The following is a 119,524-nucleotide window of genomic DNA, read 5'->3' as shown; positions in this document are numbered from 1 at the left end:
TGAAACACAAGTCCTTGGCTTATCAAGCCACTGTCAGACACTCTTAATATCAGCTTCTTCTTGACTGGGATTCTCTTGGGAATGTAGCTGCTGCGCCTTATCTGATAAAATGACCAATCACAGGCCAAATGGCATCTTGAAGATGACTCGTTGAGGTAACATTTGTATGCCCAACATCAATTAAAGAGCCATAACTTAACGATTGGCAGTCTGGATCGATGAAACTTCACTCCAATTGTCAAGCAAAAAGGATGGGCTTACAGTGCATCCGGAAAGTATTCACAGCGCATCACTTTTTCCACATTTTGTTATGTTACAGCCTTATTCCAAAATGGATTAAATTCATTTTTTTCCTCAGAATTCTACACACAACATCCCATAATGACAACGTGAAAAAAGTTTACTTGAGATTTTTGCAAATTTATTAAAAATAAAAAAATTGAGAAAGCACATGTACATAAGTATTCACAACCTTTGCCATGAAGCTCAAAATCGAGCTCAGGTGCATCCTGTTTCCCCTGATCATCCTTGAGATGTTTCTGCAGCTTAACTGGAGTCCACCTGTGGTAAATTCAGTTGATTGGACATGATTTGGAAAGGCACACACCTGTCTATATAAGGTCCCACAGTTGACAGTTCATGTCAGAGCACATCCAAGCATGAAGTCAAAGGAATTGTCTGTAGACCTCCGAGACAGGATTGTCTCGAGGCACAAATCTGGGGAAGGTTACAGAAAAATTTCTGCTGCTTTGAAGGTCCCAATGAGCACAGTGGCCTCCATCATCCGTAAGTGGAAGAAGTTTGAAACCACCAGGACTCTTCCTAGAGCTGGCCGGCCATCTAAACTGAGCGATCGGGGGAGAAGGGCCTTAGTCAGGGAGGTGACCAAGAACCTGATGGTCACTCTGTCAGAGGTCCTCTGTGGAGAGAGGAGAGCCTTCCAGAAGGACAACCATCTCTGCAGCAATCCACCAATCAGGCCTGTATGGTAGAGTGGCCAGACAGAAGCCACTCCTTAGTAAAAGGCACGTGGCAGCCCGCCTGGAGTTTGCCAAAAGGCACCTGAAGGACACTCAGACCATGAGAAAGAAAATTCTCTGGTCTGATGAGACAAAGATTGAACTCTTTGGTGTGAATGCCAGGCGTCATGTTTGGAAGAAACCAGGCACCATCCCTACAGTGAAGCATGGTGGTGGCAGCATCATGCTGTGGGGATGTTTTTCAGCGGCAGGAACTGGGAGACTAGTCAGGATAAAGGGAAAGATGACTGCAGCAATGTACAGAGACATCCTGGATGAAAACCTGCTCCAGAGCCTCTCTTGACCTCAGACTGGGGCGGCGGTTCATCTTTCAGCAGGACAACGACCCTAAGCACACAGCCAAGATATCAAAGGAGTGGCTTCAGGAAAACTCTGTGAATGTCCTTGAGTGGTCCAGCCAGAGACCAGACTTGAATCCGATTGAACATCTCTGGAGAGATCTTAAAATGGCTGTGCACCGACGCTTCCCATCCAACCTGATGGAGCTTGAGAGGTGCTGCAAAGAGGAATGGGCGAAACTGGCCAAGGATAGGTGTGCCAAGCTTGTGGCATCATATTCAAAAAGACTTGAGGCTGTAATTGCTGCCAAAGGTACATAGACAAAGTATTGAGCAAAGGCTGTGAATACTTATGTACATGTGATTTCTCAGTTTTTTTATTTTTAATAAATTTGCAAAAACCTCAAGTAAACTTTTTTCATGTTGTCATTATGGGATGTTGTGTGTAGAATTTTGAGGAAAAAAATGAATTTAATCCATTTTGGAATAAGGCTGTAACATAACAAAATGTGGAAAAAGTGATGCGCTGTGAATACTTTCCGGATGCACTGTATGTGCACTTAAAAAACAGAACATCTGATCCTTCCTTGAGAAACTCTTGCGCACTCCAAATCTTCTCTCTCTCTCTCTCCATCAAGCTCATTTCTGTCAACTTGGCCATCACTTCTACTCTCTGTAACAGAGAGCTTATAGGATGTGGCCATAACAAAGGTTAGAATGATCCCTTTACTCCAAAGGGAAATCTGGTGCTGGACTGGAAGGATGGAAGATTTGCCTGTATTGGAATTGAACAAAAGGGCCACAAGTCCAACCTGGCTAAAGAAAGCAAGTGCACAAGCACAGAGAGACCATACGTAAAAGCCACACATTTTGTTTTGCTAATGATGGAACCTGACTGATCACAAGGCACCCAGCAGGCATAATTCTGCCAGCAACCCAGGACATTGTATGTAAAAACCTTGAAGATGAAAGTAGTACTGCCTGCAGCCAGATGGTGTGGCAAAGGCAGAGAAGGACAAGAAGACATGAACAATGGAAGAAAAGCACCCTTAAAGATCTTTCCATGTGCCAGGACAGGAATAAAACAACACCTGCATCAGCCCATAAGCACACCTGCTTTGATTCAAAGAACTATTGATTTGTAACTAAATCGTTGTTAAAGCCATCTAACATTATTTATTGGTGTTACTGTAACTGAACAGTAATAACATTGTGAGGGGTAAGTTCCAGCGGTTAGAAGTTTCTTCCTAAATCTTGCTAGAGTGCACAGAGCAGCATCTCACACACACAACCCTAACCCTAAACCAGTGTAGACTAGCTGTGCGCAAATTAATGCCACCTTCACAGTGCAGGCATCAGAAAATTAATAACTATGATTGTATCCATCTTCAATATAATTCATAAGTTGTGTTCCTTAAAAGCGTATAAGTTCAACTAAGCTGTCATAATTTTATGTTTTGTTGATACTGTTGTAGCCGCTGGAGTGTAAGGCGAGTTCAGACACGGGTAAAACGCATGCTGAAAGAAATCTCTCCGTCCAAAAGTTTGTTTTAAAATAGTTAGTGAAAATTCAAAGCAAATAATCCACACAAGAATATTCATTGAGTGGTCTCTCTCTCTCTGTCTATTGGGTTATTTGTTGAAGTCTGTACCGTGTTCAGATCACAAAAGAGAAAGTAAAAGTTACATAATATAGGCTTTCAATAATTTATGGGCCTCATAGGTTGCATAGATACCTTCATGTTTCTGGCTTCCCTGCTGGAAGGTAAAATGGAGATCTCTCACATCTTCTGCATCCTTTCAAGAGATCAATGTTGATGACAACTGACCATTCAGTCAATTAACTTTTCCAAAATATCATCTAATAACGTTTTGAAGGTCCCCAAAATACTGCAGCACCTGACCTGCTGCTCTTATTGGACATGGTTTGAAGAAGAGCTGCGGAGGTTTTCATTTTTTTTTGTGTGTTTTGCTGGCAAAAAATCTTCATTTGTGCTAGACCTCATCTTCAGTGATCATTGCTCACTTGGACCACATTCTCCACCAGGTTTGTTTTTTGGATCTGTTTTGTTTGTGTGTGTCCGGCTCGACGTCTGTGTGTTGAAGCACACTTTCTCTCCAGTATTATTTCCTAACCACATCCATTGCTGTTGTGGTGTAGTTTGGAATTCACATAAGTGTTTGTAATTCTGCCTTCTCAAGTACATCACCATAATGGAGAGGCCACCAGACTCCTCCGTTCTTTGACTGGTTTATTGTGTTCATTGTGAATTGTGCCTTTTGTAAATACTGTATACAGCCTCATTTTACTGTTTATTATATCATATTTCTTCCTTTTTATAAACAGCATCTGTAAATGATAAAATAAACTGTCACTTTGCTGTGAAAATTGTTCATGATCAGATGATGAATTTTGCCACCGCTACAAATTTTGTCATGCCAGGTAGGAGGCAGAGTTAATTCATCTCCTGTTTTTCAGTTCCGTTTTTCCATTTGTGTCCTTACAGAAGATGACTTTAGTGAATGGTGCAGATCTCCTCAGTGTAGGCCATCTGGATAGGCAAAGCAGTCGCTTCTCCACATTATGTGAACTTCAGAGTCCCTTGTAGTGTACAGGAAGCCACTGGTCCCTGACTGCCAGTGTATCTCATCACCGAAGAGCATGGATCAGGGAGAAGCCATCAAAGAGACACCTTGAAGATCTTTATCAGTACCTAGAGCAATTGGAATCCCGTGTCTCTGCTTTAGTAGGTACCATCATTACCAGAGACGACCTGCTGCACCACATAATCAAGGTGAATCTGTTATGCTGCTGAGGATTTGTCAACCCAGATGTAGCATACTGAGAAGTCTTTTGCGAGCCTCATACAGTGTGTGGAAGAGAAAATGATGGAGGAAATTCAGAACCAGGTACGTAAAATTTATAATACTCTGTTGCATCTACTAAGTCAGCCAACTCCAACAATGGGGGAACAGGGTGGGGATTTGCAGCTGAGAACAACCCTCTCTCTCTCCATCTGCGCTCTGCAGATGGACTGTCCCAAGCTCAACCTTCAGTGCTTGATGATAGTCGAGTTTATTCATCACACTAGCATGCTTCTGGAGCTGAATGTGGCAAATGGTGAAGACTGGTTGGCTCCTGGTGGTTCATGGAAAGGTGTAACATATGCATCTGGGAGGAATTCCATGCCACCTTTCTAGCTGCCTTCTCTCCATGTCATTATAGCTTCTGGGTAGCAAACAAAGACCATCAGAGTGTCTGGGGGACTTTGTTTTTTAGTTGTGTGCTTTATCTCAGATGAAGACATATTGCAACTTGTCCTTGATCATCATGCGGCTGCTACTTTATGGGAGGTGAACAATGAGGGTAGACTCTCAAATCACGGTTCCCAGAAGCCATGTTCCCCATGGAAAGTACAATCCTGGCCAGAGAGCTGATGTGACCATGGTTCAGTCCTCATTGCCTCGCGTAGTGGTGACCACACTAGTACAGGGTGTCCAAAGCAAGGCAGACATTGACACTAGTAGCACCTTTACCCCTATGCAGAGAAACTTGGAAAAGCTTCAAGTTCCCCATAAGCAGATAAGGCAAGGTGAAACAGTAAAATTCTTATTTGCAAATGAGACATGACACAGCCATGGGCAAGGCTACGTCAGACTTTTGTCCCCAAACTTTACAAAGTGAGTTCAAGTTTCTAACCTGGAAGACTGCCACCTGTTGACGCTCTTGCATTTGGGTATAGTAGATTTCCAACTGCATGGCCAAACCATCTGGGTAGCACCAGTGTGTTATGCCACCACATTCACACATTCAATCCATTGCCGTACAGCTTATCCTAAAAGTCGAGTACTTAAGGAGATGGTCGACCAGAATATGGTTGAAGGGGTGGTCGAGCATTCCTTTTCAGCTTGGGTGGCTCCTGAGTGTTTCTACAAAAGCCAGACAAGAGCTCTCATTTGTATTTGGACTGAACAAGAAGACACACCATGATGCCTATCCCATGCCCCTAGTTAATGATATTCGTCAGCTGTTGTATGGGGAATTAGTGCTTTGCTCCTTGGACCTGAGGTTGGGCTATTATCAGGTGAGGATGGGGAGTGAAAATATAGAGATGAAGGCTTTGGTCATTCCAGATGGATTGTTCTAGTTCAGGTAATGCCCTTTGGACTTGAAAACCCCCAGGGCATCATTTAATCAGAACAATTTAGATGAGAACAGGCCATTCAGCCCAACAAAGATCCCCAGTCCTATCCACTTCTTCTAAAATAACATCAAGTTGAGTTTTGAAAGTCCTTAAAGTCCTACTGTCTACCACACTACTTGGCAATTTATTCCATGCGTCTATGGTTCTTGGTATAAAGATAAACATGCTAATGTTTGTGCAAAATTTGCCCTAAACAATTTTCCAACTGTGTTCTTGATGAACTCATTTTACAGTAAAGTAACAGTCTCGATCCACTGGACTAATTCCCTTCATAATTTTAAACACTTCCTTTTAATCTCCTTTTTTCTTAATCTTTCCTCATAACTCATCCCCTGTAGCCCTGGAATCTACCTAGTTGCTCTATTCTGGACTTTTCCAGACAAGAACAAGTGGAATGGAACAGTTCTCCTCATCCCTTTAACAACTCTAGAAGGATATGGAGAGTCTTCTGGAGGCTTGACATGGTTGATCTAACTGAGAACATGAAGAAGTATAGATTAGTTGAGAGAACAACTTGCCTCTCTCTATTGGGCGATGGTACGCATGTTGACCTCAAGAAGACCAAAGCAATCACATACTACCTGACACCCAAGGAGGTACTCCGCTCCCTGTATTTGGCTAGGTGGTTTCACTGGTTCATCCCACAATTCACTGACATCGTAGCTATACTATTCCAGCTGTTTGGATGTGGTGGTTGTTGTGAAATGACTCATTTCATACTCTGAAGAAGGCTTTAGCATCATCCGTCTCGGCTTAGCTATATTTCAACATTGTCCACTCCCAGACAGAAGGTAGAGAAGATGATTTCTGTATTAGGCACCGAGTACCATTACTCCACAACGGAGGAGTAGTACCTCGCTGCCGTGTGGTCTGTACAGTGAACCCTAGTTTATCACGGTTAATCCGTTCCAGACTCTACCGTGATAAATGAATTTTCGTGAAGTAGGATTCTTTATTTATAAATCGAATATTTTCGCAGTTAGAGTATAGAAAACCTGTTTACGACCTTCTAAATACGTTTTTTAACATTATCACAGCCCTCTAGACATGAAATAACACCCTTTAGTCACCATTACACTCGTATTACCCAATATATTAGACAAAATAAGAGAAAATAAGACATATTAGACGTTACAAATATCATATTATTACTAGGCTCACCCGCCTTTTAAGGCGACCGACTTTTATCCTCAGTTTGTGCGCTCCATGTGTACATCGGGCATGTAAGTGTAGGGAATGAGAACATCAAAGTGCCCATTCATAACATCTCCCGAAAACCTAAGTTTTTTTAATCCCCTCGAATGCCTGTCCAAACTTGGAGTGTAGGACTCCATAATAATATACTTGAAACTCATAGAGGAACAACTCTCCCGCTGCCATTAGCTCAGAAATGGTACCATAAGTTTGAGACTTTGACATTTCAGTGAGATACTGAAGCTCATTTGTATAAGAGATTCCTGACGGCATCATTGTAAATGGCTGAAACCTTGACCAATTACTTAAAACATGTCGTACAATGTCAGCCCAAATCTGTACCGCTAAAGACAGAGTTTCATGCACTACATAAGCTATAGATGAGAATAAGCAAGCACCATCTCCCCTGATATTTACTACGCGGTGAGGCATTTGTACTCCATCAACATTAATTATTTCCAGAGACATCATTTTGTCTATTTTTCCAGCGCATCGCGCACAAAAGCAAGGGAACGATGGGAGCACCAGAACTCTGCTCACATCGCGTCGCTTCGTACCGCAAGTAGTAAGTCTGTGATACGTGGAATACCGCTACGCTTTGTACTCACAGGACGGAAGGACAATCCTGACCGCTTTTATATACAGTAATCCCTCCTCCATCGCGGGGGTTGCGTTCCAGAGCCACCCGCGAAATAAGAAAATCCGCGAAGTAGAAACCATATGTTTATATGGTTATTTTTATATTGTCATGCTTGGGTCACAGATTTGCGCAGAAACACAGGAGGTTGTAGAGAGACAGGAACGTTATTCAAACACTGCAAACAAACATTTGTCTCTTTTTCAAAAGTTTAAACTGTGCTCCATGACAAGACAGAGATGACAGTTCTGTCTCACAATTAAAAGAATGCAAACATATCTTCCTCTTCAAAGGAGTGCAAAGCAAGCAGTCAAAAAAAAAATCAATACGGCTTTTAAGTATGCGAAGCACCGCCGGTACAAAGCTGTTGAAGGCGGCAGCTCACACCCCCTCTGTCAGGAGCAGAGAGAGAGTTTATTTTTCAGTCAAAAATCAATACATGCCCTTTGAGCTTTTAAGTATGCGAAGTAACCGTGCAGCATGTCCTTCAGGAAGCAGCTGCACACAGAAGGTAGCAACGTCCGTATCGTCTAGGTGTGCGAACAGCCCCCCTGCTCACACCCCCCTACGTCAGCGCGAGAGAGAGAGAGAAAGTAAGTTGGGTAGCTTCTCAGCCATCTGCCAATAGCGTCCCTTGTATGAAATCAACTGGGCAAACCAACTGAGGAAGCATGTACCAGAAATTAAAAGACCCATTGTCCGCAGAAATCCGCAAACCAGCAAAAAATCTGCGATATATATTTAAATATGCTTACATATAAAATCCGCGATGGAGTGAAGCCGTGAAAGGCGAAGCGCGATATAGCGAGGGATCACTGTAGTAGATTATTGTACTGTACATTTAATTACACACACACATAGTTCTTACACACAACCACTAACCTATGAAGGCACGACCTCAGTAGGAGAGTCTACAGGTGGTGCAGTATCTTCAGCAGGTGCGTCGTTGTCTTCTTCCGCTGAAGGAGTACTAGGAGCAGGCAGTGGGTGTCTGGGTGCGCGGCTGAAGAACATCTTGATAGGCAGTTGTTGGCGCTGTCTTTTCATATACGTGAGGAGGCTTTTGTAGGGTATTTCCATCTTTGATTGTATCCAAGAGTTTCACCTTCTCCTGGATGGTAAGCATCTTCCTCCGGCACTTAGTTTTATTGTCAGAAGGCTTAGAAAAAGCAGCACGTTTAGGAGCCATCAGGGGGCTTCTCAGAAAGCGTATGTATAGTGACGTAAGCGTGTATGAAAAAAAATCGTGATAGAGTGAAGCCGCGAAAGTCGAAGCGTGATATAGCGAGGGATCACTGTAGAGAAGTAGCACCATTTTTTGTGGGGATCCAAGGTTAAAATCCACATGGACCACAGGACTCTGACCTGGGCTTCTCAGTTCACCAGGTGGGTGCTGTGCTTGCATCAATAATAGTTCAAGATGGTGTTGCCAAAGAGCTGTGCGAATGTTGTGCTTAATGCACTCTCAGAAGTGAATGGTCTAGTATAAGTGGTGGCAACTTCTGACCCTTGGCTGGAACTCCCCCTTAAAAAGCAGGACATTGTACAAGTCCATTTGGCCAGTTCTGTATGCATGGGTTTAAGGAAACATTCAAGGGAGATGGCTGGCTGCATAAAAGTACATTTCAAGGTATATTGATGTATGCCGATAAAGGAGCAAGGCTACCATTCTTGGGAGTGTCCCTCAACCCATATGTGCACCACTTCATGCACTGGCGGCCATCTTTGCTGGAATATCAACCAATTCTAAATCCTGGAGGTGGATGACTGCCTGATTTGTCATAACCATAAAATGAACCGCTCTTCGTCGTTTTCTCTGAGCATGCTGTAACGGACTGCTGCTCCCTCCAAGGCACTTTGCAGAGGAGTAATTCAGAGATACAATGAACGGCTTTTCTCCTGCCTGATTACTGATTTGTCCTGTTAGAGGAGAAGTTGCGTTCTTTAATTAAGATGTTGATTTCTACCACAGCCGACCGCACAGGAGTGTTCACCTGCTCAGCCTGCTGCTGAACTACAGCTAGCTAATGTCACTCAGTAAGTTACTGGACTTCTTGTTCTTGAAATGCTGCAAGTCAACTCCTTTTTTTGTACAAAAAGTTGTCACAATCAGGAACAAGTAAAGTATCCTGTCATCATCCATACCACATAACAACCCTGACTATTCATCTACTGGGCCTTCATTTGGGACCTCCTTAAACTACCTGTTGGTCTGGTGCTGACCTACTCGGGCTCTTCGGCTCCCCTTTAGTCTTTGAAAATGTGGGACATTTTGTTGGTCTTTAGATCTTTTTGGTTTTGTTTTTTTTTTGCCATTTGCCTTTATTTCTGGTTTTGATCTTTGGATTTCAGATTTTGATTCATGTTTTATTGATTACATTTGGATTTCAGTTCCATTTCAATATATTTGTGCTTGTTGAACTTTGTGTCATTTAAGAATTTTGAATCCTTTGGATTTTCATCTTTTGCATTTTCATTATTTATTTAGTAAATTTAATAATTGTTTTGTTTCTTTGTGTCTGGAGTTTTGAACCATTCCCCTCTCTCTCTCTTAACTACTAGTTGTGGGCCTTTCCTGGGAGTTAGGCCTAGGGCCTCGTGTTTGTAGTTGTGAGCCCTAAATTCACAACAAGGGGGTATACAAAGACACCAATGACAGAAAATGGGGCCGCCGTCCAATTCAGTTTTATTGCTTATGTGTCAAAGACAAGTAATAGAATAAGTGTAAAAATATTTGATCTCGCTTGCCCTACGTGTACCTTCAGTGTTCGCTCTTCTTGCGCCATTCTTCATATCCTTGTGTCTCTGCATCTGTTGCCCAGCACTTCCTCTCTCAATTGCATTCCCATAAAGTCTGCTTCTCAGACTCTGTCATTTTGAGATGTGGTGCTCGCCTCCTTTCCGGTTTTTGACTACCACAGTGGTAGGCAGGCTGTGATTTACCCCCATGAAGACATCATCTGTGTTCTTGGCGACTTTGGTGATTTGGGCTACGCCTCATATGTCACTCAGTAAGTTACCTGATTTCTTGTTATTGAAAGGCTCAACTTCTTTTTCTTGTACAAAAAATGGTCACAATGAGGAACAGAACTTTGCACTCCCTAACGTTACCAGGTCATCATCCCTACCACTGGGCCACCAAAGCCAAACTGACCAATCAGATTGCTTGGAGGGAGCAGACTCACAAACTTGTGCACACTACTCAACCCCATCCACAGTAGCTTTTTATTATTTTTATAAACTTTATTAATCCTTGAGGGGAAACTGTCTTTTAAGCATGAACTTTGGAGGTCAGAGCGCAGGGTCAGCCATTGTCCAGTGCCTCTGGAGCAATTTTCAGGTTAAGGACCTTGTGATATAGCAGATGGATGAATTCACTTTCTATAGATTATTTTATATTCACATATCCAAGGATAGAAAAGCAAAGCTAGCATTTCTGTTTTAAATATAATAATTAGTTTGACAATTGGGCGGATCTTATTAATAGTAGATTGTGGCATGTGATATAATTGAATAATCACAAGGCCAGTACTTTAGTTGGTCATCTACAGTGAATGGTTTATTTGGACTTTAGAAATGTATTGTTACAGCATAAGAGTTCACATTAAAAATATGGAATGGATAAATATGTGTACAAATCTTTTGTCATGCAAAAAATGAATGACTTTCAAGAGGACGGAATACTTTTGCTTGCCACTGTATGTGTGGGTATGTTTGCACTCCTCTAATACACACACTGCTCGTTTCGTTGCGTTACTGTAGTCTGGGGGTTATTTTCTCTTTCCTGGTCTACAAAAGTCACCAGAAAAGGGGATCAAATTAGGGCTAAGGTTCTCTCCATTTCTGAACCTACTGTGTTAAACTCTTACTACTGCTAACAGGTTCTTGTGTGTGCCGTGGTCCTCTCATTGTAAGTTGAGGAATTCGCTACTGGGTGAAATGAGCAGACAGATGACCAGGGCCTGTCGTGGCGAAAGCTCAGAGCAAAAGACGCACCAAAAGGTTTTCACCTGAAATGAAGGCTATTAGGATTCATAGGACAGGCAAACAGAGTTTATAGAAGTAAAACAATAACACGGACTCAACCCAATTCGGCCAAACCGGACTGAGCCCCGAAACAATTCAACAATCAAAGTTTATATAACCATTTCTTATCATTGTGACCTCGCTCAAATTAGCTCATTCGCTGTTCCCGTCCGACTCCTCTGCAGCCGGCCACCGGTATTTTTACTGTCTGTTGTTCATTTTTATTTTCTGTTTTGCTTATTTTGATGGGCCTCGGCCGGGCAGATGTTCCTTCTTCCATTTTTGGGCTTTCTCTTATCATTTCCCCTTCCTTGGCTTTCAAGTTAGTTTACTTGGTGGCCAAAACTACGCTTTAATTAAAAAGAAATCTGGTATGTGCCTTTATTTAACCATTTGCTTGGCAAGCCTGACTTGCATTAATTTCTACACTAAGATTAATGCTTATTTATTTATGCTAACACATGAATATTCTAATTTTATTTTCCATATATTACATCATCTTGACCTCATTTGTAACAATGCCATTGCTGTCCATTCTGTCTCCCTACTCCAGCTGTCTTCTCGCGTGCCTACCATGACCATTTTTCTGTATTTTGTCACTGGTATCTTTCCTCACTTCCTGGCCTTCAAACAGCTGGTGTTCTTATTCCCCCGTCTGTTGTCCTCGGGTAGTTTCTGTACGTCATTCTCTTTCTTTTCTATCTTTCTAAGTTTCCCAATATTGGTTATTTTTTCTTCAAGCTTAACTAAAAAATGCAATATGACTAATGTCTTTATTTAACTATTTGCTTGACACATCTAATTTATGCTAAATCTAATGCATCAGAAGCTGTTAATTACTTTTATGTCTATTTATGCTAATACATCAATTTTTATTTTCTGTAGGCCCTGACCAATTTCTCAATCAGAAGCTGATTTGCTGTTGTTAACTAAATCAGTTTATTTAATTCCAAGGCTTGTTGTCGTTCTCATTTTATTACAGCAAACATTTCCAAAACTATTGATTTTTCTTTTTTCTGAAATGTTTTAGCGATGTGAGCAGATCACAATTATCGAGACTGTCCCCATTCTTTATCTTCCTATTGTATCGTTGTTCTGTGGAATAACAAACGGTACTTGAACTTCTCAGTTGTGTTGTGTTGGTGGACAAATGAAAACAGGACATGCCTACATTCCTGTGTTAGCCCTGACTTACACCCCTCAATAGCTCGGCGTCAAAGCCTTAGCGGGGCCAGGACTTGGCTACCTCGGCATTCTCAATTCTAACAGAAGGAACATTTGAACAAACATGTGAGGGCCACACGCCAACCAGGCCTGGTCGCTGCCTTTGAAAGAGCTAAACAAATACGAATCACTTGAACAGACATGAACAAGGCAAGCTGCAGTGAGGAAATATTCAGACTTTAATCAAAACTTGTGTTTATTGGCCGAGAAACCAGGCATTGATTTGAATAATCTCTAAACTCCCATTCCTAGGTAAAATTCTGGAAAAGGCAGTCGAATCCCAGCCAACTGCTTTTCTTAATAAACGTCAAATTTTAGATGCTTTTCAGTCTGGCTTTAGGAAACCACATTCTACAGAAATGGCGCTTCTTAAGGTGGCTAATGACCTGATGGCTGCTGATGGGGGGGGGGTGTTTGGTCCTTCTACGTTTGGATCTTAGAGCAGCACTCGATACTGCAGACCATACGCTTCTAATTGAGCGGTTAAATCATTGTGTGGGTATCTCTGGGACTGCCTTTGTAGCACTGCCACATAATCTATTGTCTGTTTACCTTTTGTCTCTGTCATCCTCGGTGTAATCCCAGTTGCTGCCTAAGCCCCCCATAATAAGGTGAGGTTGAGGTTGGGAGCAGGCGCTGATGTACCCACCACATGATGAACCACCCAGATTGAGATGTGAGTGCAGTTGTGCAACGGGTGACACCTCAAAAATAAAACGAACACTTTGAGACAAACGGCTCTAAGGAGGACCCTGTGAAGGGTCTGCTGCTGAAACTCTGGGGGAGTTTGGGGCCAGTTGACATGGAAAGAGGACACTAATGTACAGTTGAAAAAGGCAGCAAGAGAAGCAGAACTTCTGTCAAGCTGCAAGCATTGTGTATCCATGGCCAGAGAGAAGACTGTCTCACTCAAGGATCTGAATCCATTCCCACTTTTGGAGGAGACCACCTCAAAGACTTCACCACCTGACACACTCTGGGATAGAAGCGAACAGGACAGTCATGAGGGAGTAACTTGGGTGAGCTGAAAGAAATCTTTGCTCGTCTGGGATAGCACAATTTGGGGTTAATAAGAGAAAAAAAGGACTACCATTATCAGAAGTGTCTGCACTGCTTGGACTTTGTGGATTGTTGGTCCGGTCAGGTGCGGTTGGGGAACATTCACTGGTAAAGCGCGTTGACGCACCCACCACGCAACGAAACAGCTCAGGATCCCGGTTGGCAACCCCCCCGGCAGACACGCGGTCCAGTCCCACCCTCCAGAAATGACCTTCTATCTGCCGCAGCCAGGTGTTATGTGGGTGACCCCTTGGCCTGGTCCAGCCACTCGGGTCACCAACAATGAGGATTTTACGAGCTAGATCATCCTCTGAGAATCTCGGCACATGGCCGTAGTGCCGTAACTGACGCTCCCTCACAGTTCAGGTAATGTGCCTCATTCGGGACTCCATGAGCAACCGCTCATTCGACACAAAGTCAAACCAATGGTACCCAAGGATTCTCCAAAGATACACAGTGCCAAAGGAGTCCAGTCTTCATCTCACGTCACTGGATGGTGTCCTTGTCTCACAACCATATAGCAGGACATGAAGCACCAGGATGCTAAAGACTTGGACTGTCGTCCTTTTGCAAAGATATCAGAAACACCAGACACCCCATTCCAGCGACCTCATGACCCCCCATGCTCTCCCAATCCGTCTGCTGCCTTCATAGGAAGAGTCACCAGAAACATGAATGTCACTGCCAAGGTCAAAGGTTTTTTTTCCTTCTTCTTTTGTGTTATTTGCATTCTGTATATGTTGGGTGTGGGTGCGTTTTTTGGATCTGGTCGCTGCCACTTATGTTTGTGTAGTTTTATAAAATTAAGTTATTTCTGCCTTGTCTGTTTCCCTCTGTCATTTAGTTGATATTTAGTAAATTATATATATTTATTTACATCTATCAATATCACAGAACGGGGTCCAAGGGCGGTTTAAAGTTCACCTGCTATCTGCCTCAAGTACACCAGCAAAAGTGTGGCGACATATAGTGTTATCATCCAGGAAATGGTGAAGGGTTATACGTTTACTGTTTGTCAAAAAACATTTCTCAGTTGGCGTGGGTGAGCACATCAGCCCCAGCAGCTTCAGCATGGCTTCCTGCCATCTTAGACCTGAGTTCCTGTGCAGACGTACAAAACATGTGCTTCCAAGTGATGGAAAGCTCTCTTGTGGATTGACCGCTGTATCCCTCTCAGTCCAGGCTCTCACTACTCCACAGGAGCCACACTGACTGGACTGTTGAGATGTGTAGTGGTATTTGTGCTGGGAGAAGTGGAACCAATACACGTGGGTCACCGGGGCCCCCCTCTGGAGCCAGGCCGACTTGAAGCCTGTACATTGGGGTTTACCCCGGTAGACGAGAGGGTAGCCTCCCTCCGCCTTCGGGTGGGAGGACGGGTCCTGACTGTTGTTTGTGCGTATGCACCGAACAGCAGTTCGGAGTACCCACCCTTTTTGGAGTCCCTGGAGGGGGTGCTAGAGAGCATACCTTCTGGGGACTCCCTCGTACTGCTGGGACACTTCAATGCTCACGTGGGCAATGACAGTGAGACCTGGAAGGGCGTGATTGGGAGGAATGGCCCCCCCGATCTGAACCCGAGTGGTGTTTTGTTATAGGACTTCTGTGCTCGTCACGGATTGTCCATAACGAACACCATGTTCAAGCATAGGGGTGTTCATATGTGCACTTGGCACCAGGACACCCTAGGCCTCAGTTCGATGATCAACTTTGTGGTCGTGTCGTCGGACCTGCGGCCACATGTCTTGGACACTCGGGTGAAGAGAGGGGCGGAGCTGTCAACTGATCACCACCTGGTGGTGAGTTGGCTTCGATGGTGGGGGAGGATGCCAGTCAGGCCTGGTAGGCCCAAACGTGTTGTGAGGGTCTGCTGGGAACGTCTGGCAGAGCCCCCTGTCAGAAGTAGCTTCAACTCCCACCTCCGGCAGAACTTCGACCAGATCCCGAGGGAGGTGGGGAACATTGAGTCCGAATGGGCCATGTTCTGTGCCTCTATTGTTGAGGCGGCTGACCGGAGCTGTAGCCGTAAGGTGGTCGGTGCCTGTCGTGGCGGCAATCCCCGAACCCGTAGGTGGACAACGGCGGTGAAGGATGCCGTCAAGCTGAAGAAAGAGTCCTACCGGTCCCTTTTGTCCTGTGGGACTCTGGAGGCAGCTAATAGGTACCGGCAGGCCAAGCAGAATGCGGCTTTGGTGGTTGCTGAGGCAAAAACTCGGGCATGGGAGGAGTTTGGGGAGGCCATGGAGAACGACTTTCGGACGGCTTCGAGGAGATTCTGGTCCACCGTCCGGCGTCTCAGGAGGGGGAAGCAGTGCAGTGTCAACACTGTATATGGTGGAGATGGTGCGCTGCTGACCTCGACTCGGGACGGTGTGGGGAGTACTTCGAAGACCTCCTCAATCCCAATAACATGTCTTCCAATGAGGAAGCAGAGCCTGGGGACTCGGAGGTGGGCTCCCCCATCTCTGGGACTGAGGTCACCGAGGTGATCAAAAAACTCCTTGGTGGCAGGGCCCCGGGGGTGGATGAGATATGCCCGGAGTTCCTCAAGGCTCTGGATGTTGTAGGGCTGTCTTGGTTGATACGCCTCTACAACATCGCATGGACATCAGGGACAGTGCCTCTGGATTGGCAGACCGGGGTGGTGGTCCCCCTCTTTAAGAAGGGGGGCCGGAGGGTGTGTTCCAACTACAGAGGGATCACACTCCTCAGCCTCCCTGGAAAAGTCTATTCTGGGGTCCTGGAGAGGAGGGTCCATCGGATAGTTGAACCTCAGATTCAGGAGGAACAGTGTGGTTTTCGTCCTGGTCGCGGAACAGTGGACCAGCTCTACACCCTTAGCAGAGTCCTGGAGGGTGCATGGGAGTTCACCCAACCAGTCTACATGTGTTTTGTGGACTTGGAAAAGGCGTTCGACCGTATTCCTCGGAGAATCCTGTGGGGGGTGCTCCGAGAGTATGGGGTACCGGACCCCCTGATAAGAGCTGTTCGGTCCCTGTACAACCGGTGTCGGAGCCTGGTCCGCATTGCCGGCCGTAAGTCGAACCCGTTTCCAGTGAGAGTTGGACTCCGCCAGGGCTGCCCTTTGTCACCGATTCTGTTCATAACTTTTATGGACAGAATTTCTAGGCGCAGCCAGGGTGTTGAGGGGGTCTGGTTTGGTGGGCTCAGGATTGGGTCACTGCTTTTTGCAGATGATGTTGTCCTGCTGTTTGCTTCATCAGGCCGTGATCTTCAGCTCTCTCTAGATCGGTTCGCAGCTGAGTGTGAAGCGGCTGGGATGGGAATCAGCACCTCCAAATCCGAGACCATGGTCCTCAGCCGGAGAAGGGTGGAGTGCCCTCTCAGGGTTGGTAGCGAGATCCTGCCTCAAGTGGAGGAGTTCAAGTATCTCGGGGTCTTGTTCACGAGTGAGGGAAGAATGGAGTGTGAGATCGACAGGCGGATCGGTGCGGCGTCCGCAGTGATGCGGGCTCTCCATCGGTCTGTCGTGGTGAAAAAGGAGCTGAGCCGTAAGGCAAAGCTCTCAATTTACCAGTCGATCTATGTTCCTACCCTCACCTATGGTCATGAGCTATGGGTAGTGACCGAAAGAACAAGATCGCGAATACAAGCGGCTGAAATGAGTTTCCTCCGCTGAGTGTCTGGGCTCTCCCTTAAAGATAGGGTGAGAAGCTCAGTCATCCAGGAGGGGCTCAGAGTAGAGCCGCTGCTCCTCCGCATCGAGAGGAGTCAGATGAGGTGGCTCGGGCATCTGATCAGGATGCCTCCCTGGTGAGGTGTTCTGGGCACGTCCAACCGGGAGGAGGCCCCGGGGAAGACCCAGGACACGCTGGAGGGACAATGTCTCCCGGCTGGCCTGGGAACGCCTCGGGATTCTCCCGGAAGAGCTAGAAGAAGTGGCCGGGGAGAGGGAAGTCTGGGCATCTCTGCTCAAGCTGCTGCCCCCGCGACCCGACCTCGGATAAGCGGAAGAGGATGGATGGATGGATAAATTAAAAAATGCTTGCTTCAGCATACAGTGGTAAATTAAAATACACCGATTGTGAGGAAAGAACTTTGACTTGAAAAACACCCAAAAAAGTACCATAGGCCAAAAACACAAAAACACACACCACCACTGGCAATTTCTAGTTCCATCTTGCTCTCTGCAGCAACTTTATTTGGGTGGGCTTCTACCATCATCTTCTGTGTAAGGATGAAAGTCACGGAGCCCTGGCAGAGATGCTGTGCTGCTCCCTGAAATGAATCCAACAAAGTGATCAGTGCAGGGCTGAACAGAGACAAGTAAGAAAAGAACACACAACAGAGAGAGATTTTGGTCTACAAGTCATTGGAGAATGTGATCACCCGCCCAAGGGATGGGATGTCCCATTTCTACAGCGTACTCACCTCTGTGCTGTAATGCAGATCTGTGGAATGTAAATCCAGACCCCCAGAGGTGCAGCTGTTTGAGGTTCATCACTGGTTGGCTGGGTGTGGGGGACACACAGCCCAATCCTGTCCCGTACATTCTTGACTAGGGAGAACATTGGTGAATGTGCTGGCCATGAGAAACTCGACAAACAGCATCAAGAGCGGGTTGAGTCATTTCTGTTCTTCCAGGAAGACATCTGCCATTTTCATGCAGGAACAAGATGAAGACCAACTGGATGATGGCCCTGACACAGGTAGTGCTGGTCAATGTCAAACTCACAAAACAACACAGTAGAATGAGCACAGTAGCTGATAGCACCCCACGCCATGATGCATGGAGCTGCTCACCTGTTCTGTGTCAGATGCATCCATGGCCATCATGTATTCCCAGGCAGATTCTGCTTTCATCACTAAAGGTTCCTCCCTCCAATCAGCCTGTCTGAGGCAGCACAGAATTGTCTCATCGTGTATTTACAGTAAAACTATTCGGTTTAGTGCTGTTGCAAAGTGCAATTGAGCTGCGTAGTAGCAGCAGATTGAGACAACAAAACTTCAAGATGCACAGTGCAGTGGCAGTTAGTCTTAGAGTAGCGCACACATCGATGATCTCACAGACGTAGAACAGTGGAGAACGTTATAAAATGAATACCTACACAGATCATACAGACTGTGACGGCCATGAAATAGCGTGGAAGTGCAAATACGTAAACTGGAACCTCTATAACTGATACAAATCCTAACACACATCAGCAAACCTGCAACTGTCCCAATTTGTAGCGCAGTAGTGAATCAGTCTGCCTTACTTCTGAGTGATAGAACAACGAATACTGACCAATTCAAACCGTCGTGCTGCCCAGGGATAAAACAAGGATTGGCTTCTACATTTTAAGCTCTTATTTATTCTTAACTATTGGCACTGCGGTTAGTAAAGTGCACGTCGAGTTTCTTCCATGCTGCATTACTCCAAAGTACAGTGGAAGTGTCTCTGCGTGGTCTTCCAAGGCAGATGTTCAGTCTTCCTTAACATGAATCTCACAGACACCGTGCAAGTGTGTATTTCACGTGGCCATTAGGCATTCTTTGTGAATATTGTCTACCATGTGGTGAGATATTATATGCCCCTCGAGATTCATAAATTGTGAGTTTGCAGTTGTTTTTTTTTTTTTTTTTTTTTTGCAAATGGGTCATGAACAACTAAACAGGAGTTTTTGGAGCTTGGCAAAAGGTCACAGAAACTCAAACAACGTATAAGACAAAAATATACAAAACAATTTTTGTATCACATAAAATATGTAAATAGTGTTAATGTAATATTTGTTAGATGAAATGTATACTATACAGTACCTTTAATATTAAAAGTTAATTTGGTAAGAATTGTACAACTACCTACCAGCTACCTTCCACCTTGACTGCTCCCTTAGTTATTCAGCAGATCTCCTCCCAGCTGGCTCTCACTCTCACTCTCGCTCTCGCTCTCGTCATCTTTCTCAGCTCTTGCCATTCTCCAGCTCACACTCACTTCCCAATTTTTGCTTTTTTTTCTTCTTATCTGTGTGACAAGCCCCTTGCATGTGCATGTTGGTGCTAGTTAACCAGCAGATTAAGATACCACTGCCCACCACAGCTAGGGGGGACCCCAGAGTATTATTTGTGAATGTGAAGGGGTGACCTGTACCTTTTGCTGATGCTTGGATTTTTTATCGTTATTAGAATACGCTGGACACGTAACAGATGAAGAGTATCAAAATCATCAAGGACTAGAGAATTTGCAGTTGAAATAGCAGTTGCCATCAAGTTATCATGCTCTACATATTTATGTTTGTTTGCTTTAATTCTATATTTAATTGTTTAATGAAAAAAACGTACATTCTGGAGGTCCCTGTAAACCTAGAAACACAGCTACTGTACTGTAGTGAAGGGTATTGATAAGGGAATTTCAAGGCCTTTTATAGGCCCCACATGTGTAATACTCCTGCAGTCTGCCTCGCAGTGGCACTGCTTTTGATATCATTTAATGAAGTGTCTGTTTTATGTGGCTGACTTTTTTTTTTTTTTCTTTTCAGTGCTCTGTCCCATGAAACCATTCAGGAATGCATAGCGGCCAGTCACCAATTACCAGTGTGCCATTGTTACCAAACAATCAGACGCTCGGCTGACTGCACAGGCCACAACAGAACTGGCTGGGGATTAATCTCATTAGTTAATCCATTTTTAGAGTTCACTATCTCCAGAACAGGCACACAAGGAACTGAACCTGACCCCAACAGCTTTGTGTGTGTGTGTGTGTGTGTATACTATCCATCCATCCATCCATCCATTATCCAACCCGCTGAATCCGAACACAGGGTCACGGGGGTCTGCCGGAGCCAATCCCAGCCAACACAGGGCACAAGGCAGGAAACAATCCTGGGCAGGGTGCCAACCCACCGCAGATGTGTGTGTGTATATATATATATATATATATATATATATATATATATATATATATATATATACACACACACACACACACACACATACTGTACATGTGTGGTAGAATTACTGCTCAGCAAGACCCAAAACCAGCACTTGGTCATGGTGGGCCGACTCACATTATACGATTATTCAAGTATGCAGATCAGTGAGGTGTGGGAGAATTTTAAATTACACAGTGAATGTGCAAACTCCACACAGACTGTGAGTAGACCTGGGCTTGAACCAAAGTCCCTGAAGCTGTAAGGCAGAAGCACCAGGCAGTGCACCACTTTGCCATCTACACATTGATCAAGTGATCCATATGTTCTGCTCCAGGATGTGACAATAATGTCTGAGCTCTTACATCTCATCAGTAGAATACGTAAAGTGTAAAGCAGTCAGTGCAAGGCAGCTACAGTGTGGTGATTAAATAAATAAAAGAACAGCTTTAATGGTGTAACTGGACACAGTAGACTGATGAAGGACAGCAAACAGGGATAGCCGAAGGCAAAAAAAAATCAGTAAAAGGGAGATCAGGAGCAGTTCCAGTGCTCTTTCAAGTGAACTGAGAAAGAACTCATGTGTAAGTGTCATTTCAATGAAGCAGACGACCAGAACTTCCCTGTTGGGGCCATTAGTACAGCTAGTAGCAAAACAACAAACACATAACTAAACAGCCAAGCTACACGCTCTGCGACAAAGTCGGCAGTGACCAGCATTCACAAAACACAACTCCACTTTGACACGCCGCTCTGTGCACCCATCTGACTTTGTTACTATTAAGCTCATCTGCAGTCCAGTAACGACTTTGGTTTCGTTTCCCACATTTACTTGCTATGGAAGTGCATCTCGGTAACTGGTAATTAAAAAATACAAACCACTCATTTGTACAAATTTATTTCTAATATAAATTAACAGTAATATTACATTCCTATTTTAAATAGTAAATACAGAGCTTTTTACAAACATAAAACTTGATTAATGTATTTGCAAATACAAAACTTGTACAATTTCACATTATTAACATGTTTGAAATAATCCAACCTGTACAACTGAGATATGTTTGGGGTGAGAATGGCTTTAAAAATTCCTGTGTTTTTTTTAAGCCTATCAAATAGGAACAGGATAAAAACTTCAATTGTGTTTAAAGTAGTTAAATACTTTTTTTAACAAAAATATTCTAATATATAAAAGGAATTCTAACGAAACACCTGAAAATCGAATGATTGAACTCTTTGTGTACCTCTGCGCTCCTGTCCTGTCCACGTTCCCTACTTGTCCTTGACTTCCGGAGTAAAGCTGGACTCGCCAGTGTTGGCATCTGTACACACGTCAGGCTCCAGTGGCAAAGACGGGGGCTTTTGGCGACTCCCACCTGTTTATTACAAAACAGACACCAAGTTCACCTTCACTTTCTATACTGGATAAAGAAAGAAGTAGTACAGCTCCAACTGACCTTACCATCTGACAGTCATTTAGAAACTTAAAAAACAATGCTGGATTTAAGGACTCAGTTTCTCTTTATTATATATCTGTCTTATGTAAGTGTGTATTATTTCTTTTTCTGTATACTACAGTAATCCCTCCTCCATCGCGGGGGTTGCGTTCCAGAGCCACCCGCGAAATAAGAAAATCCGCGAAGTAGAAACCATATGTTTATATGGTTATTTTTATATTGTCATGCTTGGGTCACAGATTTGCGCAGAAACACAGGAGGTTGTAGAGAGACAGGAACGTTATTCAAACACTGCAAACAAACATTTGTCTCTTTTTCAAAAGTTTAAACTGTGGTCCATGACAAGACAGAGATGACAGTTCCGTCTCACAATTAAAAGAATGCAAACATATCTTCCTCTTCAAAGGAGTGTGTGTCAGGAGCAGAGACTGTCAGAAAGGCAGAGGAAAATCAGTAGGGCTGTTTGGCTTTTAAGTATGCGAAGCACCGCGGCACAAAGCTGTTGAAGGCGGCAGCTCACACCCCCTCCGTCAGGAGCAGGGAGAGAGAGAGAGAGAGCGAGAGAGAGACAGATAAAAACAAGCAAGCAAAAATCAATACGTGCCCTTCGAGCTTTTAAGTATGCGAAGCACCGTGCAGCATGTCGCTTCAGGAAGCAGCTGCACACAGAAGGTAGCAACGTGAAGATAATCTTTCAGCATTTTTAGACGAGCGTCCGTATCGTCTAGGTGTGCGAACAGCCCCCCTGCTCAATCCCCCTACGTCAGGATCAGAGAAAGTCAGCGCAAGAGAAAGAGAAATGTAAGTTGGGTAGCTTCTCAGCCATCTGCCAATAGCGTCCCTTGTATGAAATCAACTGGGCAAACCAACTGAGGAAGCATGTACCAGAAATTAAAAGACCCAATGTCCGCAGAAACCCGCGAAGCAGCGAAAAATCCGCGATATATATTTAAATATGCTTACATATAAAATCCGCGATATATATTTAAATATGCTTACATATAAAATCCGCGATATATATTTAAATATGCTTACATATAAAATCCGCGATGGAGTGAATACGCGAAAGGCGAAGCGCGATATAGCGAGGGATTACTGTATTTATGAATTCTTCTTATTTGAATTTGTTTTTCTTTGACCTCTCGTAAAGCACTTTGAGCTGCTGTGCATCACTTGCATGAAAATGTGCTACATAAATGTAATTGTTGTATGTGGTGTCTACATATGAATGACGAGTTAACTCTGTGCCCGCGACTAAGTGGTGCATCAGAATGGTGGTAAAGGGGCTGACGATATACTTGAGTAATGGCAGATAAAACAACCCAATATCAACCCAGAAAAAGAAAGTTTGTGTCGGTCATTAATGGCAACTAAACTTTAAATTATTGTTTTAAATTTCATTTATTTTATGGCTTTTGCAAATATTTTAGTTGCAGTCTGGAGCCCTGGCATTGCTTGTACAATAATCTGGATGCTCATTTTGACTGTCTGCACAAAACACAGCTTTAACTTTTGATTTTTTTATTGTTTAAGGGCCTCTGAACTTCACCTCACCCTGGCAACAGTGCCAGGCTCTAGGATTATCAACCAGCACATTAGTCGGTAAAGCCCTGAACACCACTTTGATCCCACTCTGGCCATAAACGGGAAAGAATGGCGGCTCTCACACGGTAATCTCAGTAAATGCAAATTTACAAATGTCACTCATTACTGTGCTCCCTCTTTTATTATCCTGCTAATGTACTTTAATTGAAAGTGTGCTGATTAGTGTTTTCCTGTTCATAACTCCTAAGGCAGCCACCATCACCACATTTCATCTTTTATACCTTATTGAGTTTATTTTAACTTAACTGATTTTAGCCAGGAATGAAAATACACATTCACTGTTAAGACAATTGATGTTAAATGACTTTGTTAATGAAATAATGATCAAAATTTGGTGTCATTTGTCCACTCACCTGTTGAAAGCTGTATCGATTTACTGTAGCCAGCAGCTGATGACATTGCTTGGCCCAAAGCCTGGTTTGAGCCCAGAGGCTGCTGTAATGTCAAGGGTTTACTAGAAGAAGTATTTCTTTGCTTTGATTTCATATCTTTGGCTGGCTTAGTCCAAACAAGGTTCTCTCCAACCTGAAGAGCTGCTCCCATCTTCTGAGCCATTTCAATCATCTAACAAACAGAAAATTGGTCCAATTTTTTTTGAGGACAATTCACATTAGTTGAGAAGAATACAAAACCAGACATTCAGTTTACTGGTTATAATCCAGTTGTACCAAAGTTGTCCTGTTGCCCCTTTTACCTTTCTCTTTACGTCATCTTAACCTGATTTTCCTCACCACATTATTTTTAACACCACAAAGATCACTGCTGGCAAACATTCAAGCTGTACGTCAAATGTCACATATCAACAACATTCACATTTCAGTCCCATCCCAACTCAGCAAGAAAACAGGTAACTTATTTCATAGGTAAACTGGGAGAAGTGGGCAAAAGGCAAAAGAAAAGAAAAATAAACCAAAGCAACCAGAAACCAGATGAGAGGTAATAATCCACAAACTTGGACAAACCAAGAAGTAGAAGAGGCTGACTGTTATACAAGCTTGTGAAATCACACCATGCATGACCCCTGATGTCACCACCAGCAGTCACCAGCACGAAAGTTCCAAAATGTCTGTTTCTATAAAACAAATAAGGTGGAGCCACAGGATAACGAGAAAAAAAATTAGCTCACATAAGTAAAGATGCATTCAAACAAAAATATGACCATTGGATTCCTGAGTCACAAAACCCCCCAAAAGGATGTCTAAAATATTTTTTAGAGACGCAGGAATGGTTTAGAAAATTAAATCAAATCTTGAAAATACTTACTATCTCTAGCTACTGTTGTGTTGACTGCAGACATGCATTAAAAGAGATAATTAAAATTACACTGGCAAAGAATTCAGACTAATACTATATTATAAAGCAATGATTTCTTAGGTGAACTGACTTCATAGTGGAATGTAACATTACAGTTGTGAATTATCCTCGTAACCCTGAACTGTATCAGCAAATTAGAAAATGAATAGAGAGGTGGCTATACTCAATACACTGTTAACTATTTAAGCCGGCTGAGTAATACATAACTGAGTCGGAGGGCATGCCACACTTAATCACTGAAGTTTCTGGATCTCAATAACAATAATCATCATAATAATTCTTCACATTTATCTAGAGCTTTTCTCACTACTCAAAACGCTCTCCATGCAGGGAGGACCCGGGACCCAAACCCATGACCACTACCACTGCTCCACCTGCATGGTTACACTTTCAAAGTGCCAGATTACATAACTCATAACTTCTCATTACAATTTCAAATTTCCGAAGTATTTCATATTTGCCACAGGAAAATTAATGCGCTGCCTGACAGTGGCCAGCTGAATGTTTACCATGTATGGTGTGTTTAGCCAGTCTTGGCCGGTCTTTCTCCATTTTTTTTTTTATTCTATTGTGGTATGACAAACATAACCCAGCCACAGGGGATGCACAAACCAGTGTGTGTTTCTTTGGGCCGGGCCCAAGCCCGGATAAATGGGGATGGTTAGGTCAGGAAGGGCATCCGATGTAAAATTTTGCCAAATCAATATGCGGACAACAATACAAATTTCCATACCGGATCGGTCGAGCCCCGGGTTAACAACGACCGCTACCAGTACTGTTAGCCAACAGGGTGCTGGAGGAAATTGGGCTACTGTTGGCCAAAGAAGAAGAAGGAGAAGATGAGGGAGAAGACGTGTCTGGAGGCAGGAGGAGAGGAGGAAAGTAAAGAGAGTGGAACTGAGGGTAGGAACTTTGAATGTTGGCAGTATGACTGGTAAGGGGAGAGAGTTAGCAGATGTGATGGTGAGAAGGAAGGTTGATATATTGTGTGTGCAAGAGACTAAATGGAAGGAGAGTAAGGCCAGGTGCACCGGAGGTGGATTCAAATTGTTCTATCATGGTGTGGATGGGAGGAGAAATGGGGTAGGAGTTATTCTGAAGGAACAGTATGTCAAGAGTGTTTTGGAGGTGAAAAGAGTGTCAGACAGAGTAATGAATATGAAGCTGGAAACTGGAGGTGTGATGAAGAATGTTGTTGGTGCATATGCACTGTAAGTTGGGTGTGCAATGGGTGAGAAAGAAGATTTTTGGAGTGAGTTGGATGAAGTGATGAACAGTGTACCCAAGGGACAGAAAGTGGTGATTAGAGCGGATTTCAATGGACATGTTGGTGAAGGGAACAGTGGAGACAAGGAGGTGATGGGTAGGTATGGTGTCACAGAGAGGAATGAAAAAGGTCAGAGGACAGTGGATTTTGCCAAAAGGATGGACATGGCTGTGGTGAATACGTATTTTAAGAAGAGGGAGGAACATAGGGTTACGTACAAGAGTGGAGGAAGATGCACACAGGTGGATTACATCCTATGCAAAAGAGTTGATCTGAAGGAGATTGAAGACTGCAAAGTGGTGGCAGGGGAAAAGTGTAGTTAAGCAGAATAGGATGGTGGTCTGTAGGATGACGTTGGAGATAAAGAAGAGGAAGAGAGTGAGGACAGAGCCAACGATCAAATGATGGAAGTTAAAAAAGGAAGACTGCAAGGTTGAGTTAGGGAGGAGGTGACACAGGCACTGGGTGACAGTGAAGAGTTACCAGACAGCTGGATGAAAAATGGAAAGGCCGTTGGTCCAGATGACATACCTATGGAAGCATGGAGGTGTTTAGGAGAGATGGCGGTGGAGTTTTTAACCAGATTGTTTAATGGAATCTTGGAAAGTGAGAGGATGCCTAAGGAGTGGAGAAGAAATGTACTAGGGCCGATATTTAAGAATAAGGGGGATGTGCAGGACTGCAGTAACTACAGGGGAATAAAACTGATGCGCCACAGCATGAAGTTATGGGAAAGAGTAGTGGAAGCTATGTTAAGAAGTGAGGTGATGATTAGTGAGCAGTAGTATGGTTTCATGACAAGAAAGAGCACCACAGATGCAATGTTTGCTCTGAGGATGTTGATGGAGAAGTTTAGAGAAGGCCAGAAGGAGTTGCATTGCGTCTTTGTGGACCTGGAGAAAGCCATATGACAGGGTGCCTTGAGAGGAGCTGTGGTATTGTATGAGGAAGCTGGGAGTGGCAGAGAAGTACATAAGAGTTGTACAGGATATGTACGAGAGAAGTGTGACTGTGGTGAGGTCTGCGGTAGGAGTGACGGATGCATTCAAGTTAGAGGTGGGATTACATCAGGGATCAGCTCTGAGCCCTTTCTTATTTGTAATGGTGATGGACAGGTTGACAGACGAGATTAGACAGGAGTCCCCGTGGACTATGATGTTTGCTGATGACATTGTGATCTGTAGCGATAGTAGGGAGCATGTTGAGATCTCCTCTAGAGAGGAGAGGAATGAAGGTTAGTAGGAACAAGACAGAATACATGTGTGTAAATGAGAGGGAGGTCAGTGGAATGGTGAGGATACAGGGAGTAGAGTTGGCGAAGGTGGATGAGTTTAAATACTTGAGATCAACAGTACAGAGTAATGGGGATTGTGGAAGAGAGGTGAAGAAGAGAGTGCAGGCAGGGTGGAGAAGAGTGTCAGGAATAATTTGTGACAGACGGATATCAGCAAGAGTGAAAGGGAAGGTCTACAGGACAGTAGTGAGACCAGCTGTGTTATATGGGTTGGAGACGGTGGCACTGACCAGAAACAGGAGACGGAACTGGAGGTAGCAGAGTTAAAGATGCTAAGATTTGCACTAGGTGTGGCGAGGATGGATAGGATTAGAAATGAGCACATTAGAGGGTCAGCTTTAGTTGGATGGTTGGGAGACAAAGTCAGAAAGGTGAGATTGCGTTGGTTTGGACATGTGCAGAGGACAGATGCTGGGTATATTGGGAGAATGATGCTAAGGATAGAGCTGCCAGGCAAGAGAAAAAGAGGAAGGCCTAAGAGAAGGTTTATGGATGTGGTGAGAGAGGACATGTAGGTGATAGGTGTAACAGAACAAGATGCAGAAGACAGAAAGATATGGAAGAAGATGATCCGCTGTGGCGACCCCAAACGGAAGCAGCCGAAAGAAGAAGTGGTATGACAAACATTGCACACTGGACAGACAGGCCTAGTCTTCTGTTTACGTAGACCAGTCTTCCTCCTTTCCTTCTTGTTGCGTTGTATGCATTGTACTTCTGGTTGAGCGCTCATTGGTTGTCAATTCTGACACATACAGGAGCCCACCTATTGACAATTTTAGTGTCACGAGTCTCTGACTGTGTCACTGGGGACATAACACTACATGACTAGAGGTCACAGGCACACGTCACTACTTGCCATTACTACAATCATGTAATGAAGGCAACAACTGAAAAATCACTGGAGAACATAAGTAGTTTGACACATACAGGAGATGTATCTATACTGTGTGAAACAAATAAATAGCATTATCTGCCTGCTTTCAAGACTTTAGTTGGCTTGTAATTTCCACAATACCTGAAAACTGGATGAGCACCAAGACATGTGAGAATTTTGCCAGCGGATCTCAAAAAATGTATGTAATTTTGTCCTCAAACTTTCTCAATGTCTATTCCTTTTCACCTATCTGTTGTCTGGAACAGGAAATTCAAATACAAAGTTACAAAGGAATTTACAGGAAAGGTCAGATTTTGTGTATAAGGTGAAAAACAAAATACCTTTTGCAGTGCTAAAGAGGAAATTGTTTTTTCATGGCCTCGTTTCAGCATTTAAACTGGCTAGGTGATAAATGGTGGTGGCACCAGAAATCATTTAAATGTATTTTTACTTAAAAGAGCTGAATTCTCAAGGGAATGAGCATATTCTGTTGGCGGTACAAATATGCCATGCAACTTCTCACACATCTTTCATTGTTGTTTCCAGGGTTAGAGAGACTCATTTTACATTTAAAACCTTTTTCTCTGTTTTCTGCTCCATATTTTCCACTGTAAAGCCACCTGTGATGCTCGACTGAAGGTGGGTGCCCCAGCTGCCCTGCATTGAATCCTCTGGGATGAAGCCTGGAAACAATGAGGAAGGACTTAACATTTATAAATGCCTGATGGGCCTTGGCAGTCTTTTGGCCTTTGAATTCCTTTTTGAATTCATTTTGTATTTTTCTCCATATTTGGTTTTTCTGTCCTCTCAGTTCTCTGACCTTATAATTGTACTCATATTTACAGACTTAGACAACAATACTATATAGAAGGACTACTACTAATTCTACCATTCAACTAATTATATATCTCTTTTATGTAAGCCTGCATTGTTTATTTTTTGTTATTTTAATCATTATTATTCTTAACTAAATGAATTTGCCTTTCTTTTTGTGTAATGCTTCCTTTGAGCTATATCCTGTGTTCAAAAATGTGCTTTAGAAATATCTGTTGTTGTAAAACAGAAGAAAGGTCCTACACATTGTTCCAGCTTCATTTCACCATTATTGAGAATTGCCAACTTAAAAGTAGCTGAACCATCTTAAACATGTTCATAATCCAATTTCTTTCCTTTTGTTTATGGCTTCACCAAAACATTACATCATGCGATTTAAAACATCAACCTATCTTGTGTGAAAATGTTGTCGGCTGTGTTCTCTCATTCAGACTTTTCTTCTTATTAACACATTTAATCGATTTAATCGATACTGAGAAAACAAACACTCATTCACTGACCTCTGGGTCAAACTCAGTGTTGTTACTGCTCTCCTTGATTTTATTCACTCTCCTCTCCATTTCCTGATATTGCTGTAGAGCTCCTTTTTTATCACCCTGGTTATACAATAGGATGGCATAGTTGAGATTGACCAAGGGATTAAATCTACGTGGAAAGAAACACAGCAGTAGAATAAGAAACATTCAGATGAGAATTGCTTATTCAAAATTACAACAGTTCTATTAATTCTTTAGAAATAGTGAATGAACACTTAATGAATGAATTAATATATCTTCATTACTTTCTGCTATAACTAATTTTTTCTCTCAAAGAAAATCTGGCATGAAATGCATTATAAAGACCTCTTTCAGTCCTGGCAAAGCCGGGTGGAGCTCTGCCAGGCCTTTCTTCTGATGTGACCAAACAAGCACACTTTTTTTTTTTATTTAGGCTAAAACCAGAAATATCTAAACCATTAAAATGCCAAACATGATCTCAATACGTTTGATCAAAACAAACATGAAAATGAGGATATGGTCACTAACCTGCTGGGTTAAAGCAGGATTAAAAACTGAACGGGTTGTTCACTGCATTTTTATCACATATTTAAATTTTATGTATCTGCTGAATAGAAAATGTAGCAGATCTGTCATTGATTTTATTTTCACAGCAGTGAAACACGTAACTTCCATGGGATTTTCTCCAATCTGTGGACAACCGCCTCATAGAAAAGGACCAGGCCTGGGATTTGAAACCAAGCTAGAAGATCCCTGAGGGAACAACATTGCCAACTGTGCCACTGAAATGCCCGTGTAATATCTAAAGAAGTGCTGAATAGTTTCAGAATTATTTCAAATTACTACAAAGGATTCTTTAAAACGTTAAATTAATTAATTTAGCTTTAAACAGAAAAAGTATACAAATACTTACAACTCTAGGCTTACAGCCTGTTCATATGACCTCTTGGCATTTTCTATATCTTCTAGGTTAGTCAGTGCAACTGTCAATTTAAACAAAGAGACATGCACTTTATATTTATTATTATTACGTTGACATTTTATGAAGAATGCCTTCAGATGATTAGAAAAAAAATCTTCATTTATCGTCAGTTAGCAGCAACTACATGGGAACAGACAGCACAGAGGACAGTAAACAATCAGCACAAGGCTAAAACAGAAGGTCAAGAAGAATATAAAAAATGGTGACACATAATTAAAGAAACAATTTAAGATCTAAATGTAATGGAGAATAACATAATGAAGAATTTTGATAAATAAGATACTATAGAACAGGGGTGGGCAACGTCGGTCCTCGAGAGCTGCAGTGGCTACAGGTTTTCATTCCGACCGAATTGCTTAATAAGAAACCAATCCTTGTCAATCTCAGACCTTATATAATTTTATGGCTTGTTCCTCTGCAATGTAAGGTCTTATATTGTAGGATATCATCCAAATGACTTGAAGCTTAAAATGGATAATTTTCAGTCTGTCACATTTTTCTATTAAGAGTTTTATTAAATCAAACAATGCATGATGAACACACACACATATAATTACAAATAAGCTAGCTAGAGAACTGCTGGCTGCTTTGTCATTTACATCTTATTGCTAAGAAGGAGCCATTAAAACACTGAATGCAGCAGTTTAAGATTGAAATAAGAGTGGAGAAACTTAACAAGCGAGACCATGAAAATGAAGCATCAATAGGTCACTTAAGCAATAAGTGCGCCATTGGCAATAATTGACTTCTTATTAAGAAACTGGGCTGGATCAAAAACCTGCAGCCACTGTGGCTCTCCAGGACCGACATTACCCCCACTTGCTATAGAACAATAAACAGGACTCAAACAGTATGGTGATACAGCGATTAATTAGAGCTGCTGATCTGCACTTTCAGAAAACTTGAGTTTGATTCTCAGCTCAGCTGCTGCCTGTGTGTGTGTCCTTTATGTGTGCATCAGCAACCCCCTCATATCTCAAAGCCTTGCATGTTAGATTTATTGTGACCGTAAACAGGCCTGACGCGAGGGGGTGCAAGTGTATGAATAGATGAGCACCGAGATGGCATTCCCAGCCAGGGTTGGCTTACACTTTGTGACCACTGCTCTCAGAATACGTGAATTAGGGAAATGGACAAAAGAAACATATTGTGAAGTGGTCGGAAAGAACCTGAATACTACAAATGGTGATAACACTTACAACCTGTAGAGGTAGTCTGCTGATTTTTATTCATCTCTATGCATTTTACAATCTCTGTAATAATTCTGCATGTTGTACAAGAGTAAAATTACTATCTTGTAGTTTTTTGTTTTTTTTATACTACAGATAGCCATAACATAAGGACACCAAAAAGGCTGGAGTTTTTGTTATCTTACCTTACACTGTATTATCATTTGCTTACACTCTCACTGAAAGCCCTGAATTACCAAGAATATAATTAAAAATGTGAAAGGGACCATATGACTACACCTCTCATTAATATAAATGTACAACTGTGCCCCTTTTCGCTATATGCCGGCACAAGTCTTTTGTGTCAGCTGAAAACCAGATGTCCAACAAAAGAGAAAACAGTGGTGAAGATCCATCATGGGGTGAGGTCAACTAGCAGTGATGTGACAGGAGACAATTCAAAGGCTACTAGCTGAACAGACACTTAAATCATTTTTCCAGTATTTTTTCCACTAATATTCCTCACACTGAGTCAACTGCACCTTCAATTTTGTTGTTCCTTTGTAAAAGTGACAATGACAATAAAGATCTATCTATCTATCTATTTTTGTTCCATTTTCATAATTTCAAAATGAGACTAAAGTACAGAATGGCAGCTTTTATTTCTAAGCACTGTTTTACATAAATGTAATTGGAAAATAAATGACACTTGTTTTGGCTACATTTAGTATTTGGTCACATATCCTTTACACACAATAACTGCCCCAAATCTGTGAGCCATTGACATTACTAGACTCTTGATAACTTCAATTGGCAGGCTGTGCCAAGCCTTTATGGGGGGCTCTTGCAGTTAATGTTTGTTTTGGGACTTTTATGACATTTTAGCATTTCAAGAGGTGAAATGCATTCTCATTGGGTTTACATCAGGAGACTGACTTGGTCACTCTATAAATTTCCAAATTTTCTTTCTGGTAAAAACCCCCTGATTAGGCAGGCAGTATGTTTCAGGTCGTTGTCCTGGGTATCCGTCAATAAGGGCGCGCACATAAAGGCGACCTTCAAAAGGGCGACCTCAATTGGGCGCGGCGAATAAAACCGCACATAAATAAAAGCGATCTTCAAAAGGGCGACCTCAATTGAGCGCCGAATAAAGGCGCGCGTAAATAAAGGAGTGCTTCAAAAGGGTGACGTCAATTGGGCGCAGCGAATAAAGGCAAACGCAACAAAATTACAGAAAATTTATTAGATAAAGGCAATGATTGAACGTATAAAAAGGTGAAAGCAAGAATATAAAAACATCCAATTAATTAATGCATGAACTTCTAACGAACTACTTCTAAAGCTCTCTATATTTCCTTGTTTTCAAAATTACAGAAAATTAGATTAAGGCAATGACTGAATATATAAAAAGGTGAAAGCAAGTTACACTTGAAGCTGTAGATTATGTGCAATGCCACGTAGATATTCGAGATGCGGTCTATTAGCATAATCAAGGACAATTAATTTAATTCGCTCCGAAGGTCATCCTTTTGAAGCGCTCCTTTATTTGCGCGCGCATTTATTCGGCGCTCAATTTAGGTCGCCCCTTTGAAGATCGCTTTTATTTATGTGCGCTTTTGTTCTCCGCGCCCAATTGAGGTCGCCCTTTTGAAGGTCGCCTTTTTGTGCGCGCCCTTATTGAATAGAACCGCTGTCCTGCTGTATTATATAAACCTTCATTTAGTTAGCTTGGAGGTGTTTGTTTAGATTTGAGAAGACCCTGCTCTTACTATCAATAAAGACTGTTGAGCCTTAAATGTCAATCTTTACCTCATTTGCCCATAATGCTTTGTTTCAGAACCATTCTGACTCATCTTTGCCTTTCTACTGTTGATGATGACGAGAGTTTTTGCATCTTGTAGTGCAGCTTCTGTTTTTTTTCTCTTTAATCCTTCTGTGAATGTGGACAACTGACACTTTCATCCCTACAGCCTGTAGATTGGCTTTGGATGTTACTGTTGACTTTCTTTTCACAGGTCAAACAATCCTGTCATCAACTGCAGTGGTCTTACTGGGATGACCTGCTTATTTCAAATTGCATACACCTCCAATGGTTTCTTGCTTTTTCAAAAATTTCCATACTGTTGATTTGGGAATGCTCATTTGTTCACCATTGGTTCTGATGGGTATTTGCTTTAATCAAATTCTCAAAATTCCTTGCTTTTCAATTATAGTCCATTCCCTAGTTTTCATCTTGTTTTTTGCATCTTTGATATGAACATCAGACCACAAATGCAAACTCAAATGGCTACGCCCAGCCCGACACACTCAAAGCTCTTATATGTATCAGCATTTAGAATCACCTCTCAGTTATTTGTCCCAATACTTCTGGAGGACTAAATACAACATATGTCCCTTTTTCAATAGTGGGTAACACTCTTTAGTTTAGGTACTGCAAAAATCCATCTATTACTCATTTACTGTTGGGAAATAAGACCTTAACAAAGGCTTCTTCTGGTGTTCACTTGACTGAGGCTTTGTAAGTGTCATGGTTAGTCATCTGTGCCATGTGGCCTACTAAGATCACTTCCCTTTGGAACCATCAGAAGTGGCTTAAGGCAGACCCATTTTTTGATATTGCATACTTCAATATAAGACTTGTAAATCCTTCATATTCATCAGTAATTTTACCAGCATATCAAATGGCACACTGCACAGGTATGAATAGCCACTTTGTAAGTGTTATGAACACCAGGAGAAGCCTTTGTTAAGGTCCTGTTACGTAACAGTAAATGAGTAACAGCTGCAATTTTGCATACTGAAACTGTTACCTGATGTTGTTTGTGTTATACAGTATATAAAACATTGCCCAGAAACAAAAGCCAACATTCTGTACATTAGTCTCATATTCATCTTTTCACCTAGAACACTTTATGAATATGTAACAAAACAAAAGCCCATATTACCTCATTGTCCCAGCATTTTTGCTTCTCACATCCTCTTCTAACAAGTTTCAGCAAACACTTGCAGTAAAGCCAACAGGCAGTTTACTAACCTGACTCCACAGTACCTCACAGAATGCTTGTGTTTTTTGCATCAAGCTTGCAAGTGAAAATGGCTGTAAGTTCAAGTAAGAACACTAAACCTAAATACAGCAGTAAAACAATTACCAGCCAAGAGCACGTAGAGTTCTCCCATTTTTGGTTGTAGATTGATTGCAGCGCTTAAAAAATGAAAGGCAGAGGCATACTGCTGCATGGTCAGGTGGACTAGACCGAGGTTATAAAGAATCTTCCAGTCAAAAGGTGCCAGATAATTTGCCCTTTTTAAACAGCTGATTGCCTACAAAGCAAGCAATTTGAAATATGCCTATTAAAACATATTCAAAACATTTGATAAAAGTAAAACAAAAAGGATATTTACTTTTTTAGTAAACAAAAATATTGTAAAAAAATTTAGTATTAACCCTTCTTGAATCATGCTACAATTTTAATATTTCCATCAATAAATATGATTTATTGTAGCTGAACACTCACTCCTAAACTTTTCCACTCATTTGTTAATGCTTTTTTGCGACTACCAGTGCTAACACTCTTCTGGTAATGTCAGAGAGTTTATTTTATTTCCTTCTGATCACAAAAATCTGACCAGAGCATGTTCTTTAATGGCACACAGCCATCACTGTACAGTATACACTAACTGCAGAATATAGGCAAAGTATGGCTATGCTCATAAATTTACATACCCTGGCAGAATTTGTAGGATGTGTCCCATACTTTAAAGAAAAGACTGATCAGGCAAAAAGGCATTTCATTTACCTTTAATGGAATCCAAATCTACTCTCTATATATAAAATCCTAAGCCTAAAAGTCCAACGATTTTGTGCAACAATTTTATGTAATGTTTTTATGTCACGTTTTTTGTCATGCTTTAAATCAAGCTTATTTTAAAACCTACATATATATGCTTGGCATCATTCTTTTCAGAATTTATCAAACTTTAATGTGATGTTGTTACATTTTCAGATTCTTATTTCGTTTTTAAATTATAAACTAAAAAACATCAAGGACTCGCGTCCCGCGAGATGAGACTTTGCTCCAAAAGATTTAACCACTCCCAGGGCCGGAAATAAAAGACAAAGAGTAGGACAGCTGCTGTACAGGCTTGTAAATGTTTGAAGTGTCACATGGTATGGTGGCAGCAGCAAGCCAGCAGCTGATCGAGCAAAGAGGAGGTGTAAAAAAAAAAAAAAAACAAAACTATTTGCTTCCCATTGTATCACCGTTTAAGAGGGGGTTTCGGAGGAGCAACCACATCTCCTTGAGGTGCGTTCAGTCACCCTCTTCACAATGCTAGCGGCAGAGACGTGAAGTGGCTGGCACGTAGCACAGGCCAAGGGAGTTGGTGAGCAAAGCAAGCAGGGGGCAAACCCCCTAGGTAAACTATAAGGCATCACAGAACAGCACAACCATTAATCAAAACATAGTAATAAAGGAAAATAATGAGATGGTCCCTGTTCAAAAATTTGCATACCTTTAGATCTAGTACTGTTTACTGCCCCCTTTAGCCTCAGTGATGGCATGCTGTTTTTGTGACAGTTGTGGATGAGATGAGGCCCTTGGTTTTGTCAGGTGGTAGAGCTGCCCCTTCTTGGCGAAAAGCCTCCAGGTCCTGTAAATTCTTGGATTGTCTTACATGAACTGCACGTCTGAGATCCCCCAAAGTGGCTCAATGAAACTGAGGTCAGAAGACTGTGATGGCCACTCTGGCACCTTCACTTTTTTCTGCTTTAGCCACTGAAAGTTCATCTTGGCCTTATGTTTTGGATCATTTTCTTGTTGGATGATCCAATTGCGTCCCATGCACAGCTTCAGGACCAATGAATGCAAGTTGTCCTCTCAATATACAGTTAGGTCCATAAATATTTGGACAGAGACAACTTTTTTCTAATTTTGGTTCTCTACATTACCACAATGAATTTTAAATGAAACAACTCAGATGCAGTTGAAGTGCAGACTTTCAGCTTTAATTCAGTGGGGTGAACAAAACGATTGCATAAAAATGTGAGGCAACTAAAGCATTTTTTTTTAACACAATCCCTTCATTTCAGGGGCTCAAAAGTAATTGGACAAATTAAATAACTGGAAATAAAATGTTCATTTCTAATACTTGGTTGAAAACCCTTTGCTGGCAATGATAGCCTGAAGTCTTGAACTCCTGGACATCACCAGATGCTGGGTTTCCTCCTTTTTAATGCTCTGCCAGGCCTTTACTGCAGCGGCTTTCAGTTGCTGTTTGTTTGTGGGCCTTTCTGTCTGAAGTTTAGTCTTCAACAAGTGAAATGCATGCTCAACTGGGTTAAGATCAGGTGACTGACTTGGCTATTCAAGAATTTTCCACTTCTTTGCTTTAATAAACTCCTGGGTTGCTTTGGCTGTATGTTTTGGGTCATTGTCCATCTGTATCATGAAACGCCGCTCAATCAATTTGACTGCATTTAGCTGGATTTGAGCAGACAGTATGTCTCTGAACACCTCAGAATTCATCTGGCTGCTTCTGTCCTGTGTCACATCATCAATAAACACTAGTGTCCCAGTGCCACTGGCAGCCATGCACGCCCAAGCCATCACACTGCCTCCACCGTGTTTTACAGATGATGTGGTATGCTTTGGATAATGAGCTGTTCCACTCCTTCTCCATACTTTTTTCTTGCCATCATTCTGGTAGAGGTTGATCTTGGTTTCATCTGTCCAAAGAATGTTTTTCCAGAACTGTGCTGGCTTTTTTAGATGTTCTTTAGCAAAGTCCAATCTAGCCTTTCTATTCTTGAGGCTTATGAGTGGCTTGCACCTTGCAGTGCACCCTCTGTATTTACTTTCATGCAGTCTCTCTTTATGGTAGACTTGGATATTGATACGCCTAACCCCTGGAGAGTGTTGTTCACTTGGTTGGCTGTTGTGAAGGGGTTTCTCTTCACCATGGAAATGATTCTGCGATCATCCACCACTGTTGTCTTCCGTGGACGTCCAGGTCTTTTTGTGTTGCTGAGTTCACCAGTGCTTGCTTTCTTTCTCAGGATGTACCAAACTGTAGATTTTGCCACTCGTAATATTGTAGCAATTTCTCTGATGGTTTTTTCTGTTTTCGCAGCTTAAGGATGGCTTCTTTCACCTGCATGGAGAGCTTCTTTGACCGCATGTTGTCTGTTCACAGCAAAATCTTCCACATGCAAGAACCACACCTCAAATCAACTCCAGGCCTTTTATCTGCTTAATTGATAATGACATTACGACGGACTTGCCCACACCTGCCCATGAAATAGCCTTTGAGTCAATTGTCCAATTACTTTTGAGCCCCTGAAATGAAGGGATTGTGTTAAAAAATGCTTTAGTTGCCTCACATTTTTATGCAATCATTTTGTTCACCCCACTGAATTAAAGCTGAAAGTCGGCACTTCAACTGCATCTGAGTTGTTTCATTTAAAATTCATTGTGGTAATGTAGAGAACCAAAATTAGAAAAAAGTTGTCTCTGTCCAAATATTTATGGACCTAACTATTTTCTGGAGACATGCTGCATTCATCTTGCCATTAATTTTAAGTACGTTACCTGTACTGCTGCAGCTCACACACCCCCAGAACATCAGACATTCACCTCCATGCTTTACAGTAGGGATGGTATACTTTTTGTTGCATCCTCTCCAAACAGTGTTTATGGTTGTGACCATCAAGTTCAATTTTGGTCTCATCACTACAAAGGACTTTGTTCCAGAAGTTCTGAGGCTTGTCTAGATGCTGTTTGGCAAATTGTAAGTGGGCTGTTTTGTGGCACTGGCACAGTAAAAGCTTTTTTTTCTTGCAACTCAACTGTGCAGCCCTTTTTTGTTCAAGTACCTCCTTATTGTGCATCTTGAAAGAGCAACACCACGTGTTTGCAGAGAAGCCTGTATCTCAGCTGAAGTGGCTTGTGGGTTTTTCTTAGCAGCTTGACAAATGATCATGGCGGTTGTGCCTGAAATCTCGGTTGATCTACCTGACCTTGGCTTGATAACATCACAGCCTCTAATTTTCTATTTTTTTTAGTCAGAGTGAGCACTACGGACAGGCATTTTCAGATCTCTGGATATCTCTTTATATCCTTTTACTAAATTTATACACATCAGCAACCTTTTCTCGTAGGGCCTTTGACAGTTCTTTTGCTTTCCTCATGGTCTGGTATCCATCAAAGTCAGTGCAACTCTGCATATTTTTAAATTGACTATTTATACATAGACACAGATTACAGGTGTGGACACTCTCCTTAATTACCTTAATTTGAACCTGCGTGTGTCAGCTTGTGTGTATCTTATCAGTACCAACATTCAAGGGTAGGTAAAGTTTTGATCAGGCCCATTTGGGTAACTTCACTTATCATTTTAATTTAAAAAGGGCACACATAATTACATGATAATAAATTACCTCACCTGAGCACACTCCCTAATTAAAAGGGATGCTTTCGCAATAATTACTTGTATTTTCCAAACAATGGCCAATATTTCACAAATTTTGCAAAGGTATGTAAACTTATGAGCACAACTTCATATCTAAACTTATGGAGAAATGAAGACACTACAAGTTTGCCAAATTCACTTCAGGAATACACACTAACATTACAGATTTATTTTGCTTTAAGTCTGACTTTGCAATTTCATTTACTCAACTTTAAATCTCCACTGGTTACTGTAGAATTTGCAACAGAATGATGATAAGGAATATTTAAACTAGTAAAGTAGAAAACTGTAAATGCTTTAAGATTTTAAGCACTTCCATCACATATCCATCTGTCCCACTCTGCCACTTACTGCCACATATTTTTTCTTTCCAAAGAAGCACATTCCAATGTTATTCCAAAGTGGGGGACTTTCTGGAACCGAATAAGCAGCCACTCTGTATTTCGTCATAGCCACGTCAAAGTCTCCATGAGTCTGCATCATACTGCCTGCTGCAAGAATTGCCTAAATAGGTTGACATACGTTAAATGTAGTATATACTTAAAAAAATCATGGTACTTATATCACAATTATTGCATTCACATGCAGAATTTTATATACAAATGTACTGCACACAAATAAAAAGGAGGGCAGGGATATGACACTAAGTTGGTTGCATCAGTGAAGGCTTCACAAGTGAGTACAGTAAGGAAGAAAACATGGCTTCTCTAAACTTACCCTGTATTAACGTAATAGTCACATGACAATAAACACCAAGACAAAGCCTCAGCACTTCTTACAGACTTCTCAGTCTTTGCATCAAACAGCTACTCTGTAATTCTTAGTTACTTAAGTTTTTGCTGCTGCCTTACAGCTCCAGAGTCATCAGTTTAAATTCCAGCCTGGACACCATCTGTGTAGAGTTTGTGTGGTCGCCCCAGATCTGTGCATTTTTCTCTGAACGCTTTGTTTTCTTTTCATTCATCATCATAAAGAAGTATTATGTTAATTTGACACTCTAAATGGAGTTAGTGTGTGTGAGTGTGCCCTGTAAATGAGCACTGACATGCACTTATGTGCAGCTTTTTCTGGAAGGGGCACAGGCACTCCTTACGAAGCATCCTGGGACTTCGCAGATATCCAAGAGAGAATAGAGGTTCTTTGGTTTACTGAGCCACTCAAACATTAAACAGCTTTGGTTTTGTCTGTATTCTACAAGAAGATGACGAGAAAGACATTGCCTTTATACAGCACTTTATATAGACAGGGGAGAGCCACCAGCCACCACCAATGTGCACCATCCACCTGGATGATGTGACGACAGCCATTTAATAATAATAATAATACATTTTATTTATATAGCGCCTTTCCCATGCTCAAGGCACTTAATTTTTACACATTAGGCACATTAGTTATTAGGCGGTGAAGGGTTCAGAGAGGTGGTTAGGATAATTAGGGACCAGAATGACCAGGCCATGATGGGCAATTTAGCCAGGACATCGGGATACTCTCTACTCTTCATGAAAGATGCCCACAGAAAGTCAGAACTTCAATTTTACATCTCATCCGAAGGATGGCACCATTTTTGCAGCACTGTGTCCCCGTCACTGCATGGGGTATTGGGATCCCCACACAGACCACCAGCGGCAACCCAAGCTTTTCCTAGATGGTCTCCCATCCAAATACGGGCCAGGCCTGAACATTGCTAGTAAATTCAGAGATTTCAGATAGAGCAGGGGTAGGCAATGTCAGTCCTGGAGGGCCATAGTGGCTGCAGGTTTTTGTTCCAACCCAGTTTCTTAATTAGAAAATAATCCTTGCCAATACTTTAATTTCATGGCTTGTTAGTGGTTTAACTCTGCTATGTCAGATCATTCTCATATCCTATATTTTATTTACTTTCTAAGGATATCTTCCAAATGATTTGAAGAAATTCTCAGTCCTTCACATTTTTCTCTTAACTTTCCTTCCAAGTATTTAATTAAACCAAATAGTGCCCGGTAAATACACACAGATGTAAATGGTAACAAGCTAAATTGAGAAATGCTGGTTTCTTTTGTCAATGGCATCTTATTGCTGATAAGGAACAATTAAAAAACTGAGAATACAGCCATTTACGACTAAAATAAGCAATAGGGGTTTAAAATCTTAATGAGCGAGACAACTGAAATGAAGCACATGTGTTACTTGAGCAATAAGTGCTTCTTATTAAGCAATTGGGTTAGAACAAAAACCTGCAGCCCTCCAGGAACGACTTTGCCCACCCGTGAGAAAGAGTAAGAACAAGCAACTTAGGACAGACTTATTATATTAAGAAGAAGAACTCATTTACTCCATGGACTAAATTAAAAAGCATAATACATTCCATAGAATTCTACACTTGTAGTGTTAGCAACAATGTTACACAGACCTTAATAATAATAATAATAAAAATTTTAAGTAAAATTGAATCTGCATACGTACCTTATAGTTGCTTGGGTCATATGTTAGTGCATTCCCAAGGTGTTCAAAGGCTTTTTGATAAATACCAAGCTACAACATAAACATAAGGACATGTTAAGTGTTTAACTCCATCAATAGTTTATATTATAAATATATTTAATACACCTTTTTCTGATCACTGCACTAGATTAACTAATTCAATGCTTTTCAGTTTAAAAATCCAAATACAAGTCCATTGACTAACATTAGCTTCTCCAGGCCATGACAGTCTCGCTATGAAGCCTTTCTTGAAGGGCAGGATTTCCTTAAAATGATTACGGTAGCCATCAGCAAGCTGAAGCCTTACAGTAAAAAAATGTTAAACTCAATTGTAGTTTTATGAATTTGTAACTTAACTATGTAACATTAAATGTTCTGTTGATCAAACTGAGTTTGCCAAGAGACAAATTAATTGTTTAAAATACTGCAAATCCTTTATTGTGTGTCCATAAAGCCTCCTGCAACCTATACCATGATCTCACTAGTATTAAAACAGTGACGAAATAGTCATGTCGATAGTTTTTCATAAAAAGTACACACACAGATAGATACAGTGATCCCTCGCTATATCACGCTTCGACTTTCGCGGCTTCACTCTATCGCGATTTTTTTTCATACATGCTTACGTCACTATACATACGCTTTCTGAGAACTTTTATCTAAGCCCCACGATGGCTCCTAAACGTGCTGCTTTTTCTAAGCCTTCTGACAATGAAACTAAGCGCCGGAGGAAGATGCTTACCATCCAAGAGAAGGTGAAACTCTTGGATATGATCAAAGATGGCAATACCTTACAAAAGCCTCCTCACGCATATGAAAAGACAGCGCCAGCAACTGCCTATCAAGATGTTCTTCAGCCGCGCACCCATTTACCCACTGCCTACTCCTAGTACTCCTTCAGCGGAAGAAGACAACGACGCACCTGCTGAAGATACTACACCACCTGAAGACTCTCCTACTGAGGTCGTGCCTTCATAGGTTAGTGGTTATGTGTAAGAACTGTGTGTGTGTGTAATTAAATGTACAGTACAATAATAATAATATATTTGTAACGTCTAATATGTCTTAATTCTCTTATTTTGTCTAATATATTGGGTAATACGAGTGTAATGGTGACTAAAGGGTGTTATTTAATGTCTAGAGGGCTCTAATAATGTTAAAAAACGTATTTAGAAGGTCGTAAACAGGTTTTCTATACTCTAACTGCGAAAATATTTGATTTATAAATAAAGAATTCTACTTCGCGAAAATTCATTTATCGCGGTGGAGTCTGGAACGGATTAACCATGATAAACGAGTGTTTACTGTACTTTATTAATCCCAAGGGGAAATTCACATACTCCAACAGCAGCATACTGATACAAAAAACAATATTAAAGAGTAATAAAAATGCAGGTAAAAACAGACAATAACTTTGAATAATGTTAACGTTTACCCCCACGGATGGAATTGAAGAGTTGCATAGTTTGGGGGAGGAACGATCTCCTCAGTCTGTCAGTGGAGCAGGACGGTGACAGCAGTCTGTTGCTGAAGCTGCTCCTCTGTCTGGAGATGACACTGTTTAGTGGATGCAGTGGATTCTCCATGATTGACAGGAGCCTGCCGAGTGCCCGTCGCTCTGCCACAGATGTCAAACTGTCCAGCTCCATGCCTACAATAGAGCCCGCCTTCCTCACCAGTTTGTCCAGGCGTGAGGTGTCCCTCTTCATTATGCTGCCTCCTCAGCACACCACCACGTAGAAGAGGGCGCTTGCCAAAACCGTCTGATAGAACATTTGCAGCATCTTATTGCAGATGTTGAAGGACGCCAGTCTTCTAAGGAAGTATAATCGGCTCTGTCCTTTCTTGCACAGAGAATCAGTATTGGCAGTCCAGTCCAATTTATCATCCAGCTGCACTCCCAGGTATTCATAGGTCTGTACCCTCTGCACTCAGTCACCTCTGACGATCACGGGGTCCAGGAGGGGCCTGGTCCTCCTAAAATCCACCACCAGCTCCTTGGTTTGCTGGTGTTCAGGTGTTGGTGGTTTGAGTCGCACCATTTAACAAAGTCCTTGATTATGTTCCTATACTTCTCCTCCTGCCCACTCCTGATGCAGCCCACGGACAGCAGTGTCATCAGCGAACTTTTGCACGTGGCAGGACTCCGAGTTGTATTGGAAGTCCGATGTATATAGGCTGAACAGGACCGGAGAAAGTACAGTCCCCTGCGGCGCTCCTGTGTTGCTGACCACAATGTCAGACCTGCAGTTCCCTATTACACACAAGACTTATAAACATGTAGTCATTTTACTGAATAACATCTGTTGTACTGAATGTTGCTTTGTGTTGTTTGTTAACTACTGTATACTTTCCACTTTTGCTGCACACATTTCAATGCAGTTTGTGAGTTGAGGGGAATCACAAAGTGTGAAACTGGATATTACCATCCATTTCCTGATTCAGTTTTTTTAGTGCAATGTAATGGGAAACTAATGTAAACATCAAAAGCAACGTGTGTAATGCACAAAACAACTCTGTGCAGTCTGTTAATGGGCATTCTACAGTATGTCGGAGAGACTGAGGGGCAAAAAAACAGCCCATGAAGAAATCTTATGTGAACACAGAAGGCATTCTACCATGGAGTCACAATGGGGCCCAAGGGTTAAAAAAAAGTCATCTAGTCAAAACTGATATTCTATCTTGTAACAAAAAAAAATAAAACACGCAAAACCACTTCTGAAAATGAAAGTGTGTGTTAATAGTTAAGAGAGGACACTTTCTTTTTCAATTAACTTTACACACATTTTGACTTTTTGTTGCCAATTTTTTATTAAAACTACTGGTTTATAAGATTAATTAAGATGGTGGACACGTCAAATTCGCAAAGTGTGGTAAAGCATGAAAAGTGTAAGAACAGATTATAGAACTCCTCCGAGATGTGGTAATAAAATAATTTTTTTAAACATGCCAGCCTCTAGCATAGGCACACGCAAGAACAAAAGATGGCTGCTGTGGAGTGGACAATTATCCATATTACTAACCGAGAATGGTAAACCGGATGGCATGGACGCAGGTACACGGTGATGGGACCATGAGACGTACTGAGACGTACTGCGCAGGCGCGTACAGCGTACGTCTCATAAACCGCAAGCGAAGTCGTATCCACCGCGCACGAAGGAGTCACGGCCCAAAAACGAAAGAGCTCAACTGACGTGAATGACAAATGAAGCAACAACGCGCCCATAGCTAACGACTACCGACACAGCCACACAGACAAGAGGATTCTGCGCTGCGGCCCAGATTCAAACGGAAGAGGCTACGGAGGCCCCACAGGTCCACAAAGATAGAGTCACCATAATTTGCAAATAAATTCTCCAAAAATCAGACAATGTGATTTTCGTGGATTTTTTTTCTCATTTTTCTCTCATAGTTGAGGTATACCTATGATAAAAATTACAGGCCTCTCTCATCTTTTTAAGTGGGAGAACTTGCACAATTGGTGGCTGACTAAATACTTTTTTGCCCCACTGTATGTCAGAATTCATTGTGCAAGTGCCATCAGCAGTTACATCATCAGTGAAGAGAAATGTGCCAGAACCTGTGGCAACTATAAAAGCCCAAGCCATAATACCCTCGCCACCATGTTTAACAGATGAGGTGGTCTGCTTTGGATCTTGAGCAGTTTCTTTTCGTCTCCACACTTTGCTCTTGCCATCACTCTGAGGCTCATCTTTGTCTCGTTTGTCCACAAGACCTTTTTCCAGAATTCTGCAGGCTTTTTGAAGTCCTTTTTCACGAACTGTAATCTGCCCATCCTGTTTGTGTGGCGCAAGGGACTATGCCTCCCCCGGACCACGAGAGGGCAGCCATCCTGGTTTGTATGGGGGGCACGGGAACTGAGCTTGGAAGCTCAACCCTACAGGGGTCTGTGGTCACTGCCAGGGGGCGCCCGGAAGACTGTGAAGCCACACCAGGAAGTGCTGCAGGAAGCTCATCAGGAGACACCTGGAGTACGTCCGGGTGGGCATAAAAGAGGCCACCTCCCTCCAGTCAACAGCTGGAGTCGGGTGGAAGAGCACGAAGCTCGGAGGAGAGGAGTGGAGGCGGTGAGGGAAGGCTGGATATTGAAGAGTTTATAACACAGATTAATCTTAGGATAGAATGAGCAGCCTATATATCAAAATTTAGATAGGAGTATCTCCTTTTCCCAATGAAATTGGAGATATAATAGACAAGTATCCTTGACAAGGTAAAGTGTTGTGCATATACTTTCACGGTCAATGCGTTTACTCTGTGTAACATAGTGAGGTACAAAACTTCATGTGGGTCTTTTCATATAAACAAAAGCCAGTCAAACAAAAAAAAACAGGAGAGATTCAGCTCCATCAGACACTCCATTCGCCTGGATGTCAAAGACACCATCCATGCATCAACCAGAGTGCCGAGTCTGAAAGTTGCCAAACACAACATTTTTCTTCTGATGCTGATGTTTATTTTTGCTAATCTTCAGTTTCCAGTCCTTGAAGCTTTTTGACTCTGAAGTGTGTATTTTCATTTGGGCTTTACAGCCAGGCTGTACTATTATTTGCTAACTGTCTATAATTTATTTTATTTAGTTAATTTGCCTTCAGTCTGTTTTTAATTTGACTCTTTGTCTGTACATCTTGAGTGATTAAAGTAATAAAGAAGATACAGTGTGTTGGGTATGGGGAGTTGGATGTAATGGGGTTGCCTCCTACTGAGAAATGGAACTCCCCTGCTCACTTCATTACAGCTTTTTATGACTTAACCCTAATAAGCACCATTCTGTATTGCGGAATAAAAAAAGTTGTCAGTGTGCTCCCGTCGACGTTCTCATATACGGAGATAGAGGAGAAGGTCATCAGAACCACTTCCAGTTGCGCAATATTTCTCAAATATCATATGCCTTTGTTTCTCATCATAATTAACTGATAGTATCAATACACAACCATTTATCTCTATTTATAATCAAATTTTATATTAGAATGATATTTTCGCACTTAGGGATGTTGAAAACAGTGGTGGAATTTTTTCATGATTACATATTCATTACCTAGATTACGTGTAAAGAGTTATAGTCACCTAAAACATAGAAAAAGTGTTAGTATCCTCTTTAATAAAATCCCTGTGTGCGTCCAGGTGTCCGTGTGTGTGTGTGTCTTCTGATGAAGTGCGCATGCGCAGGGCACGGTGCGATGCGCGATATTACTGTTAGAGAAAGTTATAGGCGTTTTACAGAAATACAAACCAGTATTACTGCGAGAGGAAATTAAAGGTTCACAATACAGTGACGCATATTACAGCCACATACAAGCCAGTATTACTGTCAGAGGAGATTAAAGGCATATTACCGACGTGCACGCCTGTATTACCGCCAGAGAAAATTAAAGGTATATTACGGACGTACAAGACAGTATTACTATCACAGAAAATTAAAAACACACAATACACGGCGGCAGCCCACGAAGAACGGTCAGCTCAGCAAGTAAACATCAACAAAAGAAAGGCTGAAAGAAAGAAAAATACGACCAACAAAAAGAATGAGGTCAAAGTCCCTTGCCATTTAATATAGACTGTTCCTACTAATGTTTATGCACTACTGTTCTAGCGCCCGTTATTGTAACGGGCTAAATGACTAGTTATATAATATTTGTTGCAATAAATTGCTATACATAAAACTGCATTTAGCTACATTTCATTCACATTACATGTGAATTTCCCCTTGGGATTAATAAAGTATCTATCTATCTATTTCATTATGATAATGATGGAAGAAATAAAAAAATATCATAAAATTAAATGTATTACTAGGAACACGACAGGCATGTAGCAGCATACTGTTCCCATTACATCTTTATATTTACATGGCATGTTCAGTGTTTACACGTTATTGTTAAACTGATGATGTATAAATTAAAATACAATTAATAACAATTATTGAAAGAATATGCATTATGTTGAATACAGTTTTAAATATCGTGTACACATTTATATTTACATGATACAAAAAATTTGGATGGTTTAAATAAAATGTTACCTCCGGTTGAGTAATTTTTCTCAAACTTCCTATGAAAAGCAATAATGTTTGCTTTTCATCAATATAAATATCTATACAATAATATTTATAAATATGAATATCTATACAAAATTTGAATCCTCTGTCTGTAATTATAACCACAGTTTACTTGAAAATTCATAAAAGTATTCAGTTAAAGTACCACTTCCAGTTACCAGAAGTGGCCCAAAAGTTGATAGGATTCCTTATTTTTGATATAATGCAGGTATACAATATCTTATTGACTGAAGTCAAAGCGTTTTGACCCAAGTTATCGTGTTTACACACACAGACAGATAATTTCAAAAATTGTATTTTCAGACTCAGGGAGGTCTAAAACCTCAAGATTCATCAAAATCTTGAGGTTGAATTTTTACATGATTACTATACTTTGTTTGTACTATGTATATGAGAAAGTAACAAACAATAAAAAAACAATTTCCAACTGCTTCTGAGACATCCTTGGACTCTATGATCACTGTAAATGTAATTAAAATATGAACTCCTATGGAATTCGTTGGAAGATGTTACCTGACCAGTTTTCTAGTTTAACCTAACTGATTCTTTAGTGTCATTTAAATGTAAATGTTGTTATTTAACCTTTTTATAGTGACTGTCAAATTCATTGAAATTGTTTTAAAAAAAACAAAAAAAAAAAACAACTACTACAAAGGGTACAGAAGAATGTGCTAAGTAAAAATATGCTCAACATTTCAATAATAATTGAAAAATCTTGGAGCAGAATGTCAACAGTACAATTTTGCAGGTTTTCATTGCTAAACTTAGATGTTTCAAGAATGATGCAGAGTGAATCACTTTAACATAAAAGGCGTGTTAAAGATGTCCAGACTGGCCAAGTGCTTAGGGTGATGGACTTGAGTTTGAGATTGTAATATTTACCTTGATGCACACTTGAATGTGACAATCTTTTGTTTCTATGGCAACCAACAGTAACTTAAAAATAACTTTCCTGCTTTAAACAATAATTGCAAAATAGAGACAGAATACTATTTTAATACTAAATCAGGCTCGCATGGGGCATGGCAAAGTATACATGTAATCACAGATGATAAGAAAACAAGAAAATAAGAATAAAACACTAATGCCTCTTTGCCAGATAAGCTAAATTACTGACTCATTTCAATCCCAATAACATAAAAGAGTTGGTAGAAACACTTTGAATGGTTTGTTTAACATTTTTGAATACCCAAAGGTGAACTGTATAGATCTTCAGTGAGAGTGAAAACCCAAAAATCTGAATGTCCTATAAGCAACCCTAGCTGTGCACTCTGAGCATGCGCCGATTAGCTGCTTTGAATCTATCCCGACATCTTCAGTATATTCCTGGCTAAAGGTCCAGTCCTTACCTGCTTTAATAGGTCCCAAATTTACCACCACAATGAAAACTGGACCACTGAATAGTTGAGTGCTAAATCCCACACAGTACCCGTCTCTGTTACTAAGTGAGAAACAAACTACATTATGAACTTTGCCAAAGGAACAACAACAATGTCTGCGATTATTAACAATGACACAACAGCCTACGGCTGGGGGATGGAGTTTCTTACTGAACAGTATGAAAACAACCATCTCTCTGTCAGTGTCAACAAAACAAAGAAACTATTTGTTCACATCAGGAGATCAGGAAGATTGTCCTACATCAATGGGAAAAGTAGCTGAGTTTTCTTTTCTTTTTTTAGAGACCACAGTATGCATGGAGAATGAATAGATACATTCACAATATTTCAAGCACAGAGAGTAGTCTGACAGAAATGGACTTATGATTTTACCTTTAGGTATAGAAGTCCAAGCGTTGTTAACAATTCTGTGTTCTCTGGGGAAAACCTGAATGTAAATGATTAAAAGAAAACAATCAAAACAAGAACACAATTTTTAGTGCACATTTGACTTTGTGAATTTAACGTGCCATTTGTCCACTTTATTTACTTTACTTATGTCCATTAATAATGAACACCAGTTATAACAAGTAATATTTTGAAACCACATCTCAAATCAACAAAATAATAAAACAAAAATAAAAATATAAGGAATAAACAAATTAGAAGAATGTGAATGATGTCAATGTCTCTTTGCTTTTAATGGAATGCCACTGACTTTGTACTGAAAGGCTCTGTAATATCATAAATCATCTTACATAGAAAATGTATTAAAATGCCTGGAAAGAGAAGCTTTAAATTGGCCGCAATCTCACAACATCAAACAATATGCAGACACAATACTAACAGTTTGTGAGAAACATGCAGTGAATACTTAATATCACTAAACACTGTATGTGCTTTAATCTCTCAACTTCAGAATGAACATCTCTTTATTTATGCATAATAAAGGCTTGCAATTTTATCAAGTTTAATTAAATGTATAAAGTAAGCATTCTGGTGTTACAGCGTTCTCTTATTGATCAACTTTCTGAAAAGGCTTCAAGATACGTGCCCTCGATGAGACTGGCATCCATCACAGGTCAGACTCAACGTTACTCACGCGCACACTGGCCAATGTAGAGGAGCTAATCAAGCTGACTTGTGTGTGTTTGCAAGGTGCTCACTTTGTAGTTCAGCTGAAACATTTTCTTGAGTATTGTAAACTGTTCTAAATTCATCATTTACTGAAGTCTGGAGAGTGAAATAGACAACAATCACACTCCCATAGTAAACTTCAACTGGATTACTTTGGGACTTAATCTTCCTAAATGAGTAAGTGTTGCAATGTCATTGTTTTTATTTTATGTCCCAGATAAAATACTGCTCCACTTAAAAGTTTCATCAACAGTCTGGAAAAAAATACATAAGAAAGAAGGTGTTGAGATGGGCAAATGTTTGAGGTAGGATTGTGTTGTTTCATAAAGAATAGTTATCACTCGCTTTGAAATCAACAACCTAAACATAACAGTTACTGAAACGTCATGTTTATATCTCCAAACATTTGTTTTTCAAAACTCTTAATTATGGATATTCTCAGAGACGTGTGTGTCCCCTGATGAACTGGGGTCTGATACTGGGCTGCTTCCTACTTTGTGCTCAGGGCTGCCAGGATAAGTTTAGTGCCACACAACGCTGCACTGGATTAAGTACACTTGAGATGCACTGTATAAACCGTATTGCATGTATGCTTCCACTGTCGTTGCGTTGAATCAATGGACAGAATTTCACTCTGTATTTAATACTAGATTTACATTAGCAGTTTATCTGGCTCATAAAATAACAGAAAAACAACTATTTAATCCTGTAAACAAAACAGGTTTCTGGTCATATGATAAAGAAAACAAATATTCCTTCCAAATCCACCACATGTGCTTCATTCACTTACTCAACAGCCTTTTTGTAAACTTCAATAGCCTTATCAGTGTCTCCCTCTAGCATGTGCATCTTCCCAAGCATGATAAATGTGATGTCGTGTTTATTGAGCTGCAGAGCATAGTTCAGTTGTTCACTTGCCTAGGAAAAGTACAGTTTTATTAATCTTTTGAAAAAAGACAAGACAATCAAACCATGAATCTTTAAACTAAAACAGAAGTTATACACGTTTTATTACCAAGATCCAAGAGTGTATATTCCAAATAATTAATATTCTCAAATTCACTTTAGCCGATTCAGGCGGGCCTAGAGTCTCTCCTGGTATCACTGGGCAAAAAGCATGAAACAGCCCACAAGAGGGTGAACATACAGTATACTAGAGGGTCTAATAAAATTCACAATCATACACTCACTCACAGAGGGGCAGTTTTGAAATGCACAATTAGCCTAATCCACACCTCGGAGTATCCAACGGAAAACCCAGGCAGATACGGGGAGAATGTGCAAAATCCAAACAGACACCGTCCAGATGTGGTGAGGAATCAGTGCCACTCATTGCACACTCATGCCAACAATGCAAACTGTATATTAAGATTTTTTTTATTGCGTGCACAACAAGGCCAAAGGAAAACTTCTGACTGATAAAACAGACAGCCAAGTATTACAATAACCTCATGTGAAATGGTGTGATAAAACAAAAAAGTAGCATTATCCTAAATTGTTAAAGCAAATGCAAGCAAAAAATGTCAAGGATAAAAGATGACATTTTGCATTATAGCTTTATAAACGGTCTTTTTATCTCAAATCTAAATTGCTTGTGTATACAGTGAAATACCTCCAGTACTTTACTTAAAAAATTAAATTTGGAACTGAAATAAAGACAACATGATGATCAGACTAGCTAGTTTGTGCAAAGTTATCCTTATATATAATACGCTACAGTGGCTGTCCGTTTGTCTGTCCAGGATTTTAAATCACCTGTAACTCACAAACTATTTGAACTATTGACCTGATATTTGGTAGACATATACTATGTGACACCTACTATTCGCTTTCAGGTGGTGATTGACCGCCAAGGTTATTCCTCTTTTTATTTTTATTTTATTTAATTTTAGAATCAACTCTTGGCAGTGGCCAGCAGGGCAGCCGTGCGGTGCATGCGTACGGGCACTGTTCTCATTCCTACCACCTTCACCATCACTTCCCCTACCTCTTCATACCTTAATTCATTCTTGAGGCAGATTGAAGACTTAATTTCCAGCTTAAGTGAAAAATTAAGGAAAACGTACTACGTAATTGCAACACAAACACTGACTTAATCAGTTTTAACACGAAAAGATGTTGACGAAAGAAGAGAAGACGTGGGCCGCTAGGGTGGAGAAAAGAAGAGCTGCTCAGGAGGCAGCAAGCGCATCAACCTCTGAGCAAACAAATGGTAAACGTACAAAGAGTCTGAAAACTAGGAATGCTCAAGTCAAGTGTAGTGCCGTTACTGGTCAATAATAATAATTGCACTACAAACTGTTTATATTCTACTATTGTCATAGCTGGCTATGCCTCCATGTGACATCCAAAACAGGAGCACATGTAAACTAGAGGAAACAGGTGAGGGGCTTCAGATCCCTCATGTCACCAGGACCTTTTATAAAAAGAGTAGATGGAATGGTGAAAGCTCAGTTTACTTCTGGACTCCTATGTTCATCAAACTCAGCCATATGCAATTTATAATTCTCTTAAAAAGGGACCTAGATAGCTGGGAAGCCTTCCCATTTGCAAGGAGTGGAAAATTTATAGCCAGACGTGACCTGGAAAACTGTTCAGCTCAAAGGCCCTGATTAAGCACAAACTTGGAAATTACTCTGCATTTATCTTTGTTCTATCTACGATGCTCCCACAGCAACATAATGTAACACGTTTTACAGTAGGAGAATTGTTGATATTAGCCGATACATTTCCGGGAACAAGAAGTGGGCAAAACACACACACACAACACTTAGAAGATTTTTCTCCTTCAAAATACAAGGTGTCAAAGTATTACAGTGTTTAGGACATCCACCTTACAGTTCTAGAGATCAAGACTTGACAGCCAGTGTTTGCCTGGCCTTATATCTGGGTTCTTTGTTTGTCTCTCATATCCCAAAGACAGGCTTGTTAACTTAACTTGCAGCTTGTAAATAGCCCTGCATGTGCGGGCGACAGCTTGAGTATACGTGGCAATGGACTATCGCCCCATTAGAGTTTGAGGCTACCCTGTGTCTGGATAAACTCCAGGTTCCCAAAATGCTAAAATTTATCAGGTTCAGTAAGGGGATAGATATTTAATATAAAAAAAATTATAAAAAAGTGACAATAAAATTAATGAATGAAAACATGAACTTGGAAAAAAATGTATACTTACATTTTTAAAATCTTTTAGATACATATAGCACACTCCAAGGTTGTGGCAGATTTCCTGTAATATATAAATATATTTTATGTACTGTACATACAACACACAGATTTGTTTTTAACATTATTTGTAAGATTTGCATACAAAAAGAGACAACTTGTAAATAAAAACAAAAGTGCTAAACATACCCAGTCCTGATTCAGTTTTGCTGCGTCATTGTAAACCTCAATTGCAGCTTTATGTTTTCCAAGCAAGAACCTATTAATGAAAAGGTGAGTCAATAAATACATTCACACTTAAATATTCAGACAAGTGAAAGTCTTTTATTTGCCTGGTGTTCTACTATTATACACTTTTAAAAAGGCAAAAAACATTAACCTAAGGATGCCCACTAACATTTATTCTCTTTCTTTCGCTGTTTTAATTATTCTTTGATTTCCTGTGATAGAAAATAAACCCAAAAATCATTAAGTCTATCTTGTGCTTGATGATGTGGGGATAGGCATTGCCAGTCTGCATACTGTATTACTCTATGTTTGCACAAAATATTAATATATAAAATTTCTTCTTTAATTTTGTGTTAAAATCCATATTGAATGCTTTTAAACGATAACAGCACAACTAAGAATTATGTATACAGACAACCTAGTTCAACCACTATCTGACATTTACCAGTTTGACAATGGTGAATGCGGCACTAAATACTGCCAACACAGAACTGCACTCTCTTCAGGACATACCATATGTAATACAATACTTCCTGCCTTAGAAAGACAAGCAGGACTCTCCCCATCCTGCACAACCGCCTTTCTCATTCCTCACTATTGGCAAATGGTATAGGGCCACTAGCACTTGCACCAGTGGATTTCACTGTTCCTACCCACAAGGTTGCTGAACACTGAATTATAAGAACAAATATACTGTAACATAACAAAACAGTATGTATATGTATTATTTATAAATGAAAATAAAAACTGTTTATGCAGGTGCCCTGTCCAGGGATTATTCCTGCCTTAATCCCTATTTCTGATGGGTTAGGCTCTAGCTCCCTTGCAACCCTACTCAGGATAAAGTGGTTTGGGAGATGGATCAATAGATGGATGGATGGATGTTGCATGCCATGTACTGCATACTTTTTGAAATTATTTAATCTATCTATATGTATTATTGTCAAATGTTCTGACAAGACATACAAATATGAACTTAATTGTACTACATAGACTTGACAGTAAACTTGACTTATAAATATGGCTTGCATGCTAGTAAGTTTATAGTACGTTATCATCATAATACTGTCTTATCTGTCTTATTCAGGAGCAAATCATTTTTACTGTATGTCACTTAGCTTGAAATGATAGCTCTGAAATTGTTGCTTGGGAAAAGAAAATTCTACTTTTTGTTGTAATCATCAACAGCAGGAGATAAACAAATTCCCAGTGCCAGTATGATTAAACAGAAATCAGTCCCTAAACAATGTATAATGCAGTTTTTTCTTATTTATCCTATTTGTATACCCCTCTCTGCATGCAACTTCAAGCACCTTCAATAATATCTAGAAAATACTTAGAATGCAGGGCTCAAGAATATTTTGTTTCAAGCCACTAATTGCATTGTAATGTCAGACAAAGGCATGGACTAAATTTTACACAGCCAGCTGCAGGTATGACTTGAAGGAAGTTACATTCTTCTTACACTTGCCCCATGTCAAATGTCCATGTTGAAACCACTGTAGCAACTGCAACCTAACTCCACAGTCCACACCCATGTAATTTATGTAAGCCTGAGTGATGCATGCCTCAAAATTAAACTTGTAAATCTGTGGAAAAAGTAAGTACACCTCTACATTTAACACTATACCAAATACCTAAAATTAGAATCACATGCATCTGATCAGGTGCAAATGATTAGAACGTCATTAGAGAAGGTGAACTTGACATTCTCTCCACAGACAGACACATTGCAGATGGTTGTGCCCAAGAGGTCATTAAAGACCTGGATCTTGGTTTTTATCAGGACACTCACAAGCCCAGACTCCTCACTCAGTCTCTTGAGAGCCCCGATCAGAGCCTCCATCAATTCCACAAAGATCACAGCATCATTGGCAAAGTCAAGATCAGTGAATATTTCTTCACCAACAGATTCCCCACAGCCGCTGGGCCCTACAACCTTGTGCAACACCAAGTCCATGCAAGCACTGAGCAGAGAAGGAGCAAGAACACACCCCTGATGAACCCCAGAATCAAATGGGAAAAACAGAGAGGTTCTGTCTCTACTCTGCACAGCACTCACAGCACCAGTGTACAAGCCAGCCATGATATCCAGCAACTTAGGAGGGACCCCGCAAAGTCTCAGGATGTCCCACAGGGCAGCTCATCAACAACTGAGTTGAACGCTTTACAAAAATCGACAAAGGCTGCAAAGAAACTCTGCCAATATTTGCATTTGTGCTCCATGACAACCCTTAGTGCCAGGAAGTAGTTGATGATAAACTTCTTAGGCATAAAACCCAACTGTTCCAATCGCTGGTAGTTGAGCAAGTGATCACGGATCACTTAACAAAGACTTTACCCCGCACCAAAAGAAGGGTTATCCCCCTATAGTTGCTGCAATCCAGGAAATCATCTTTCCCTTTCCAGATAGGGATGACAAGTCCCATTTTCCAGTCAGTTGGGATGACACCAGAAAGAAAAGATTGCTTTCAATGCCAGGAGGACAGCCTTACCACCAGCCTGGAGAAGTTCCCTACCCTCAGCTGGTTCACCACCTGTGCAATCACAGCGAGACTGGGTGGTTCACAGCTAATTGAAGGATCAGCCTCAAGAACCATGGACACAGAGATGTTCAGCGTCCTAGCCAGAGGATCAGCTTTAAAAAGCTGCTCAAAGTAATCAGCCCAGCAGGTCACAATTGCAGCATCATCCATAAGGACCATTCCAATGCACACCCTGACTGTGACTCTCTGAGGAACAGATTTGGATGCGCATAATGATTTGAATCCTCTGTAGGCAGGACGAGGGTCACTTGCTCACAGATTCCTTGGGAATTGTGAATTTCCCCATGGGATTAATAAAGTATCCATCTATCTATCTAACAAACGCCTTTTTATCTGCCCTCAGAACCCTTGCAGCCATCCTTCTCAGTTCCCGATATAGAGTGAAGCTGCCATCAAGCCATGGGCTGCCACTCTTCTTGATGATATCCAGGGTGCCCTGCAAGATAAAAACATCTCCTTCTGTGAACTCTGGCAACACCATCACAACCCCCACTTCTGTAGACCCTGCAGTTTTGTAAGAGCCTCCAGTGTCTGCCCATGAGGATGTGTTTGATCTCCTTTGCCACACCACCAGTATTGGAGTACCAAGTCCAACGATGAAGCTCATGGTGCAGGAACCAGGATCCAGTGATCTGCATCCTCAGACCTTTTGCAAAGTCATGGAACATGGAACCACTTTCACCATGGTTGCCAGACGCACACAGACCAAGACAATCCTCATTGTCAGCCCTGTCAGTGCCAGTGGTTGCAATGAAATCACCCATCACCAGAAGAGTGTCACCTTGCAGGCACCCATCAACCACTGAACGAAGTTACAAATAAAATGTGTCCCTCACCGAGACATCACTCACCGCGGTCAGAAAAGAGTGTTCAAAAGAGTGACATCGGACACCATCGGAAGGAGCTGTTCCACTACAGCAACAGCTACTCTCCAAGTATGACAGCCATCAAAGCGACCAAACCAATATAAGGTGTACCCACCTACAGACGTCTGGCCAGTCCCTAGGTCTGCACAACTCAGAGGGTCGCCACTGAAATGTGGAGTTTACGGAGCTCCTCTGACAGCAGAGGAAGATGATCATCATGCCGGAGAGACAAGACATTCCATGTTCCGTGATCCGAGTGCTGCCGTGCAGTGGGTGACGCCTCAGCACCACACCAGTTCTGATCCCCAACTGTCCTGTCTAGCATTGTTATACCATGGAAGACCCAAAGAGTGTCTGATTTAAAGAGAACATGCCATAGAGCTTAGCGTAAATGGAGGAAGACTAAACTAACTATCCACTATGAAATATTAAAAGTTAAAATAAAAGAATACAATAACACAGTCCGTCTTGAGAGGCGCTGCTATTTCTCTAAGATTATAAATAACAATGCTAGTAATCCCAGAGTCTTATTCTCGACGATTGATCATGTGTTAAACCCAGGTAACTCAAAGGAATGCCTCCTAAGTACTTCCAGTAAAACCTGTGAGGCTATTGCTATATTTTTCAATCAAAAAATTAATGATATTAGAAATAACATAGTATATCTCCCCAACACTAAGGATCCTCCTAAACCCCAGTATTCCGTTATAAACAAATTAAACTCTTTCACTAGGATAGATTTACCTGATTTACATAAAATAATTTCTCAAATGAAACCCTCCACCTGCGTCCTTGACCCAATACCAACAAATTTTTTCAAAGAAATATCGGGCGTGCTAATTAATAATGTTCTTGACATAGTAAATTCGTCATTAGATACGGGGGTCTTTCCAGACTGTCTTAAGACTGCTGTAGTTAAACCCCTACTTAAGAAAAATAATCTCGACCCCTCTGCTCTTGAAAATTTTAGACCCATCTCTAACCTGCCTTTCTTAAGTAAAATTCCATTGATCATAATATTCTTAGAAATCGCCTTAGTCAATGGGTGGGCCTCTCTGGCAGCGTCTTAAATTGGTTTGAATCCTACCTGGCAGGGAGAAAATTCTTTGTCAGTTGTGGTAATTACAACTCAAAGACACATGATATCCTATATGGTGTTCCACAAGGCTCTATCCTGGGTCCGCTGCTCTTCTCAATCTACATGCTTCCATTAGGTCAGATTATCTCAGGGCACAACATGAGCTACCACAGCTATGCTGATGACACACAGCAGTATTTATCAATTGCACCTGATGACCCCAATTCTCTTGATTCACTAACACAATGTCTAACTTGTATCTCAGAATGGATGAATAGTAACTTTCTCAAGTTAAATAAAGAGAAAACTGAAATCTTAGTGATTGGCAATAATGGATACAATGAGGCTATTAGAAATAAGCTGGATGCATTAGGATTAAAAGTCAAAACGGAGGTAAAAAGCTTAGGGGTAACTGTTGACTGTAATCTAAATTTTAAATCGCATATTAATCAGATCACTAGGACAATATTTTTTCACTTAAGAAACATAGCAAAAGTTAGACCTCTTATATCATTGAAAGACGCTGAGAAATTAGTTCACGCGTTTGTTTTCAGTCAACTAGATTACTGTAACGCACTCCTCTCAGGACTACCCAAAAAAGACATAAATCGTTTGCAACTAGTGCAGAATGCAGCTGCTAGAATCCTAATCAGGAAAAGAAAATCCGAGCACATCTCTCCAGTTTTGATGTCACTACACTGGTTACCTGTGTCATTCAGGATTGACTTTAAAATTCTGCTTATGGTTTATAAAGCCTTAAATAATCTCGCCCCATCTTATATATCGGAATGTCTGACGTCTTATATTCAATGTCAATGTCAATTTATTTATATAGCACATTTAAACAAACATTGTAATGCTGTGGCCAAAGTGCTTTACAAAAATAGAACAAACTAACATAAAACATAAATAGAAATAAAATATATGAACATAAAATAAAATACATAATAGAAGTAATGTTATATACATAAAAAATAGAAGTAATGTAATATAACCTCAGATCCTCAACTGAGTGTCTCCTTAGAATTCCAAGAGCAAAACTTAAAAGAAGTGGTGAGGCGGCCTTCTGCTGTTATGCACCTAAAATCTGGAATAGCCTGCCAGTAGGAATTCGCCAGGCTAATACAGTGGAGCACTTTAAAAAACTGCTGAAAACACATTACTTTAACATGGCCTTCTCATAACTTCACTGAAATTTAAATCCTGATACTCTGTATATCCAATTCATTATAATAACTATTCATGGTGGCTCTAAAATCTGTACTAACCCCTACTCTCTGTTCTGTTTCCATTTCCGGTGTCCTTTTGGTGGTGACGCAACCACCACCATCTACTCAAAGCACCATGATGTTCCAACAATGATGGATGGATTAAAAGCCAGAAGTCTGTATGACCATCAGCATCAAGTGACTCCGTGAGAACCCTAACTACAAAGAGGACTATTTCATTTATGTTAGGTAGAATGCCCAGAGGGTACTGGGCAGTCTCGTGGCCTGGAACGCCTACAGATTTTATTTTTTCAACCAGCTTTCTGGAGTTTTTTTTTTGTTTTTTCTGTCCACCCTGGCCATCGGACCTTACTCCTTTTCAATGTTAACTAATGTTGTCTTATTTTAATTATTTTGTCTTTTATTTTTCTTTTCTTCATTATGTAAAGCACTTTGAGCTACTTTTTGTATGAAAATATACTATATAAATAAATGTCGTTGTTGTTGTATAAAATTTAATGGAATTAATTCTCCTTATGAGTGACATTTATATATTAGACCATTTCATGAGGTCCTTCTTAATGAGCTACATAACAAAATTAACATTCTGTTTGAGTAAACACTTAATTCTCTCTGTGACTGTAATACCCAGATTCACAAACACACTGACTTTTGTTTATCTTTATAAACTTTATCTTTACACTCATCCTCTTTGAACTGCGGTGTTATTCCACTGCAATGATAAAAAAGGAGACCAAGAGTGTTGTCTTGTCTTGAACAATACAGAATAACTTTCATGTGTGCACAGTTTGTATTAAATGAAGAATCAAGACTTGAATAAAGCACATTTACAGTGCAAATAAAAATAATTGTGATCATGCTGCCATATATCAGCATACTCCCTCTCACAACACTTTGCTTGATTATGTCTGTCCCCCCCAACATCTTATGCAAACCACCAGCCTATGCACAGACGTTGCCAGAGGCAGAGCTTCCAAAAAGTGAATGGTTATCTCTAATAAAGAGAGGCTTGGAATCCAAATCAAAATTAATTTTGGGCTATAACAGCTACTGCATTAGTTTGAGTTTGCTTAAGAAAAAAAAATCTATGAAATATAAAGCTATATAATATTAGATAACAAATAACAACCATAAAATTCTACTCACAGAGATCTTGCAACTTGCTTTAGATTGTCAGAGCTTTGAGGGTTTAGAATAGCACACGTCTGAAATAGTTCCAATGACTCTTGTATCTTGCCTTCAAGACGAAATATAAGTGCTGGAAAAAAGTGTTTAGATGTGAATAATAATTAATTAAGATATGTGCAAAAAATGCAGTTTCTGTGAAGAAATACACTAAATAAATTCACCTTGTTCGAAATAAAACGCGCTACTGCATCCCAGCTTCAGAATCCTAAATTAGAATGCAGGCTTGGCTCTGCCTGTGCCGAGATTGTATGTTGGTGGCTTTGTCAGAGTGGGTTCTACTCCCATATCTCAAAGACGTGTGTGCTGGGTGAGAGGAGAGGAGTGTGAGAGTGTGTGTGTGTGTGTGTGTGTGTGTGTGTGTGTGAGAGAATGTATGCCGACGAGCTGGCTCCCTGTACAGAATTGGTTATAGCCTTGGACCCAAAGCTGCTAGGACAGGCACCTGCTCCTAAATCTTAATTGGAAAAGCAGGTGAGACAATAAATGGATGAACGGAGAATGAGGAAAAAAGTAATTATTTCAGAAACAATGAGACCTAAGATTTGTCAAAAGTCTCTTGATGTTACTCTGCCATGTTGGTCTTATTATATCAAACAGTATAAATACAGGCAGTGTCATTGACTGCAAATTGATTCGAGTATTGCAGATATGTGGATCACTGCTATATGAAGTAACTTTAACATTCTTGAGTGCTTACCTTGTACATACACTGCATATTCACATGTCCCCTGAGCTTCCTGAAGCTGTTCTTTAATAATAGCCTGAAAAAAAGGCAGTACCATTAACTGAACAAGTTATGAAGAATCTGCATTTCACAGAGCAGACGGCTTGTTTTCCACTCCATCAGCATAAAAAAATAATCTAATAATATACTGTATCTCAAAAGGTTACAAAGAAACTAAGGTTTCAGAGAGGGGAACTATCTCATTGGTAAAGGTCATTTGTGAAACAAGGAAAGTGAGAAGTTTTACAGAATTTTTGTACAAGACAACAGGGAGAAACTGCTCATATGTACAAAAGGCCAAGTAAACCTTCAACAAAGTGGAAGAAGGTAATCAAAAAGTAGAAAGGTATTGAGAAAGGCTCAGTATTATAAAACAGTAAATAGTGATTACACAATACAAGAGGAGAAAGTTTCATTTCAAAATTAATATTTCTAAAAAAATCATTTAACAATGAGCTGCCTCCTCCTCCTCTTCTTCTTAAGTAAATCTTAAGAAACGATGTTGATGTTTGCATAATTGTAGCCTCCTTAGTGTTGTTTACCTCCCTAAAAAATGAGCCAAAGGCAATTAATTTTTTTAACAACAAAAATGTTATGTGCAACAGAAACACGTCAAAACCAAAACTTCAGCATAATCACAGTATGAAAGGTACGTCTAGTGTCCACCACTGTACTGATTCAGATTTCGTCCTTCAAGTGACACGTGTTGAAACAGTAACCAAAGCACATAGACACTGTTTGAGCAGATGTTGAAAGATTTTTTTTAATAGTGTTTTTGTTTCTTGCACATGACAGAGTCGAATGTTAGTGCCGGACCGCCACGATAGTACAGACTATACCTGCCATCCCACTTGGGCCCTCTACCAGTGTAAAGCAGCGGTTCTTAAGTTCAGTCCCCGTGGCCTCCTGTGGCTGCAGGTTTTTACTCCAGCCCTTTCTTCTTTTACTCGGAGTCCTACCTTAATTAACAAAGCCATCATTTCCAAGTTTCTCTTTTTTTACAACCATCTGGAAATTACAAACTGGTTATGCTGTACTTTATTAAACAAAGCAGGAGTTTATATGTGTTAGGTAAGAATGAATTCTTTAAAGGTTGAAATATATTATTTTTAATGTTCTTGTTATTTAGACAATTATTTACCAATAAGCATACAAGTGGGTAACACTGAAGTAGTCGCTCCTTTTAGAATCATCTGTGCTGCTGTCTGTTCTGACCATCATTGTCGGTATTCAGATACAATTAAGAAAAGAAACTCCACAGAAAAGGTGAAATAAAAATAGGTAAAAAAAATGAATAAATAAAAAAAAACCCACAAAATAAGCAATTAAGGATCTCCGTTATAGGAGATGGATGTCTGAAGCAGAGCTCCGCTAGCAGCTGCTTTATTTTCCCACGTATTTCATATTATTTAGAGGTATCCTGTATTTAACCCGACCAAGGAACTTCCACTACAATATACAAGCATGAGTAACAAGAAGTCAGAAAGAACTGGAAAAGAAACTTAAAGCTGTATCAAAGTCTGGACAGACATCTGGCCCGAGTGCAAGGTATGGCCTCTCGGAGACTGACCTGGAACAGGCAGACGAATGCGCAGATATCCTGGGACCCCGCTCCATTGTATCGTCTCCAGTCGAGAGTGAAAATGGGAGCGAAGGTGCAAGTGATACAGGTCGCGATGGATCGCCGATTCTGAGGATCATTTGAGACTCGAAAAGGCCCTGCAGGATGTGCTCTCATCTACTCATCGCGAGCCCGCAGCACCTGCTGTAACAGGAGCTGCATTTCCACTCGCGGAGCACGAAATCCGAAACGAACTGTCCGAACTGAAAGAGATGATCGCTACACTGGCCACTACCATGGCTACGGCCATAAATGAGCTTAAGAAGGATAACAAGAATGAGCTTAAGAAGTCTAACATTGAACTTAAGAAGGATAACAAAGACCGGGAAACGCGTCTATTTAAACGTTTTGACGTGAACTTTAAAAGCATGTTGGAGAAATTAGAGGAACACATCGAAGAAAATAGATCCAAACTGAAAATACTTGCCGACCAGATTAATGACGTTACTGATCAGCTGGATGACGTTAAGCAGGCATTCACGGCTCAAGTTGAAACAGCGGAACAATTGGCATCTAACGCCGATGAAAAAGCTACAGCTGCGAATTCTGAATGCAAAAAACTCGGAGACAGACTTGTGGCCCTGGAAGATGGGTGCAGAAGAAATAATATAAGAATTGATGGGTATACCTGAGAAACGAGAAAGCCCAAGCCCAGTGAAATTTGCAGTAGAATTACTCTCTAAAATAATTGGAGATGATTTTAAACTCGACATTGAGATAGCAGCAGTTTATTGCATATACAGATCAAGCACCTTTAAACCTAGGTCTTTTATTGTCTGCTTTGAGCGATTACGATGTAAGCTTGATGTGATGACACTTCTCAGACACAAGCAAGAGATTATATTTGAAAATAATCTTATTCGTATTTTCCCCAACTTCTCACCATTAAAACCTGCAAAATGTGCAGCCTACTTTAAAATTAAAAAGTTGCTACAGAAAGCCGATATCAAATACAGCCTCTTGTATCCCGCCAAACTGAAAGTGGAAGTTCAAGACCAATATTATGTATTTTCAAGCAAGGAGGAAGCTGAAAAGGAACTAAAGAAGCTGTTTCCGACACTCTTTTGAAAGTTAATAAGGAGCCGTATTCTGTCAAGGCATGGGAAGGACCGGTCATTGGAGGTCGGATCCACTTTTAAAGCGACTGGTATTATAATTATACATCCTTTTCTTTACTTGGACATTATATGTTTATGTCTTAATTACAGTTATAGACGCGAGTGTGGAAGTAATTAAAGTAGGGTTTGGTTTTTTGTTTTTTTTTTTTTACTACCTTAAAGTAGACTGTTTAACATCATACTCTTGGTTTATTGCTATTTCTACTATTACATTACTATTACATTTATACTATTACATTAGGATTTACTATGTTTATCCTAGACTACTTTTTAAAATCATTCTCAGGGTTCATTCTTTTATTATCTTAATATCTTAAAATTGCTGAAGATTATTTTAAGCTTAAAGACTGTTAATGATTATATTTTCAGCAGATAGTATTTAGAATTCAGCTGCAATAGATATCTCTTTGTTTTAATTCTCAAATGCCGCTGCGGGGTGGGGTTTGTTTTGTTTTGGACGTACTCTGTCTCTTTGTATGTCAGAGGACCGGGACATCGCGGAGTGGGATCAAGCCTCATGTGGGGAGGCAAAATGGGGGGGGGGGGGAATAAAGGGGGGGAGAGAAGGAGAGCAGGCTATGTCTAATCTATTCTTCTAATCCTTATAACTATAAATATCAATGCAACAATAGGCTAAAATGCAATAACTCATGGGGAATTTTGAAATTAAGATTAAAACTGCCTCACTACCAGTTAAGACTATAAAATGACATTAAAAACTCAATCAATGTCTCCATGATGGGACAGTTAACTTTGTGAGCTGGAATGTTAAAGGCCTGAATCACGAATTAAAGAGAAAGAAAGTATGCTCTCACCTAACAGGCTTAAACGCTAAAATAGTATTTTTACAGGAGACCCACTTACTAAGCAAGGATCAGTTCAGACTACAAAAAGACTGGACTGGCCAAATGTTCCATTCTACCTTTATAAAGAAAACTAGAGGGGTGGGAATTCTCATACACAGAACAGTTCCATTTGTAGCATCAGATGTAGTATCGGACCCTGAAGGGAGATATGTGATGGTCATGGGCAACTTATTTAACAGTAAAATGATTTTGATAAATGTTTATGCACCCAATGTCGATGATAAGGAATTCACGCAAAATCTATTTGCATCCATTCCCAATGTGAACACTCATAAAATTATAATGGCTGGGGACTTTAATTGTGTTTTAAATCCACTCTTAGATAGGACTCCTGTGACAGGGGGGACAACATCTAACACTGCAAAGACAATTACACAGTTTTTAACTGACCACAACTTATCAGACCCCTGGAGGTTTCTTAACCCAAACTCAAGATCATATTCATTCTACTCACCAGTGCATCATAGCTACTCAAGAATTATTTTTTTTATAGATAATAATTTCCTGCCTACGATTAAATCGTGCAAATACGACACAATTGTTATCTCCGACCATGCCCCTCTAGTCTTGGAGCTAAAATCATTAAGCCCCTCACACTCACCTCGCAGATGGCGTCTTAACCCTCTTCTATTGGCAGACGAGAACTGCACAGAATTTATATCCAAACAAATCAGCTTCTTCCTAGAGACAAACACGCCCACAGAGGTTTCTGCAGGAACACTCTGGGAACCTCTAAAGGCTTTCTTAAGAGGACAGATTATTTCATATCTTTCCCAATGAAATAAATTAGAAACCAAGAAAGTGACAGAGCTAAGAAGCGAAATTACTAAAATAGATGAAGAACAAGCCAGGAGTCCAAGTGAAGCTCTTCACGGGAAAAGTCAGGCCCTGCATACAGAACTTAACATCTTAACAACTAAAGAAACTGAACAACTTATTTATAAGTCAAGACACGGAGAAAAAGCTAATAAGCTTTTAGCTCAACAAATTCACAAACAAAAAGTTCGCAATGCAATACTAGTAATTACCAACACGAATGGACAAGAAATCACTGACCATAAAAATATAATGCACGCATTTAGAGATTATAATAAATCCTTATATTCTACTGAGTTCAAAGAAGACAACACACAATCTAATGCATTACAGACACCACAAATAGATGCTTTAAGTGCTGAGGAACTGGATAAACCTCTGATGCTAACAGAATTACTAGATGCTATAAAGTCACTTCAAAGCGGGAAATCAGCAGGCCCTGATGGTTATCCCGTAGAATTTTATAAGAAATTCTCCACTCAGCTAGCTCCCCTCTTATTGGCAACATTTACAGAAGCTAGAGACAACCAAATACTACCTCAAACATTTCATCAAGCATTAATCACCGTCTTTCCTAAACAAAATAAGGACTTGTTACAATGTGCATCATACAGACCAATTTCACTCCTGAATAATGATGTTAAGATACTCTCAAAAATTCTAGCTAGAAGGATGGAGAAAGTGCTGCCCTCGGTAATATCACAGGATCAAACTGGGATTTATTAAAGGCCGACACCTATCTTCCAATCTCCGACGCTTGTTTAATGTTATATATTCACCAGCAAAATCAAACACCCCAGAGATGTTACTATCATTAGACGCAGAAAAAGCATTTGATATGATTGAATGGAATTACCTTTTCACTGCATTGGAGAAATTTGGGTTTGGCCTGAATATTTGTGCATGGATCAAACTACTGTATACCAATCCAGAAGCTTCAGTTTGTATTAACAACATTTGTTCAGACTACTTTAAGCTAGAACGTGGTACCAGACAAGGATGTCCCTTGTCACCACTGCTGTTTGCAATCGCCATTGAACCACTGGCGGTTCACTGTCGAAATTCTTATCAGACAAAGGGGATTATCAGAGAAGGACTGGAACAGAAAATTTCTCTTTATGCAGATGATATGGTCTTATATATATCAGACCCAGAAAACACTGTGCCTGCAGTTTTAACAGCACTCACAGAATTTCAAAAGATATCTGGTCTTAGAATTAATCTGAATAAAAGTATACTCTTTCCAGTGAATTCACAAGCATATAATATTAGATTGGACACCCTACCTTTTACCATAGCAGATCAGTTTAAATACCTAGGGGTAAATATCACAAGTAAACATAAAGCTCTTTATCAACAACATTTTGCCGTCTGTGTGGAAAAAATTAAGCAAGACTTGCGTAGATGGTCAACCCTTCATCTCACTCTAGCTGGAAGAATTAACATTGTTAAGATGAACATCCTTCCTAAACTTCTTTTTTTATTTCAAAACATTCCAATATATATCAATAAATCGTTTTTTAAGCAATTAGATCCAACAATAACCTCATTCATTTGGAACTCAAAACACCCATGTATCCAAAGAGCAACCCTACAAAGAACTCAGCCAGAAGGTGGCATGGCTTTACCTAATTTTCAGTTTTATTACTGGGCAGCAAACATACAAGCCATAAAAACCTGGACACAAAAAAATGAACACACACAGGCTTGGTTCACAATAGAAGTAAAATCCTGTAGTACTTCTTTATACTCCCTGCTCTGCGCTCCAATAAATGCAAGTTATCGCAAATATACTAATAACCCAATTGTACTTTACTCACTCAGAATATGGAACCAACTTAGAAAGCATGATGGAAAAAAAAAAAGGAAAATCTTTTATCCATGGCACCTCTGCAAGAGAACCACCTCTTTCAACCCTCGCAAACATATCCAGTTTTTAATACCTGGAAAAGTTTTGGGATTAAAATGCTCAGAGATCTTTATATAGACAACATATTTGCATCTTTTGAACAATTATGTTCCAAATTTAACATCCCAGCTACACATTTCTTTCACTATCTTCAAATTAGAAATTTTGTTAAACAGAAACTGCCCGATTTTCCTCACCTCATACCCTCCACCATGCTGGAAAAAATACTGCTCAATTTCGAGGAATTAAACACCATTTCCACATTATATAAAATCTTATTAGAGTCCCTACCTTTCAAAGACCCAAGAAGACATTGGGAAAAAGATCTCTTAATCAATATATCAGAAAAGGAGTGGAAGGTAGCAAAGCACAGAATTATTCAACTAAAAATTATATATCGAGCTCATCTGTCTCGCTTAAAACTGTCCAAAATGTTTCCAGGGCAAGATCCAACCTGCGAACGCTGCAACCAAGCTCCTGCCTCACTGGGACACATGTTTTGGGCCTGCACCAAACTAACATCATTTTGGACCAAAATTTTTAAGTGCCTTTCAGACAGCCTTGGGGTCACAATCCCTCCTAACCCTTTAACAGATGTGTTCGGTGTTCTTCCAGACAGACTTGAAGTGGAGAAGGACAAGCAAACGGTGATTGCATTCACTACACTTTTGGCACGCAGACTTATTTTGTTAAATTGGAAGAATCCTAATTCTCCTCTGATAAGTCAGTGGGAAAACGATGTTTTATATTACAGTAATCCCTCCTCCATCGCGTGGGTTGCGTTCCAGAGCCACCCGCGAAATAAAAAAATCCGCGAAGTAGAAACCATATGTTTATATGGTTATTTTTATATTGTCATGCTTGGGTCACAGATTTGCGCAGAAACACAGGAGATTGTAGAGAGACAGGAACGTTATTCAAACACTGCAAACAAACATTTGTCTCTTTTTCAAAAGTTTAAACTGTGCTCCATGACAAGACAGAGATGACAGTTCTGTCTCACAATTAAAAGAATGCAAACATATCTTCCTCTTCAAAGGAGTGCGTGTCAGGAGCACAGAATGTCACATAGATAGAGAAAACAATCTCTAGCAAACAAATCAATAGGGCTGTTTGGCTTTTAAGTATGCGAAGCACCGCAGCACAAAGCTGTTGAAGGCGGCAGCTCACACCCCCTCCGTCAGGAGCAGGGAGAGAGAGAGAGAGACAGACAGACAGAGTTTGTTTTTCAGTCAAAAATCAATACATGCCCTTCGAGCTTCTAAGTATGCGAAGCACTGTGCAGCATGTCGTTTCAGGAAGCAGCTGCACAAAAGATAGCAACGTGAAGATAATCTTTCAGCATTTTTAGACGAGCGGCCGTATCGTCTAGGTGTGCGAACAGCCCCCCTGCTCACACCCTCTACGTCAGCGCGAGAGAGAGAGAGAGAGAGAAAGAAAGTAAGTTGGGTAGCTTCTCAGCCATCTGCCAATAGCAGCAGTAATTGAGATCTATCAGTCTGGTAAAGGTTATAAAGCCATTTCTAAAGCTTTGGGACTCCAGCGAACCACAGTGAGAGCCATCATCCACAAATGGCAAAAACATGGAACAGTGGTGAACCTTCCCAGGAGTGGCCGGCCGACCAAAATTACCCCCAAGAGCGCAGAGACGACTCATCCGAGAGGTCACAAAAGACCCCAGGACAACGTCTAAAGAACTGCAGGCCTCACTTGCCTCAATTAAGGTCAGTGTTCACGACTCCACCATAAGAAAGAGACTGGGCAAAAACGGCCTGCATGGCAGATTTCCAAGACGCAAACCACTGTTAAGCAAAAAGAACATTAGGGCTCGTCTCAATTTTGCTAAGAAACATCTCAATGATTGCCAAGACTTTTGGGAAAATACCTTGTGGACTGATGAGACAAAAGTTGAACTTTTTGGAAGGCAAATGTCCCGTTACATCTGGCGTAAAAGGAACACAGCATTTCAGAAAAAGAACATCATACCAACAGTAAAATATGGTGGTGGTAGTGTGATGGTCTGGGGTTGTTTTGCTGCTTCAGGACCTGGAAGGCTTGCTGTGATAGATGGAACCATGAATTCTACTGTCTACCAAAAAATCCTGAAGGAGAATGTCCGGCCATCTGTTCGTCAACTCAAGCTGAAGCGATCTTGGGTGCTGCAACAGGACAATGACCCAAAACACACCAGCAAATCCACCTCTGAATGGCTGAAGAAAAACAAAATGAAGACTTTGGAGTGGCCTAGTCAAAGTCCTGACCTGAATCCAATTGAGATGCTATGGCATGACCTTAAAAAGGCGGTTCATGCTAGAAAACCCTCAAATAAAGCTGAATTACAACAATTTTGCAAAGATGAGTGGGCCAAAATTCTTCCAGAGCGCTGTAATAGACTCATTGCAAGTTATCGCAAATGCTTGATTGCAGTTATTGCTGCTAAGGGTGGCCCAACCAGTTATTAGGTTCAGGGGGCAATTACTTTTTCACACAGGGCCATGTAGGTTTGGATTTTTTTTTTCTCCCTAAATAATAAAAACCACCATTTACAAACTGCATTTTGTGTTTACTTGTGTTATATTTGACTAATGGTTAAATGTGTTTGATGATCAGAAACATTTTGTGTGACAAACATGCAAAAGAATAAGAAATCAGGAAGGGGGCAAATAGTTTTTCACACCACTGTATATATATTTCTTCCTTTCTTTTGTTTATTGTTGCCTAATTAAAAAGCCCTAAGCAATTCTCCTTTGGCTAAGCTCTCCTTCTCAGGGGTGGGGTTTGATTTGTCTTCAATTTTTTTTTTGTTATAAATTGATCTATTTGTATGGAATGATTACAATAAAATTATTATATAAAATAAAAAAAGGATATAGAAAACAAAATACCAGTATGTGTTATTTTTTTTAAATATGTAAATCTGACACTACTGCAAATTTCTAAATGCAAAATAAAAAGAAAAAAACCTGTCAGCTAATTAAACAATGAGACCAATTAAAGGCAACAATGACTGACTGATTGAAAAGCTGGCTGGAACAAAAACCTGCAGCCACGGGGAACCTTCAGGACTAAACGTTGAAAACCACTGGTGTAAAGTAGCAAGTTATAAATGTACCTAGAGCTCACTTTGCACAGCATTTGTAAAATACAAGACTTTCATCTATACTTATGTCACAATCCAAACACACACCTTCTGTACATTTTTGATGTTAGTGTGATACACACCCCACAGTTTGTACAGTTTCAGTGTTGAATTAGTGGCTTTGTCATAGTCATCATTATTAGTAAAATGAAGGTATTTCATAACGAGTAAAAAAACATCACTCCCTCATAACTTTGCCAAAAAATGGGTGTCTGCAACAACTGGCTTGTGGACCAGTACCATCTCTGCACTGGTTTACCCACAATGCCCTGCAGTATCAGGAGACTGAAAAACAATGACAGGCTGCCAGTGACTGTAACAAGCAGATAGTTTACCGTGACTTTCTGACACTGCTCAGAATAACATTTTCTCCACCAGACTATCATTGAAAAATCGAAAATAGTCCAGATAAACATGATCAACAGACATCTTTAGACCAGAGTTACCTGTAAATTGGCAACAGTGAGGCGCAGGATTGTTAGCAGTAGCATGAAGCCAACACCAAACATCACTAAAACTTGTCATGTCAGAATCTACCAAATAGGGGTCAGTTTCACTGTCAATGTCTGGTGACCACTTCACATCGTTATCACTGTCAGTCGACTCGACAACAGTTCAGCCAGATGTTATTTCATCCATTAGATGAAGACAGAACGCTCTCCCGAATTATTTTTGCTTTGGACTGTAAAGTGGATGATTACACAAAACCCCAAGCCTGACTCAAGCTTAACTGGATTAGCACTGAATTCCAAGCCCAAGTCACACACCTTAATGCCAATGAAGTTAATACTTTGCTGAACATTTTGCCATAATTACACCTTCACATTTTTTAAGTATGTATAAGTTTGCAAGCTGGTTCAGCGGTAATTCTCATAAAAATGTACTAAATGTAGCCAAGTGTGGAGAAATTATGCATAAGGGAAGCCCCAATAGAAAATAGCAAAAATATTCGCTCTAAAGCTGAGCTTTGGCTTTTTGTTTCATAAACTACTGTTTTTTTCTTTATTTAATATAAAGGGACATCTTATCCATTTCTCATACAGTTTGTACATTCTTATATGGCAAATGGTTAACTACCTTACAGGTTTCATAATCCTTCTGGATATAGTGAAGATGAATCAACCAGTTCCTTCTTTCCAAAATTGGTAACTCTTGTACTGCAGGAAAAATAAGAAAGACATGAAACTGTCAACATAATGACACTACCAATACACTATAATTTGTGCAATGAAAATTACTTGTTTAAAATGTTTTTCCGCTACAATAGTTACTTTATACACTTCCCTCATATTGCAAACTTCATTTCTGAATAATTTTGCAAATTATCTTCATCATTTATTTTTCTATGATTTGTTTAAGTTTCTTTTAACTTAATGTCAAGTTGCACAAAGCATTTTTTTTCAGCAGGTGTTGCTTTCTTATGTGCCTGAGTGAATTTCAGACAACATCAGGCAGGCAGCGTGGTGTAAAAGCAAATGTGTTGGATCGCCATCAGTGTAACACGAAGTATGTTACTCTGGCAAAATGCTGTAAAGGCACAAATATAAGTCTGTTTAAACAATTCATACTATAGAGTATTTCTGTAGTTGGGATGTTTTAAACCAGATGATCTCAAATCTCTTTTTCCATGAGGACACAGTGGCTGTAACCAAATTCAAAAATAGCAACCAAAACTTTTAGTTTAGTAACATGCAACATAATTAGATATCCCAAACCTTGTACCTGTTATTGTTCTACTGTGTCATATATTCCATCCAGCATACACTATTCTAGAAAAATCAACAGAATGCACTGGCAAAGATTAGAACCCCTAAATCCTTCATCTTTTCACTTTCTCCATATTTCATAAATGGAGGAAGTACTGCTTTCACAAAAAAATCAACTTCAAGTTTTTAATGAAAAAAACTTTCAAAAAGTAGACTCCAATTTAATAAAAGTCACGGTGGCAGGGAGCATTTTTCTAAATTTCAACGACAAGTCACATTATTCTTCATTTTGAAATAACAGACAGCGAGCTACAGAAGAGAAGTGCGACAAAGGAGCGCAGAGTATCAACTGGGCTTTAGACAGCATGCTAGGGAGAAGAGTCTTGGTAAGGACAACTCAGAGATAACCATTTACATTTAAGAATGACGTATGATCCATAGAGAAGACAGGTTACATCTTTGTTTAAATTCAACTTCTAGCCGAGTCTCCATTACAGTTCATGCCCACTAAAAATGCTTGTGAAGTTTTGTAGGTTATTCTTATTGTCAAATGCACCAAATCCTGCTGAAAGTCTGATTCATTTAATCTTTACAAGTGGTTGTATGGTTTTTCACAACTACCCATAATTCACTACAAACAAATAATGAAGAAAATTTAAACATTAAAACAATTTTTAAACATACCTTTTTTTGATCGTGGTCTCTTATAATCAGTAGAAACTGGAAGCTGAAGACTCTAAAGAAAACAATAATTAGAATTAGTTATTTTATAAACACTAACTTAACATCACTGAATGTTCACAAAGACATTAGACTCCAGTAAAGTCTACCCAGTCTGCCTATTTTTTAACCGGAACATAGAGAAAAGAACGTTTTTTTCTAGTTCTGTCATTTCTTACATATAATTTTCTTCAACAATTAGAAGCAACAGTTTGCTGCTCAAGGTCAGGTCAGAGCAGATGATGTCAAATACGAGCCTCATTAAAATAAAGTCACCAGAAAATTTCTGAATACTGGCATTAGCTACAGTGAATTTCTATAATCACAAGTATTAAATAGGAGTGTCCGCTTAGTGTGTATAAAAGAAAAAATAAAACAAAAAGAATGTTTTTCACTATATCTGCCTCTTACTAAGATTATATAGATTGCATTATTTCAAGAGCTGACTGGAGACCTGGGGCCTCATGTATATGCCGTGCATAGAACTCACACTATAACATGGCGTAAGCACAAAAGCGGGAATGTGCGTACGCACAGAAAAATCCAGATGCAGGAATCTGTGCGTACACAAACTTTCACGTTCTTCCACTACATAAATCCCGATCAGTGTGAAAAGAAACGCACGTGCACTCGCCTTCTCTCCCGCCCCAACTCCTCCCAGAATTATGCCTCTTTGAATGTGCAAATCTATATAAATAGCCTTCTGTGAAAAGACAATGGGAAAAGCACGGGAGAAAATATAAGAATTTCAGTGAATACCAAGTGGAGGCAAAGGAAAAACGTACTATTTGTTGGTTTAAACAGTGGTATAATCAACAAAAGAATGTTGATCGAGTGACATAGTGTCAGAGAAACTCGAAAGCTCAAGTTCACAAAGTCGCACAGTGCCCGATAAAATAAAGAAGTTGTTACATATCAAAGTCGGCGTGAAAAGGTGACTCGCAGCGGACCATCTGAGTGTCATATGAAAGCTTATTAGGGTACAGAGAAAAAAAATATGCACACAGTGGGAAAAAAGCACGAAATGTCAACTTTAATCTCAAAATTTCCACTTTAATCACGTAGTTTATTTTGTCATTAAAGTAGATCATCATAAACTTCATCTTAAAATCGTTTAATTTACTAGTTTCTCAAGTAGCATGTTAAATGCTTTGTTCCGTGTTTGATCTTCTATGTGCTCTGTGTGTGAATCACTACGTGCTTCCGTTCTTTCTCTTTCTCCGACAGGACACAGAATCCATTACATTCGTGATATTACAGCTCTCTGAATAATTAAAATACTGAGATATATACGTGATATCTTTTTCACGATGATAGGAATGAAAGCATGTTATTTAAACATGGGAACACGGTGGCGCAGTGATTGTTCATATCTCACGCAAGAGGCTTGCTGCGCCATGTGCGACCTTCGATGAAATAATTTATTACAGAAGTACTGTCTCTTTCAAACGTACTAACCTCCAATTCCTGTCCTTACTTTTCTTTCTCCAAATACCCAATTGCCACACAATCAGCTCTGTAATAGACGTTAAGCCATCTGTAAGCTTAGAACGCAGATTCTTCAAAACTTTTAAGGAACATTGAAATATCTTCGTAGTACATGTTTAATTATTCTATCCATCTATCCTTCCAGTGTTGCGTCAGCACCAGCAATAATACAGCGCAGGAGCTATCCGTGAACTAGCTAGCACTGCGGCACCGTGTCCTCACATGTTTAATTATTAACAATACAGATTATTTAAATGAAGTTAAAGTTTTATCTGTATACTATAAGCAACATATTTTGCTGCATTTCATCTTAAAAATGATATCGTCATCATACGTGCTTTATAAAGTGGCGCAGGCTGTGCAATATTATAATTGTAGTGCAAGTTTACAGTGGGGTAATTGTACTTATAAGTACAAACAGTTCTACAAGGAGCACCTGATGGACTGATTGAGTGCGTTTATAGTTCTTGGAATGAAACTGTTTCTGAAACGCGAGGTCCGTACAGGAAAGGCTTTGACGCATTTTGCCGTGGCTGAGGTAGTGTGTGTTTGAAACTATATACCGATAATTCTCTTTCTGATCAGCTGCTGCTGTGATTCCCCACTCAGATACAGTGATATAAATACTCAGAGTGGTGCAGTGAGAGTAATATGGAAAAAGATGATCCGCTGTGTCAACCCTTTAACGGAAGCAGCTGAAAGAAGAAGAAGATGCAGTGAGCATAACAACGTTAAAACAGTTATGGTATTTGGAATACTATGGCTATTCCCTGGACCATTATATTGCTACAGGTTAATTACAATCAGATGCATTACACTAATAAACAATATGCAGTTAATTTCAGTGTACAGTAATCCCTCGCTACTTCGCGGTTCACTTTTCGCGGATTCACGACTTCGCGGGTTTTTAAATACAAGTGATTGCCCGCCTATCGCGGAAGTTATGTTCCAGACCCATCAGCAACAGGAGAAAATCCGCGATATAGAAAGACCATATAAATAAACATTGTTATAGTTTAAGCCTTAAAATACCCATCCCACATGCTTTAAACACATGTAAACTTAAAAAACACACTTTGTTAACACATATGATATGTGGATGTCGGGCTAAGGATATGAGTAACATCTCACTATTATAAAACATTTTAACTTCACGCAAGACAAGACAGTGAGACAGGAAAATTGGTGATGTACAGGCTTAAAATTATTGACACGCAGAGCGACAAGCAGCACAAAGCCAGCACAAAGTCCACTTCTCCTTAGCGTTCATTCAGCTCCCCACCCCCTTGACAATGCGAAGTGGCAGGAGCCTACTGCGCTTCCGGGGAGGGGGGGTTTGAGCGAAGGTGCGTTCAGCTCTCACACACCCACACACACACACACACACACACACACACACACACTCCTTCTTCTGAACACGCAGAGCGAGAAGCAGGCATTTTGGCAGACGCAGCACAAAGTCCATTTTTGCTCAGCGTGAGTTCAGCTGCCCCCCTTCACAAAGCGAGTGCAGACACATTGACGTCTGATCGCTGTGTGCAGTGTGCAGTGTTGGTCTGAGGTGTTTAAGAATGTAGAAAGTGTTTAAGAGCATAGGAAGTGTTTATAAGAGCGTGGGAAAGGTTAACAAGAGAGTGAGAAAGGTTTATAAGAGTGTGGGAAGGGTTTATAAAGCCTTAAAATATGTATAAAAAATAAAATAAATATAGGTCGCTACTTCGCGGATTTTCACCTATCGCGGGGGGCTCTGGAACGTAACCCCCGCGATAGGTGAGGGATTACTGTATTTATAAAGCTGCGTCAGGAATGTGGGTCTAAGAAAGAAAGGGTGACCACACAGGAACAGTAGCACTGCTTGGACGCTGGGTGCCGCCAGTCTGCAAAACCAAGTGGAGAAATTGCGTACGCCAGTGTATGAGGTACCGTGAAAATGTGCGTGGCTTTACGCCAAGTTTAGGTTTTATACATCGCGATTTCAGCGTGGAAACGTTCGTACGCAACATTTCTGTGCGTACGCACCGTTTATACATGAGGCCCCTGGACTACATTTAAAAGACTGGCTGCTGCATTGGGAGGAAGGCAGAACAGAGCCCTGCAGTGAGTGGCTTCAAAATTCACACTTCCAACGATGAGTTCAATATTTTTCAAGTCAATATTATTTCTTCACAATAATTGTATACATTACTTATAACTTTGTGTTCTAAAGTGAAGTATTTTTTTTAAATAATTTTAAAAACACTTTGTTCTTGCAGCTTACAATGAGGTGTAAGGGTACACAATTCCACAGGTAAATGAAGAAGTCTTATAACTTAATCAAAAGTGTTACTGAGCACTGATCCACGTCTTGAAATTATACTCATATTACAAAACAGCACATCCCTGTTATTTTAAGAAGGTAAAAAAGAGAACTTTTGTTGCGAGATTCAGCCATTTTAAAAGGAGACCGGCTATATGTTCCATTTCGCCAACTACAGTGCATCCGGAAAGTATTCACAGCGCATCACTTTTTCCACATTTTGTTATGTTACAGCCTTATTCCAAAATGGATTAAATTCATTTTTTTCCTCAGAATTCTACACACAACACCCCACAATGACAACGTGAAAAAAGTTTACTTAAGGTCTTTGCAAATTTATTAAAAATAAAAAAACTGAGAATCACATGTACGTAAGTATTCACAGCCTTTGCTCAATACTTTGCTGATGCACCATTGGCAGCAATTACAGCCTCAAGTCTTTTTGAATATGATGCCACAAGCTTGGCACACCTATCCTTGGCCAGTTTCTCCCATTCCTCTTTGCAGCACCTCTCAAGCTCCATCAGGCTGGACGTAAAGCGTCGGTGCACAGCCATTTTAAGATCTCTCCAGAGATGTTCAATCGGATTCAAGTCTGGGCCACTCAAGGACATTCACAGAGTTGTCCTGAAGCCACTCCTTTGATATCTTGGCTGTGTGCTTAGGGTCGTTGTCCTGCTGAAAGATGAACCGTCGCCCCAGTCTGAGGTCAAGAGCGCTCTGGAGCAGGTTTTCATCCAGGATGTCTCTGTACATTGCTGCAGTCATCGTTCCCTTTATCCTGACTAGTCTCCCAGTCCCTGCTGCTGTAAAACATCCCCACAGCATGATGCTGCCACCACCATGCTTCACTGTAGGGATGGTATTGGCCTGGTGATGAGCGGTGCCTGGTTTCCTCGAAACATGACGCCTGGCATTCACACCAAAGAGTTCAATCTTTGTTTCATCAGACCAGAGAATTTTCTTTCTCATGGTCTGAGAGTCCTTCAGGTGCCATTTGGCAAACTCCAGGCAGGCTGCCATGTGCCTTTTACTAAGGAGTGGCTTCTGTCTGGCCACTCTACCATACAGGCCTGATTGGTGGATTGCTGCAGAGATGGTTGTCCTTCTGGAAGGTTCTCCTCTCTACATAGAGGACCTCTGGAGCTCTGACAGAGTGACCATCTGGTTCTTGGTCACCTCCCTGACTAAGGCCCTTCTCCCCTGATCGCTCAGTTTAGATGGCCGGCCAGCTCTAGGAAGAGTCCTGGTGGTTTCAAACTTTTTCCACTTACGGATGATGGAGGCCACTGTGCTCATTAGGACCTTCAAAGCAGCAGATTTTTTACTGTAACCTTCCCCAGATTTGTGCCTCGAGACAATCCTGTCTCGGAGGTCTACAGACAATTCCTTTGACTTCATGCTTGGTTTGTGCTCTGGCATGAACTGTCAACTCTGGGACCTTACATAGACAGGTGTGTGCCTTTCCAAATCATGTCCAATCAACTGAATTTACCACAGGTGGACTCCAATTAAGCTGCAGAAACATCTCAAGGATGATCAGGGGAAACAGGATGCACCTGAGCTCAATTTTGAGCTTCATGGCAAAGGCTGTGAATACTTATGTACATGTGCTTTCTCAATTTTTTTATTTTTAATAAATCTGCAAAAATCTCAAGTAAACTTTTTTTCACGTTGTCAATATGGGGTGTTGTGGGTAGAATTCTGAGGAAAAAAATGAATTTAATCCATTTTGGAATAAGGCTGTAATATAACAAAATGTGGAAAAAGTGATGCGCTGTGAATACTTTCCAGATACACTGTATCTTGTTCATCTTCTTTTGGGTGGATTCACCTTGAAAGGCTATTGCCAAGTGCCCCTCCTTATTGACATTACTGAATGCTGATGCACAGATGTGAACCATTGTCTCTGTTCTATAGACAACTAGACAATAATAACGGAACGAGGCACAATTATGGTCACTTCCATTCTTTCATTTATTTGGAAAGTTATTTCTTTATGTTGCAAAGACTGTTTACTGCCACTACAGCTTCTTGAACTTTCATGTGCCAGCCTGCCCGTTCAAATGTCACTGTATTGTGCCACTTGCATTGCAAGCATATGAGGGGAAGAAAAAATAAGTTTCAGCTAATAACTTGTTCACAGTATAATCACCTCACCACCAAAAGGGATAGAGAATGCCATGCAGTATTTTTTATCCCATTTCGAATTGTGCTCGCTTCATCCCCGGCTACCCCACCAACGAAACCACCCCAGGGAAAAGAGTGCAATTACAAAAGAAAATAGAATGAAACTGTGGCTGGGGTGGCCAGGTTTGGGGGTGGGGGGGCTGAATTAAATCAGAATTAGAAACAGGATAAATAGTCTTACAAGTATGTGTCGATCATTTCAGTGGCATCACAGGGAAAATGGGCAGATTATACCATGAACAAGTCTCCTATCCTCATGCGCTGGTGACAGCCCCTTGCAACTTTAAAGTGGCACAGAAACACTGGTTTAGGTGTATGTGTCTGTATGACTGTGCCCTGGGATGCCAGCAAAGGGACTGTATCCATCCATGTAACCCAGCACTGGAAGAAGCTGGTATGAAAACGCATGCATGTTAGTGCTGGGCAGTATGGCCAAAATTCTATATCACGGTATTTTTCAAAATTGTACCGGTTTCGGTATTCGACAGTATTTTTTTTCCCTAATGCATGAGTAGATGTTAACCACATTTTCCACTGCAATTACTGCAGTAGACTGGCTAAGAATAACCTATTCCACTGTCATGAGAATTGTACATTGTACAAACAAACATTTTAATGTGCACACAAGTATTAATACAGGTTTGCATAAAGTGATAATTTTCAAGGAGGGGGGCACTAATGAAGAGAAGGAATCACATTGCATGACAATTGCAGTCAAAATATAGAACCATTTTATTAACTAAAATTTTGACAACATATTGTCAACCATCCAAAGAGGCATTTAGATTTAGTAAAATATCCAGAGGTGCTTGTCAAAAGTTGTATTGCACTGAACATGTCTTAGAAAAGGAACAAAAGGTAAATATTTTTGTAAACCAACTACACTTTCTGTTAATGTTAACAATCTCTGACTGACACATTAAAGTGACTTTTTAAACAACTTTACCATCAATAAACTGCATAATATTTAAACTAATAAACAATAACAAAATAAATAATAGTGCAACTTCCAGTGATAATACTATTACTTCAAAACTTCAAGCCCAGGTACATTACACAGTATTCACCAAAATAAAATAAAACAAGTGCAACTTGGTGATGACATCTTTACCAACTGAACCATCATTAAGGCAAATTGCATTAATATGGACCTTGCTTCAAGCTAAGCTATATACAGTGGGGCAAAAAAGTATTTAGTCAGCCACCAATTGTGCAAGTTCTCCCACTTAAAAAGATGAGAGAGGCCTGTAATTTTCATCATAGGTATACCTCAACTATGAGAGACAAAATGAGAAAAAAAATCCAGAAAATCACATTGTCTGCTTTTTGAAGAATTTATTTGCAAATTATAGTGGAAAAAAAGTTTTTGGTCAATAACAAAAGTTCATCGCAATACTTTGTTATATACCCTTTGTTGGCAATGACAGAGGTCAAACGTTTTCTGTAAGTCTTCACAAGGTTTTCACACACTGTTGCTGGTATTTTGGCCCATTCCTCCATGCAGATCTCCTCTAGTGCAGTGATGTTTTGGGGATGTCGCTGGGCAACATGGACTTTCAACTCCCTCCAAAGATTTTCTATGGGGTTGAGATCTGGAGACTGGCTAGGCCACTCCAGGACCTTGAAATGCTTCTTACGAAGCCACTCCTTCGTTACCCGGGCGGTGTGTTTGGGATCACTGTCATGCTGAAAGACCCAGCCACGTTTCATCTTCAATGCCCTTGCTGATGGAAGGAGGTTTTCACTCAAAATCTGACGATACATGGCCCCATTCATTCTTACCTTTACACGGATCAGTCGTCCCGATCCCTTTGCAGAAAAACAGCCCCAAAGCATGATGTTTCCACTCCCATGCTTTACAGTAGGTATGGTGTTCTTTGGATGCAACTCAGCATTCTTTCTCCTCCAAACACGACGAGTAGAGTTTTTACCAAAAAGTTCTTTTTGGTTTCATCTGACCATATGACATTCTCCCAATCCTCTTCTGGATCATCCAAATGCTCTCTAGCAAACTTCAGACGGGCCTGCACATGTACTGTACTATCTATCTATCTATCTACTGGCTTAAGCAGTGGGACACGTCTGGCACTGCAGGATTTGAGCCCCTGGCGGCGTAGTGTGTTACTGATGGTAGCCTTTGTTACTTTGGTCCCAGCTCTCTGCAGGTCATTCACTAGGTCCCCCCGTGTGGTTCTGAGATTTTTGCTCACCGTTCTTGTGATCATTTTGACCCCACGGGGTGAAATCTTGCGTGGAGCCCCAGATCGAGGGAGATTATCAGTGGTCTTGTATGTCTTCCATTTTCTAATAATTGCTCCCACAGTTGATTTCTTCACACCAAGCTGCTTACCTATTGCAGAGTCAGTCTTCCCAGCCTGGTGCAGGTCTACAATTTTGTTTCTGGTGTCCTTTGACAGCTCTTTGGTCTTGGCCATAATGGAGTTTGGAGTGTGACTGTTTGAGGTTGTGGACAGGTGTCTTTTATATTGATAACGAGTTCAAACAGGTGCCATTAATACAGGTAACGAGTGGAGGACAGAGGAGCCTCTTACAGAAGAAGTTACAGGTCTGCGAGAGCCAGAAATCTTGCTTGTTTGTAGGTGACCAAATACTTACTTTCCACCATAATTTGCAAATAAATTCTTTACAATCAGACAATGTGATTTTCTGGATTTTTTTTTTCTCATTTTGTCTCTCATAGTTGAGGTATACCTATGATGAAAATTACAGGCCTCTCTCATCTTTTTAAGTGGGAGAACTTGCACAATTGGTGGCTGACTAAATACTTTTTTGCCCCACTGTACATAAATAATAAAACTGCAACTTGCATTTCTAATGCTATTTGTGGTATAGGGGGTCTGCAGCTTCAAAAAAAATATATGGTCTGTTTTTAAATCCAGTTCACCGTGTCCGCCTCTGTGGGCGCAACTGCACGACTGCGGGGAGTTGATGAGGTGATTGGTCGAGTTGCACCCAATCGTTCTCAATTGCTTCATCGGCTTACTGCGGCGTGTGAATAAGACGCTGCGCCCACGGAGACATATATTTATGGGCCGGCAGGATAGGGGGAAGGAAAAAGGAAAAAAGGTAGAACACAAGGAGGTTAAAGAAGGGAAAAGGCAGTCATGGGAGACGATCCAGACATCAGGAAGGAGAAGGCAACACAAGCTGGGGCTCCGTGAGGGAGCGCAGGCTGAGGCGATCTAGGGGCTGGTTCACCCCACTGACTAAGCGTGTAGAGTGGGGCGAGCGAAATGCAAGACATCCCAATGGATCGGAGGATCGACTGAGTGAGCGCAAAGGAAAACAGGAGGTGTGCCGACCTCGGAGAGTCTGGTTGCGCAGTGTGGCGGCAGCCAAGACAGGAGTTGGCAGAGAGCAGTTCGTGCTGCAAAGTCTCCGCCAGCAACGCCAGTGAAGGGTGAGCCGTGGAGACAGAAGGTGGTGTGCTGTGATCGGGCGAGGAGAGAGGTGGCATTTTAATGGATTTCTTTATTATGGATTTTAATCCCCATGCTTTCACTGGCTTTATGGATTTGCTATTTATTTGGGTACTGTATTTTTCTGAACACTGTACAACGGACACTTTTGGTTTTACTTTGACTGTTTTTAACAAAAGCACTTGAGCACTTTCCAACATCCCCTGGCTTCAATGAGATTTCTCAACTCATCTCGGTCATAACTATCGACGGTGTTGGTTCAACAGACTCCCATGTGGGAAGAGGGAGTCTGTAGGGGAGTGGGACCGGCACCGTCACAATATTACACAGTAACCAGGTACATTACACAGTATTGAAAAAAAAATAAAATAAAACAAGTACAACTTGGCTTGCAGTATTATCCAGTAGTATAGAAATAGTATTCACACATTTGAACATAATGGTCCACATCCGACCTTTTAAAACCAAAGTATCTCCAGACAACAGACACGGCACCTTTTTTCGTCAAAAGTTCTTCTGTGTCATCATGTTCAACGTTATCGTCTGCTACAGCTTCCGTTTCGGAATGTTCTCGGTCCATTTTCACCGCTCAATACCTCCACTAACACATGTACTCCGTTACATGTGTATTTAGCGGTGCAGCAGTGAAAAAGGCCCCCCCTTAAACAGTTCCCCGCTGCGCCACGTTCTGAATGTTGTTTAGGCTATTTAAACCGGTGTTCCGGTATAAGAAAAATCCATATCATAACAAAAATAAAAAACTGTTTTTGGTATGAACTGGTATACCGCTCAGCACTAATGTATGTATTAGTTTATTCCACACATGAAATACAAGACAAAAGCAACAACAAGAAAATTAAATAAATAAACCTTTTTTAGGGCAGGAGAAGACAGATGAATTGCAGCACAGAAAACCAATCTATTGTACGAAATGTAAGCTTCCCCAGTGTCTAGTGGTAAACGAAATTGTTCCAAGGACTGGCAAGAAAAAAAAACCACAACCAGCTGTTTACTTGTTGCTTTACTGTGACAAAAAGTGTTTGCGTGTACTCCTATAAAATTAAAAAATATAACTGCAATTGTAATATTAGGTTTGAGAGACTGTTTAAAGAGACTAAATATTTTCAAACAAAGGGACACCTTGTGCCAAACAGCAGACAGACTGGGGCACAAAAGAAGCTTGATTCTAGAGTTGTGCATCATAAAATGTCTTGGTTATGAACTCTATAATCCTGTTTTTTTTTTTTGTGTTTTATTTAGTTGATATTGGTGTAAACAAAATCACATACAGTAAATGCTTTATTTTAAAAATTTGAAGCGTTGTGCTTGATACTCTTTATCCAGTTGCAGCTCCTTTATTATCATAAATAAGTAATAGCCATTTATTTTTGGGTATGTTATTTAGGAGCAATAATTCCAGAAAACCCTAAGTGCATAAACTTAGATTAATTTGTAAAGTTTTGTTTTCACTTTGGGGCGGCACAGTGGCGCAGTGGGCAAGCGCTGCTGCCTTGCAGTTAGGAGACCCGGGTTTGCTTCCCAGGACCTCCCTGCGTGGAGTTTGCATGTTCTCCCCGTGTCTGCGTGGGTTTCCTCCAGGTACTGCAGTTTCCTCCCACAGTCCAAAGACATGCAGGTTAGGTGCATTGGCGATTCTAAATTGTCCCTGGTGTGTGCTGTGTGTGGGTGTGTGAGTGCCCTGCGGTGGGCTGGCGCCCTGCCTGGGGTTTGTTTCCTGCCTTGCACCCTGTGTTGGCTGGGATTGGCTCCAGCAGACCCCCGTGACCCTGTAGTTGGGATATAACGGGTTGGATCATGGCTGGATGGATGTTTTCACTTTGACATTTAACATTCTGTTCCTGATGATTGTTATCAAAATAATCATTAAGAGTTGTAAGGCAACAAAACATGCCAAAGTCCAAGGGGTATACAAGTTCTACAGGCTCTGTATGTGCATCACTGCATACAAAGGCGTATTCATGCAAAGGAAGACAGAAAATAAGCTTTGGAATCTAATTAAGTACACCGTTAGTGTGAAATCAGACAAAGTAGATGGAAGAAGACCAGATGAGTGTCTGTTCAAGATTCACTGAGCTACAGAAAAATAAACAAAACAGACCACCTGGGTAAAGAGAGGCTAAGGAGGAGACAGAGAAGGAATGGTATCAATCAGGGAGGGAGCAAGACAAACAAGCGGGGAAACAGGAAAGTGGTAAGAGCACAGTCTTTGGAGAAGGTGTAAGAATAACTGGAGGAAAAAGAGAGATGGGAAGAGAATGATTTTTAGATTAAAGATGAGCAAAGTGTGGTTTTGAGTGAACATTATAAGATCAAGAAGAGATGAAAGGAGCACTTCAAAAAGCAGTTGAATAAAGAAAACCCAAGGGGATGAAGTTCCAAATGAAGGGCTAGTGCCAAGAATAAGGAGACACTGATAATAATGAAGAATGGAAAGGCAACAGTACTGGATGAAATACCAGTGGAAGACTTTAGGAGAAGAGGGAGCAAATGCACTGTGGGATCTATAGCAGATGATCTTTGAACAGGAGAAAATACCAGAAGAGAGGAGGACAGTGTGATTGTACCCATTTATAAGAAGAAGAAAGATATTTAGGATTGTGGAAACTATAGAGGACTAAAGCTTATGTCACACACGATGAAAATCTGGGAGAGGGCTATAGAGAGAATTTTTAAGAAATAGACCACCACTGGGGAGGAGCAGTTTAGTTTTATGTCAGGCAGAGAAACTACTGACTCAGTCTTTGCACTGAGAGCTCATAGAGAAGCCCAGAGAAAAACAGAAAGGCTTGCATAAGTTGTTTATTGATTTGAAGAAGGCTTATGATAGGGTGTCACATCAAAATGTCTGGAGGAGCATGACAGAGTAGGTGGCACCAGAGAAACACGTGCCGATTTTACGGGATATGAACAAGGAAATGAGAACCCTAGATGGAAGCAGCATCAGGTAAAAAAAGATCCTAGTTACAGTAGGCTTACACCAGGGATCATTTTTAAGCCCTTACCTGTTTGATCTGGTTATGTATTTGCTGACTCGTGGGATAAAAGGCCAATCACCCCAATGCATGCAATTTGCTGATGACGCTGTCTTGTGTAGCACCAGAAAGGAAGAAATAAATGATGAGGAAGGGCTCCAGAAGATAAACAGGAAGAAAACAAAGCACTGTCCATCCATTTTCTGATGCTTATCCAGCTCTAGATTGTGGGGGCAGCACTCTGAGCAAAGATGCCCAGACATCCCCTTTACCCACCACCTCCTTCATGGGGATTCCCAGGCCAGTAGTGAGATATAATCTCTCCAATGTGTCCTGGGTCTATTCTGAGCTCTATTCCCACTTGGACACTGCCCAAAACACCTCCGCAGAGAGATATCCAGGAGGCATCCTAATCAGATGGCTCCTTTTTTGTGTTGGAGTGGCAGCTTTGCTTTGAGCTCCTCCTGAATGTCTGCTCTCCTCACCCTATCTCTACGGCTGAGCCCAGATACACTGAGAAGGAAACTCCGTTCCAACACTTATTACTTGTTCGAGTTCTTTCCATCATTACCCACAGCTTGTGATCATAGGTGAAAACAGGAACGTAGATTGACCAGTAAATTGAGAGCTTCGCCTTTCAGCTCCGCTCCCTCTTCACCCCAACTGACCAGTACAACATCCACTTTACTGTGGATTCTGCTCCAATCTCCCTGTTCATTTCCTGCTTCCTGTTCCCCTCACTCGTGAACAAGATCCAGAGATACTTAAACTACTCTACTTGAGGAAGGGCCCCTTTTCCAATACATGGAGGGCACCCCACTCTTTTCCGTCCAAGAACCATGAGCTCGGACTTAGAGGTGCTGATCATTATCTCAGCCTTTCACACTCGTCTGCAAACCACCCCAGTCCGGTCACAGACCGATGAAGGCCGCAGGACCACATCACCTGGAAAAAACAAAGACGTAATCCTGAGACCACCTACCTGGACACCTTCTAGACAAGGCGGCATAATATTTGAGGTTTAATAATGATCTGGATTCAGAAGTAAGCCTGCAGAGAGAGCTATTGAAAATATATAATAAACACCTAGGATCAGTGGCAGTCCAAGATGGAGAATTTGAGGCAGAGATAACGAAGAGTGCAGAATGGATGGAACAATTGGAAGAACATATTAGGAGTATTGTGTGTTCAAAAAATCAAGGAGAAGGTTAAAGGTAAGGCTTTTATGACAGTAGTGTAACAAATGATGATGTATGGAGCGGAGACATGGCCAGTAAAGGGAGCGCAGGAGAAAAAACTGGATGTGGAGGAAATGAGAATGTTGAGATGGATGTGCAGAGTTACAAAAAAAGGGCAGAAGAAAAAATAATACAATCAGAGGTACAACAAAAGAATGAGAGCTATCTAAGAAAGTACAGGAAGTAGGCTGAAGTGTTAGGGACACGTGATGAGCAAAGACAATTAAAAGAAGAGCGATGGAAATGAAAGTACATGGGAAGAGAAAGCAAGGGAGGCTGACACAAAGGTGGACAGATGAAGTAAAAGAAGATCTGAACGAAAAAGGGTCCGACTGAGGAGGAGGTGCAGGAATAAGCTGAATGCAGAACACTGATCAAACACATTGAAACTCATTCTACTTTTAAGAGATGAAGAGGAAAATATGGTAAACTAAACATGCTTTGTAAGTTGCTGTGGATAAAGCCATCTGCTAAATAAATAACAATACAGTTCTATTAAATATAATCGGTTGTTTATTTGCCTTTTCAATCTAGTTTAGAACAAAACAAAGCAAGTCTTCAGAACCCATGGATCCTATGGATTTTGATATGGAACAATTATGATTTAACTGAAAAAGACTATAAATTCAAAGGATTTTAAAACGGCACCAGGCCAGAGAGACATCATAATTGCCAAGACTAGGAGGAGAGAGAGAATCGACTGCCAAAGAGATGACAACTTGGTCTGACGTTGCCAACTACAGACTGCCTGGTTTAAGAAATCAAAGACTGCAACAACCAAAGCCATAGCCACCTGAAACAAAGCTTGCTGTGTGACTGATTTGAACTGTTCAGGTTGTATGCTTTCATATCTAACATTTACACCTGGATTCTCTTTCAAATAATTAATATATACAATTAATAATTAAAACAGTTTAAGGATTGCTAAAGTTGTCTTCTTGTTTACAGACATTAAGCAATGACCAATGATTGTAAATAAAATGAGCCGTGTCCATTTAGGTTACATACTGTCAGGGGTCGTGATCAGCCCTCGGCTTCTGTTGAACTGTGTAGCCCTTTCAAAGGTAGCCATCGGGATACAAACTCCCGACAGGAGTAGACATTCCTGGCCTTTGCTGGGGTATTCTGAAGTGTAGCCCTTTCAGGGGATGCAATCTGAAGACCCGTAAGTGAATCCCAGCAGAGATGCCAGAGCAGTTTCTAGCCCCTGGTAAGGTACTGAAGTTGAGGTAGCTGGCCTTGGCCACTGTTGAGATATTCTTGCTTTATATTTGAGTTTATCTGTGCTGAGAGAATGCTTTGCAGGACATGTGTGTGACTCAAGGCTAACAGTTTAGATATTTCCAGTATTAACTTGTCCACCAATACAAAAAGAGCCTTAGAGGTTAAAGTGCCTTTCCTGGACACTTTTACACACACAACAGACTGTGTGTGCCAGGCCTACATATTAATGACAAGTTAACTCTGTGTGTGCGACTGGCAGTGCAGGGGGATGGTAGTAAAGAGGTCAATGTTTTTAAGCAACAGCAGATAAAATATGACCAAATATCTATCCAGCAAAAGAACATTGTGGTGCCAGTCACTAACAGAAGCAAAACTTTAAATTCTTGTCATAAATTAACATGTTTTGTCTCGTTTGAGACTATTTTAGCTGCAACCCTGCAATAAAGTTTACTTTGACCATGAGAAGTATCGCTCAGAAGGTGGAAACACACCCTGAACGGGACTGCAATTCATCATATGGCACACTCACAAAGGTTCTCACTGGCGTTGGGTAGGTTACAAGCGGCCAATAAAGCTAACCTGCCATGTTTGTGGGATGTGGAAACACAAGTACTACGCAAAGGGAGAATGAGCAAACTCGCCGGAAGCAGCAATTAGTTTGATGTTTAATGGCCCTTTGATTGGTTCTTTCCATCTAATCAAAAACAAAATTTAGATTTTTTCATATAGATGCATATCAGACCGATAAAACACATCTGTTATTCCAGGTTGTCCCATTGTATCTGTGCTAACAGCAGCATTAATCGAAACTCAAAAGCAAACTCTTGCTAATGCAAGCTGCTGCAAATAATTCATTTCTGTCATTTCCCGCATATTCTGTCCACATAGCTAGCTTAGCTACCTGGTCCCAATGCCACTGTCATGTTCTACATTAAAAGAGATTGAAGGTCATGCAGGAAACAGGCAATCTAACATGAAGTGGACTGAAAGGTATATGTTTGCTCCAGCTGGAAAAGAAGCCTGTGTGTTTCCTGTGCACTTATCAGCGATGGAGGAGTACAAGTTAACACTACTCACCCTAACTTCAACACAGACTTCGAGCTCTAGCCTTGTGCTTTCAGTATTAATGTGCTACTCCATTTCAAGCTTACATTGGACAATAGAGCGCTACATCAGCATTGCTACATCAGATATTAGCAAAGATGAAAAGACGGTTATAGAATTATATTTAATTATAGTTTGTAGTTAGGATATAGCGGGTAGGATAATGGATGGATGGAACTAAAAATCTGAGAACAAAATGTATGGCCTCTTGACTACTAGCATCATTATAATAATCTGTCCCTGATTCAGAACTAATTGAAGAGCCCTGTGCTGCATTATACTCTTTAATTTAGAAAGACTTTGCACAAGTCTCACTGTAGGTGACGGTTAGACGTACAAATGTAAAGCAGATGCGGCCATAATGTTGAGTCTGCGCCCCACGACTTTGTCTGACACATGACCGCATTACACTAAGGCTTCTTTAATCGGATTATAGAAGAGGTCGTAACCAGATTAAAGTCTCTTTTCCTTATTGACACTACAAGCTACAACTATAGTTGTTTCCTTACAACTTCTTAAAGAAACACAAAACACACCGTATATTTTTAAATGTTTTTAAGACTTCCATAAATAGCCTGCTTGTTTTGTGTATTATAACCCGGACAGCTGCTAATGGTTGTAGATTTAGACTTCAGACTTGCACAAGATATACAAATAGACACCTTTTAAAGATACACCGTGTTGTTTGGGGAAAGCAGACTTTTTTAATCCTAAAAAAATTGGAGGGGTTAAGCAATTTAAAAATGCAATAATGCTGGACACTATTCAGACTTTATAAACTTTAGTTTTAAAAAAATCATGAAAGGGGCAACACCCTTAAGGACTAATTAATGTCATTAACTACGCATCACATAATTAACTAGTATAACCTATTTGAAGTTTAAATGAAACGAAACAATATAAATGAATATAAACAAAACCTGCATGCAGTAAGAATGAATCTCAGATTGAATTGTGTCTCATACATACACTCAATCTAAACATTTATGTGAATCCATTTACCGAAGCAACCCTAATTTCTGCACCATTTACTCTGGACGACCCTCGAACACCCACACCGGTCCAACGGGGAGTTTGGTGCCCGTTAACACGCACGTTTATGCCAGCCTGATGTGGATAAGGCCCTTAACCTGAAAATTATTCCAGGGCTGCGGTCACTGCGCTCTGACCCCCCAAACGTCATGTGAAAAGACCACTTGCCCTCGGGGATTAATACAGCATATCAAATAAGATCAAACACTGTACGGGGATGAGCATGATATGCTGCACTAAACACTACGCCACCGTGCCATTCTAAGAAGAAGTTAGGAATTAAAATACACTAAAACAATATGGCTTAAGTTTGCTTGCTTAAGGGACATATCAAGTTTTCAATTTTTTCATTACTAAAAAAAACAACACCAAAAGCAGTTAAACCTTGTTAAGCACTTATTTACATTTTAAAAAGGGAACCGTGCCAGTAAAACGAATGCAGGATAAAATTCATTTCTCACTATCTTCAGAAAACGACCCACATTTACAGATTTTTGTCAATCTGCAGGCGCTCGTGACTCCCTGTACTTCACACAAACAAACGTACCGTTTCTCGTGCCGCTGCCGCCGCCTCCTCCTCCGCCATGTTTAGTCAGCAATAGGAAGTTGACGGTTTCCAAGGTTACAGTGCCCCGGAATCACATCCTTGACGGGCCTCTCGAGGCTCCTACTACGCCTGTTGTGGTAGCCGCCCGACTTGACAGAATATAAAAGGGAGGGTGGGCTCCTGTTGACCCTGCTCAGGATGGCCAGGCTAGGAAGATGGACGCTAATAAGGCGTATGTTGAATTCATAAAGTGTCACGTATACATGTAAGAATTAAACTAAGGTGACCAGAATTTTTTGGGCCAATCCGGGGACAATTTGGAGAGTAGGGACTCTAAACACTACAGAGTACAAAGCGAAAGCTTATCACGTGGTTTCTCGTCAAAGTTGCAGGATGCGGTAGAGCATAACCGCCGTCAAAACACCGCGCACGCGCGCCGAGTTCAAATTCACGTGGTGATGAGATACATTCAAAAAAGTGAACCAGCTGAAAGTGGAGACGAAATCTTAAACCGGGGACAAAACGGGGACATGTTTCTGAGTGGGGACAGTTGTCCGAAAAAGGTGACTGTCCCCGGAAAACGGGGACGAATAGTCACCTTAATTAAACGTAAAATATCGCATCCTCAAATCTAACCGTTCACTAATTGTATTTATGTATTTATTTGAAGTGTTTTATGTCTTCAGAACCTCTGGACCAATACACTTAATAAACAGGCTATTGTTTCTTTACAACGACTGGGAAAATGGTTTAAATATGTGTTGTGTTGTAGATGTTTGAAGTCATTCCTATCAGAAGTGAAGCGCCAGGACGCGTTGCGCGGCGGAAACAATTAAGGTGGACAAACCGCAAGTCTGCGCCACAGAAACGTTAATCACCCTGGTAGCATTATCATTAAAAGCACATTATAAATCTAGTGAGCGATTGATTATCAGTCAATATGAATACGCTGACAAATAAAACTGAATTAAATTAGCTTTAGGAATTTCTTAAAACAAGTTTATACTTGAGAAACGAATAGCAAGAAATTCATGTTATGTATGCAGGTGTACAGACAGATTAGGCTACAACAACATCCATTATGTGACGGCTTACAAAAGCTGCACAATTGCATGTCCACATTTTGCTGACACCTTAATCCAATCTTTATCTACATGTTGAGATGCAGTTGGTTCCATTTCTGTTGTTTTTAATCAGTTGGAGCACAGGCAGGTGAAGTGACTTGCTCATGGTCACACCATGTCAGTAGCAGGATTTGAACCTTCAACCTCAGGGTTTGAGTATGGCAGAGCAGTAATACTGCCTAGAGCAGGCAATGCATCAAAACTGAGCGATTGTGCAAGTTAGTGAGGCCCCTAATGGATCGATGACAACTCAAAAGGAGTGACAAACTACAGCAAGTGACACTGGAGAGACCATGCAGACAACAGCCTGGTGCTTCACCAGTCATAGCTTTGTGGGAGAATGACAAAGACTAAGCCACTTTTGAAAAAAAAAAAAAAAAAAAAAACACACACATGACATCTTGGCTACTGCTTGCCAGATGACCTGTGGGGGACTCTGAATTCAGCTGAAAGAAGGTTCTGTGGTCTGAAGAACCATAATACAGATTTTTGGCTATCAGACTAAACACTGCACTTTTAAAAAAACACACCAACCACTCCGTAAAGAATTGTTGGTGGTGCTGGTAGTAGGCAGCATTAGGATGTGGAGATGGTCCTCTACAACAGGTCCTGGAAGACTTGTGAGGGTGGAGAGTAAAATGTCAAGTCAAGTTGGGGAGCATGCACTGGTACAGTGCGTTGCCGCACCCACTACACAATGAAACAACTTGAGATCCCGGTTTGCAACCCCCCAGGCAGATGTGGTCCAGTCCCACACTCCGGAAAAAGACCCTCTATCTATCGCAACCAGGTGTTATGTGGGCGACCCCTTGGTCTGGTCCAGCCACTCAGGTCCCCAACAATGAGGATCCTATGAGCTGGATCACCCTCGGGGAAATGTGCCACATGGCCATAGTGCTGTAACTGACGCTCCCTCACAGTGCAGGTAATGTGCCTCATTCGGGACTCCATGAGCAACCGCTCATTTGACACAAAGTCAAACCAACGGTACCCAAGGATTCTGTGAAGAGACGCAGTACCAAAGGAGTCCAGTCTTCATCTCGGGCCACTGGATAGCGTCCATGTCTCACAACCATATAGCAAGACAGGAAGCACCAGGACTCTAAAGATGTCGGGAGCGCCACACACCCCTTTCCAGCGACCTCATGACCCCCCATGCTCTCCCAATCTGTCTACTGACTTCATAGGAAGAGTCACCAGAGACATGAATGTCTTGTCATGAATTTTTTTTTTTACTTACCTTAGAGTAAAAGGATACAGCAATAATATACAAGGCAGTCCCGGAGGAAAACCTGGTGCCGTCTGCAAGAAACCAGCATATTGGGAGAAGATTTGTTTTCTAGCAAGTTAAAGACAAAAAGCAGAAAGCTACACAAGACTGGGACAAAAACAACAGGGTTAATGTCCTGGGATCTCGTGTACAAAATGTGCTTACGTTCAGAAATATGTGCAAGGCATTTCCTACACAAAATGCAGAATTTATAAAGCACAAACTTATAAAAATTAGCTTAAATCTATGGCACATTTCATCCATCTGTATGTCATACACAAGACTTTTTTTGTACCAAATGGCAGGACAATGAAGTGAACAGAAAATCTCATTTTGTTGCACATTCCAGTGTTCTTGAACTAATTACATCACAGGTAACTGACAAGTTCGGTCAATGCGTCGGTGTTCAGTGTTGGTAATAAGTCCTGATGCTTATGCTTGTTAAATGCTTTTAGTGTTTAGCCTCTCTGTTTGGTCTGTAAAATGGAGTTCTGTGCGTTGTGTGACATAGCTGGCAATGGCAGTGTCGGTGCTTTTGGAGGATATCATCAATGGCAGGCTAAAAGGAAGGGTGATGATCTTTTGGCTATTAATGATTACTGACGTTTAAGCCAATTTAGACCTCCTAAAGCTGTCCTCTTGAAGTTGTGTGCTGAATTGGAGCCTACATTGTGTACAAATCACACAATCCGTGTTCCCTTACAGGTTTTAACAACTGTAGGGTATTTGACGACAGGCGCTTTTCAGCATGAAAATCTCACAGTCGTCCCTGAGCCATGTCAGGCTGTCTGTATGGGATGGTCTAATTACAGTAGGGTGCTACTCCGATACATGCAATTTCATGATGGCCAGTTTAGCAAGTTAAGATCAGGAAATCAGCCATTATATAGTTAGTGTATTTGATTACACAAATGTTGTGATAAAGGCACCATCACAGAATGAATTTGCTTTAGTAAAGCAGAAAACACTCTTTTTCAATTAATATACAAATAATATGTGATGCTCAAATGTGCCTGAGTAGAGTCGCCTGGCTGAACCCACGACTCCTTTATCAAAAAGCAGTGTGGGAAGAAGACTTTAGGGTCATGCCATACCACCTGCACTTCAGAAGAGGTCATCCACCTGAAGCTAAGCATGTTGGTCCCGGCCAGTACTTGGATGGAAGACCACCTAGGAAAAGGTAGGGTTGGAAGAGGTGTAGGTGACCCAGCAGAGGGTGCTTACATGTGGTCTGTGTGTGGATCCCCAGGGTAGTGACATGGACACTGTGTTGTAAATATGGCACCGTCCTTTGGATAAGGCATAAAGCCAAGGCCATGACATTAAAGATTGCTGGGCATCTTTCAAAAAGAGCAAAGTATTTTCTGATGTCCTGTCTAAATTGTCCATCATGACCTCATCCATTCTGGTCCCCTGACTCTAACTGGCTCCCCCTCTCACTCCTTAACCACCTAATAGCTGATGTGTGGTGTAATAATGGCTGCTGTTGTATCATCCAGGTGGGTTACACATTGGTGGTTATTGAAGTGGTTCCCCACTTTCTATGTAAAGCACTTTGAGAAGAAAGAAATATAAATGTATATAAATATAATTAATAATTATTATTGTGTTATATGCGATGGTTTGCTTCTTGGTAATAGATAGATAGATAGATAGATACTTTATTAATCCCAATGGGAAATTCACAAATTCATTCATAAGGCCATTTTGGAAGGATTGCAGTTAATGTAAGGACATTACTGATAAATTGTATTGTCTTTCTTTCAGGTGATAGTGGATACAGCGCAGGAAAGAAGATATAATGAAAGTCAGACCCACACACGATAAGTGATAGAACTGATATCCATCCATCCATATATAAATATATTATTTTTGATTTCATTTGACATACTTTGTTAATCCCCAAAGGGAAATTGTCTTTTTGCATGACCTTCTGGGGGTCAGCCATTGTACAGCGCCCCAGGAGCAATTTTCAGGTTAAGGGCCTTGCTTAAGGGCCCAGCAGAGTTGGATCCCTTCTGGCAGTAATGGGATTTGAAGTGGCAACCCTCCAGATACCAGTGCAGGTCCTTAGCCACAGAGCCACCACTCTGCCCTGGTATCTCTATATATAATCTTCATTTGGATCTTGATCTTTGTTTGTCCGCGAATGAATTAGAAGAAGAAGCACTAGATGGCAGTAGAGAGACAGCTAAAACATAGGTATTGCATTAAGAATCTCCTCCAGGCTTATACTACTGAAGACTGTAGTACTCCAGTCACACCTCAAAACACAGACATCCAAACTAAATAAATTGTTGTGCTTTAAATTAACTAATCTTTATATATAATCTTCATTTGGATCAAGAAGAACCTAGTATCCCAACATGGGAAGACTATGATTTTGAAGGTCTCGAAGACAATGCGGAAGACGCCGCTTATGATTAACCATCCATAAGTCGTGCGAAGACAACCAGAAATGCTCCTCCACCACCACATAATTACTATTCGGACAGTGATTCCGAGTAGGCCGTTCCTATCGAATCAATGTCCAAGGGTTTTGTTTTGTAATTTTGTTTCCCTTATAAAAAATCATAATGCTGTGCGACGGAGGGCCCAGTTCACGACTGGCAGCCGTGTTTAAACAGGGAGCCCTTCACAGACAACTTTAACACGCGCAACGTAGTTGGGCGCACATGGCTAGTACTTTATATTACACATTACTTGCTTTGTAGGTCAACTTGGATGAAGGCATCTGCTAAAAAAATAAATAAATAATGGAATGGACCGTAGTTTGACTGAAAGTAGATGACATTGCTGGGACTTATTGGGTGGCACACTGCTGTACAGTCCAACGAAGGTTTGCCCACACTGTGATGGCTGGTGCAGAACGGCACAACATAGCGTAGAAACTTGGGCAGCTTTTGCCACATGAGACAGGCCAAGATGAGCTCAAGGTTGACCTAGAACCTGTCCTTCAGTACGTCAACACAATGACAACTCAAAGATGTTTAGATGTTGTATGTAGATTGTAAATAGGCTTGTGTGTGCTGATCATTGACATTTACTTCGCAGAATGAGTTCATTTTTTACAAGTTCAATTACCGTGTTCTTAATATCTCACAGTTCTGCACATACAGCTTGCGTCAATTCACCATTTTGTGTCTGCTGCATGATGGGACGTTGCTATTGCTGTCCCCACTCGGCTGCTCCTACTCTTGTTTTTTTTTTTCTTTCTTTTATTTGTGACTCCTGCAGGGAGAGCAGCAAAAAGAACACTTGGCTGTTGTCTTCCTCAGTCAGTAATACCTCACCATTTTCTGAGTTCTTCCATGCTTTGTAGTGAAGATGCCACTCAGGAACATGGCCAGATTTACATGGTGATTAGATTGTGAATACAGTGATCCCTCGCTATATCGCGCTTCGCCTTTCGCGGCTTCACTCTATCGCGGATTTTATATGTAAGCATATTTAAATATATATCGTGGATTTTTTGCTGGTTCGCGGATTTCTGAGGACAATGGGTCTTTTAATTTCTGGTACATGCTTCCTCAGTTGGTTTGCCCAGTTGATTTCATACAAGGGACGCTATTGGCAGATGGCTGAGAAGCTAGATTGCTTACTTTTTTCTCTCTTGCGCTGACTATCTCTGATCCTGACGTATGGGGATTGAGCAGGGGGGCTGTTCGCACACCTAGACGATACGGACGCTCGTCTAAAAATGCTGAAAGATTATCTTCACGTTGCTACCTTCTGTGTGCAGCTGCTTCCTGAAGCGACATGCTGCACGGTGCTTTGCATACTTAAAAGCTCAAAGGGCACGTATTGATTTTTTTATCTGTCTCTCTCTCTCTCTCTCTCTGCTCCTGACGGAGGGGGTGTGAGCTGCCGCCTTCAACAGCTTTGTACCGGCGGTGCTTCGCATACTTAAAAGCAAAACAGCCCTATTGATTTGTTTGCTTTCCTCTCTGTTTCCTTTGAAGAGGAAGATATGTTTGCATTCTTTTAATTGTGAGACAGAACTGTCATCTCTGTCTTGTCATGGAGCACAGTTTAAACTTTTGAAAAAGAGACAAATGTTTGTTTGCAGTGTTTGAATAACGTTCCTGTCTCTCTACAACCTCCTGTGTTTCTGCGCAAATCTGTGACCCAAGCATGACAATATAAAAATAACCATATAAACATATGGTTTCTACTTCGCAGATTTTCTTATTTCGCGGGTGGCTCTGGAACGCAACCCCCGCGATGGAGGAGGGATTACTGTATTCAAATAAAGCATTTTTAAAGCCATCTATGGTTACAGGGAGTGACTAAAAGCACGTGCAAATAGTTTTAAGTTGATTTGAGATTTATAAAGGAACTTGGTGTAGGACCTGGCATATGTATGGTTTTGATTTTTTTTTGCATATACTGTTTTTGCCTTTTGTGTGTATGCAAAATTTTAGTATGGAATCCAAGCGAGGTTTTAAGCATGAGGCCCCAGTGTGTCCATGTCGAAGTCCAGGAGCAGATTTATAAAACTTCCATGCGTACCAAAAGAGGCCCAAATGCAAACAATTTATAAACAAAAACTTGACGGGTATACAATATTTACAGCAACTCTGATCCATCCGTACACAACATTTTGGAGAAAATGAAGAATGACAACATACTTGATAGAGAAGTGCTACCAAACCAGCTACATAATATCCCTTGCATACAGTAATTCACATCATCAAGCCATTATTAGAATGAGTGTTGATGTAACAAACACGGTCAACCTCAAAAGTGATGAATATTATAGAGGGTGGCGCAGGGAAACAGGAAATTTTCAATGGACTTTCAATGCATGAATAAACACATTTCAAAATACATTTAATGATGAAATGTACAGGAAACGCAATTAATGATGGTAATCAATATTCATTTTATGTTTTGAAGAAAACATCATGAAGGTGTTGTCCATTTCTCCATACACATTCTGACAGCCTGTTGTGGAAATTCTGCATTGCTTGACGTAACACGTCAAGAGGAATGCCAGCGATTTCCTCCTTTTTAGGTCAGCAATGGTTGCAGGACGTGTGCGGTACACTTGGCTTTATGAAAAAAATCATAGACAGGAAGATTTGAGGATGTCGGAGTCCAAGGAATGGTAATGATGCCGAAATTCCTGTTGTGCAGCACTCATACTATCACCTTTCCTATAAAAGGCTTTCACAGCGAACGCTCGTTGTGCACCATTCCACTGCTCCATTATAACTAATGGCAAGGGGTTCTAAACGAGGTCGCATTGGTCCCAAACCACTGCCAACACCCCAGGGTCGCCAACACCTAGTTCCAAAATTTCCCGTTTCCCTGTGCCACCCCGTATATGATATTCTATTTTAAGTTCCCATTTAAGGGGGCCAATGCTGTCTACAGGTATATTTGCACTGAAGAACTTGCTTTGGTTATTCAGCAGTTTATATCCGCTACCTATTGTTTGTTCAAAGGGTTAGAACCCAAAAAAGCCGTAAAACAACAGAGTTGATTCACTTGCGGTTTACAGAAAGCTCTGAATCTCATGCCCTACAGCTTATTTACAGCCAAATGGTTTGACTCAACATGGCTTGTTTGCTGATGCTTGAAGACTACGCAGATGGTCATACGTGAACTAGTCAGATTTTATGTTTGCCCATGGTGATGACTGGCTTATGAGCCAATTTAGACTTTCAAGAGCCACTGTCTTGGAACTTTGCGCAGAGTTAGCCATTAGCCACAGCATTAGAAAGACAGACTGCCCACAAATGGGCCCTACCTGTTCATATGCAGCTTTTAACAACAATTGGCTTTATGGCAACAAACACCTACCAGAGGGAACTGGCCGACAAGTCAGGAATATCTCAGCCAAGCTTCAGCTACATCATGGCCGATGTGCTGGAAGTCATACATCGACTGACGAGGCACTACATTCAGTAGTGGTGTAGGTGGACAGGCCAACGTAAAAAGGCAATTTGCAGCAGTGTATGGCTTTTATAATTCACTCCTATTACAATAAGGGCACCCAGTGAGAATGGCGCTGCTTTTGCTAACCTTAAACAGTGGCATTCCATTCATGCAAAAGTCATCTGTGATGCCAAGGGAAGACTGACAAATGTCATAGCTCGATGTTCTGGATCAACCTATGATTCATTTATTTACGAGTCGATGGTAGTGATGGCTGTCTTGTTGGTAAGGTGACTTGCTGAACCTTCAGTCCTTATGTGGCCTGTGCTGTTCATTGTAATGGCACTCGTGTCATTACATGTGCCAGGTGGTAGTGGCTACGTTCAGACACTGGCACCTTATGCCTTTGGTGGACCCCCAGAATGCAGAGGAGAGGCACTACAGTGGAATATGGAGCACACCACAGGACTCTTCAAATACAATTGGTGATGTCTGGATTAGGGAATCCATTGCCGGACTCCCGATTACCGGGAGCCTGGGATTCACGGACTTTTTTCATTCCCGGGAATGAAACTGCTGTAATTCCCGGGAAAACGGGAACGGCCAAGCTCGCATGTATAGCGTGTAAAAACTGATCAAGAAATAAGAGAGTTATAGTTGAAAATAATTAAGGTGGCGCCATTGCTGCAGCTTGCACTTCATCAGACAACAGCTTTGAACAGCAACTTGAAACTGCAATGCATCAGTCTGTTGCATCCGCATTATCTGTGCCAAGAAACTTGCCATCACAGAATGATGACAAGAAACTGGATGCATCAGTAAAAGATTAAATGGCGGTGTTTCAGCGCAACGGCAAGCGCAGGTGTTGTTTAGAACAAGTGTATCAGTATCTGATGATTGTGCCGCCTACTTCAGTGGAGGTAGAGCGTGCTTTCTCAGCGGCTGGCGTACTTCTGCACAAAGGTGCACTCTCACATGGATGACCGCACGCTGGACACGTTAATAATAATAATAATTCATTACATTTGTATAGCGCTTTTCTCAGTACTCAAAGTGCTATCCACACAGGGAGGAACCAGGAAGTGAACCCACAATCTTCCACAGCCTCCTTACTGCAAAGCAGCAGCACTACCACTGCACCACCTGTGAGGACGTTGTGCTTTCTACGCTCTTATTACCACAACTAAAGATACATGTACTTATATGACAGCATGAACTGCTTGTAGATAAGGTTAGTCTTTTATTTGTGTCAACATATTGCAGTAATTTTATTAAAAATAAGTGCTGGTCGTTCTAAAACCGTTCACATGTGAGATGCCCGGGAGCCCAGGATTCCCTAGTCTGGACGCGTCATGTGGGAGCTGCTCTACCAGCCAATGAAGGTCTGCACATTTGTGACTGCATATGCATGAGCTTCATTCAGGACGGTAACTGGGCGGAGTTCAATGTGTGTTCACATACACATATTTACAAGATGGTTGTGATTTCTAAAGGTAAATTACATTTTTTTCCTTTTTTTTTTGGCATATGTATATTTTTACGCTCAAATCCATGCAAAGTTTTATAAACAAGACCTCTGATCTCAATCCAATTGAGAAATTGGGGTGGATTTGACAAAATCTGTTCACTTGGGATTCCCATGACACTTGACAGAGCTTGAGTAGTTTAGCAAAGCAGGATGGGAGAAAATGGCAGTGTGGAAATGTGCAAAGCTGACAGAGAGAGAAAGACCTGTGGACACAGAATTGAAGGGGGGAATACTTGTGTGATCAGTTAGGGTTAGGTGGATTGGTGACCCTAATTACCGTAGTGTGCGACGTGTGCACGTGTGTGAGTTGGCTCATCCTGTGATGGACAGGCTCCCCATGATGCTGCTGCTCAGGATTAAGATGGCTTAGAAAATAACATGCTATGGTTTGATTGTCAGGCACTGGGATGGTGAAATGATGCTTGTGTCCATGCCAGATTAGCGCAGGTACAGATAGTTTTTATTCAGTTCGGATCAGATGATGTGGGTGTGGAGCAACGAGGAGCTGCAGAGACTTAATAGGGGAATGTTCTGATTAGGCATTCATATGCAGATGACTGATCAGCTCAGCCATCCCTCATTGGGGCTCTGAGGTTTGTTTATTGCACCTGCGCTCACAAATAACAAAGGCCTGAGGAGTTTTGAGAGTGAGGAATGGAGAATAGTTGAATGATTGCTGGTATGAGGGAGAAGAAGAGGCAGAATCGGCTTGGCTGAACATTGTTTTTTTGTTTTTTGTTTTGAAGGAGCCACAGGGATTTACAAGGGGCTGCATTTTCTTCCACTGAGCTGTGGAATGGGCAAGATAAGGAAGGCCAAAGGAGGCAGTTAGAGGGGTGAGATCAAATACACAGCGTGGAGCTCAGATCCCTTCGTTAGATTGGAAGGCTGTGAGCTACGTCAAGGCCGACTTGTGTTTGATGTGTTCACATCGCTGCAAGGAGCCGCTGGAGTGCAAATGATGTAAATTTCATCATCAGTCCTGGGGCATGGACCCTCGCATCGGTGACCACGTGCCTCCAGAATTTCATCACTGTGTGTCAAGTTTGCCAGGTCCAAGGACAACTTCAAAATAGCGTAGCCAAAGTGACACACTGGAAAGCAGGCAGCGGCGTGAATGGTGAAGGGTTAGGTATGTATCATCGAAACTGTAAAAACCTGGAGATATTTGAGAGTGATAGAACGGGTATATACCATCAGACAATGGTGGGTGGGGGATCCCCCTCCAAAATTTTACAATGATAAAGTATGTATACAAGTGCAGATAGCAGGGAAAGGGCTGCCTCTTCCTCCCTAAAATATGGTAAATAGCCCAAAGTACTGCATTACATTTTAAAAGGTAGCCCATAAAAATCACAACCCATGACTGTCCATTTTACCCCCAGACGCAGATTAAAAATAGCCCAACTGGGTAGGAAACCACGCAGGGGCTCATGGGAGGAGGAGTTGTGTGAAGTGCTGGTACCCACACCTAAACAATCCAACATTAAAAATACACAGCGATGGCCAAACGTGCCCAGGTTCATGGTGAAAAATTACCCAGTCCCTGGGCAAAAATGAAAGTTTATGGTGGCAGAAATGGAAATATTGTAAAATCAACATGTAAAGGCAAAGAAGAAACTCCGGGGGATTCTGTTACTGTGCACCAAACACTTGAACTCCGCGTATCCTCCGTGCGCGAGTGTATCTGCTGTGGTCTGTGCTCGAGTCTGAAGGGGCTTTCATGAGAGGAGCACAGTGCAGTGAGGCACCCTGGGAGTGGAAGGTGCAGGCAGCCCACAGGTCGGGTCTGCGTGACTGAGGACTCCTGAAGTTCCTCATGGGGACGGGAAGAACTTTCTGGGAGGAAGACAATAAGGTTTTTTTTTTGTTTTTCTTAAATGCATTTTGCACAATTGCACCAACCCTCATCGTTTTGAACCCTCATGTGCCCAAGTCCATCTTGGTCTATGACTGTCGATGCAGTGGTGTAGCTCGAGTTTGTGCCGCTCGGGGTGGGGCGGTGCTTCAATTTGCTGCCCTCCAACATATCTGAATATATTAACCTATTTAAATAGAAAATTAAAATGACGTATAGAGAAAAATTAAGAAATTTTGCATAGATTTATTCATATATAGAGAAACAGCAATATTTTTTCACATATAATTATTTATAAGCATCAACTAGACAAGAATATAGTATAGACGCACTGATGAGCCATGTTCTAATTATTAGTTTAATATAATTACGCTGCGATAACCAGAACCAGTGTAGCGTACAAGTGATAGGTGGGGTTGTTTTCTGCACAGAGCAAGAACACATTTGGATTAATAATGGAATGAAATTATAAATTGTAAATTAGTTGTTTATCTTCCTAGAAATTATTATCGGTGTAATGTTTATGTTTATTTTTGTTATTACCTCATAAATTTCATCTGCTGTGTCTGATGCTGTCACAGAAGGACAGTCCGAAAATTATTTTTGAAGCATTTGTGGAGAAAAATCAGAGAATTTAACTTTTTTCATTCATGAGTGTTATTTTTCTGAATCCTGCTGCTTACACACGAATTGTCCTGAGCCTTTTGGCCAATAATGCCGCCCCCAAAAATGTGCCACCCGGGGCTGACCGCCCCCTCCACCCTAACCCTAGCTACACCACTGTATCAATGTCTTGGGTTCAAGGAAGTATGCCAGCTGCAGGAAACCCGGGCTCACAGCCAGTTTATCAAAATTCAATTTGGCTAACATTTTTCCAGCCTCAAAAGTTTTATTTGCATTTTTGATTGTTTTTCAAGCTTTTGCAAACAGAATTGGATTAATCCTATCCAGAAAACACACACATGGACCAGCGCGTTTAAAAGAATAGCAGTTCTGTATCAGTGTTCATATATTTGATCCAAAAATGATTCTAGCTGTTTGTTAGAAGACTCTGTGTGTACATGAGAGGAAAATCAAAAAGGAAATGCAATTTACCAGTTAAAGGTAATGACGTGAGTGGAGAGGCCAGCCATGTCTGAACCTGCAGCACTGATCCCCCCTCTCTTGCTTGCAGTCAGTGTGTAAACATGGAGGCTCTGCTCTCTTGTTAAATGGCATGCGCTAATAAGATTTCTTTGGACAGAAAGGGTCAAGTCTGTCGTAACCATGTTAGTGTAGTATGCTGGACAGAGAAAAGGCTGGAAAGAGTTAAAACTGGAAGAACCAGGTAATGACAGCTGGACACCAGTCGGGCTGTCCAAGAGTCTCCAGCATTCTGCTCTTCTTGTTGAAACCTCCTGTTGGGAATAAATGGCAATCAGAAACAATGCTGAACCACAATGTGAAAATGCCACAATGAAAAGTGTTCAGAAATTGAATTCTGAGTGGCTTCCTCTTCCACCCTGCTCTCCAGACGTGGCACCAAGTGATTAAAAAAAAAGTGATAAAAAGATAAAAAAAAGAGTGTTTTGAAGGTGAAAAGAGTGTCAGACAGAGTGATGATTATGAAGTTGGAAATTGAGAAAAGCGCTATATAAATGTAATGAATTATTATTATTATTAAATTGGAGGTGTGATGATCAATGTTGTTAGTGCATATGCACTGTAAGCGGGGTGTGCAATGGGTGAGAAGGAAGATTTTTGGAGTGAGTTGGATGAAGTGATGAACAGTGTACCCAAGAGACAGAAAGTGGTGATTGGAGCGGATTTCAATGGGCATGCTGGTGAAGGGAACAGTGGAGACCAGGAGGTGATGGGTAGGTATGGTGTCAATGAGAGGAATGAAGAAGGTCAGAGGATAGTGGATTTTGCCAAAAGGATGGACATGGCTGTGATGAATACGTATTTTAAGAAGAGGGAGGAACATAGGGTTACTTACAAGAGTGGAGGAAGATGCACACAGGTAGATTACATCCTATGTAGAAGAGTTGATCTGAAGGAGACTGAAGACTGCAAAGTGGTGGCAGGGGAAAGTGTAGTTAAGCAGCATAGGATGGTGGTCTGTAGGATGACGTTGGAGATCAAGAAGAGGAAGAGAGTGAGAGCAGAGCCAAGGATCAAATGGTGGAAGTTGAAAAAGGAAGACTGTAAGGTTGAGTTTAGGGAGGAGGTGAGACAGGCACTGGGTGGTAGTGAAGAATTTCCAGACAGTTGGGAAACTGCAGCAGATGTAGTAAGGGTGACAGCAAGAAGGGTGCTTGGCGTGACATCTGGACAGAGGAAGGAGGAAAAGGAACCCTGGTGGTGGAATGAGGAAATAGAGGAGAGTATACAGAGGAAGAGGATGGCAAAGAAGAAGTGGGATAGTCAGAGATGCAGAAAGTAGACAAGAGTACAAAGAGATAAGGCACAAGGTGAAGAGAGAGGTGGCGAAGGCTAAGGAAAAGACGTGTGATGAGTTGTATGAGAGGTTGGACACTAAGGAGGGAGAAAAGGACCTGTACCGATTGGCTAAGCAGAGGGACCGAGCTGGGAAAAATGTGCAGCAGGTTAGGGTGATAAAGGATAAAGATGGAAACGTACTCACAAGCGAGGAGAGTGTGTTGAGCAGATGGAAAGAGGACTTTGAGAGGCTGATGAATGAAGAGAACGAGAGAGAGAAGAGGTTGGATGATGTGGAGATAGTGAATCAGGAAGTGTAATGGATTAGCAAGGAGGAAGTAAGGACAGCAATGAAGAGGATGAAAAATGGAAAGGCCATTGGTCCAGATGACATACCTGTGGAAGCATGGAGGTGTTTAGGAGAGATGGCAGTGGAGTTTTTAACCAGATTGTTTAATGGAATCTTGGAAAGTGAGAGGATGCCTGAGGAGTGGAGAAGAAGTGTACTGGTGCAGATATTTAAGAATAAGGGGGATGTGCAGGACTGTAGTAGCTACAGGGGAATAAAATTGATGCGCCACAGCATGAAGTTATGGAAAAGAGTAGTGGAAGCTAGGTTAAGAAGTGAGGTGATGATTAGTGAGCAGCAGTATGGTTTCATGCCAAGAAAGAGCACCACAGATGCAATGTTTGCTCTGAGGGTATTGATGGAGAAGTTTAGGGAAGGCCAGAAGGAGTTGCATTGCGTCTTTGTGGACCTGGAGAAAGCAAATGACAGGGTGCCTCGAGAGGAGTTGTGGTATTGTATGAGGAAGTCGGGAGTGGCAGAGAAGTACGTAAGAGTTGTACAGGATATGTACGAGAGAAGTGTGACTGTGGTGAGGTCTGCGGTAGAAGTGACAGATGCCTTCAAGGTGGAGGTGAGATTATATCGGATCGGCTCAGAGCCCTTTCTTATTTGCAATGGTGATGGACAGGTTGACAGACAAGATTAGACAGGAGTCCCCATGGACTATGATGTTTGCTGATGACATTGTGATCTGTAGCGATAGTAGTGAGCAGGTTGAGGAGACCCTGGAGAGGTGGAGATATGCTCTGGAGAGGAGAGGAATGAAGGTCAGTAGGAACAAGACAGAATACATGTGTGTAAATGAGAGGGAGGTCAGTGGAATGGTGAGGGTGCAGGGAGTAGAGTTGGTGAAGATGGATGAGTTTAAATACTTGGGATCAACAGTACAGAGTAATGGGGATTGTGGAAGAGAGGTGAAAAAGAGAGTGCAGGCAGGGTGGAGAAGAGTGTCAGGTGTAATTTGTGACAGACGGGTATCAGCAAGAGTGAAAGGGAAGATCTACAGGACGGTGGCGAGACCAGCTGTGTTATATGGGTTGCAGACGATGGCACTGACCAGAAAGCAGGAGACAGAGCTGGAGGTAGCAGAGTTAAAGATGCTAAGATTTGCACTGGGTGTGACAAGGATGGATAGAATTAGAAATGAGGACATTAGAGGGTCAGCTCAAGTTGGACGGCTGGGAGACAAAGTCAGAGAGGCGAGATTGCGTTGGTTTGGACATGTGCAGAGGAGAGATGCTGGGTATATTGGGAGAAGGATGCTAAGGATAGAGCTGCCAGGGAAGAGGAAAAGAGGAAGGCCTAAGAGAAGGTTTATGGATGTGGTGAGAGAGGACATGCAGGTGATGGGTGTAACAGAACAAGATGCAGAGGACAGAAAGATATGGAGGAATAAGATCCACTGTGGCGACCCCTAACGGGAGCAGTCAAAAGAAGAAGACGACTTTCTACTCTACAAATTGAGGAACCATTTCCTTAAAACCCCCCTCAAGTGCATCTAAAAATCAAATATCACTGTTTTCAGTGAGCCAAATTGTTTTAAAGCAAACAGATTCTGTTGACAAACAAGAATAAATTTGACCTGAATAAAAATGGAGGTCATTGTCAGTAACCTGTAGATTGCAGAATGACCATTGTAGATGGGGCTTAAAAGGCAGATGGTCAGCAAGATGTCTAAAAGTAAAATGGGCTTCTGGGATGAGTTTGGTGTTTTTCAAGTCAAACCTATTTCTTCACAAACATGATATATTTAATAAACGCAAAATCGTGTTCTAAAGTTAAGCGTTTCCTGGAAGTTTAATAGAGGCTAATGGGGCACCACCAGAAAATAAAAGCCTAAAAACTGATGAAGCAGCAAAAGCTCTCTATATATATGAAAACACATCTTCTATGTTTCTGACGCATGTTTGTGACACCAAAAGGCACCTGGAAATCATCACTTGAGCACATATTCTTGGTACTCTTTATCTTATGGTACATATACTGTATTATACATTTTCTATTTGCTTGTGCGAGTTCTCACATAAATGTTGTTGTAAATCAAAACAAAAACCAACGTGTGGGATGAAGAATTTACTGTGATTTGGTCTTTCTAAAAGAAATCAAACCCCAGGAGTGTGAAAGATTACTGAGGAAGAAGGCAAACGCTATCAAGACAGATAGTATTAGTTTGAAACAGTGAATAAAACATACTATCTATTCACTTACTATTATTTTTTTATAGTATGATGTAGTCCTTGACCTGTCTTGGACTTGTCCTGTGTTTCTGTTATTTTGTGCCACTCTATGTGCAATACGGTGTATGGGTATGGACTTGACCTGATACAGGTCTTCTTTTAAAATGGCTGAAACTCATAATTTTGGTGTTTTATTGTTCAAAAATGACATGTATAAGCTATTTTACAATGTGTGAGTATTCGCAAGCTGTGCATCAACACTCAACAACTCTCTTGGGTGTATTCATATGTTTATAGACCTTTACTTTCCGGGGTCGCCGATGTCCATTTTAATAAAATGTTTTGCCCGTACTGGCACTTTACAATAGAGGCTAATGGGGCATCACAGGAAAAGAATCATTGTAAAGCATCGATGAGGGCAAGAAATGTTTTTAAATGTATAGAAAGTGCTTTGTTTTGTGTGGCATATGTATTTATAGCAGGTTTGGGAAAAAATAACTTTGACTTGAAAAAATTCCAAACTTATTCTTAGTGGAACATAAGAAATGTGACAAACAAGAGGAGAGAATTCAGTCCATCACATTCATTTGTTAAGATGCCCCAACATCTCATGCAGATTCTTCTTAAAAGTTGTCAAGGTTTCTGCTTCAGCTGTGTGTCTTGGTAGTTTGTTTCAGAGTCCATTGGAGGAGCAAAGACTAAAACAAAGAGAACAAATGGGTGTATTTTCTGTAAATAGTTAATAAAAGTTATAGAAACTACTAACTGGTCTGTTAAAAGTTACTAAGGCCCAACAGGCGATAATGTGTGATGTCAGCAGGTGTCCTGATTTGACTGGTCAGTGCGAGGGGTGTAGATGGCCACACAGCTCAGGCACTCATTGAGGTCTTTCCAATGGACGGATGGACATCAAAGACTCCATTGAAACTCTGAGTGTGTTCACACACACACACACACACACACACACACACACACACACATAACCTGATTAAGACAGAATCCTCATTTCTTAGTAATCCGTGTTTACATACACAAGTAACTTTCTGGAGTTCTCCTTTGGCAAAACAATCTAACGTCATTAAACTGTGCAAAAAAGATTTTAAACGTCACCATCGGCCACAATTAATCTCAAAATAAGTGTGACAGCTGTGATCGTTTTCTTGCATTTTCTAGTTATGTTTAGTCAAATTGGCACTTTATTTATAGGTTTCAGTTACCTGATTGTAGCCTTGGATGTACAACTGAGCCCTACAAAAGGACCAACATCCCAGTATGTGTGCTGGGTACACCACTGTATGCCATCTCCCATTTACCAGCTTACCTAAAGGTCCATGCCAGCACTGAGACCGTTTCCTAACTGGCTTAACACTCAGTTTTACAGATATAGCAAAGAAAGTTCTTATTTCATGTTACCTTACAGGCGCTAAAACCATAATCTCTAACTATGAGAAACTGCTATTCCATTGAAATTAGATGTGAATGTAACATTTATTTTCTAAGATTGGTTCTTACATCTCTGGCGCCTAATTGTTTATACAGGAGAAGAGACAATTAATATATGATATACTGTATTAATATATCGAAAAGAGCCACAAACTATTTATATACTCTAAATATTGCTTTGAATTAATGAGCAATATAATGGGAAACAAACATTTAAGAGTTTCTAGTTTCTAATTATTAGCAGTGTCTTGTAGCAGACACAGTTTATTCACGGGTCTGTCCTGTGGGCTACTTTTGGTCTGCACACAAACTCCTCTGACTGCACCTTTGGCATCTGGCATTGTCTTAATGACTCGGCCCATTACCCAGGATTGGCGGGGTGCACCATCGTCCGCTATTAAGACAATGTCCACTGGTTCACAATTTCTTCACGGTGTAAGCCATTTTTGACATGGAGCTGAACCACACTTTGGTTTGTTTGCTTTTAATAAAAGCACTTTGACTTGTCGTTGCCCTCATCCACTTTGGTTATGACTATCGATGTCCCAAAAAACCCCTGCAGAGGACATATAGGTTTCTTGGGGAACTAACTTGGGAGAAAGTGACATAAAGCTGACCTTGTAAGAAGAAAAGTGAGCTAAGATCAACCCCTGCCAACCTGAAGGTCTGCCCCTGGCCCTTGTTAATTGACATTGCAAAGCAAAGCTTCACCGGGAACTGTCATCTCTTGAATTGGAAGGGCATGTCTGTCATGATTAGAAGAATGCGAGGGATTAAAACCCTCTCGCCAATGCTACATCCTGTGATGATTATTGCCTCTAGAATGTTGTTCTGAAGCTGGCAGACCTGGAGACGGGTACCATTATAAAGTTTGGGTGGGCTCAGGTTTCTCAAAAGGAAAACTGGTGCTCCAACTTTCAATGCTAAGTTGTGGGCAGCATGCCAGGAGGATTACTGGAATTTAAAAATTCTATAGTATAGAACTGAATCGGTATTTATTAAAGTGTATGTCCGAGACAGCGTGTCAAATAATTTGAGCACCAATTGATTCATTTTATGTCTCCCCCTCCCCTTGGGCTGCAGCCGCTCTCTTCTCTTAGTGCGATGAGAGAAGTCGCAAAATCAACAGGAGCCTCATGTATAAACGGTGCGTACGCACTAAAATGTTGTGTACTAATGTTTCCACGCTCAAATCGTGATGTAAAACCATGCACATTTCCACGGTAGGCCAAAAACTGGCGTACACAATTTCTCCACTCGGTTTTGCAAACTGGCAGCACCCAGCATCAAAGCAGTGCTACTGTTCCAGTGTGGTTACCCTTTCTGTTTTAGATCCACATCCCTGACGCGGCTTTATAAATACACTGAAATTAACCGCATATTGTTTATTAGTTAAATGCATCTGATTGTAATTAAACTGTAGCAATATAATGGTCCACAGAATGGTCAAACTATTCTAAAAACCATAGCTGCTTTAGCGTAGTTACTCTCACTGCACCTTCTTCTTCTTCTTTCAGCTGCTCCCATTAGGGGTTGACACAGTGGATCATGTTTTTCCATATTACTCGCACTGCACCACTCGGAGTATTTATATCACTGTATCTGAGTGAGGAATCACAGCCTTACAGCAGCTGATTGGAAAGAGAATTATCGATATACAGCATCAAGCACACGCTACCTCAGCCATGCTGCCTATTGAACTGCTCTCATATGGCAAACGCTTTAGAGCCTTTCCTCGCAGTTCAGAAACAGTTTCATCACAAGAACTATAAACGCACTCAAACAGTCCATCAAGTGCTCCTTGTAGAACTGTTTGTACTTATAAGTAGAATCACCTCACTGTAAACTTGCACTACAGTTATAATATTGAACAACCTGCACCACTTTATAAAGCTCGTATTTACATATCATGATGATATCATTTTTAAGATGAAATGCAGCAAAATGTTTATTATATTATACAGATAAAACTTTAACTCTATTTAAATAATCTATATTGTTAATAAATAAACGTGAGGACACGGTGCCGCAGCACTAGCAAGGAGCTGGCACTCTGTTCACGGATTGCTCCTGCCTCGCGCTGTATTCTTACTGGGGCTGGCACGACACTGAATGGATAGAATAATGAAACATGTACTACAAAGATATTTCAATGTTCCTTAAAAGTTTTGAAGAATCAGCGTTCTAAGCTTACAGATGGCTTAACGTTTATTACAGAGCTGATTGTGTGGCGATTAGGTATTTGGAGAAAGAAAAGTAAGGACAGGAATTGGAGGTTAGTACATTTGAAAGAGACAGTACTGCTGCAATAAATTATTTCATCGAAGGTCGCGCATGGCGCCGCAAGCCTCTTGCGTGAGGCATGAACAATCACTGTGCCACTGTGTTCCCGTGTTTAATAACATGCTTTAATTCCTATCATCATGAAAAAGATATCACGTATACATCTCAGTATTCTAATTATTCAGAGAGCTGTAATATCACGAATGTAATGGATTCTGTGTCCTGTCGGAGGAAGAGAAAGCCCGTTTAGAAGCACATAGTGAGTTACACACACAGAGGATCAAATACAAAACAAAGCATTTAACGTGCTACTTTAGTTACGATGGGATTTGAGAAACTAGTAAATTAAACGATTTTATGATGAAGTTTATGATGTTCTACTTTAATGACTATGTCATTAAAGTGGAAATTTCGAGATTAAAGTTGACATTTCGTGCTTTGTTCCCACTGTGTGCCTATTTTTTTTCTCTGTATCCTAATAAGCTTTCATGTGACACTCAGACGGTGGGCTACGACTCGCCTTTTCACGGCGACTTTGATATGTGACAAGTTCTTTTTTATTTCGGGCACTTTGTGAACTTGAGCTTTTGAGTTTCTCTGACACTCTGTCACTCGATCAACTTCCTTTTGTTGTTTATATCACTGTTTAAACCAACAAATAGTACGTTTTTCCTTGCCTCCACTTGGTAGTCACTGAAATTCTTCTACTCCCCCGTGCTTTTGCCATTGCCTCTTCACAGAACACTGAGCTTAAGGGCTATTTACTGTATATTGATTGGCATATGCACATGTGTTACTTTTCATGTTGACCAGGATTTCTGTAGCGGAAGAACATGGAAGTTGGTGTTTGTACAGGTTAATGCATCTGGATTTTTTTGTGCGTACGAACATTTCTGCTTTTGTGCTTACGCCATGTTATAGTGTGAATTCTATGCACGGTGTTATGCACGAGGACCCAAGAATGTTCAAATTATACTACCTCGCTCTCTCTCTCTATCTGTCTAGATATAGATAGAGAGATGATGGCCACATTGACTGTTATTTTTGTCAAAGACCCCCTTTAAAGTTTGGTTTATATTAAGATTCATCCATTTTCCAACCCGCTGAATCCGAACACAGGGGTCTGCTGGAGCCAATCCCAGCCAACACAGGGTGCAAGGCAGGAACCAATCCCGGGCAGGGCGCTAACCCACCGCAGTATATTAAGATTGTATTTATATATAGTTTAACTGGATTGAATTTACATCTGGCATTAATATACATCTCCAGAGCATCAGGGATTGGATGGACCATATACACAAAGCAATTCCACATTTAGTAGCTCCTTGCATTTATCTCCGCAGCACAGTGCTTTGCAGCTACTAAATTGCAATTAAAATGAAAACAAACTGACTGCTCATAACAACCCAACAAGAAAAAGTTAAGAGATGGTGACACGTCATTGCTGCCCAGAAGATCTTCAGTGTTTTAACACGATGTCAAAGATGAGTGTCGTCTCATGGGGGAGATAGTAGTTCACCTTCACCATGCCAGGGCGCTCGCTTTTTAAAGCTGCAAAGGGGTCCTGGCAGGCCACCACCCGTACCGTTCTTTTGTCACTTCCACTGAATCGATTGTTGTGTGTGAAGAGCAAATGCCTTTGCATTTCCAGTTGTTTTAACTGGCTAATCACTGATGGAAACGCTCAGAGTATGTAGCTTGTGTAATTGAGTTATGAAAAAAGCCTGCAGAAACTCATTCAGTGTTAAAAGAAAAATCTGTTATATTTAGCAATCCTTAAATCACTTTATGCTTATTTGAAAGTGTAATACCATGTGAGTAATGGGCAGCTTTTATATGTGTAGTGAGACATTCTCCATTTTAGCAATTAGTGATTGTTATTCATCCATAACAATGAATGACCATAAACCATCTCAGTTTACAGTCAGCTTAAGAAATTCAGACCCTAATAAAAATAACCTCTGTAGTAAAGAGATCCAGGCAGTTTTTGAAATGACCTATTCATTGTGTATATTATACTTTACAAAAACTACAGACGGTGTATTAGCACTAGCTGCAGATGGCTTTTGTTAATAAATGCCAGTTCAAAACCATTCACCTTTGTCAAAGTGGCAGCAAAAGTACAAGAAGGGGAACATCATGTAGGGGGGCCGTCGCACATCCTTGTGGTACCCTGAAGAACTAAAGGTTTAAGAATTACTGCCCTGTAATGGCGGAGTTGCGGTTTTTTCCTAGAGGAGTGTAATGAGGAGGCACCAGTCGACTCCTGCGTCTCGTGAGGTGAGTGCTATCTGGGCATGAAAAGGAGAAGCCCTCACTTTGGCACTGGACACAAAGCAAGTCTGCCTCATCCATGAAAATCAGGTTTGGTGGCAGGCAGAATAAGATTCCACCCTGTCCCTCAGTGGCACCTAAAGCAACACAAGACTCATTTCAAACTCTCGCCCTGGAATATACATTAAAGGATCTACGTAACAATTCAGCACAAAACCCCCTGAAATTTAATGCACAAAGAATAAAAATGTTCAAAATCACTTCACATGCAAGTGCAGCAATCGGGAAAGGAAATTAAATGCAGTGATATCTGATATACTCATCATTGGCCTTTAAAAAAGAGATGACAAAACCTGCTTAATTTAAACAGCATGGCTGAAATGTTCAAGTGGCTCAAGTCTGTCATGGATAAATGAAATAGTGAAGCAGTTTAAGCTGGACAGACTCACAAAGCAAGAAAAAATGTAAAATACAACGAGAAATCCATTGACCTGAGAATCACCTTTGTTGCAGTGTGCGCCACCTTCACTGGTATGACACACCTGTGACATAACGATAAACCAAAGAGCATCATCTCCTGACACTTACAGTGAACAATTATCAACACGAGGGGCTCAAAGCCACTTCATAACTGGCCACCGCTGAAGCCAACTCTGATGTCCAAAACAGACATGGCTGATGTAATGGTTGTAGAGAAAGTTGAGAAAGCAAAACAGAAGGCATCTTTTATCGAACAGAACTGGCTCAACAAGAGTAATGTATAAAAAGCAGGGTTTACAGTCCAAATCGATAAACTGAACGAGGGTTCAGAATTCCGAAAATGGCAGCACCCGTCGACAGGACTCAGCTCTTCATATATGTGCAGTGCACATCCACAAAGAGGTCTTTTGTTTCCCCCTTCTACTTAGACAACAAGAGAGAACATTTTTGAGTACTAATTTAGCTGGGAAGGGTAAGAAGTTTACTCAATCAAACCCATTCACATTTGAACCGACTGGCCAACACTGTGGTGCACTTGGTGTTTCGGAGGCTTTTCTCCTAACCGTGGTGCACAGTTATGTGCCCAAGACACTTGCAAGTTAAGCTGGGAACCATCACATTCCTTACTCACCTCAAATGAGGGAATGTCCCTGCTTATTGGCTCAAATTACACCTAGTAAATGGGATCTTAGACAAGACATTTTCAAAAAGATGTGCCATTGTTATTAAAAGTAGACCAAGTGTCCTCTTACTCCAAGGTTCTGGTGCACTAGCTAAAGTTTGTTCCAGACTTGCTCTGGCAGAGGCTCTTATTCATTGATCTATTGGGCAATATATTAAAAAAAATGCATTTTTGCCAGTCATTTATTCAGAGGACCAACTGAAAGAGGTGCCACCTTTTGGAAAGAAGGCAAATTATACAAGTGGAGAGTCACAATAACAGGGAGGAGAGGAGTAAATCGAGACAGACGTGCACAGCCAGCACTTGCATATGGGAATTGTCCAATGCTGCCCACTGACTAAAGACGTGTCACACCACAAGACAGCTTTATTCCATGACATAAGATGTGTTCCTGATGAGTTTCCAGCTATTACTAATCAAGCAATTCTTGAGAAAAGTTTTCCAATTTCTGCATCTAAACTGGAAGAGACAAACAGAAAAGTAAAGGAGCAGCTGGCCAGCTTTCACTAGAGCGAGGTGTGTCGGCCGGGACACGCTCATTGGTTTGGTTACATATTACAAAATGACCTAAGTGACTAGAAACGCCACTGCAAAAACTCTGAAACACCCTGCCATAGTGGGATTTTTTGTAACCCAAACCTTACTGGAAACCTCTATCCTATGACTCTTGCCCCAAACTATCAACCAGTTTCATACATTTAATACAAACTGCAAGAGACCATGTTATATAGCTGAAAAAATCCAGTTTTGTTTATTTTTTTTTCTTGTCTTTGCCAGCAGTGCATAAATGCCACACTGAATGGCTACTGGGCAAATGTATGCTAAAAACTTTTAAACACATTGCAGCAAGCACATGGCACCAGTCATGAAAGAAAATGAAAACAGACTCACATGCCTGAATGTTCTTATTTTAATGGATTTAAAAATGCATACTGACACTGACTGAAGTGGCCACCGCTAAGCACTGTAACTTTCTTCATGACAGGAATGTTTTCCTGGTGACTGAATTGTTTCCTGTGTTACCTAATATGGTCTAAAATAGCAAGTTTTTCTTTCTTTTCAAAGCAGTTACTGAGGTCACCTCTATTACATTTTTAAGACAATAAAAAAAAAAAGTCATATCTTATAGATGACTGGAATTGTTTTAGTCCTACATCACTAAAAGTATTCTGCTCAAAACCAAAAAAAAAAGTGAACACTTAAATCACGAATCAGATCTCAATGAACAAAATTTTCAAGTTGAAAACCTATACTGTATAATTTATTGAGAACCAAAATCTGCAACCCCTTGAGGCCTGCATTCAACATCACACCGAAAATCAAAAGTCAAAAATTGAAATCACAGGCTGATCCAACTTGCATGAATTTCATCACACGGTCTCATACTGTGACTCAGTGTGTATGGCCCCAACATACCTGTGTGCACTCCTGACATCTGGACCTGCTCGTGATCAGACAGTGGATGGTGTCTTGGGGCATCTTCTCCCAGACCTGGATCAGGGAATCAGTAAGCTCCTGGACAGTCTGTAGAATTACTTGGTGGAGTCGGTTGTACCAATACATAATGTCCCAGTGGTTCTCAGTTGGATTCAGGTCCTGGAAATGTGTGGGTGAATCAATACCTTTGTCATCCAGGAACTGCCTACACACTCTGGGCACATGAGGTTGGGAATTGTGCTGCACCAGGAAGAATCCAGGGCTAACTGCACCAGCATAAAGTCTAACAATATCACTGAGGATTTCAACCCTGCACCTCAGTTAACAAACACATAGAGAGAGGTTTGTGCAACCTTCCAAGGATATACTGTACCTCCCCAGACCACCACTGACCCACTGCCAAAATCAATCATGCTGGATGTTGTTGCAAGCTGCATGATGTTCACCACACCATCTCCAGACTCTTTCACATTTGTCACAGGTGCTCAGTGTGAACCTGCTCTCATATGTGAAAACAATGGGAAAGCCAATGGTGGAGCTGCCAATTGTGTATTCTCTGGCGAATGCCATTCGAGCTGCACAGTAATGGGTTGTGAGCACAGGTCCCACTAGAGATGTCAGGCCCTCATGGAGTCTGTTTCCTTACAGTTTGGTCAGAAACATGCACACCAGTAGCCAGATGGAGGTCATTTTGTAGGGCTGTGGCAGTGCACCACGGGTTCCTCCTCACAAAAAGGAGCAGATACCAGTCCTGCTGCTGGGCTGATGCCCTTCTACAGCCCTGTCCAGCTCTCCTCCTGTTAATGACCCCTCTCTTGCTATCTCCTTCATGTTATTGAGACTGTGCTGGGAGACACAGCAAGCCTTCTTGCAATGGCACATATGGATGTGACATTCTGGAGGAGCTGGACTACCTGTACATTCGGCTGAAGGTACTGTCTCATGCTACCAGTAGTCACAAGCACACTAGTAAAATGCAAAACTACAGAAGAATTACTCAGGAAGGATAAGAAGAGCAGTTATCGGTGGGTCCCCATTCCCTTTATGGGGGGGGTGGGGGGTCTGGTTGTGTGTCTTGCGGTCATCTCTCCAGTGCACCTGCTGTCTCTTTCATTTGCACCAAAGCAAGTGAAGTTGATTCACAATCGCTTATGCTTCCTAACTGATGAGTTTTATACCCCTGAAGCTTAACTGACTTGGTGTTCGACTGTGATAATGAAGTGTTCCCTTAATTTGTCGAGTGTATATTCCATGTAAATGTAAACACCAAAAATGCTACGCTGACGCATAGTTGACTGGGATACTGGCAGCCAATGATTCAATGTGATGAGACTACTGAATTGGTTTATGGCAAAAAGTAAAAGAATGTGCCTAAACTTACTTTTAACATCCTGTTTATATGCCTTTCCTCACACCTTTAGCTGTTATTTTGTACCTAAAACTATTTTATTTCTAGATTACCTAATTTCCAATGACAGAATTTTCAGTCTGTACTGTCACATCCATCAAATTTGACTTTTGTTCACATGAAAACTCTGATTCTTTTACTTTTGAATGGAGAACTACTATACTACCACTGGAAGTGACAGTCATAAACCTGTAATAAAACTGGTAATTTCCAGCTTTGTTTTGCTGGCAAAATTATGCCCCAGAAACAGAAGGTATGTTTTTATGAAACAGGGAACTTTGCTTCTTTAAATCTGCAAATTTAGTTGTTTAGGTGTTGAATACATGGAAAGGTGTTCATTTTTATCGCTTTTAAAAATACAGCTTTACTAAATAAGGCAAGCACTTTGGGTGAATGACAGCAACCAGGACTGTTAAAGAAAAATCAAATGAAAACACTCAAATTGTGCTTTATGTTGCTGTAACCTGGAGGCACTGCCTTGAAAAAGTTCCACTCCACAAATGAGCTGTAACTGGCAAATTGGTATCTTGTGCCTAACTTTTTTTTTTTTTTTTTTTTAATCAAAATACATAATCTCTGATCTTTACTGTTCCACAGACCTTCTGGGACGGACTTGTGAGTTTGCTGTAAATCTAAGGTCAGCTACTTATTTCTTTTGGCGTGCACTTCTGGCTATGCAGTTTAACATACTGCATGTTTAGAACAACCTGAGATTTAAATGGTCATATAAACCAACCAGAATACTGAGTCTATCTACCAAGAGAAAAAGAAACTTGTAAAACTAGTAAGATGAATGATGAGCATGATAGACAGAATGAATAAAAAGTGATAATTATTATTGCTAGTAAAACATCCATCAAAAACTAACAGGCAAAAATAAAAACAAATTTCTTGGGTTTTTATCTGAAGAAGCCGCCTTTGGTGTGTAGCTTCTTAATGGCGATGTAGCAGATCTTCTTTGGGTGTCAGACTGACCTACTGTGACTAGTGAGTAGATTCTGGTGAGAAGCTTCTTGTGTACAAGCTGCAGCAACTTGTTTGGGTAGTTAAATGTCCTGCTGCAACTAGCAAAGCTCCCTAATCCTTTTAGAATTTTGGAAACAACACCCTCTTCTTCTAGTGTTTCATCTGTTTCTATTGATTCTTACTACCTGCACTTAAGAATTCTGAGATAAAACGTAGGACACCTGTTAGTACTTGCTTTCATTAACTATACATCAATGTAGAGTAAGAAAAAAATGGTCTACATTCATTAGAGAGGGCAACTCGCAAACAGACACAAACTGCTGTGTACTGTTCTTGTGAGCCTTTATTAGCCTCCCTTTTGTCCTGTTAATGGAAAACTTTTTATATCCTCCTAGGTAGCATACAAGCCTTAATACTCAATAACGTCAGTCTGCAAAAGATTTACAAATTTGGTTCTATGATAAGAGCAGAATCAATAACATCTTATTTTCTGCATCACTAATCCTAGTCTACAATAAGGTATTCATTTGATATCAGTCCTACTTCTGTGAGGCTTTTTTCTTAATTTTGATTTGATATACTTTGTTAGTCCCAGAGGAAAAAATGGTCTTTTCACATGACCTGTCATGACATAATTGCTTTCAGCAATATCTCCATCTGAAATTCTAAATATCCATAACGGTAAAGGCAAATATTCCTTCAGATAGAATACAGAGCTGAAGGACATTGTATTCAAAAATTCATCATAATTTCAACAAAGCTGATACATGGTACCTTTTTGATATTACTGTACATAGTGCACAGGTGGTTAAATTGAGCTCATAAAATGTGTTTGCTCTGTCTTGTTGCTGTTTATCATCAGAAATTATTTTAGTTGTAGTAGGTTTTTACAGTATGTAATGAGTAAATCTTTACTGATTTCTTATCTATACTGAGTGAAAGAAATATCAAAAGAACCCACATGGCTACTAACATTGTGGTTAGAGGCATAGCTCTGTACAATATGAGCACTACAGAAAATGACAATAAAAATGCAAGAAGCCTATGATCATGAGCTTTAAGCCAAACAATAAGAAAATCAGTACAAAGTTTGAAATTAATGATTTTATACCTTTGACGACATATA

At 40.9% G+C, this 119,524-nt stretch overlaps 1 protein-coding gene across 2 annotated transcripts; it reads right to left on the bottom strand.

Moving 5' to 3' along the window:
- Positions 1-21,414: 21,414 nt before the first annotated feature.
- Positions 21,415-90,894, bottom strand: bbs4 (Bardet-Biedl syndrome 4). 2 transcript variants are annotated; one of them, XM_028823431.2, is made up of 16 exons: positions 90,816-90,894; positions 73,228-73,279; positions 71,915-71,994; positions 61,342-61,405; positions 60,603-60,714; positions 53,699-53,768; positions 53,520-53,573; positions 51,135-51,262; positions 49,601-49,655; positions 41,735-41,803; positions 39,644-39,796; positions 34,975-35,146; positions 30,588-30,657; positions 29,678-29,822; positions 23,948-24,158; positions 21,415-21,908 (listed from the first exon to the last, which is right to left on the bottom strand). In XM_028823431.2, the coding sequence occupies exons 1-16, from the start codon at positions 90,852-90,854 to the stop codon at positions 21,805-21,807; spliced, it is 1,578 nt and encodes a 525-aa protein (XP_028679264.2). In that variant the 5' UTR covers positions 90,855-90,894; the 3' UTR covers positions 21,415-21,804. The 2 variants fall into 2 exon arrangements, with proteins under 2 accessions (XP_028679264.2, XP_051776285.1); XM_051920325.1 differs by lacking the exon at positions 90,816-90,894 and having other exon boundaries at positions 71,920-71,994.
- Positions 90,895-119,524: the final 28,630 nt, after the last annotated feature.

Source organism: Erpetoichthys calabaricus, chromosome 17 (genome assembly GCF_900747795.2).
Source record: "Erpetoichthys calabaricus chromosome 17, fErpCal1.3, whole genome shotgun sequence".
NCBI classification, from domain to species: Eukaryota; Metazoa; Chordata; class Cladistia; order Polypteriformes; family Polypteridae; genus Erpetoichthys; species Erpetoichthys calabaricus.
Note: the sequence above shows the minus strand (reverse complement) of the source record. Positions and strands in the feature narration are given on the sequence as shown.

Excerpts from the sequence above, each read along its gene's own strand:
- bbs4 (XM_028823431.2), bottom strand. The coding sequence starts at position 90,854 with ATGGCGGAGGAGGAGGCGGCGGCAGCGGCACGAGAAACG. Across the intron at positions 53,574-53,698 it reads CAAAACTGAATCAGGACTGG|GAAATCTGCCACAACCTTGG; the intron begins GTATGTTTAGCA and ends TATATATTACAG. Across the intron at positions 29,823-30,587 it reads CAGGCTGTAAGCCTAGAGTT|ATTTAATCCCTTGGTCAATC; the intron begins GTAAGTATTTGT and ends CTTTCCACGTAG.